Source organism: Sphaeramia orbicularis, chromosome 17, assembly GCF_902148855.1.
Source record: "Sphaeramia orbicularis chromosome 17, fSphaOr1.1, whole genome shotgun sequence".
In the NCBI taxonomy this organism is placed as follows: Eukaryota; Metazoa; Chordata; class Actinopteri; order Kurtiformes; family Apogonidae; genus Sphaeramia; species Sphaeramia orbicularis.
In genome coordinates, this window is record NC_043973.1 from 8,483,864 (window position 1) to 8,628,042 (window position 144,179).

General features: G+C 38.4%; 4 protein-coding genes and 1 long non-coding RNA gene across 11 annotated transcripts in view; 3 read left to right on the top strand and 2 right to left on the bottom strand.

The window, feature by feature from the left end:
* The first annotated feature begins 7,408 nt into the window (after positions 1 to 7,408).
* Positions 7,409 to 35,604, top strand: pitrm1 (pitrilysin metallopeptidase 1). Its single transcript, XM_030160837.1, has 27 exons — positions 7,409 to 7,455; positions 8,360 to 8,465; positions 8,548 to 8,654; positions 8,821 to 8,972; positions 9,137 to 9,251; positions 10,925 to 11,021; positions 15,036 to 15,196; positions 15,877 to 16,003; positions 16,133 to 16,221; positions 19,031 to 19,159; positions 20,838 to 20,951; positions 21,221 to 21,317; positions 21,637 to 21,771; positions 23,193 to 23,331; positions 23,987 to 24,103; positions 24,241 to 24,370; positions 25,344 to 25,464; positions 25,580 to 25,656; positions 25,748 to 25,913; positions 26,785 to 26,885; positions 27,007 to 27,127; positions 27,209 to 27,259; positions 27,993 to 28,105; positions 28,196 to 28,321; positions 30,673 to 30,818; positions 34,897 to 34,999; positions 35,298 to 35,604. Exons 1-27 carry the CDS (start codon positions 7,409 to 7,411, stop codon positions 35,389 to 35,391), a joined length of 3,081 nt encoding a protein of 1,026 aa, XP_030016697.1. The 3' UTR covers positions 35,392 to 35,604.
* A 3,700-nt stretch (positions 35,605 to 39,304) lies between these two features.
* Positions 39,305 to 89,290, bottom strand: LOC115436573 (ATP-dependent 6-phosphofructokinase, platelet type). Of its 7 annotated transcripts, none has more exons than XM_030159446.1 (23): positions 89,063 to 89,290; positions 83,976 to 84,049; positions 80,677 to 80,754; positions 79,174 to 79,363; positions 77,717 to 77,882; positions 77,326 to 77,370; positions 76,114 to 76,222; positions 75,105 to 75,200; positions 72,211 to 72,303; positions 71,931 to 72,056; positions 68,149 to 68,213; positions 67,926 to 67,995; positions 67,683 to 67,718; positions 64,685 to 64,831; positions 61,340 to 61,410; positions 57,788 to 57,875; positions 54,150 to 54,302; positions 49,394 to 49,558; positions 43,841 to 43,902; positions 43,189 to 43,300; positions 41,566 to 41,665; positions 41,366 to 41,471; positions 39,305 to 40,751 (listed from the first exon to the last, which is right to left on the bottom strand). In XM_030159446.1, exons 1-23 carry the CDS (start codon positions 89,169 to 89,171, stop codon positions 40,595 to 40,597), a joined length of 2,418 nt encoding a protein of 805 aa, XP_030015306.1. In that variant the 5' UTR covers positions 89,172 to 89,290; the 3' UTR covers positions 39,305 to 40,594. The 7 variants fall into 7 exon arrangements, with proteins under 7 accessions (XP_030015306.1, XP_030015307.1, XP_030015305.1 ...); XM_030159447.1 differs by lacking the exons at positions 54,150 to 54,302; positions 75,105 to 75,200 and adding exons at positions 51,130 to 51,282; positions 72,872 to 72,967 and having other exon boundaries at positions 89,063 to 89,289; XM_030159445.1 differs by lacking the exon at positions 54,150 to 54,302 and adding an exon at positions 51,130 to 51,282 and having other exon boundaries at positions 89,063 to 89,289.
* LOC115436575 (uncharacterized) lies at positions 59,102 to 61,333 on the bottom strand. The gene is made up of 2 exons (XR_003937849.1): positions 61,061 to 61,333; positions 59,102 to 59,219 (listed from the first exon to the last, which is right to left on the bottom strand). It is a non-coding gene; the product is annotated as an uncharacterized LOC115436575 (long non-coding RNA).
* A 15,896-nt stretch (positions 89,291 to 105,186) lies between the features above and the next one.
* Positions 105,187 to 116,248, top strand: LOC115437793 (calreticulin-like). The gene is made up of 9 exons (XM_030161138.1): positions 105,187 to 105,361; positions 105,814 to 105,915; positions 106,169 to 106,372; positions 106,469 to 106,563; positions 108,117 to 108,326; positions 108,555 to 108,668; positions 109,706 to 109,849; positions 109,933 to 110,025; positions 115,265 to 116,248. The coding sequence occupies exons 1-9, from the start codon at positions 105,274 to 105,276 to the stop codon at positions 115,472 to 115,474; spliced, it is 1,260 nt and encodes a 419-aa protein (XP_030016998.1). The 5' UTR covers positions 105,187 to 105,273; the 3' UTR covers positions 115,475 to 116,248.
* Positions 116,249 to 133,703: 17,455 nt separating this feature from the next.
* Positions 133,704 to 144,179, top strand: part of rabggtb (Rab geranylgeranyltransferase subunit beta) — a 10,896-nt gene continuing 420 nt past the window's right edge. Inside the window, exons 1-9 of the mRNA XM_030160813.1 lie at positions 133,704 to 133,776; positions 134,075 to 134,182; positions 135,622 to 135,819; positions 136,135 to 136,240; positions 136,745 to 136,797; positions 136,883 to 136,993; positions 137,862 to 137,987; positions 138,658 to 138,807; positions 142,993 to 144,179. The exon at positions 142,993 to 144,179 is cut by the window's right edge and continues 420 nt beyond it. Coding sequence (XP_030016673.1) covers positions 133,774 to 133,776; positions 134,075 to 134,182; positions 135,622 to 135,819; positions 136,135 to 136,240; positions 136,745 to 136,797; positions 136,883 to 136,993; positions 137,862 to 137,987; positions 138,658 to 138,807; positions 142,993 to 143,133 — 996 coding nt within the window. The 5' untranslated portion in view covers positions 133,704 to 133,773 and the 3' untranslated portion in view covers positions 143,134 to 144,179. The remainder of the gene's footprint in view (positions 133,777 to 134,074; positions 134,183 to 135,621; positions 135,820 to 136,134; positions 136,241 to 136,744; positions 136,798 to 136,882; positions 136,994 to 137,861; positions 137,988 to 138,657; positions 138,808 to 142,992) is intronic.

The window sequence follows — 144,179 nt, forward strand, 5'->3', positions numbered from 1 at the left end:
ATCGTCTTCTTCTCCGAAACTACAATTCCGATTAACTTCAAACTTGGTATACAGCTTCTTTATGATGATGTCAACAAAAGTTAGTGAAATTATTTGGATCCAGATCTGACTCTGGATTTGGTGTGACTTTGAAAAATTTCCCCGCTATAAGAGATAGGAAGTGGATCAATGCAATTACTCAATAAATATAAATGATATGAAGTTGAAATTTCTACAGTCCAGCCCTGGTGGGGAGATGACCATAACATAATGGCCACATGCTGATCAGGATCTTCTTCTGGATCCAGGAACTAACGGAAAATTTAACAATAGGCCCTTTCCCACCACAGGAACTTTTGCAGGAACTTTCTGTATTACCCTGAACTTTCAAAGTTCCTGGTGCGTTTCCACCGAAAATTACCCTGGTAACTTATCCTCCCCCAGCCCCGAATTTACCCTGAAGAAGTTCCTGGTAGGGAGGTACACTATATTGCCAAAAGTATTGGCTCACCCATCCAAATAATCAGAATCAGGTGTTCCAATCACTTCAATGGCCACGGGTGTATAAAATCAAGCACTGCTTTTACAAACATTTGTGAAAGAATGGGTCGCTCTCAGGAGCTCAGTGAATTCCAGCGTGGAACTGTGATAGGATGCCACCTGTGCAACAAATCCAGTTGTGAAATTTCCTCGCTCCTAAATATTCCACAGTCAACTGTCAGCTGTATTATAAGAAAGTGGAAGTGTTTAGGAATGACAGCAACTCAGCCACGAAGTGGTAGGCCACGTAAACTGACGGAGCGGGGTCAGCGGATGCTGAGGCGCATAGTGCGAAGAGGTCGCCAACTTTGGTGGACTAGACTCGCAGCATTTCCGCATTCTGTTCACTGCCAATATTTAACTCATTTAATTTCCACAAGCTTTGTATTTTGATAATTCGGAAAATGGACCAAAAGAGAAGCTACAACAAGTGGACGAACAACGAGGAAATTCAGACAGACTTTGAATCACAGACACAAAATGAGCAAGTAAAAGCTATCGGAGGCTTTAGGCTCTTTATTAGGCAAATAAAGAGCCTAAAGAAATACGAGAAAAGAAGAAATGTATGCAGGATTAAAAGAAACTAAAGGACCGCAACGGTCGCAGTGGATCTGACTGTCGAACAAACCAATGGTATGTATATCACAGAAATATTCACTGTTTAGTTGGTTCCCTGTTGTAACAGTAGTCAGCGGCATCAGCTGTTTAGTCAAAAGTGAAGTCCGGTTAACCTAATACTAACTGGTCAACAGCCTGACACGAACCCTAAATCTGAGAACTGGATGTATTTGTGTTGTCGCCGTGAGCTGAACACTGATTTATTCAGTATGTTTTGTGATTTTCACCTGAAATGGACCTGACGGACTCGCCTCTTTTTCTGAACCTGCGGCTTATTTGTGTGCAGGTCCATCATCTACTGCTGTTTACAACCACCCAGGTCGGACATGTCACATGTCACATCACACTGGTAGGAATCTGTCATCATGTGTTATGTTATTCATTTTAGCATTTTTATTACTTTTCCTGTAGGAAAGCAAAAAAAGGGAACAGAACCATGGAGTTCCAGACCGGCTGTCCTGGGCCAGCTGGACCACACACTGGTCCAAAAGCCTGAACCTTTCACATGAGTTTATTTCCCTTTTAATCTCAAGGCACCTTTGTTTTGTTTCAATTTTTAATTTAAAAAAAAAATCTAACTTAATACTGTCTGTTTATTTACAAGGTATCAAAATATGAGTGTAAGTACTTTTATCAGTAATATGCAGTTGAATTAAATGCAGGCATTTGAGTAAATCGGTCTGACTTTAGGTTGAACCTAGACTATATCTGTAAACAATAGAAATGAAACAGAACCATTCATCACACATAAAGTTAGATGTGATTTAGTTTAAGGAATGAGAAGTTGAAAATACATGTTCTATCATTTTTAAATACAAATTAAGGATATGTAATGATGGTTAACGTCATTTAAAATGTATTCCAGATGGATTAAGTGATTCAACAACCACTAAAATGTTAAACCCAACCCGTCCACTTAAAGTAGGGTGTAATTTTATTGAACTAGAGGTTAGTTTGTGAATGTACATGAACTGGACTACAGTTTCTATTACTGCTCCCTCATGCGTCATCAACCTGATTTGAATAAATTACCCTGAACTTTCAGGCACAGTGGAAACGCAATTACCAGGAACTCTTTTACCCCAAAAAGTTCCTGGTAAATAAGTTCCTGGTAATAAAGTTCCTGGGCCTTTTGGTGGGAAAGGGCCTATTGGCTCTTGGGGAAAAAATTTCAATCGTCTTTTTCTACCAAACTACAGTTCTGATTGACTTCAAACTTGGTATACAGCTTCTATATGATGATGTCAACACAAGGTATTGCAATTATTTCGATCCGGATCTGATTCTGGATTTGGTGCGACTTTGAACAATTTTCCCATTACAACACATAGGAAGTGGATTGATACAATAAATCAGTAAGTATCAATGATATCAAGTTGGAATTTGAAGTTTTTACAGATCTGATTTGAATATGACCAAAATGAGGCCGGCGGTAGGCATGGGCTGGGGTGGGCTCAGCCCACCCAAATGTCTGTCTTGCCCACCCAATCGAAAGTTAAGGGAAAACGTTTATCCAAAAAAACATAACTGACTACACTATTATTGGCTCTTATTTGCGATTGGATGGGCAGCCTACAGTCCGCCCTATTCCATCAGTGATTGGTTGTCATTATTATTTTGCATTTCCTGAGCACTTCATTCGCTTGTACAGCAGCTCACAGTCCATTTCTGGGCTGCGGGGACTTAAACGTGCCTCCTCGGTCTCTCCTGCACCTATCGAGGTCACTGCTGCACCTGTCGGGGTTTCTTACCGCGATTCTTTCTATCGGCGTTTCACTGTATCTGTGTCCTGTTGATGTGCTCTTGGGCTGAGCACCATCTCTGGGCTCCTGCAGAGCAGCCGGCCCGCTTCGGAGGCCACTCGCATCACGTTATGTACACACACACTGACTGAGATGAGCCACTCGAAGGGGCGTGGCTGTGAAAATGACGTCAATTGACCGCGTGAGCCGCACGGAGCTCGCTGACGCGGTAAGCATAAAACAGCCTTAGAGCAATGCCAATAAAACACACACATTGGACAACAAAATGCCAGTAAAACACACACAGGGTCTCTCAGCCGTCGCCCAAGGAAGGGACAAAAACTGAGTGAGGGGCAAATGATCTCTGTCACTAAATTATATCAATTATTCTAATAATGTTGTCCTCTTGGTTTATATGTAAATAGTTCTACTGACATTTGAGTCTTAAGTTCAGGGTTTTAGATGAAAAAGAAAGATTTGCTGTTTTCTGTCATTTGTCACTTTGCAGATTGAATTTGAATAAGATTTTTTTGGTTTGTGAAATATGAAAAAACATTATTTAGTTTTTTTTCTTTTTACTTATGGCCAAGTTTAAGTTGTTTGTGCTGTTGTTCTATTGGGCCACTTTACAGTCTGAGTTTGAACAAGAGTAGCCTCCCTTCATTTTGTATAAATTCTGGCCACAGTGAGAATAATTTATTTTATTAGTATTTAGTATTCATTCTTTTATTTTTCAAGCTCATCCAATGAAAAGAACTAACCCTAAGGACTTTTAAATTCATTTTTATTTTATATTAAAGAGTAAATGAACACAGATGAGCTGCCAGACAACTGAATTCCTCTTTGGGGATCAATAAAGGGATTCTTATACTTAAATAAACCCCCAAACCGCTTCTTTTCAATGATGTCAGGACTGCAATTCAAATTGTCAGGCTTCGGGACACTATTCGTCTGCCCCCAAACCTGGAAAGAGGCCAAAGTTATTCCATTACCAAAGAACACCAGAAATTCAGTCACAGGCTCTAACAGCTGACCAGTAAGCCTATCACCTGTGCTTAACAAACTTGGAAAAAATCGTTTTTGAAAAATACAAAAGTACTTCTCTGTTAACAATTTGATAAGTGATTACCAGCATGCTTATAGAGCAGGTCACTCAACAGCCACAGCAATAACACAAATGACAGATGACTGGTTGAAGGCAATTGATAAAAAGAACCTAGTGGGAGCAGTATTGTTAGATTATAGTGCTGCATTTGATGTGGTGGACCACAAAATACTACTAAATAAACTGAGGTATTATGGCTTTACGCAAACAACCCTATCATGGATAGAAAGTTACCTATCAAATAGAACTCAAAGAGTTTTTTTCAGTGGTAGCTCCTCTGAAGCTAGAGTGGTTGAAAGTGGAATTCCACAAGGAAGTTCACTTGGTCCATTGTTGTTCTCTATTTTCACCAATGATTTTCCATCTGCTCGTAAAAAAGCAAATATGGCTATGTATTCTGATGATACAACAATATACATTAATGCACCAACAGTTGACAAGATCACGAAAACCCTGAATAAAGAATTGCAAATAGTATTAGATTGGGTAACCAGCAACAAGTTAGTTTTAAATATATCAAAAACTAAAAGCATGCTATTGGGGACAAATTATGCACTGAGATCTAAACCACAGCTAAATTTGATTCTAAACAATACAGGTGTTCAACAGGTGGAAGAAACGAAGCTGTTGGGTGTTATTGTGGATTGTAATTTGTCGTGGACGAGACAAATAAATTTAGATGCTGTTGTTGGGAAGATGGGAAGGAACATATCTGGTATTAAAAGGTGTTCGGCTTTTCTGACACCACAACTGCCCAAGCAAGTTCTTCAAACTCTAGTGTTGTCAAATTTAGACTATTGCTCTGTGGCGTGGTCAGGTGCGAGTAAGAAGAAGATAGGAAAGCTGCAGATGGCTCAGAATAGAGCAGCTCGGCTAGCCCTACGATGCACACTACGGTCTAATGTAAATGAAATGCATGTCAAGCTTTCCTGGATGAAAGTCACGGAGAAGCTGACAGCATCACTGATTGTTTTTGCTAGAAATATTAATATGTTAAAAAGCCCCAACTGCTTATATAACCAACTGACACTTGGCTCTGACATACATACATACCACACAAGGCATGCCATCAAAGGCTGCTATACAATTCCCATAGCAAGAACACAATCAATGCAAAGAACAGTTCTATATTGAGCCATGGTGGAATGGAACTCTCTTCCAAAACAGATCACTAAAGAACAAACAAAAGCGAGATTTAAAAGACAACTGAAGCAACATCAAATAACCCAACGTCTGTAAACAATTCAGAAGACATGTAGACATAAACATATGATATTAGAAAATGCATGTACACACACACATGCGCACGTGCACACACACACACACACACACACACACACACACATACACACACACCATTAGAATTAGGTTTATTTATTTAATATAATTACTTAGTTTTTGTTTGTTTATTTGTTTGTGTTGGTTTTAATTTGATCTTGTAGTATTGTTATTATTGTTTATGTTGTTTTGTTTGACTACTGAGTTTTCTTAAGAAGAAAATATAAGGGTGAATCACATTGTTTTATGCTTGGAAATGGATACTGTATGTCTGTTTGGAATGGGAGGACCCCAGGAAGAGTAGTTGAACTGCATCAGCTAATGGGGATCCTAATAAATAAATAAATTCGGCTTTGCTATCGTCTGTACACACCAACCAAGTTGCCCACCTGTTATTTCAACCAGCCCACCCTAATGTGACAGACTAGAACCGGCCCTGGACCAAAACATGGGCTATTTCTGTAATATAATAAATACACATAACTGGGTGATAGTAAATGGCATCTGGATACATTTCCCAAAGCTTTTAATTTGGCCGGTAAGCTACAGGGCCATTGGTCCTATTTTTAAATAAGTGCCTACATTTGAAACATCATGATGCAATAGTTTTTTCAAATGCAGTTTTTACAATTTTTATGGAATGTCCTTTGTGGTGGACAGATTTCTTTTCTCTGAATGACTTGGAATGAATGAATGAAAATAGAATAAAATACTTGAAGATGACTGTTGACATTGAGTATCTGGTTCTGAGGTGCAACAGTAACCCTAAACCTAACTCAAGCTTTGAATCTGATTTTACATGTGCAACTACAAGCAAAATGTACTTTCCACTGTGTCACAGATTCAGTGTTTGGTTCCTTTAAAACATTCCCTGACATCATCATTTGAAGCTTTGGTACCCCTTCGACTTTCTGCACTATAGGACCAAAATGGTAATGGATGAATGGGTCCATGTCTAGTGTCTTCTGTTCATTTGTTTCTATATTGTGTGCCAATGCTTGCATTATCTTTTGTGTCTCTTATCAAACAGTGTGACTAGAATCAAAAGGTCCAGGCTGATCACACAAATGATTAGATGATGCATTTATTTGGCCTGCGAAATGTGGGGAAAAACTGACTCCATTAGGAAAAAAAGAAAACTTTTGTTTGTTTGTTTTTTGTGATATTCATATTATGCAAAAAGAACAAAGAGGAAAATAAGACTGTGCTGAGAATGATTTTCTGGAAAATAGATTTGTGGTTGTTACTTGGTGTAAGTTTGTCTTAAAATGTTGCTGATTAATAAATGGTAACAGTTGGCAGGATAGGAAGAACATAAGGTGTGTCCTTCCTCCAATAGAAGCTCCAAGCAACAACACGGAAGGTTTTCTATGAAAAAATCTGATCTTCATCATTTTAGCTGATTCAAAAAAGTTAAAAGTCATACACTACCCACACCAGAAGTAATGTTTTACATTAAGGTGTGAGTTTGAAAAATTGAAGCCTTCCACTTCAATAAGTACTTCAGTGTTTCCAAAGCCACAAACTGTAACGCCTGACGTGACGAAGCCTGACGTGATTGCGACATCTGCTGGGAAAGAAAAGAAATCACAATTTAAAGGGAAAAGAATGAAAATGAAAATGAGATCTGTAGGTGTTTAATGTCTGACGCAAAATAAGAACTCTAATGAAAATATACAAAATAAGCACTAATGAAAATCCAAAGTAGTTCCTTCACGATATCCACTGTTACTGCTCTTCAAAACGCTTCCTTTGGTGACGGTGTCATGACGTAGAATTCAGCCAATCACATATAGTTTTCTTCGTATCTTAACCAATCAAAAGCAATGGTGCTCCGAGGTAGAGTAACGTTACAATCACGGGTGAAAATAGTTTCTCCGATTGTTTTCGCAGAGTTTCAAGACATAAGGATGGTTATGATTGGCTGAAGATGTTTGTGAGATTGGCTGCGTGCGCACGTTTGAGTACAGTTTTACGTGCACAGTGGCGTCACTATGACACTGACCTACTGAACGGCATGAGTCGAACAGGTTCTCTGTGATGCTTATTAGAAATAATGTTAAGCTTTTGAGAAGAGGTTATTGATATTGTGTAACTTCATCACAGAACATACAGGGCATTGTCATCTTCTAGTAATTTAGCGAAAATGTTTCGGCAAATGAAGGCAGTGTTCCAGAAACTTCGACATCTGAGGTGAGTTAGCTAAAACTAAACACGATGATGCCGGACAGTTAGCGAACACTTGAGGGTTTCACTTTACTCAATAAACAAAGACGTGTTGTATTGAGCTGATTTAATTTGAACTCTCACTGTCTTCCTCTAGAAGTTGATTCGAGAGAATCTAGGTGAAGAAATTGTCAAAGTGCAACGTCTCAGGCGAGATAGCTGCTGATGCATCCACAGATGAGAAGGCATGACTTTGAACACTAAACTAATTAATAGAAAAGCTGGTTTAAACTCCTATGAAGACTATTAATGTATGTTAAGCTCAAACAAGAGTAACTGTAAGGGTTTAGCTTAGGTCTTCCTGTATTGTGCCAATGTTTTACAAACTAATACTAGTATTCAGCCAATATACAAACAATCTAATGATCCGATCTATAAACACATTAGCCATACATCTTTTTCACTGCTACATTCAAAACAAATGGCCAGTGGAAGAGGGAATATATTGCAGTATTCACAGAACAGTCTACCTAAGTAGAAATAAACACAGGAAATGAAATCTAAGCAGTTTTACAATCTGGTGTCTGGTCTATCCTCCATTGACCAGGTGTTTGCACAGTCTGATAGTAGTAAAAATGAAGGATCATGTGTAATTTTCAGTCTTGTATTTTACAAGTCCTAAGCCTAACCCTTACACAGGTGAGTCGTCCACTGCAGCTGCTTCTTTGGTTTGTTTGAAAATCTGTGACCTATCTGTTTTTTTTAACGACAGTCGTCAAACATTATTTGACAATGCATCAGCGGGACTGAAACCTTTGGGGAAAACCACTGATGTGGTACCACCTCTTTGTCATTTAGACTCAGGAGAAAAACTGTTGTTAGAGCAAAGCTGCAACAATTTTCCTGTAAAATGTTTTGGTTTTCCTTCCAGTTTCCGTGGACAGACCTACACATGGAGACTAAAGAGCACATCAGCAACAGAGAGAGCTCTTCACTACCAACCTGGACAGAAAATTCATGGATTCACAGTCCAAGAGGTACTGCTATTGTCATAATAATATGCTTTAACAGGAGAAAAAAAAACATGCTTCTGAACCATTTGTCATGTTTCATTTTCAGGTTGTAGCAGTTCCTGATCTCTTTCTTACTGCAGTGAAGCTCTCACATGACAAAACAGGAGCTCAGTACTTGCATGCAGCCAGAGAAGACTCTAATAACCTGTTTAGGTAGGATGGCAAGTACAAACATAAGAATTTATTAATATTAACTAAAATACTTCACATTGAATAATTTATCTATATTTGTATCATTTTGAAGTGGTGTGTTTTACTTTATCCAACACAACGTTGTATTAAAACGTGTGTGTGTGTGACCTGTGTTGGTGTGTTTCAGTGTTCAGTTCAGGACAACCCCCATGGACAGTACCGGCGTCCCCCACATCCTGGAGCATACAGTCTTGTGTGGGTCGGAGAAGTACCCCTGCAGAGACCCCTTCTTCAAAATGCTCAATAGGTCCCTGTCCACCTTCATGAACGCATTCACAGGTACAAGACAATGGACAAAGCATGGCTGTGCCCACGCTATAAATACAGATCATTTACAGTTAATTTTAACACACTGTATATGTATGTTCATTGAAATAAGGCATTTTTGTGATGCTGATAATCAAAGATATTTTTCACTTTATTGAGTCTTTTCATCTGAACAGCCAGTGACTACACCATGTATCCATTCTCAACGCAAAACACTAAGGATTTCCAGAATCTTCTGTCGGTTTATCTGGATGCTGTTTTCTTCCCTTGTTTACGAGAGCAGGATTTCTGGTGAGACAAGTCTTCTATTATACACTCTTTTGAATACTACGTGCCAGATTTACCAATGCAGCAAGAGCACAATCCAGAAAAAGCACCTAAGGGATTGGCCACTTTTTGCTAGTGATTTACTAATAACTCACAATTTTATGAACACAGATCCGGTCGATTTGTCTCAATAATGATCTCTGCTAGTTTGGGTAGTGAAGCACATATTAGCACAGATTACACATAAACATTCATCAGGTCCAGGGAGGATGAAGGTGCATTGATTCTACTAACAACACAATGAAGCTTTCACGAATTTGATCCAATCAAGCGGTTTATCAAAAGATAGAGAGAGATAAAAGATATGGAGAGATAAAATGTTTTGGTGAAAATTGTCAAATTACTGCACGGTAACACGTGGACTTGAAACAAACATCAATTTTTAAAGCTTTACGTAAACATTCAAAACATGCGGTTCTTGACAGAAATTGATATCAAGTAGAACAAAACCTTTTAGATATTATGTTCAGCTATGCTGAAAATAAATTTTGGTTTAGAATATTGAAAAGTCTCTGTTTTAGTGACATGAAGTTGTAGTACCATGTGGACAGGCTGCTATAGTAACACGTGGACGACTCTACCATTGTATGCATCACCAACAATGTTGACTTATTTTTGAAAACAACAAGCCAGATATAATCACAATGCTTTATTTAATGTATTTAATTCTAACATAGTGTTATGTACAACTTGCGGTGGTCCATACTGATATAGGTAAATTACAAATAAAGAGTAATTTCTTGGTAACAGTTCACAGATAGTCTTTTTAAATGTGACCAGTGTATGAATTCACAAACTTCATCATTCAGAATTTTAATTTCTCAAAGTAATAGACAGTCTTTTGCATGTCTTTTTGTTAATTTAATGCAGCCTAGCAGAAGATTCGGAACTTCTCCTGCAATGTGTAAGTGGTATTTTAAAAAGGATAACGGTTACATAAAATGGAGATCTTTAGCTAAAAAATGAGCCCACTTGATAAACGATGTATGCAAATTTACATTTTCATGTTGATGTTTACTTTCACTTGATTGGACCCTTTTGTGCTTCTGTCTTAGCAATCCCTCAAGAGAGACAGCAGAAGAAGGAGTTTTCCATAGTAAAACTGGAAGAGTTAGTGGTTGAATGTAACCTAGTCTACAATAGTGGCCAACATTATCAGTGTCACACAAACTCTGTGGTTGAACCTTTTCTTAAGGTTATCTGATTTTGAATGTTATTGAACTGAATATTTGATTGTATTTCAGTATTCCAAGTAGTTGAGCCTCCTATTTATTTGATAATGTTACTATATGTCAGTATGCTCCAGTAGTAAGTGCACATCCAGTAATGATCTCTGAAACAGCTCAGCTGAAAATTATTTAAATACCCTTCTCCCTAAACCCTATACATATGCAGTTAGGTGAGACACAGAAGTATCTGTGTTCACACCTTTCCACTGCTAATTTTGTACTGGACCCCTTGTAGTATATTTCACCTGTATATATATATTTTTTTTTGATTATCAATTATTAGCAATGATGTAAATCTGGTATATAAAGATTAAGGAGTTGATAACAATTAATTAGTTAAAATATATGTATAATACTTTTAATATGGTACAGTGCAGTAACCTGATTGTATGTTGTTTAATTCCTCAGGCAGGAGGGTTGGAGGTTAGAGAATGAAAACCCTACAGATCCCAGTTCCCGTCTGGTCTTTAAAGGAGTGGTGTTCAATGAAATGAAGGGGGCTTTTGTAAGTCAGCACCATCACAATAACTGTCATTAGCTTTCTTGCTTTTAACATGCATTCTTAAGGCCCATTTATGTTCACTTTACATATAAATGTTCAAACAAGAGTAAACGTCACAGTTTTTATACTTCCATTCATTTGTTATGTTGGAATGGGGGTTTGTCAATCAATCCACCAGAGCGTACTGCTCTGGATTAACATGCTGGCCAAATACACAAAGAAGAGTTGAATTTTGAGAGAAGAAAAAAGTCAGTAATAACAAACGTGACAATGACAGCAGAGGTTTTACTAATGTTGATATTAGGAATGTTAGTTTGATTGATTGATGTATTTATTTCGAACATGAATGTCAAACTGAAGAAAATAAACAAAACACTTAAACATAAGACATATAATACATATTCGCAAAGGAGTGAGAAGAAGTACAACTTAGAAACTCCCACCCCTTCTCCTTATATATTTAATAACAATAATAACCTTCCTTGTCTAATCATATCTATGCACTATGCCATAATATGACTGATACTTACTATTAAGTAATTAGGTTTCTGGCTTTATATTATTATGAACAAATATAATATGATTCACATAAACACATAACACAATAACACATGTATCTAAATGCATATTCATACACAGATCTATACACACACATATGCACCTACATATATACACACACACATACACACCTATACATACATACATATACACACACTTACCATATACTTGTACACCTTTATATCACCCAGTGATCCCCAACCCCTCCCTCATCCCTGTACCTCTGAAAAATAGGACCAATGGCCCTGCAGCTTACCGGACAAATTAAAAGCTTTGGGAAATGTATCCAGATGTCATTTATTATCAGCCAGTTATGTGTATTTATTATATTACAGAAATAGCCCATGTTTTGGTCATATTCTAATCAGATCTGTAAAAAATTCAAATTTCAACTTGATATCGTTGATACTTACTGATTTATTGTATCAATCAACTTCTTATCTGTTATAATGGGAAGATTTGTCAAAGTCGCACCAAATCCAGATTCAGATCCGGATCAAAATAATTTCAATACCTTGTGTTGACATTATCATACAGAAGCTGTATGCCAAGTTTGAAGTCAATCAGAACTGTAGTTTTGGAGAAGAAGACGATTGAAATTTTTTTCTCCATAAGAGCCCATGTTAAATTTTCCGTAAGTTCCCAGATCCAGAAGAAGACCCTTTCAAAGTCGCACCAAATCCAGAATCAGATCCAGATCCAAATAATTTCACAAACTTTTGTTGACAACGTCATAAAGAAGCTGTATACCAAGTTTGAAGTCAATGGGAATTGTAGTTTCGGAGAAGAAGACGATTGAAATTTTTGTAACGGACGACAGACAACGCCGACGGAGGCCGCATGACGACAATAGCGTACGGCCTGTCGGCCGGTAAGCTAAAAACCGTGTCTTTGTACCTCCTTTTAAATTCTTTCATGCTTGTGCATTACTTTAACTCTATATTAAATCTGTTCCACAGTCTCACCCCGCTGACAGAAACACAAAAACCCTTCCAATCGTGCGTATTAAGGGAATTTTAAAGTTAATTTTCCCCCTTAAATTATAACCCCCTCATGAATACTGAATAATTTCTGTATATTTGTTGGTAAAAGATTATTTTTAGCTTTGTACATTATTTGAGCTGTTTGATAGTCCACAATGTCTGTGAACTTGAGTAATTTTGATTGTAAGAATAACGAGTTTGTGTGTTCCTGGTAGCCAACGTTATGAATGATCCGTATTACTCTTTTTTTGAATAATAGTTAGTGGCTGTGATGAGGTCTTGTAGTTGTTGCCCCAGATCTCAGCACAGCACTGTAAATATGGTGAGACTAGGGAACAGTATAGAGTGTGAAGTGACTGATGATCCAAAACCTTCTTTGCTTTATTTATTATTGCAATGCTTCTGGAGACTTTGACTTGTACATGTTTGATGTGTGCTTTCCAACTGATTCTGTCATCAGTGGTTACCCCCAGAAATTTTATTCCATGAACTCTCTCTATTTCAATTCCATCTATTTTTATTGTTACCTGTGAATTATTTCTACAATTACCAAATATCATTATTTTTGTCTTGCTAAGATTTAATGACAACCTGTTTCTGTCGAACCACATTTTTACTTTTTTCATTTCTGTACTAACTTCCTCCTGTAATTTATTAATTTAAGTTATCCCCAGAGCAGAAAATATTTGTATCATCAGCAAATAACACAAAGTGCAATACCTTAGAAATTTTACATATTTCATTTATATACAGAAGAAAAAATTTAGGACCCAATACTGACCCCTGGGGGACTCCAGAAGCAATGTCCAAACATGATGAATCACAGTCACCCAATTTCACAAACTGCCATCTGCCACTTAAATAACTTTTTACCCAGTCCAGCACAATCCCCCTTATGCCATACCTTTCCAGTTTAGAGAGTAATATTTTATGGTTGATGGTGTCAAAGGCTTTTTTTTAAATCAATAAATATTCCAATGCATATTGTTTATTATCTATAGCACGTGTGATTTCTGCTGTTGCCTCAGTTGTTGCCAGTGCTGTTGATCTGTTCCATCAATTATTCTCTTCAAATTTCCACACTGCCCCCTATTGGTTCCAGGTGATACCGTTCCCTATTCTCTGAAAATACAGACATAATGAACACAGAGAACAGACAGAAATATAGACGTAACAAAGGTATGATGGACAGAAACACAGATATAACAAAGACACAAGATGGAGAGAATTACAGACATAATGAACTCAGAGGGCAAACAGAAATACAGACAATATGAACACAGAGGACAGACAGAAATACAGACAATATGAACACGGAGGACAGACAGAAATACAGACATAATGAAGACAGAGGACAGACAGAAATACAGATGTAATGAAGACAGAATGGACACAAATACAGATGTAGTGAACGCAAAGGACAGACAGAAATACAGACATAATGAGAACAGACAGAAATACAAACAATGAAGACAGAGGACAGACAGAAATGCAGATGTAATGAAGACAGGACGGACACAAATACAGATATAATGAAGACAGGACTGGCAGAAATACAGCCATAATGAAGACAGAGGACGGACAGAAATACAGACATAATGAGAACAGAGGACAGACAGAAATACAGACATAATGAAGACAGATGATAAACAGAAATACAGACATAATGAAGACAGAGGACAGACCAAAATACAGACATAATGAAGACTGGATGGGTACAAATACAGATGTTATGAAGGCAGAGGACAGACAGAAATACAAACATAATGAGAACAGAGAACAGACAGAAATACAAACATAATGAAGACAGAGGACGGACACAAATACAGATGTAATGAAGACAGGACTGGCAGAAATACAGACATAATGAAGACAGAGGACGGACAGAAATACAGAAATACAGACGTATTGAAGACAGAGGATGGGCAGAAATACAGACGTAATGAAGACAGAGGATGGACAGAAATACAGATGTAATGAAGACAGAGGATGGACAGAAATACAAACGTAATAAACACAGAGGATAGACACAAATGCAGATGTAATGAAGACAGGACAGACAGAAATACAGACGTAATGAACACAGAGGACAAACAGAATTACAGACATAATAAACACAGAGGATGGACACAAATACAGACGTAATGAAGACAGGATGGACAGAAATACAGATGTAATGAAGACAGGATGGACAGAAATACAGACATATTGAAGACAGAGGACAGACAGAAATACAGACGTAATGAAGATAGGACGGACAGAAATACAGACTTCATGAACTCAGAAGTCAGACAGAAATACAGACGTAACAAAACACAGGATGGACAGAACGCTCCGTCTGTATATGTCTGCGTATTTAATGTTGAGCATAAATGGGCCTTTACAGGTCTGACTGAATTGCTGAGATGCTATGAAGTATCAAACATGTTTTAGATTTTGTACTGATATTCTTGTGATTGCATGTTTGTTCTTGCAGTCAGACAATGAGCGTCTATACGCCCAGCATCTGCAGAATAAGCTGTATCCAGATCACACCTACTCTGTGGTGTCAGGAGGGGAGCCTCTGGACATCCCCGATCTGACCTGGGATCAGCTCAAAAACTTCCATGCCACACACTACCATCCCAGTAATGCCAGGTAAAGCACACAGATACTCACTGAAATCACAAAAAGCAATCCTTCATCTGCTAAAATAATGGGTTTCATTTTATTGGTGTCAAATGTTTAGTTAAAAACAGGCTTCTTTCCTAAATTGATTATAAAAGAAAAATCTTAGATGAAATAAATAATATTGATTTAGAAAGTAATTTTGAAGAATCTTAATGTAGCTTTAAAAATTAACCTTCAATAAAGGTCATAACATAATCTGAGAGCTCGGCTCCCACTGCCATGGAAAGAAAACGTGTCAAATGTTTGTCATTAATAAAACTTTCTGAAATGTATAGTATATACATTCTGAAAAGGTGGGTTTACATTGAAATAAATTTCATTATTTCGGTTGTGCAGTAATATTACATTCATTCTGTGATGGGTTGGCCTCTATCCAGATGCCAAAACCAACTGTAAATATACGTTTCTTCATGAGTTAAGCGTTCTCCCAGACTCCCCTCAGGGCACCTTTTCACCTTTGTCATCCCTGAAGAGTTTATATCCCTGAGGTTTGACTGAAATGAATTTGACAAAACCAGAAAAACGACATGGAAACTTATGGAAATGATAAGGTTGCATTGCCCTGAAAAAGTCAAGGATACATTTTTAAACTGTTAAATTTTAATTCTAAACTGTTTAAACCATAGACTGTTTTATGCCTTATTCAGGTTCTTCACATATGGAGACCTGCCTTTGGAAGAGCATCTGAGGCAGATTGAGGAGGAAGCTCTGTCCAGGTTTGACCGCATCAATCCAAACACAGAAGTTCCCCCTCAGCCACAATGGAGCAGTCCGGTGAGTCCACTTTACACACGACTTAACTCTCATACAGCCACTCATTATATTTCAGTGCAGCTACCAGTTGTACAGTCAGTGTAGTCTACAGTTTGTCTATTCTTTTTGAGTCTGTTTGGTTTTCCACAGAGAGAGGATCATGTGACCTGTAGCCCTGATGCTCTGGCTCCAGATCAGTCCAAACAGAACACATTGTGTATGAGCTACCTGCTGGGAGAGTACGTTTACACTTCCAACACACAGACACTTCCATGCAGCTGCAACTAACATTTATTAACATTGTTTATCAACTCATTTATTCGATAATAGATTTGTTCTGCTGGATTGTGAAATACTAGTAAATGGAAAAATGGGCCCCAGTGTTTCCTAAAGCCAAAGATGATGAATGGATGGGGTTCTTTTTGTTTTTTTTGTCCACAACCCAGAAACATTCAGTTTATCGTCATAGAACTCAACTGAATTGAGCTGAACTTTATTTATAAAGCACTTCAAGGACAACCACTGCTGAAAGTGCTGTACATCAGTCCTAAAAACATAACTGTAAAACAAACAATAAAAACAATAAAAACACTAAAACAACAGCAGAGTCTCAGGCTGGGTCAAAAGCCAAGGAGTAAAAGTACATTTTAAGATTAGTTTTATAAATGAACAGTGAAGGGGCCTGTCTCATGTGCAAAGGTGAGTCGTTCCATAATTTAGGAACAGCAAAAGTAAAGGTTCCGCCTCCTCTGAGCATCCATATAGACTTCAGCTGATCCTTGAGGAACTGAGTAGGAGCATGAGGGTGAAGAAGCTCAGAGGGGAAGAGGCAGGAGGGGCAAGATATTTCAAGGATTTAAAAACAAATAAAACGATCTTAAAATGAACCTTAAAGTGCCCAGGCAGCCAGTGGAGGGAGGGCATGGTACATTCAGTACATCGACTTGTCAGCGTAACAGTGGAAGGAGATACCATGGTTCCTAAGAATGGTGCTCAGAGGAAGTAAATACAGTGAGAACAGCAGGGGTCCTAAAACTGAGCGCTGTGGAAACCCTTATAACAGTAGCAGAGGAGGATACAAACCCAGTGAGACACACACATTGATCTGTTGGATAGGACCTAAACCACTTAACAGCAGTACCACATACACCCACTAGACGCTGTAAACGAGATAAGGTATCGTGGTCGACTATATCAAAGGTCACGGTTTAAGCAGGATAATCACATAATCACCAGAATCATTAGGCATGAGAATGTCATCGAGGACCCTTAATAATGGTGACTCTGTGCTCTGTAGGCATTTAAAACCAGACTGAAAAACCTCCAGGATACCATGGTCATCCAGAAAAGACTAGACGTGAGCAAAAACAACTCTAAGATTTTAGAGAGAAAATGCACCTTGGAAGATGGGAACAAAATTTACCAACAAATTGTGATTGAGGCTTGTTTTCTTGATCAGGGGTTTCACTACTGCAGGTTTAAAATTTGCAGCAACGACGCTGGAGGCCAGACTGTCTTTAATGGCTTTAACTGACTGCCCTCTGCTGGGGGAAAACCTCTGGGGAACCTGAAAGTTTAACATGGCTGACCACATCCTCTAAAAGTGTCAAAGTCTCAGGCTCAAACTTGTCAAAAGATAATGGACAGAGACAGAGGGTCAGAGTCTGGGGCCTAAATAAGACCCCTGTGGTGACATCCATAAAACCATGCAGGAAATTATTACACATTTGAGGAGAAGCTTCTGTACAGGCAGACACTGAGAACAGAATCGGTGGTTTTAAATGACATATGTGGGTTATGGAGATTAGAGGCAATAATGTTTGATAAATAAGCTCTTTTGACCTCTTTAATAGTGTTCTGGTAATGACACCAACAGTCCTTTTAAGGTCTGAAATGAAACTCGCAGCTTCTCCTTCTTCCACCTCCGTTAACTCCTGTTTAGCAGTGAGTTCAGTTCCTGAACCAGGGCTCAGGTTTACTTTCAGCTGGTTTGGTTTTAAATGGAGCCACAGAGTCCAGATGGTCTGACAGGAAATGGAAAAACCATGAACCAAGCCACTCTGCATCAGGAGAAGCTGAATCGGGGAGTACACAGAGTTGGCCAAAGACACCAGAGAACTGACTTGTAGTGAAAGAGTTAAAAGTCCGACAGTGCCAGCATTACTTGTAGAACTGGCCAAACACACCCCAAATAAAACAGGCATATCATCTGAGAACCCAGTCACAGAACTCTTCGTGTATTAAATGAGGCAAAAAAACTTCAATATCTACTTTTCATTTGGTGGTAATTTCCACAGATTTGTCTATTCATTTGCTTTCAAAATAAATTTGTTAAATTGTAAAGAGACTTTGTGGACACCTTGTGTGTTAAACAAGGACACAATCATAGTTGGGCATAATTCTAGCTAGAAAATTTGTGAAGTCATTCACAATGCCCTTATTTAGAAGACAAAAGAAACCAGAAAATGTTCACATTTTACTAGCTGTAATCAAAATATTGGGACCTTTTTAAAAAAAAAAATACTCAAACCAATGGTCAAATATTGAAATAACAGTAAATGGAATATATATTATAAAAGGGAAGTGGACTCTGTGTGTCTTCGACATCACACAAAATCTGAAGAGAGCTGACTGCTGCAGTTTGGCATACTTATGTATCTTTGGTCAAGGAAGAGACTAGTGAAAATGGCAAGTTGATTGGTCCAATCAACTTGGTCCAATCAACAACATTAGTAATGTTGGATAACAATAGCCTTACAATCACATTGTTATGCCCATGACAGTTGACAGGAAGCGCAGCACTTTCCCAAAAGTCAGCTCATGCCAGCATAAAAACTACCACATCTAGAACTCATGGTTCCCCACGGGTCAGCGCGCTAGTTAAGTCATTATTACTCATACGTAGTGTACATCCATTTTTCAGATGGTTAAGTTAAAGCTCATAAGTAAATGTTTTAATTGTAAGAAAGCCAATGGAAAAAGGCCAGGCCATTTAGATGGAATAGATGTATGTTCTTTTCTGTTCTGATAATTTTTGTTACTTTGCAGCATCACAGACACATTTGAAGGCTTCACTCTGAGCCTGTTGTCGTCTCTGATGATCTCTGGACCAAATGCTCCCTTCTACAAAGCTCTCATCGAACCCAAGATAGGATCAGACTTCTCCTCTGTTGTTGGGTGTGTTGTCTGACTTTGCCTTGAAACATAGAATTGCATTGCTGTAAATGACTGAGTTTGTAAATAAGTTTGATTGACATAGATTCATGTAAGCAATTCTGCTAAATTTGCATTCTCACATTGGATAAACCCAGAGCTATAGAGACAGAGAGGGAGAGTTGCGACTTTGATGTCGCTGCTAAGGTGATCACGTGGTTCATGTAAGCCTTAATAGTTCCAAAGCAAACCATGCACTGTCATGTTCCTCTATGGGACATTCAGCAACGAGTGCGTTATGGCATGGTAAATATCAAAATAAACCACACACAAGTACAGGGGTTGGACAAAATAATGGAAACACCTTAAAAAATCAACAAAATATAATTTGATATGGTGTAGGTCCGCCTTTTGTGGCAATTACAGCCTCAATTCTCCGAGGTATTGATTCATACAACTTGTGAATTGTTTCCAAAGGAATTTTAAGCCATTCTTCAGTTAGAATACCCTCCAACTCTTTTAGAGACGATGGCGGTGGAAATCGACGTCTTACTTGAATCTCTAAAACTGACCATAAATGCTCAATAATGTTGAGGTCTGGGGACTGTGCCGGCCATACGAGACGCTCAACTTCATTAGAATGTTCCTCATGCCATTCTTTAACAATTCTAGCTGTATGGATTGGGGCATTATCATCTTGAGGTGAAGGTGTTTCCATTATTTTGTCCAACCCCTGTATATTTCCAACCATTGTTGCACTACTGTATGTATGTTTGTGTTAGTTATGCTTTTGAGTTGTGGGGTTGACCACTGAAAGTACCTCATTACTTCCACCACTGAAACCCTTGACATGCTCCGATCATGAGCTCACTGCTTCTTGACATAGAGTTAGCCATCTAGTTTCGTAACTACAGCAAGTAGGTTTCTGGAAATGAGGGCAGGACAAATAAAACTACTTAGAGGCATCACATGCCATTATGAAAAGTTAATAAATTACAAAAAGAATAAAATAACTGGTAAAGTGGACCCAAAGTTGTAACCGCAGTAAATGACACTAATTAGCACATTACCTCAGCTGACAAACTTAACTGAACACCAACAGATTCAGCAAAACGACAAAATAAAACGCGCTGATAACCAAATTTGTACTAATGTTAACATAGAAACTCCATGATTTGTAGTTATGGTGGTTAAATCTTAACAGCTGATGAAGTTAAGTAAGCTAACTATCAGGCTATAGCTGAAAATTGAACGTGAACGTTTCTGTAAGGCATAAATTTATACAAATGCTAACACATACCAAAGAAAACAGAATTTACAACATTAATGTCTGTTAATACAGAAAATACACTTAATAATTTGAAAGATGACGATATGTTATTGACTTACTGCTGGAGTTGCTAGATCGGCAGCAATAGAAAAGAATGTGTTACGATGACGTGATTCTCAGCGTCTGGAACTATTGGTGCCTCTATAACCCGGAAGTAGGTCTATATTTCGTAAGCCTTTTTTTTTTGTGTTTTTTTTTTTTTTTTTTTTTTTTTTATACAATGGGAGTCTATAAAAGTGTCACCACTCTCTTTTCTCTACTGCTCTGGATCAAACTAGTTGGTCCTTTAGCTCACATGTTGGCTAATAACAAACTAGAAACCATTTCTGCTTGACACTTGATGAGAATATGTTAATGTGCACTGTGTTGCAGATATGACGGCAGCACCAAAGAGGCATCGTTCAGCATTGGACTCCAAGGAATGGCTGAGGAGGACATGGAGAGGGTGAAAAAAATCATCAACCAGACCATAAATGACATTATACAGTAAGCAATGGACTAAGAGTTAGGCCTGAGCAACATGCAAAAAAGCAACATATAATGTACGTAGGTGTAATATAGCAGCTAAAAATGCTTATTTGTTGTTGCAGATTGAATATGAGGAAGGGCTGTATGTTTACAAATGAAATGTGTTGTGTTTATACTGTGTCTACAAGTCGATGTTTGTTTTAATGCCAATGCTCCCTTCCTTAATTTGCACATTTAATGCAATCTTAATACTGTCTCAGGATTTGTCTATGTATGTTCCATCACAGGAATGGTTTTGAGGAAGAGAGAATCGAGGCAATCCTGCACAAGATTGAGATCCAGATGAAACACCAGTCGACCAATTTTGGCCTGTCTCTGGCCTCTGTCAGTGAATACATTTTTTTCTCTGAACTTTATGGTTGATTTTATAACCACAAGGACACCATGTGTTATGATCTTCATTCCATGTTTCTGTTGTGGAGGCAGAAATCAGGAGGATAAATTTGTCCATGTGTTCTGACAAATTATCTCATAATTGACTACTTATGAAGAATAAACATTTTATAATCTCATTTACATTCTGACAATGATGAGGAAGCAAATTAAAGTGATATTATTATCCTTTTCAGTTTTTTTTAAAACTCCTGTCTTTGGAAGTCTGTTTTCAGTGTGTGCTTGTGGGTGTTTTTTTTTTTTTTTTTAGTACATTGCATCACCGTGGAACCATGATGGTGACCCTGTGGAGCTGCTGCAGATCAGTGACTGTGTCTCTAAGTTCAGGAAGGCTCTAAGGGAAAATCCACATTTCCTCCAAGATAAAGTCCAAAACTACTTCAAGGTAAAGGATTGGTGCTGTGTGACCTTTGCTAAATGTATTAGTTTTCACATTAGAAAATGTTTATGGAAATTAATTTGTATACTTGAGGTGTTTTTTTTTTTTTAAATCTTTTTCAAAAAAAAAAAAAGTTATTGTGTTACTAACACATGGATTAATTGATTAATATTGCTTTTGGTCATTTTACATGTCACAAGTACAAAGCAACATAATGTAGACTGCATCTAAGCAGAAGTGCAAAGCAGTAGAACATTATGATATAATAACAGTAGAATCTTGTAGTAAGAGTGAATCGTAGTATGAGAAATTTGCTTTGCAAATTGCGGCTCCTGAGAGTTTGTGTTTCAAAATGCGAGTTTAAATCCACGGTATGAGTATGTGCCCCTCCGAACAGGTGCAGCCTCTGCAGGCTCGCTTCATTCACAAGGTAACATCACGGGCGTTTTGTTCAAGGGATTTTTCATTGTTACATGCATTTTTTGTGCTAATTAGATGTTAGCCATCAGTCAAAAGAAAGTTAGTGCCCAAATTAAGCGAAGAGAGAGAAAAAACACCATTAATTCTTCTGACGTTTTACGAATAACCCTCCTCACACACAGATTGTCTCATCTTAAAGGTAAATAAGTTCATGCCAGAAACTTTGTTTTTATAATTGTTATTTTCTTTCTAACTGCATTTTTTCTGTTTAAAATCCCTTAAGAATGATTTTTGGGTGCTTTTAGGGGGCTAGAACAGATTAATTATATTTCAGTTAATTTCAATGGGGAAAATTGATTTGTAAAATGATACAATCTTAAAATGAGTATGGTCATGGAATGAATTAAACTCGTACTGTGAGGTTCCACTGTACACAGAGGTAGAATCAACTTTGGGTCATTTGAAATTCATCCAATTGCGTTCACCTTCTGACCACACAACACAGCTCAGATTATTCACTAGATTATTTACAAACCAGTTTGTGGAAATGCATATATTGCATTGTGGTGATCAACATATCTGTCTGTCTGCTCATATCCTTTTCCAGCAAAACTGGAAAACCATTTAAATCTTTTTTATCAAACTTGGTGCCATTTATCAAGTATCTGTTGATGTTGTTTATTTGGATAGTTAACAACAGAAGTCTGCAAAATACAGTTTACGTAACAATATATACATTTTTGGGGGGCTGTAACCTTTTGGGAAGTGTGCAGTTAATAACCGGAATAGTTTTCATGAGTGATACCACAAGCAGCCACTAGAGGCTGATCAGAATCTTTTGCCTGCTGTGTTAAACATCTGTTGCATGTTATCTCAATCATGTCATGTTGTGGGTTATCATAATAGCACTCATCTTCCATTCAGTATTACAGTGTCACATAAACATTGTGCCTTTTTGTGCTGCCAGTTAAATTTTGGCATGTAATACCTGTTCTCTTCATCATCAGGAGAACACACACAGACTGACCCTGTCCATGAGTCCAGATGAAACCTATCTTGACAAACAAGCCAAAGCTGAGGAGGAGAAGTTGCAGAAGAAGATTCAGGCTCTGACTGACAGCGACAGGAAGGACATCTATGAGAAAGGTAATGTTGTCTGCTGATCATAAAGGCCCATTCATGCTTGCTTTATACACGTAAATAGGTAGGTCTGTTTCAAACGTTGTCAAGCGTCACTGCCCTCATACTCCCAATGCATGCTTTACGTTGGCATGGTAGTAAGCAATAAATCCACTAGAGGGCAGTGTAGAGTTCAGAGCACACTTCCGAGTACACTTCCAAGTTCAGAGGTCAACTTCAAACAACAACAAGGTGGCGATGGTAGAGGAGCCTGTAATCTTGCACATCATCAGAAAGAACCATAAAAGGAGGCAACACAGGCATTGGTCTGCCATCCTGCAGTCTCTCTCGTTTGTCATGGGTCGCGTGTGAACAGCACACCGCCACAATTTCTGGCTACTCAACACTGCTCCTTGTGGTTCCTGATGGTACTGCTGTACAGTACTGCTGGTACTGTACACGGAATGGACAGAATTACGTACATAATGAACACAGAAAAAACGGTCTATCCGTATATGAATGCGTCTTCAACATTGAGCATGAATGGGTCTTCAGGTCAGCTCAAACGGGAGCATCTAAATGCACTTGAAATCACAAAACGAAGGGTGAGTCATCCACTTGATTGTGTATTTAGGCCTTAACAGCATGTAACAGAGCTATTCTATTGGTGGGTCTTGCACAGGTCTGGAGCTGCTGTCTGCACAGAGTAAACCTCAGGATGCATCCTGTCTGCCTGCTCTCAAAGTGTCTGACATTGAGCCCACCATAGCCATCACCCCTGTTCACCTCAGCTCTGCAGGTACGCTACAGATGGACCACAGCTCTGCTTTAACCAGGGCCAGAGAGCTGCTGTGGGTTTTGTATGCTGTGTTCTCTGTTTGGTATGTGCAGCTTTGTCAGTATGCTGGCTAAAGCTGTTGTTCTCTTGGTGTGCAGGAGGTGTACCAGTGCAGTACTGTGAGCAGCCCACTAATGGTCTAGTGTACTTCAGAGCCATGTGCAGTTTGAACACCCTACCAGAGGAGCTGAAGCCCTATGTGCCTCTGTTCTGCAGCGTTATTACCAAGTTAGTTGGATTGTAACACTACAGTAAGAGGCGACTGGTACAAGACTGTCATTTTAATAAATCTAGCCAAGTAGTGTAGTGCAGCCATCACTTTTTAAAGCTATAATACAGGGTATCCATAAAGTCTCTTTACAATTTAACAAATTTATTATAAAAGCAAATGAATAGACGAATTTTTGGAAATTATTACAAAATGAGAAGTAGATATTGAAGTTTTTATTTTTTTTTTGCTTCATTTAGTACACCTCTATAAGGGCACCATTAGTTACACAAAGCACATCAAAACGGTACTGGATTTCTTGCCTTGTTCACTGTAACATAGTCTCATCAATGGTGGCAAAGGCATCAGTGATCTTTTGCTTTGGTCGTTGATGTCCTGTATCTTTGTTCAATACACAATATCTTTAACATAACCCCGTAGAAAGAAATCCAGGGGAGTGATATCTGATGAACGAGGTGGCCAGGGAATTGGGCAATCCCTTCTAATCCACCAGTCTGAAAATGTTTGATTTAGGAACCCACCAGCATGCAGTCATATTCAGTCAAAAGGTCAAGGTAAACATTTGTAGCAGTTGATCTCTCATTGAAGAAAAATGGACCAATGATTCGATTGCACATAATTCCAAGATGTGATTAAAAGCTTTAATAACCACTGAGCACATATAACAAATCTTATAAATAGATCTCAATTGCTTTTGTGATACATTTTTTAAATTGTAAAGAGGCTTTGTGGACATCCTGTATATGCAAGATGAAAACACAACCAACATGGAATCATTAAGCACTAATGCAAACTGTGTAGTGCAAAAAGAATTCTAGTCCACTCCATCTGGTTTGTTATTTAAAAAAATAATAATTGCAAATATCACAATATATTTTATATGTAAAATGATGGACAGATACTTTCAAGTGTGTTTAAGATATCTGTTCCAAACCTGAGAAAGCATTTGTAACAGTGGGTGTTCTGTGTCAGAATGGGCGCTGGTTCTCTGGACTATCGGCAGCAGGCTCAGCAGATGGAGCTGAGGACGGGGGGTGTGTCTGTCTCCACACAGGTCATCCCCGACTCCACCCACATGGACATGTATGAACAGGTATGTTCCACTTCTGCCACTGAAGCAACATATATGCTGTAAAAAAAAAGTACCTTAGTGTTACTTTTTATGCTGATTTTGAAGTGTGTCATGTTTGTTGGTCTGTGTTTTTCAGGGCATCCTCCTGTCCTCCTCCTGCCTGGATAGAAATCTGCCTCACATGTTTGAGTTATGGACTGACATATTCAGCAGGTGTTGTTCTCATCTGATGTTGCTCTGGTGTTCAGTGAACTGCTCACAGACAGAACATGGCTTTAAAATAATCCAACCCTTTGACTTCCAGCCCCCACTTTGATGATGAGGAGCGCCTCAGAGTGCTGGTGATGATGTCAGCACAGGAGTTGGCCAATGGCATTTCCTACTCGGGTCACATGTATGCTATGACCAGAACAGGCCGTCACCTGACCCCAGCAGGAGACCTTCAGGAGACCTTTACTGGAATGGACCAGGTATCCTAATACATATGACAAATGAGTTTTAAGTCATTATGGTACATTTACAAAGGCTTTTGGCTCTTGTACTGCATAACAGTGTGTATACACTTGAACTTTACACCACTATCATATTCGATTACGTTGTACAGGTTGTCCATAAACTCTCTTGACAATTTAACAAATTTATTACAAAAGCATATGAATAGATAAATCTGCAGAAATTATTACAAAATGAAAAGTAGATATTGAAGTTTTTTTGCTTCATTTAGTACACCTCTATATGGGCACCAGTAGTTGCATGGAGCACATCAAGATGGTACTGGATTTCTTGCCATGTTGGCTGTACCATAGCCTCATCAATGGTGTCAAGTGATCTTTGCTTCAGGTCGCTGATGTCCCATATCTTTGTCCATATCACAATAGTTTTAACATAACCCCATAGAAAGAAATCCAGGGGAGTGATATCTGGTGAACGAGGTGGCCAGGGAACTGGGCCATCCCTTCCTTTCCACCAGTCTGGAAATATTTGATTTAAGGATTTAAGGTGGTGCATCATCTTGCTGGAAAATGATGGTTGGTTGAAGGTCATCCAGTTGTGGTGTCACATATTCAGTCAAAAGGTCAAGGTAAACATTTGCAGTAATTGAGCCCCCGTTGAAGAAAAATGGATTCGATTGCACATGATCCCACAATGTGATTTAAAAACTTTGATAACTATGAGTACATAGAACAAATCTGGTGGACATATCTCATCAATTACTTTTGTAATAATTTATATCAAAGGAAGAACTTCTGTACAGCTGCTGCAATGAGCCATTACGCTTCTGTGCACATGAATAGGTCAGTTTTTGGTTTGCCTGTTACCTTTTTATGGGTTGAACTTCAGGTGAAGTTTATGAAGAGAATAGCTGAGATGACAGACCTCATCCATGTTATCCGGATCTTACCCAGGATCAAAAAACACCTTCTGAATCCCGACAACATGAGGTATGAAGAGGCATGTTTGGATCTCTCAGATTTGTGTGATATTTGTTTTCTGTGACCTTTGTTTCCTTGTCTTGCTTCCTTTCCTTCATTTAGATGTAACCCTCCTGTTCTTCTACTGCAGGTGTGCCATCAACACCACTCCTCAGAAAATGTGTGATGCAGAGGGACAGTTGGAGAGTTTTATTAAAGATGTATGTGGAAACAGAAAGGAGCGTAAACCTGTCAGACCAAATATCATTAAAGTGAGTTTCAATGTGCAGTTGTGGTTATATAGCAATGTTTAGTTTGTTTCTTCCTCTGATGTTCTTTACTTGTTTAAACAGAAGCCTCTCAACCCTCTGCATGAGTCTGGACCAAGCAGGAAACTCATCTATGTAAGAAACCAAATGCAATGAGCATTTTTCACGCTATATATTATGAATTTTGAGGGTTCTGTAGTTACTATAAATGGAAACAGAATGAGATTTTCCACATTTGCATGGAGTCAAAAATCAAGAACATTTCTTCACACTAAAAGTAGAAGAGAATAAAGAGCTCTGTAAAAGAATACTGTATTAAAGTCAGTGGTGAGAGTCAGGCAATTTTTTGGTCCCCTTTGAATTGTATCATCATTTACACTTATGATGTTCTTACAGATTTTACAAGTCAAGAAGCCTGCAGTTTGTTGTACAGTTTATCAGACTGTGAAAGAACATAATCAGAAATACTACACCGTCATGAATGTGGCATCATTGTAAATGTCCATGATCTGTTCAGTCCCTGAGGGCACCTTTGTAGCTTCATCATCACCAGATTGGAGGTATTTTCACCTCTTTTAATACTTTTTCACATTGCTCTTTGAGAGCAAGGTGAAGTATGCAAAGGAACAACTGTTATAGTGTTGATGTCATGTATTTCAAGCAACAAACCCACTGAACTGTTGAACACAAAATTACATGTTTCTTTTCTTTACTGCCATGAACTGCAACTTTCTTGACTTGACAGTTCAAATGGTATTAAAAAATACATTATCTTGCCCTTGATCGCCATTCCTATTTTTTCCAAACTCCCATGGGACACAGTGGAAGGGGCAGGACTTGGGCCCTCTAACTTGATTTTTCTTCCCAGGAGTCCAACTTCCTCCCATGTCAGATGAAAACTTTCTTCCCGATGCCGTTTCCTGTCAACTTCATTAGTGAGAGCATCCGCACAGTACCTTTCTCACATGAAGACTTTGCCAGGTCAGTCATATATTACCATTTAAATGTGTCTGGACTCCTTCATACACATACCTATAACATGTTTTTCACTCTGTGTTTTCTTTGTCTCAGTCTGTCTATCTTGGCAAGGATGATGACGGCAAAGTTTCTCCATGGAGAGATCAGAGAGAAGGGTGGAGCCTATGGGGGCGGAGCCAGGATGGGAGGAGGTGGTCTCTTCTCCTTTTACTCATACAGGTGAGCAAAGCCGTGAACAGGACTGGAATATATGTCTGAATTGGGGATCTGTGAAATGAGGGAACTGCCTAAATTTGGATGTAAAGACATTCGAGTTATGTGGATCCATAAGACGCCATCACCAGAACACCCGCCTTCATCCAGTGTATAGTTCTGCATTGACATGTTGAGCATCAACACAGTCCAGCCAAGATGTTAAGAATGCTCCTGCTGAGATGTTTACTTCAACATGGGATAACCCAACCCAGTCCCCGGGAGGTGAGGAAATGGAGAGATTAACTCAGAGCTTCCTCTACGGTGTCCAAACACTAGGGCTGTGTCTGAGTCTGTTATGCACGCACCAATCATTTTTTAATTCCACAATGTATTTTAATGATTTGCCCTGGATTTACTAAAAAAACTGTGTATTTACCCTGATTTGATGTATGTTTGCAACCAAACAGCACATCTCCAGTGTGCCTTTTCTTTTCTCTCCATTGTGTTTATTTAATTAATTGTCAAAGTGAGTATAGCTTTCCTTAAGAAGTAGATGAACCTGGAAAAGATAACATTAAGCAGCAAGTGATAATGAGCAGATTTAATGGAAATAAGCTTTCATGGCATAATTTGTCATTTTTAGAGCATGTGCTTTTATTTTGAAGGACAGATGTTTTCGACAGGATGAACTGGCAGCAAGTAAAATATAACTCATTAGACAGAACCTTTAAACTGTACATATTTTACAGACAGAAGTGAAAAATGAGATAAAATTCACCTGGTGAAAAGGACAAAGGTAATTTGTGACTGCATGATGGTTGACCTTTTATATTATGATAGTTTACAGATCCTAAGCTCCGCCCCTTCCATGGTGCCCTATGGGACCTAAGTTCAGAAAACAATCAACTGTGGTCAGTGGAGAGAGACAAAACATTTTTTGATCCTGTTTGAACTGTGCCAACATTTTCACATACAGGGGTTGGACAAAATAATGGAAACACCTTCACCTCAAGATGATAATGCCCCAATCCATACAGCTAGAATTGTTAAAGAATGGCATGAGGAACATTCTAATGAAGTTGAGCATCTCGTATGGCTGGCACAGTCCCCAGACCTCAACATTATTGAGCATTTATGGTCAGTTTTAGAGAATCAAGTAAGACGTCGATTTCCACCGCCATCGTCTCTAAAAGAGTTGGAGGGTATTCTAACTGAAGAATGGCTTAAAATTCCTTTGGAAACAATTCACAAGTTGTATGAATCAATACCTCGAAGAATTGAGGCTGTAATTGCCGCAAAAGGCGGACCTACACCATATTAAATTATATTTTGTTGATTTTTTTAAGGTGTTTCCATTATTTTGTCCAACCCCTGTATGATGTTTGTCAGTTTTAAAGATATTTTTTTAACCTTTAGGTCCTTTTTAGGCATTTTTGCACATTTTTCTCTTTTCTTTTTTTATTTGGTTATCTTTTTAGCTGCATGGCAGCTTTTGCTGTGAAATTTGGCAAGAACTTTTCTTTCTAGTCATATTTTTGAAATCAAGTGTCTTTTACACTTAAACATATTTTATGATTTGTTTGTTTTTTCATACAACTTCAGTACTGCTCAAAACTACCAAACAACAATTTTCAGGATTTTAACCCTTTAAATGCCAGTTTAATTATTTTAATTCTGAATGATTTATTACAAAAAACTGAAAAAAATTTAAATTTTCCATATAATAATTAGTAGAGGGATGGAACACTGGTGGTGATTAGAGTCTTGGATATGTCAAAGATCAGCAACAAAATTGATTTGATGCATTAGTATTTTTTCTGTAATGTCAGATACACCCTCTGGTTACCCTTGAGGACAAAAATGCCCCATTGACTTCCATTATAATCATGATTTTAATGTCACTGTCATTACACTACCATACAACCATACAATCTCTAATGTTAACATTTCATTTGGAAGAAATACAAAATATTGATGTATGATGATTTTATAGCAGTTTTTTTTGTGTGTCTATTTTTGCCACAAAGGTAACCAGTGGGGGTAAATTTGAGGAGGGCATAAGGGTTAAAGTCAGTTTGTGTTAAAGATAGTGAAGAAACATTTAGTTTTATGCCAGACAGCTGAGTGGACTTTAGATCTAAATTAGTACTTTGTTCAAGGGCAACTGGTCGATGGATTTACCTAGAATCTATGTTTCTGAGAAAATGGGAAGAAACCCACACAGTTCATGACACTGATTTCAAATTCTAAAGCAATAATGATCATGAGTCCTGCATTTCTGCTTTAAAATGTCTATAAATGAAACTCTGGGGTGAATGCATTCTGCAGACAAAAGGCTGAAAACAGACTAATGGGAGTTTGTCATGTCTTGTCAGAGATCCAAACTTGGTTCAGACGCTGTCAGCGTTCCGTGGAGGAGTGGACTGGGCCAAGTTGGGTCAGTTTACCCAACAGGACATAGATGAAGCCAAACTGTCGGTGTTTTCGGCCGTCGACTCCCCCATTGCCCCGTCAGACAAAGGTCAGACCTGACTCCTTTGAACCCACGTCTGGGCCCCCCAGACGGATGTCCGCCTTTTTACATGAGTACAGCCCTACTCAGCTCTATGAAACCAACATAAATGTAACATCTGATAACTATTATAACCCCCCAAACACACACACACACACAGGAATTCGTTCTGTCCATCTGGGATTATTGTCCAGCCAATTTCTCAGAGACTATTCACTCAATTAGACAGATGAAGTCCAATCAGACTGAAAGCTGAGACTTGGACAGATTAATGTTGTCGTGGTTTAACTGAACTACACAAAACGGACAGTAATTCAGTTTAATCTAGTTTACTAGTATCTTTAATTTAAAGTCAACATGAATCCCTGACTGGCTGGGGTTCTAGTGAGCAGGAGGGATAGGGTTTTCTTCTTTTTGACTTTTGACTGGTGCTCATCATTTCAATTCCTCCTCTCAGTTCACATCACTTCACCTCTGTTCATATAAAGGGTGTCCGTAAAGTCTCTTTACAATTTAACAAATTTATTTCAAAAGCAAATGAATAGACAAATCTGTGGAAATTATTACAAAATGAAAAGTAGATATTGAAGCTGTTTTTTTTTTTTTTTTTCCTTATTTAATACACTTCTATATGGGCACTACTAGTTGCACAAAGCACATCATGATGGTACTGGATTTCTTGTCATTTTGGCTGTAGCATAGCCTCATCCATGGTGGCTATGTCATCACTGATCTTTTGCTTCAGATCGTTGATGTCCCGTATCTTTGTTAGGTACACGATATCTTTAACAGAACCCTAGGGCTGGGTAAGATGGAAAAAAATCATATCATGATATTTTTTTTCATATCAGACGATATCGATATGTATCACGATATAAATCACATCACTATTTTTGTCAAGCTTAAATTTTTCTTATGTTTGTCAAAATAAGGACGAATGAATCCTATTTAAATTTTTTCAAGCATGTTTCGTATTTCTATCGAGGAAAAGTTATTTCGTGATGTATATCATTGTTTTATCGCCCAGCCCTACAGAACCCCACAGAAAGAAATCCAGTGGAGTGACATTTGAATGAATGGTCATCCAATCCTCCCTTTATCCAACTCTCCCTGTCTCCTTAAATTTCTTGTGCCATGCAGAAATTGATGGACATAACAGTGGATGTCTTCCATACTTAATTCTGTAGTTTTACTGAGTCTGCATATCCAATTTTGTTCCAATGAACCACGATACACATTGTGCCTTTTCTTGAGGGGTAGCCATTTTTTAGGGATTTATTTAACAGAACCTATTTCATCAACAGGGTACCTGAAATACACAAATGCAATTATCTAATTAAAAATTTATTGCCACTGAGTAGATAGAACAAATCTTATTAACATATCTCATCAGTTGCTTTTGTAATACACTTTTTAAATTGTAAGGAGACTTTTTGGACACTGTATTTCACTAATGGGTCAAATCAGCCCTTTGTTCCACTTTGATACGTGACATGAGACAAACAGAAGCTGAATTTTTATAGTCATTTACTTACATAAATGTTTTCAGTGTATAATATTTCACTTTGTGAAATTCTTATGGAAATTAAAAAAAACTTCCAGAATTTTGTAAACATGTTTTTTTGAGGTGGTTTTCATTCCGAGTAAATATGTATGGAAGAAATGAAAATGGTTTTCCTGATATAGGAAACATTTAAGTCATGTGACCAATCAGCTTTTTTCTGTGTCTTCTAGATTCTCTCATCTCTCAAAGTGCGAAAATATGTCTTTTAGTAACAACAGGTTGTGATGAGGAGGCTTAAGTTAGTGCTCTTTCTGATCCATCTCATCCATTTTAGATGAATGCCCTGCGGAGCCTACATTGCCACCTGCTGACAATATAACAGCCTAGATCAGGGCTGTCGAACTCATTTTAGTTCAGGTTCCACATGCAGTCCAATGTGATCTCAAGTGGGCTGGACCAGTAAAATAATAGAATAATAACCTATAAATAATGTCAACCACAGACTTTTCTCTGTGTTTTAGAGTGAAAAAAGAAAAATTACATTCTGAAAATGTTTACATCTATAAACTGTCCTTTAAAAAACTTTGAAAACCATGAACAGCCACAAAAACCCTGAAATTTCTTAAGAAAAATAAGTGCAATTTTAACATGCCTAGGTCCATCATTTACATGTATTGACCCTTTGCACGTTACATCACACTCGGTTCATGCCGCAAACGAGCGCCATGACGGATGGCGGAAGTGCCAGACTGCACACTGGACGGCAAACCGGCTAATATTGAATTTTATCTGAACATTCTCATTTTTGTTCGTCTTTAATCCTGCTTTATACATAGAGTGGTCACACACAACAGTTCCATCCATCTTCAAAGACACCCATGGTTTCAGCTGGGTTGCAAGACAGAGCCTGGCTATGATGGACCTGATATTACAGATAGAGCAGGCTCTGTTTGTGTTGATAGCACATTTGCTCCACCAAACGCTAGCTAGATGGCTAGACTGGATTAACTACTATGAGCCACTGCGTTCCAGTGGCTGTCATAAGTAGCCTTCAACTTTAGCTCTGTTGTAGTGGCTGCCTTTTTTTATCAGCTACACCATGTTATATGAAATACTGTTATTGTCATTATGCTGTGCCATATGTAATAGTGGTGAAACTGTACATATTACTGTGTGTAGATAGTAGAAAGGCAGCCACTTCAACAACAGAGCTAATATTGTAGGCTACTTATGACAGCCAATAACATTATTACACAATGTTAGTTAATTAGAGCTGCTTTTGGTTACAGTCTATTTGAGTTTTGATGGCATGCTGGGGGGAACATGTTAAAACATACACAGCTAGCTAGCTAACATTAGCTGTATCTTTCCTTTACCATTATGAGATACATTCCTTTGCCGTGAGCGCAGTACAGCGACTCGGTAATCTAGCCTGAGACTAAGAACTGGAAAGCATCCAGACTTTTGTGTGCTTTTAGATCAGCACCTGTGCATGGGGACACTCCATTTAAAACATAATGGTACAGATTGTGTGCTTTAAACTCCGGCAGACTGGAGGATTTTGCTAGATCCATAAACGCATCAGGAGGGAGAAGGTATGGGTCGGTAGCTAGCCCTGCTATCACTAGCTTCTCCAAATATCATTCTTTCTGCCGTCCAGTAAGGTTAGTCACTTTGCAGGACAACTCCAAAACTTTTTTTCAGTGCTGATAGCCATAATCCGTCATTCATTCGTTTGTTTGTTGTGTTGCTTTTGCCGTCCACCATGGCACTGCACCCCTAGTCACATGATAACTGTGATGTCGGTGCACAGGGTCAATACATTACAACTTACAGATCACAGTGGATCTACAAATACACAAAACATTTAGTTATTTTGAGAAATTTGAGAAACATGAATACAACAGAAAAAAACTTAACAAATTTGATCAAATTAAGCAATAACACAAACAAGACATGCACAAAAATGAACAAACACTTGAGAAACATTAACAAATGCTGTTTAAATTGTGCATACTTTCCATAAGACATTTTATGTTCATATTTGTTCAGGTTATACTTTGTGAATGTAAACATTGTCATTTCACTTCCCTTTTTTACAGTAAAACAAAGAAAAACAATTGTAGTTGTCATTATTTATAGGTTATTATTACAGTATTTTACTGATCTGGCCCACTTGAGATCATATTTGTCTGCGTGTCCTAAACTAAAATGATTTTAACATCCGTGATTGTTAATATCTTCAGTGTAATTTTTGAATTTCACAAATTCATCCCACGGGCCGAATTGGACCTTTTGGCGAGCCGGTTTTCTGCCTATTTTATACCCCAGGCCTAGATTATTCACCTCCCATTGGCTTAACACTTAACAGAGACACCGCCAGAGGAAGAGAAATCATGAATTAGTACTACCAGTAAATCATCACCTAAAATGGCATGATCATAACAGCTCTGGTTCAAAGTCAGTCTTAAACCCATTGTCAGAAGAGTCCAGTATTTATGGATTCATTTACCCCAGATTGACTCATTGTGCTGGGTTGTAATTTTTAAATGTGTCTTTCCTGTGTGTGGTGTGTGTTTGCAGGGCTGGGTCAGTTCCTCAGTGGAATCACAGATGAGATGAAGCAGGGTCACAGACAAAGGCTGTTTTCTGTCACTCACAGAAACCTGGTGGATGTGGCTGAAAGGTAACACAGATGTTGTCATCAGACGGAGACAACAGATGAGTGTGTTTCATGTGTTGTGTTGTGTCTGTGTGTGACTACAGTTGTTGTGTTGAACTGAGTGTGTTTCTTGTGTTGTTGTGTCTATGTGCGACTACAACTATTGTGTGGGAACTGAGTGTGTTTCTTGTGTCGTTGTGTCTGTATGCGATTACAGCTGTTGTGTTGAACTGAGTGCGTTTCATATGTTGTTGTGTCTGTGTGCGATTACAACTGCTATGTTGAACTGAGTGTGAGTCATGTGTTGTGTTGTTGTGTGCAGGTACCTCAGTGTGGGACAGAGTACACGTGGAGTCGCCGTTCTGGGCCCGGAGACTGACACCATTAAAAAAGATCCTTCATGGATTGTCAAATAGTACTAATAATAATCATGTAAAGGCTTTTCATTTTCTTGTCAAGACTTTTTATAGTATTTGCAACAAGGCTGAAGCGCACAATATGACAAGGAGAGAAAGTTTTCGTCATGGACTGGAGGTTTTTCTTCTGACAGATTCCACCGTGTACATATGTATGAAAATGTGAATATTACATGATGAAACTGAAACATAAAGTCAGCTCTTCATTTCTAAGCTTCATCAGCCAGTCTATCAATAACCATTATATAAACCATTATATAAACATCAAGTCATTCCTTCTTTACAGGTTAAACCAGGGGTATCAGGGGCCACATTCAGCCCAATGGGACCAGTAAAATAAGCATAATAACCTATAAATAATAATCAAAATTTTTTTCTCTGTTTTAGTGTGAAAGTTAAATTACTTTATGAAAATGTGAATAACCTGAACAACCATGTACATCCTGAAACGTCTATTAAAAATAAGTGCAGTTTCACTTATGTCGTAGCTCATTATTAACACAATTTCTCCAAATGCAGAAAACATTTATTTGTAGGCATTATATTGTTAAAATTGCACATATTTTTCTAAAGAAATTTCAGGTTTCTCAGGTTATTCACATTTTATCGTGACAGGATTTGTAAATGTAAATATTTTCATGATGCAATTTTACTTTTTTCACATTAGACCAAGGAGAAAACGTGGAGTTGTCATTATTTATTGGTAACTATGTTATCATTTTACTTGATGTCACGTTGATTTGCATGTGGCCCCTGAACACCCTCAACTGTCAATATTTTCAGTGTAATTTTTGCACTTCTGAAATTCACCCCATGGGCCAGATTAGACAATGGCAGGCCGGTTTTGGCCTGCGGGCCTTATGTTTGACACCCCTGGGTTAACAGCTGATTTTTGGTCTTGAGTAGAACTACAATCAGAAAGTTATGGGTGGTTTTAAATTTTTCTTAAGAGACATGATGAGACACAAAAACCCCAGAAATGACATAAAAGATGCAATAAGGCTTTTCTAAGTGAATACTGATATGCATGTAGAACCCTCAGGAGGACTGATGGTGTTCTGTGTGTCCAATTAAGCTTGCATTTATTTATAATAGAGGGCTCTAAATATTGGTGGTGACAAAAAGTAGAAATATGGCTTTATTGAAGACCTGCAGGAAGAGTGTCCGCTATAGATATAAAAGCAGAAATAAGAAAATATGGTGTCAGAGACGTTGAGAACAGATGGACAGAGTGTGTTTGTGTGGTTCAGTGTTACTGAGACATAGACTCACATTTACATGAGTGAGAATGTCCAACATAATCACACAGTTCTATTCATCCATAATACAAATACAGTTTGTCTCTTCAGATCTAGGTCTCATGACTCTGTATTTTTATCAAATAAAGATAGGGCCAGTGGCCCTGTATCTCACCAGCATCAAGCATCGACAATCACTAATAAGTTGAATTTGCGAGGTCGTCAGGTTCTGCCACCATGGGTCCTGTGGTCTTGATGCAGGAGATCAATCTCCCACTATTGCAGGGGTGGTCAACCCTGGTCCTGGAGAGCCACTATGCTGCATGTTTTAGACGTATTCCTTTTCCAACATGCCTGATTCAAATGATGAGCCTATCATCAAGCTCTGCAGAAGCCAGATAATGACCGTCAGGTGTGCTGGAAGAGGGAAACCTCTAAAACAGGGGTCTCAAACTCAGATCCTCGAGGGCCGGTATCCTGCATGTTTTAGTTGTTTCCCTCTTCCAGCACACCTGACGGTCGTTATCAGGCTTCTGCAGAGCTTAATGGTAGGCTTATCATTTGAATCAGGTGTGTTGGAAGAGGGATACATCTAAAACATGCAGGATAGTGGCCCTCGAGGACCGGAGTTTGAGACCCGTGCTCTAAAACATGCAGGATAGTGGCTCTCCAGGACCAGGGTTGGCCACCCCTGCAATAGTGGGTGGTACTTTCACTGGAGGATAACGCAACAAATTAAATGAAAGCCCATATATGACTTCCTATCAGTGCTCAATAGTAACTATGAGCCATCAAAATATGGCCCATTATAAATAAAAGCACATTTTTAATAATTAAACAGTAAGTAAAAAAAATAAAAATTAAAAATCAAAATTTTGACCAAACTTTTTAGACATTGTCCCAAGGAAGCTAAATATAAAATTTGAAATTAATCTGACCAGTAGTTTCATTGGAAAAGATTGTTGAAGTGTAGTCAGTGTCTACATTTGAGTTTGACCCTTCAAGGTCATGGACTCAAATGAAAGTCCATATCCGACTTCCTGTTTGTGCTCAACAGTAACTATGTTGATATCCCTAACCATTTCAATGTTATAAATCATTAAAATATGGCCCACTATAAGAAAAGGCAATTTTTTTTAATATTTCAAAAAAATTGTCAAAAATCTAAATATCTCAAAACTGTGAACAGACTTTGTAGACATTGTCACAAGGAAGCTACATAGAAATGAATGTAGGTACAACTCATAAGGTGTCCTGTTCATGCTGATTTGAAATATAAACATCAACAACATCAATATAAACAAAATGTGCTAGATATTCAGGTATTGGTCCCCAGCCTGACTCCAGTTCCAGTGGGAACAAAGAAAGATGGATGAATTAAAAAAAAAAAAAGGTAACACTGGTCAGTCAGCAGAACCACATCTACTTTAATCATCTTTGAAGAGGATACTAGTGGGTTCAATGGATATGTGCTGAAAAAAAACAAACATGAGTGGAATATTAGTTTTTATTATTCTCATAAACCAGCCTATTAGCAAGGCAGTCTTTTTCAGTTTTGAAAAGGATAAAATCTGTAATAGTCTACATGTGAACACAATCAGTGTCTCGTGTTTTGTACTCACTCTAAAATTCACTCTTTGGGTAAAATCTGCATCCCATTTGGATGTAACCCTAACTTTAATGTGCCGGATTTTTAATATCTGAGACGTTGTGTCTATATGTGGAATAATATTGGGAAGAGAGGTATGATGGGTCCACCCTGGTCAGTGACCGTGCAGTGAAACGGTGGTCACCATAACCTTGGGGGCTTAATTATAATGGCCTTATTGTGCAGCAGGTAAAAAACATGTACAGTAATCTGATTTATCAGAGGCCAGTGAATGAAGTCCCAGTTTAAATGGACTCGGGTGTAGTGTATGTTAAAGTCATCCTATGAATGCAGACCCTTCTGCTGTGGAGCATGTCTCACCACTGTATAGCTGTTTGGAAACAACTTACTATGGGTTACTACACACATTTTAACCTCACCAGCTGACAGGCCATGACTTATTGTGAAGGCAGTTTTCAGCGTCTTTGTTAGCAATTTCTTTAAACATCTCCAATGAAACTACTGGTTGGATTCATTTCAAATTTTATGCGTAGCTTCCTTGGGACAATGTCTCCAAAGTTTGGTCGCAGTTTTGGGAAATTTTGATTTTTGAAATTTTTACTAATTTTTGAAATACTAAAAATTTGCCTTTACCTTATAATTGGCCGTATTTTGATGGCTTTTAACATGGAAACTAGTGTGTTGACCTTGACCTGTGGGGATTCACAGGTTCTAGATGTGGTAGTTTTTATGCTGTTGAGCATTCATGCATGCTGTACCACATTTGTCCAGCTGTTGCCACCAAAGCATTCTGACCATAGCAGCATGATTGTAAGGGTAGATGTAGATGATCCCAGTGCATGTCAGAGTGAATGTTTCTTCAGAAGGAAACCACTGAGTGCTGGACAGTGATTCTCCAGAGACATGCAGAATTTTTGGCAGTATGAGTGCCAGACCCAAATGCACATGTGTTGTACTACTGTTGAGAAGCAGGTCATAGAAACACATGAATATGAATGAGCATCAGACATGTTCATATCTGGCTTTACAAAAACTAAAATACAAATAATCAAATGACAATGTCATTCTGTTCCCTCCAGTAAATGCTTTATTTATTCCTCAGTGACAGTGTCCCACTGCCAGCACATAAAGTACATACAGTAATGTTAGTTTCCAACTTTCTTAACATCTGAACACAGCAACAGCAGGTGCTGACTCACGAAGAACCACTAGAGGACGCCATGTACAAAGCCCAGGATGACAAGTGACAAAGGCAACGACACATATATGCACACACACTTCAGAAAAGCCTAATGAAGCCACTTTTACCTGCTAGTTACAAGAAGCATTTTACAATCAAGTTTCAAGAGGAAAGATGAACAGGCTTCAGATGAACAGATTCCCTCTGCTGAAGCAGCTTTCAGTTTACATGAATCATGGGTTCGAAGTGCTGAGGAATAATGAAAACAACAAAAGCTACAAATTCAACATTTCAGCGTTTGTTTTCCTTGACATATTCTGGTCAGTGTTGCCAACTGCAATGTCTAAAGCTCTAAAAGTCCATGGACAGTGTCACATAAATATGAATAACAACAGGCTGAAGGCTAACTTTGACGTTAGTATCATAATGGTTCAATGGTTCCCTCAACATAAAGACCATGGGATTTTTCCATCGGCTTGTGTTACTGCAGTAATGAAACTCAGTACACAAACTTGTTTATGATAAACAACTGATTTGAACACGTGACAAAAATAGTATCTGTGCAGTGTGTACAACGTGGACTAATGATCCCCAATTATAATATAATATATAAATACAACCTACTTTATTTGCTTCATTACAATTTATGGAAAAAGCACATCATTTACATATTCCTTTTTTGTAACTTTAAGTCTATTCAACAATTTATGGTAAAATTGATTCTGATGAGATTTTTGTAGGTGTTTCTGTGAATAAAAGCCACTAAAATTTAGCAAATTTTGTAAAAAAAAAAAAAAAAAAATTGCAAAATTGGCAACACTGATTCTGTTTGCTGGCTACATTTTCAATACTTACACCATACATTATTAACAGTGCATAAATACATAGAGAATATACTTAAGTCTAATAATTTAGATTGGGATCTAAAAATACAGTGTTAGAGTTGTTTGCTTGTTAAAACTAGTTGAAGAGCGCTGTTCACACAACTCTGCCGGTTTCAGTCATGATCTAAAACATGAGTGATGCCTCTTGATGAGTGGTTGGACGTGCACATTTTCCTCCTGTCTAACCTGAATGATCTGCGCTTTGTCGCCGGTCGATCAGTGATTGTGCAAGAAGCGGCCACTGTTGGTGTGAAGCTGAAGTGATGCGCTCTGCCGGGGATGGGGCCTCGGCTCAGATGGCGGCCGATGTGTCGCTGTCTTTGGGTCGGAACCGGCTCACGTGCTCCAGTTGACCCGAGTCGGACACGTCGTAGCTCGTCTTGTACTTGGCCAGGATTTTCATTAGGGGGCGGAGCTTCAGCCACCACTGCTCCTTAGGGATCCTGTGACTGGACGCACAACACACAATGCACAACACATGATGCCCAACACACAATAGGCTTTTTGACGGCAACTCCACAATGGAATATATTAATTTTTTTATAAATAAATAAATAATCACGCTTTTGTGTTTTGTTTTGTTTTTCTTTAATGTAGTCAGAGGTCCCAAATGCTTGGATTTTACCTCAACAAGTACACATCATTCCCAAAATTTTAAAGAATGGCAAAAAAATTATTCCTTGCTAAATGTGATTTATTTGTCAATAAAAGCCTCTGGAATATACATTATGCTTCTAGTTGTTCTTCAGTGTACCTCAGAGAGACATGATAGTGATATAATCAAAATGTTATTATTATACAAATGTTTATATCAGTTGATAGCGTTTAAAAATGGGGATGATTTTGGAGTCCAGAATCCGGATGGAATAATGCATCCTTGAATAAACCCCTTTGGGAACGTGTGTGGATGTTGCTGGAGAAACTTGACTTTAAGGGGTTGGTTGTATTGAGTGCGTATAGTGTGGTGATCCCTGCAGTCTGTTTTAACTTCTTGCAAATCTAGCTTTAGTTGGTGTTTCTATATTTAAAGCTGCACAACTGTAGATATAAGAGCAGTTCTTACACAAAATCGGTTTCATCGCGGAGCTCTGACACCGGCTGAAAGACCATTGCCCTGCGACGCATCCCCAACAGACAGCAGGTATCCTCCGAATTAGCAAACACCCGGCCTGTGTCCGAAACACACACAGCAGCTTTTACATATAAACACACACACAACACAACACATCCACAAAGGTCCCATGAGCTCCTTTAGTTTTCTACCTCCTTTGAAGGACTCCTTGAGTGTACGTGTGATCCACTGCATGGCTTTAGCAGCAATTTTGGTGCTGAAGTTCCTATCAAATGGAGATGGAGCTCCTCCCTGTAAAAGGCAACAATAGTGTCTTTGTCAAAGAGAGCCTTTAAAAATGAACAACGTCCAAGTAAACATGCACTCATATGTGTGTGGGTTCAAGTGTTTATTCACATACAGGACTGGTGGGGCCTTGGTAGAGGTAAGAGCTTTAACCCATAAAGACCCAGTGGTACTTTTGTGGCAGTTTCCAAATGAATTTTACCTTTCTTAACTGATTTATCACCAATTTTTTAAATAAAATTATCCTCTGTATTCTGCATTTTTTGGTGTAAATCATGTATTTTCCTATATTTAATTCACAGATCATGTAGACGTTCATGAAACCTCAGAGTAAATTCAAAGTTAATTATATCAGAATAGAGAAAAATTAAGAAAAAGTTAATTTTTCAGCGAAGATACTTCTAACTGAATGTAAAAACAAGTGTCTACATCCACGCTCATTGATCCAACTCATGGGGTTTTTCTACAAGGTTAGTGTACAGGGTTAGACTGGGATCAGTGGTCTACAGTGTTAGTGTACAGGGCTAGTTTACAGGGTTAGTCTACAGGATTAGACTACAGGGATGGACTACAGGGCTAGTTTACAGGGTTAGACTAGAATCACTAAATGTAGATGATAAAACCGTAACAAAAACTCAAAGGAACCCTTTAAAAGCTTCATATAGATGTTCATAAATGTCTTGTGATTGATTGTCTGTCATCTGGATGTCCCTCAACTACTCCTGTCTTACATCCATACCTGCACATTGAGACAGTGACCACCACCACCTCAACCTCTCAAAGAGTGTACAGGGTGGGGAAGCAAAATTTACAGTGAACATTTAGTTGTTTTTTCTCAGCAGGCACTACGTCAGTTGTTTTGAAACCAAACATATATTGATGTCATAATCATACCTAACACTATTATCCATACCTTTTCAGAAACTTTTGCCCATATGAGTAATCAGGAAAGCAAACGTCAAAGAGTGTGTGATTTGCTGAATGCACTCGTCACACCAAAGGAGATTTCAAAAATAGTTGGAGTGTCCATAAAGACTGTTTATAATGGAAAGAAGAGAATGACTACGAGCAAAACTATTATGAGAAAGTCTGGAAGATACTATTAAAGAAGAATGGGAGAAGTTGTCACCCGAATATTTGAGGAACACTTGCGCAAGTTTCAGGAAGTGTGTGAAGGCAGTTATTGAGAAAGAAGGAGGACACATAGAATAAAAACATTTTCTATTATGTAAATTTTCTTGTGGCAAATAAATTCTCATGACTTTCAATAAACTAATTGGTCATACACTGTCTTTCAATCCCTACCTCAAAATATTGTAAATTTTGCTTCCCCACCCTGTATATGTATATGTGTGTGTATGTGTACGTGTGTGTGTGTGTGTGTGTGTAGTATTTGTATATATGTGTATGTGTGTGCATGTAGTATGTGTGCATGAGTGCAAGTGTAGTATTTGTATGTGTGTGTGTATGTGCATATGTGTGCAAGTGCTTGCATGCAAATGTGTGTTGTATTTGTATGTGTGTGTGACCTGCTGCATGTGTCCCAAGATGTTCTTCCTACAGTCGAACACTCCTCGTCCCTCCTCCGTGTACAGCTGGTAGATGAAGTCAGTGGTGAAGTTCTCATTGCAGTTCTCATTCCTGATAAACAAACACAGTGACTGGATGTTCTCCATTCATGCCATGTGTAACGGCACCAAAGTGCCCTTGAGCCAGGGCATTACTCTGCTCGGCCACTGCAGCAGCTAAACATACAACAAAGAAGAGCCACCTGATGTGACCAAATGTGGCATCTGAAGTGAAATGAAGTAGGTGCAGAGCTCAGCAGAGACACACAAAGTCACCTCCACACTGTCCAACACACACAAAATACACAACCTGTCCTATTTTAATGGACCACGTCCTGCTGGGAGCCCTTCAGACACCGACACAGGACTGAAATAGCAACTATACCAACTCTGATCTACTGTTTGTGTCAAAAGAACATACACTTAAAATTTGCAATAAAACACACTTACATATTTAATGTTTACCCTCTTTACTGAATTTTCACACGCTTCACTTGCACTTCCAAAAAGACTCACACAGGCAAGGTGATGCCTAGGAAACAGCTCTGACATGTTACACAAGGTAAAAAAGGAGCAGAAAGACAGACTCTGAGGAGGACTAAGGAAGACTTACCTGAGCACTAAACCTCTCTGGATGCTCGTCTTCATCTTCTGGGTCAGATGCTCCACGTTAGCCTGTAAACAAAGCACTGAAGGTTCACATTAAAGCACAGCAAAGAGGCCTGACACCCAACGAGCAGCCGATCAGCAGCGAATCACACACACCATCTCATCACAATCCAGCAAAGAGATACACAGGCACCAACACACCAGCAGAGGGAGCCACACACACCTCTGCTGGAAGTCACTGTACATGCACCAACAGTACAGTGTGGAACTAGACTTCCATACATTTCCTGAAGGAAAAGTAACCCGTGTGCTTGCCTCTTGCCAGATCGGTGGACTTGTGCGATGTAAAAGCAAGAAGTATCTCCCATTCACTTCATCTGTGAATGTGTGTGTCAGTGTTTGTGGACTGACGTCACCACAGACTTTCTGTAGACCTGTATTCAGATGAGAAGCCCTCCCACAGTCTATGTCAGTCCTGTTAAAGCAGTGTTTAAATAGGCTCCTTTAATTGAATAGTTCCATGTGTCTGTATGTGATCCCAGGTGAGCTCATTCATTTCATACAAAGAATTTATGGGAAGTTTTTCAGCTTAATTATATTTATATGTTTTTATATTTATTCTTATTGCATTCATTATTTATTATTTAGATTTAATTTTAATTTTAGTATATCTGTATTGGTGTGGGTTTTTTTTTTGTGGAGCCTTAATTATCTTAATTGTAGGGATGCACCGATACGAGTATCGGCATCTGCTCTGATACTCAGTGTGTGTACTCGTACTCGTACTCATAAAAGACATCCGATACAAATGCACCGATACCACTTACGGCCGTGTGACATTCACAGATCAGTGCAGCAGGTACGAGGAGGAGGAATAATGGGTGGGGAGTTTGAAGAGTGTGGAGATTTTTCAAAATAAATGACGGTGATAAAAGTAACACTGACTGCAAGTAACATTAAAGACACAGACGGATACGGACGCAGCGTTCTATCCGTCCTGTGCGTACATTCCATATGTTTACCAGGTGCTCGTGGATGCGTAAACAGAATGAGAATACCAGCGGGTGTATGGAGCGGTGCGAACCGCCACCAACAGAAGTGAAAACGAAACTTATCGCCCATTCATCTTTTCTCTACCTGCTGAAGCTAAACTTTTAAACCTTACCAGTGAAAACACTGCAATATTAGCATCACATTAGTGTTACCTCTGTCATCTCCATGTTTGTTATTACTGACTTTCTTCTTCTTCTTCTCAAAAACTTTACTCTTCTTCATGGTATTTGTCCAGTATGGTTAATTCAGAGCGGCGCCCCCGGTGGATTAATTGAGAAACGCTCATTCCAACACATTAACTGTCAGTAGCAGCACTTTTTTCCAGTTTGACTAATGACAGCGACAATAAAGCACATTTACAAAAGGAACTAAGAACTGGAATGGGATTATTAAGTACTCTATCGGTACTCGGTATCGGCAAGTACTCAAATGTAAGTACTCATACTCATACTCGGTCAGGAAAAAAGTGGTATCGGTGTATCCCTACTTAATTGTCTGCAGCTGTGCCACACAGACCACATGTGCTGATACCATGACAATGAGCAGTGCAAGCAGTGAAGACACAGACACAAGCACTGTGAAACAGTGTGAAACAGCTCCCGAACAGCTGCTAATTATGGGAAAACTGTAAATGATAGGTGAAAACTAACATGATCATGAGCAGCAGACAGACCTGGGGAACACACATATCTTTTTTTGTCCATACTGTGAGTTATGGCAGTGTAAAACATTCAATTCACCAGGAGCAGAACGATCCCTTTAGCACTGATTTGTATTGATTTGAATAGGAGCTGAGGAAGGATTTGCTGAGGAGGGATTTGCCCCCAGACTACTGCCTGCTTACTACTTTAGAAAGAGCTAGGTCTTCAAACATGGATTCATATGAAGCCCAGGAACCATGGCTACATTTTTGGAAAAGATCATTCGCCTCCTATGTATCGTTTGGCTGGGAGGGCGAGTTGTTCAGAAAATTTTCAGGTGAATTTTTGCTGCTCCTCCACTCTAGGTGATGACATCACCCACTCTAGCAGATGAAATTTTCACTCAAGCCAGGGGTTTTTGAAGACTCACCTATTGAAAACCATAAACCCCATCCTCATACCACAGACATTTTTGGAGAGATGACAAAAATGCCTGCATTTTAAAGTTTAAATGAAGTCTGTAGGTAAAAGTATGGCAAAGCAGTAGTGGTCAGAAAACAAACAACTTTTTTGTCGCTCCCATTGAAAATAAATGTTTTTTTTTGTTTTGTTTTTTTTGCATTTTTGTGCAAAAACCATAAGTGATATCATTACCACGTGACCACACAGATAATCTTTGGACCAAGCCAAACATTTGTGCGCTGACAGAATAATTTTAGCACGAATCGTTTGGGAATGGTAGCCATTTGAAAATGGCCCAATTCATTGCGGATGGAGAAATTTGACCATTTTTTTGCAATTTTAACGAAATCCCTGCATCGGAATGTCAAGCCATATACATAGCACATGTTATAAGACCAGGTTGCACATTTTTGTAATAACATGTTTTAGTCTATTTCCAACGGTCTGGGCCACACTTTTTTTTCAAAGTTTTTTGTGTAAGTCAGAAAACGTAATAAAAAAAAAAAAAGAAGAAATATGACGAACAATAGTCCCCTGTGCTTTGCTTTGCAAGCACACAGGGAATTAGTGCAACAAAAATTGGGTTTGTGTCTGAAGCCTTTGTATTATTAGTTCTCATCAATGTCTGGACACAATTATGGCCTTTATATTTTACTCTTTTCAGATAGGATAAAACACTCCCTGCCTGTTGTGTGGTGATAATTCAAACAATCTGCAGCAACTGTCAGCAATTTATCCACAAACAGCCAAGATTAAGTCACAAGTCTTTTCTCGCTGCTTAGTGTTATTAGAAAATTAACCAAATTTTTGGGAAGCATTTTCTATAAAAGCACCTTGGATTCACTAAAGCAAAATGGAATTAGACACATTTCTCATAAGTATAATAAAGGACATAAGTCAGTCTGAGAGTAGTTAGTCCTACTGTTGTTGAGTTTTCTATAAACATAGTGATATTCAACTGACTGAAGTTTCTCATTTTCCTGGTGTAATAATATCTGATATGGATTTGGAGTCACTCTGTTACATAATACAAAATTAATCAAAAAAAACCTAACTGATCTTTTCACTCAACATTTATCTACAAATAAAGTAACTGCACGTTGGAAATGAAGTTTTAGTCTTTTATATAAAACTATTACACTTTCTCAGAGGATTCCATGTTCCATGACTGATAACTAGGCTTACAAGACACTGATCCCAGAATGACAACATTTTATCTTTAATTCACTGAATCAAAATCTCAAATTCACAATATGAAGTGTTTTTTTTGTTTTGTGAATGCAATGCACATCTGTGTTTTTCAATGGGAATATAAAAAAAAGACCAGATTAAAAATAAATGGGTCAGATTGAGCCCAAAAGTAATTCTGAACCTTCTGAGAAAATAAATTTGGTGAGGATCAGTTTGATTATTTTCACTTACTTACTTAAAGTGGAGTTTATTTCTGCTACACTGAGAATGAATCACAGTGAGAGCAACACCAGTGGGATGCCACATTCATAATAATCCTCCTGACCTGATCTGTGCTGATGAGATGTGTCTGTCATGGAATGACTGATGCAGCTCAGAGGTTATTAATAAGTTGCTTTGTCGTAATCTGGGTCACGTGTCCTCTGCTGAATCACACAGCGACCATCTGAGGGACTCTGCTGCATTAAAAACCACAGGCTGTACTGGGCTGCTTCAATGGCCACAGATAACATTCACAAATATACAGGGTGTCCACAAAATCTTTTTACAATTGAAAAAATGTATTACAAAAGCAAATGATGAGATATGCTAATCAAATTTGTTCTGTGTATTCAGAGGATATCAAAGTTTTTAATCTCATTGCATTTGTGTATTTGAGGTACCCTGTTAATGAAACAGGTTCTGTTAAATAAACCCCTAAAAATGGCTACTCCTCAAGAAAAGGCACAATGTATAGTGTGGTTTATTAAAACATGTGACCAGAAAACTTCCACAAGATAGTTCAAAGGTGAATGTGTGGCATGGGATCATGTATAATCGAATCATTGGTCCATTTTTCTTCAACAAGAGATCAATTACTGCAAATGTTTACCTTGACCTTTTCACTGAATATATGGCACCACAACTGGATGACCTTCAACTGACCATCATTTTCCAACAAGATGGTGCACCACCACATTGGGGACTGCATGTTGGTGGGTTCCTAAATCAAACATTTCCAGACGAGTGGATTGGAAGGAATGGCCCAATTCCCTGGCCACCTCATTCAACAGATATCACTCCCCTGGATTTCTTTCCATGGGGCTATGTTAAAGATATCGTGTATCAAGCAAAATTAAAATCCGAAATCTCAAAAGCCTTAGTTCATCTCTCAAAAGTAAATATCCGTGTCAATGAACATGTCAGTGCATTCAGAATGACAAGTCCTTGTGTCACTGTGTATGGATAAGACACTAAAACTGCTTAGTCATGTTGTTAATATAACAGTGTACTCTGGAGGCATGTTCTGATGTAAACTATGGCTAAAGTTTTGATGACAATTATTGTGAATTGTAAGTTACACCTTAGTGTATGTGGGAGATTGATTGCAAGAGACCGGACAAGATTCACATTTATGCTCTTACTGTTTGCACTGTAATTTATTGACAGACCATGTCATTGCAATTAAGAAAGAAAAAGACAGCACTGCATCGCACCAAGAAAAAAACAAAAAAAGAAATGTGAACATAGGACAATCTCCTTAGCGAAAACTGTACATGCAGTGCTGTAAGAATTACAGTGCAGTCTTTCTAAACCTCCTGACGTTCCTGTCTGTTGGGCCACAAGTTCTCATCCACATCCCAATGAATATCTTCTGTTCGTTAGAGAAATTCAAGATTCACCTGGGATCAGTTTACCAATCCAGGACAGATTTAGAAAAAAAGTCTAATGGAAATGTATAGAAATATGTTTGATATGTTATGACAACTTGTTCAACCATTTTGCATGTAAAGATTTATGCAATGAATTAATGCTTAAATGTTGTGGGGGGTGAGACTATTCAACAGAGACCCATTATAATACATTTTGATCAACCTGACATAAGTAAAAGAGCAGAACATAATCATTTGCGTGGATGTACCAAAGCATTTGCAACTTGTTCAAAGAAATGAGAAACTGCTTTTTTAATGTGCACAAGTGATACAATGATGTGAAGATTCAACAAGTAGTCTTGAGAATTTCAATTCTGATCTGAGAAATGTAACAAAGTCAATTTGTACTAATTTCCACAGATTTGTCTATCCGTTTGCTTTTGTAATACATTTGTTAAATAGTAAAGAGGCTTTATGGACACCCTATACGACTGGTCAACAGTGTGAAAACTGACCATCTGTGTCACACATCAATAACAAACAATAACAGAGAAGTGAGCAGTACTTTGTAGAACTAACCTGCAGATCCCGGATGTCAAAGGGCTCCTCATAGATGTAGACTGTGTCAGCGCCAGCAGCCAGACCGCCCACGGTGGCCAGGTATCCGCAGTAACCGCCCATGGTCTCAATGATGAAGACCCTCCGCTTCGTACCGCTGGCTGACTGCTTAATGCGGTCACATGTCTGAACCACACACCCAAAATAAAAATTAGAAAACAAGCAAAATAGCAGAGCTCAGCCTCAGGTGCAACAACTGGAGTAAGGCTGAAACTGACTGAAATCATCTGATAGACATTTAAAAGGAAATTGACTTCATGAACAGAGGATTCATTAATCACAGTTAGTTTTAGGTTGTTGTTTTGTTTTGTTTTTTTTTCCTAAATCAAACTCGTCTCATGTTTAAGTGAACTGGGTTTTTGTTCATGATGAGATAAGGAAAAAAAACTTAAGTTCACCAGCATTTTGTCTACTGACATTAGATCACTTATTAAATCACGATCAGTTGCAGCTTTACTTTTAATCCTACAGAGGAGCAGGGTAAACATGCAGCTGTACTTGCCCTTTATATTGGAGCCAGACAGGATGCACCTGCAGAACCGTCAGACTCCTTACTGAACATAACATTAACACATTGCCTCCTCAGTCAGAGAACCTGACTGTCATGCATGTGGAAAAACAGATATCCTAACCAACAGGGCATGCACTTGTACTGTATTTTTAAAGCAAAAATACATCTATGTTCAAAAATCATTAGCTGTCTAAATGTCAGCTACATCAGCTCAGGCATGCATTCTGTGAATTAGGACAGTCAAATGTGGGCATCAAAAATCAATAAATCACAATTTAAGACAATTACATATGTTACACACATGCAATGTTATTCCAGTCAGCACTGACCTATACTGGCATGTTTCAGAATGAAAATGACAAACCTGAGTTTTCTGTTCATTTAAAATGCACAATTGTACTGTTTGTAAAAACACAAGGTTTTTCTGGTCCATTTTCTTGGATATCAGAAATCTTTAAAGTAGTAGTCAATGTTCATTTCATTTTTGTTTTGAGAAGCTACTTTTTTTTTTTACAAAAAAATAGACAAAAAACATAGTGAAAAGAAATCAGACAAAAATGTTTGGAAGGGATGTTTTGGGAGGAGATCCAATCAGAGTTCAGCTCTGTAGATAGAGCAGATGTGCAAAACTGAACCTATCGAGTGTGACAATGTAAATCATTGTTTTAACATGGTATGTTAAAATGTACAGTGTTAACACCTAGGACACACAGAATGTACATTAGATTAGATTTGACATTTGACAAGTTAAATAAACCCTCTGTAAAGTGTGTGTCCTTGAAGTTAAAACAACACTGGACAGGCTGACAACTCACACACACTGACCAAATATAAATATAAATATAATAATATATAATAATATATAAATATAAATAGCTTTTGTTGATTACACTAATGTAGATTTAATCAAATACAATTTTAGTCAATTAGTGATTAGATTTTATATATACAGACTAAAACTAAAACAGTTCAAATTACTATAGAACATCCTGTGAAAATTAACATTGATAGTAGTGTACATTACTTTACAGACTGTTTTATGCTATTTTATAACATTATGACACATTAAAACTTGTCCAAAGCCAAAATACCACTAGTGCCATCTTCATTATTCTAGAGCAGTGACACTGCAGTGACCTAAACCTCTTGTTATGACGGTGTTTTTCACTGCTGGACTGGCCCTTACCTCCACTATAGCGTTGAGGGACGTGTCAGCGCCGATACTGAGGTCGGTGCCAGGAACATTGTTACTAATGGTGGCAGGCAGCATGCACATCGGGATGCAAAACTCCTCATAGTTGGCTCGGGCCTCATACAGCTGCAGCAAACACTCAAGGGCCTGATGGTAGTGGCCATGATATGAGGTTAGACCAGCAGGGGGCACACTACATATGTAAAACTGTGGACACTGTACATGAAGCAGCATGGAAACGCACTGCACATAGTGTTCTGAAACACACAGTACACGCTGCCGTGTTAAATCACCCTGTTTTTGGTTCCTGCTGTTACATTTAACTCAATATAAACTGGGCTTTTTAAGCTCCATTAAAAACTTAATAGTGAAATATTTCCAACACTAATAGTGTTTCAGTAGCTACTGATGCTCACTGATGACTACAGCGTATTAAGAATGTAATGGTACATATTACTTGTCATGGACACTTTTCAACAACACAAGAAAAGAGAGCAGTTGCAAATAAAGTGAGTGTTAGAATGGAGCTCAGCATCTTATTGGCTGCACTGCAGTGTGTGTGTGTGTGTGTGTGTGTGTGTGTGTGTGAGTGAGAGAGAGAGAGAGTATGTGCTCTCTGGAGGCTCCCCATTGGCTAACAAGAGATAGGATGGGAGGGGTTTGAGAGGGCTCACCCAGTTTGACATATTGAGGTGCTGACACGACATGATAAGGACTGAGACGCAGACTGTTGAAGCACTGGCCGATGTTTCCTTTTATGTCCAAGAAGCAAAGAACTTATTCAGCCCCTTCAATGCACTGGAATCTGCTGTGCAGTCATGTCAAAGCACAACCATTCAGCACAGACTGAGTGATGCTCACTGTAAACTTGCCAATGACAGCATGCAAATCTCTCACAACACACTGACTCGGTGCCATTTGGAGAAACAGGAGGCAGCACTGTCCCACTGTGTCCAACTCACCATCCATCCAGCCTCTTGTTGTTTCTCAAACAAACACAGGTAAAGCTGCAGGACCGAGCCAAGGCCACGTGACAGAAACATGCTACAAGTCACAGCATGCCTCAACACTGACCTGGGACCACCGCTGAACAACCAAGCCCAAAACAAGCGCAGCAACAAAGCTGTTGTACTCTATGTGTCTCTGAGTGTCCATTATCCTGCTCTTTAGCTTGTGTGACTGATTCTTCCACTGTGACTCAGAAACCATATTATAAACTGCAATAAGGGGTATGCATGTGATGTCACAGTCTGCCAAAGTCACTGTGTTTACACCATTGAGTGGTACTGATGCAACTTATAAGTGGCAGCATCATAATAATGTAATTATATTATAATATATGTCATTATATTTTTAATACATAATATTATAAAAACACAAAAATATTTCTAACATGAGAAAGCTACTGGCGATTGTATGGAAACACGTGTGTTTAGTGAGTCACATAGTTTATTTACTGAAACACCTTTAATGTACAAATACGCAACAGCGCATAGCTTAACCGTGAGTCCAGAGCACTTGTTAACATTCTACTCAGTTTTAACTAATGAAAGTGATCATTTAATGTTTCCAGTTGCTGAAGTGGCGTACAAGTGAAGTGTAACGTGTTACCATTCAGATGACGTTTATAGTGGATTTGTCTGTTTCAGCTGAGTCTGCATGGCTGCATGAACCTTCATTACCTTTCTAAAAATACATTATTTGAGAAAAGAGTCACTGTCCCTGATCTTTTAAAGTTATTACATATTATTATAAGCTATTACATACACATATACATTTTTTTTTGTAACCCTGGTTTAGGAGTTCTTGTAGCTCGTTCTTGATATATCATCTGAACAGAACTTTTTTCTAGTGTTGTGTTGTATGGTAAAACATGAGTGATTGGTAAGAAGTTGGAGAAGTTAATGTGTAAAAGCAGAGGTCCTCCCAGGAGTTCTGCATGAAATGTCCTTACTAGAACTAATTTTGTTCTTGTTTTTGCCACTTTGAGAAAACAAACACTGTGTTCTTGTGGAGTATGTCCAGGCCTTTAGCCACATCACTGGCAGCTGTACATCATCACCAGAGGCTAAAACGTACAAAAAACACAAAGTATAGAAATGCCATGATAATAACAGGATCATAACGTGATCATAACAGGATCATAACGTGGTCATAACACAATCATAACGTGATCATAACAGGATCATAACGTGGTCATAACAGGATCATAATGTGGTCATAACACAATCATAACGCGATCAGAACAGGATCAAAACAGACCAAAAACATGATCATAACAGGATCATAATGTGACCATAACAAAATCATAATGTAATCATAACAGGATCATAACATGATCATGACGTGGTTATAATATGATCATAACGTGATCATAACAGGATCATAAAATAATCATAACATGATCATAACAGGATCAATAAGGTGATCATAATGTGATCAAAATGTGATCATGGCATTTCTCTGCTGTTGAAATCAAATCTGCAGTAGCCGTGTTGCTAAATGACTCAATCCACTCAGGTGGTGTGCTTGGGTGTGAATGTGACATCAATGCATAAACCATCCAATAACCCCTAAAAATGTTGGGACCAGCACAACACACTGTAAATGTATGTAGTCGTTGTGACTCAAAAAGTCAAGTTTGCCTGAATGTTTTCAAACTTGTATTTCATGTACACTATTTACTGCATGATCTAATCAGTCTTCAGATTGCCTTTAAACTCAGACTCCCTGAGTTTACACTGAAAACACTGCAGCCCTCTGAGGGTGACAGCACTCAAACATACATTAAATATGGGTTTCATCTACACAGTGGAATCACACATATCCATCCTATGGTTCATCAGTATAACTTCAGAAAACAGTAATAATCTGAGGTCTTTTTAAACATGACAAACCTGTTTGATATCTGCTTGTTGTGGTTGTAGGTGTTCAGTCAGTGAAGGCCCAGACAGAGTGGTTGGTGTGTGTCTCTGATGTCAAACACACACGCTGTCTAACTCAGCCTCACTTACGTCAGTAATGGCGTTCAGAGCCGTGTCTGAGCCAATGCTCAGGTCTGAACCAGGTATATTATTTGAGACGGTGGCGGGTACCATAACCATGGGCACACAGAACTCGTTATATTTGTCCCGTGCTGCAGAAAGTTCCAGTAATCCAACGTAGGCCTAGACATACACGTAGGCAGCAGTGAGAGCCGGCATTTCATTGGTTGTTGTTATGAATATAAAAACAAAGGAAAGGTACGGAAGAGGTGAAGGACAAACTAAAGGTGGAAGAAGCTTAGACTCAAATATTAGAGGAAAGTGCAGCTGTGACCAAATGCCACACTATACACCAGGGATGTCAAAACCAGTCCAGTACAATAATAACATAATAATAACATAATAACCTATACATAACATCAAATCCAAATTTTTCTCTATGTTTTAGAGTGAAAAAAGTAAAATTACATTGTGAAAATGTTTACATCTACAAACTAACCTTCAAAGAATGTGAATAACATTGACAACCTGACATTTTTTAAGAAAACTAAGTGCAATTTTAACAATATTATGCCTCAGTTTATCACTTACAGATCACAGTGGATCTACAAAGGCACAAAACATTTAGGCAGAATATTGTTAAAATTGCACTTTTTCTCTTAAGACATTTCAGATTGCTCACATTTGTTCAGGATTCTCACTTTTTGTGAAAAGATAGTTTGTAAATGTAAACATTTTCATGCAATTTTCCTTTATTACACTAAAACAAACAGAAAAATTTGGAGTTGTTATTATTTTTAGGTGATTATAGTACTGTTTTACTGGTCAGAGATCAAATTAGGCTTTCTGTAGCCCCTGAACTACAATGATTTTGACACCTTTGAATGCTAATATCTATATGAAGTCTAAATTGTTATATTTCATCCCACAGGCCAGATTGGACCCTTTGATGGGTCAGTTTTGGCCCGCGGGCCATATGTTTGGCAACCCTACTATACACTAACTATTTACAGGAATAATGTTATATTAATGCTGTGGTATTTAGTCGATAGGGTAGTGGAGTGGTGCGTTACTGCACTGACTTCAATTTGTAAACTATCATGAAATAATCATGTATTATAATTAGTATCGTACTGAAGAATTGACCTGAATTAAACTGATGACAGATTATACATGTATGGTCAGTCTGTTCATGAAAATGAAAAAGGTATAAGGACCCCTGGAGCTAGGCAAAACACTATCTATATCATAATACTGGAAGGTCTCAGAGTGTCTGTGTGTGTGTGTGTGTGTGTGTGTGTGTGTGTGTGTGTGTGTGTGTGTGTGTGTGTGTATCTGCACAGTTCTGAGAAATTGAGATGTTTTTAACTGGCCAATTTGGTACCTACAGTTGAGGAATAGTCCCATCTCCACATTAAATACCTCTGCAAGTTGATAGGACCAATATTTTGGGAGATAGTGATTTTAGAATACAAAAGCCTTACAATCACGTTGTGTTCCCCATGACCGTTGACTGGAAGCGCAGTACCACACTGCATGACGGGAAATGAAGTTAAAAACAGGAGCGATGCATTTACTAAATTCAGTCCTTAGATATCGCTATTAATATGACCCCACAAGGAGGGGGGGGGGTGTACTTCTACTCATAATGCAACGGACCTGTATGTGGAGGATGTAATGAGTTCCATAGCTCTGTAGATAAAGATGTGAGAACTGAACTCCCCTCACCTTATCATTGAGTACCTGCTGCACCCCCCCCTCACGGACCTCAATCCATCCTCAATCCAGACCCCAATACATAATTCTGCAAGTAACGCGGCGGACCTGTATGTGGAGGACGTGTCAATAAAGCTGTGAGAAAGTGAAAGTCAGGTCCCCTCACCTTATCATTGACTATCTGCTGCCCCCCCCAGGTGAGAACCACTGGTCCGCGCCAAAGTTTTTGCACATACGGACGGACCAACAGATGAACAGATGAACAATGAACTGATGATGACAATACCCTGCTGCGAGGGCTCAGGGTAAAAAGCACTTATTAAAGCACTGGCTAAAGAAAAAGTAAATTAAAACTGCATGCACCGATAATACCAAGAAGTCCTTTTACCATTTCCAAGTGATGTGTGTGGTTTCATCTTGTATTTGCTTTTTGCACCTTAAATTCTTGATCAAGGCTTTTCACCTCCTACATGTTTTGCTTTCCATGTCAGCAAACCACTAACTTGGATAAGGGCTAGACAGGTTTATCGAAGTTTGTTTACTGCAAAAAGAAGCCCTGCTAAGAGTAAATGAACTGTAAAAGAGAAATACTGCACTATGGCATGTGAGTGTTATTTAAGAGAATGTATAAACATTTGGTACAGGTCTTGCTTCCCTGATTCCAAGAGTAATCATTTAAACAACATGAATTCAGCATGTTTCAGTTAACTGATAAATAATTTAGATTGCATAGTCTGCAGTAGGTGACGCTACAGGCTGTTATACATAGCTATGCTAAAATGAGTCAATGTTGGAGAGCATTTTGTTTTCCACGTAAAGTAACTGAGATTTTTTTTTCATGTATGAGACCAAGAAACAGTTGTTCTCATTAACCTACACGACCTGTTCTATAGCCAGACATGTTTTCACTTTATAGGAATATACAGGAAGACAAAAACACCTGAAAATTTATTCCAATAAAGCCTTTCTATCTTCCATTAGCCATATTACACTTTTGTGAAAATGACAAAGCCCACATCAACTGAGTTTTTTGTATTTTGTCATTTCCATTCAACTTTTCTAATATGATACTTACAAAATGGGCCTAAAAAAAAGAAACACAGCTAGTGTCTGAATGAACCACAAATGTTTAGAGGAGCAAATACCTTTATGGTTCTTGTGGAATGTGGTAATGCACATATATGTAGTATGATACTACATGTAGTATGTACATGTAGTATGTTAATGTTAATTTATGTAGTATGTAGATGTAAATCGGTGTCAAGACACTGAGTCAGGCCTTTTTTTTCAAGTCAAGCAATAGGAGAAAAAAAAGCAATGATGCATGGTGACAAGATAATATATGGGAGGGGTTTATTGGGAGATGGAGGAACCAATGGGGGAGAGCCAGGCCAAGAATGACAAAAGAGAGACAGTGGAAAGAGTTGGTGGCCACAATGTAGAAACAATGCATAGACAAACAATGAGAGAGTCAATAGCCTGACAAATAGTTCGAAGTGTGGTGTAAGTGTAGACATGAGGCGATTAATGAACATATGACATGTAGTATACTACAGTATGTAGTATATGCAGTATGTGGTATACTGCATGTAGTATCATACTAGTATGGTACTACATCTACATGTACATACTACAAGTAGTACCATACGAGTATAGTGCTACATTTAGTATGTACACATAGTATGGTAATGTGCGATACAGTATGTAGTATGTAGTATGATTCTACATGTAATGTGATAAGTCTGTGATTAATGATATAATGAAATTTTAAAAAACAGCATGACATGGCAGTCAGAACAAAACCATTTTAACATATACAGATACACTGGTGACATACTTTTGACAGCAGTGAAATGAGGCAGAGATGATCAAAATGTGCCATAAAGATAATATATTGTAAAACTGACTACAAAAATCAAATTTTTGTCCAAAAAATATGAAGTCATACATACCTCAAATCCACCAATGACAAGCAAAGCGTTGATATTATGAATCCTCATCTGCTCAGCAATTTCATCCAGATGTTTACCTGGAAGGGTCCTAAAATATGATTGCCAATTTTAAGATCAGGTGTACCAGTTAAGAGTCAGTTAGGTAACATTTTCAAATATCTTGTAGGATATTTTCAAATGTGTTATTAGGATGATCTGCATGTCTACCTTCTTTGTTCTGATTTTTGCAGCACAGGAGTACAGACACTTTAGACACCTTTTTATGAGTCCTGTCTAGGCTGTGTGCAGACACTACATATTTTTCATGTTAATACCATCTTCAGCAAATTTCCCACTAATGTTGAAACAGAGCATATTCCTCTTGTTTAAAATTGGGTAGCAAACGTATCTGAAGTTAGAACAACCACTAGTCAACACATTTTTGCTGAAAAATGCTGAAATACAACATTAATTTCAATGTTTGTGTTTTAAACACTTAAATTACGTATGTATCCCTTGAAAACATTCATTATACTCACAGCATACAACTGAAAACAATCTTCAGAATTCCACAGCAAATTCATTGATGTATAAGGACAAAGTGAATTTACCAAAGTTAATCTCAAAGTGACAATAATAATGCACCTGCTTCTCTTGTCTACAGAAACTACATTCATTTTACAAAATGGGCTGTCATAAATTTAAGTCTGTTTATATTAAATTCTAATTTTCATTAAGTACTTCACGTTATATAAGTTTCTAAGTAAATCAGAACATGCTTAATGAGAATTGTCCAAGTGTGCTATTATATTTTTGTTTCCTTTTTCTTTAATACTTTGTTGTGACCTCTCTTGCTGTTTCCTGTCATGGTCTAATGCTGCCTGTCGCCTATCAGGATTATCATCAGGCCCTGTACCACCTCATCCATTCTTCTTTGCTTCGTGGCATTTTGAACTTTATTCTTATCTGTGAAAGAGATGACTACTGCGTAATGGTGACTGTAGTGTCCATAGACAACAAGCCAGGACATTCCACACACACTACTGTATACGTCAATGACTAAGCTCCATTCCTTATTCAATATTTTCTTTTACATATTCCAGCTGAAAGACAATGATTTATTACATATCATCACACTAATGCTGGTTTCTGAGCTTTCAGGGTAGACCTCCGAATTAGATTTTTTAAAATTGCAATTAACATATAATTATATTTGTGAAATTCTGAACATAGTTGGTCACATGATCCACATGTACAAGTATTGTGTTCCTTTCGGTGGTCCCTCATAACACAAAAAAGAGCTAGTTTTAGGTAACTAAAAATGCTTTTTACTTGTTTATGATATCGTCATTCTGTTTTCAGTGATTTGTGTGCTTTACTGCTTTGCAATAAATTCGTTAATTTTAAAAACTCTTCCTAAAACATATTATCAATTAAATTAAGCACAAAAGTTCTATAGCAGGGTTGTCAAACTCATTTTAGTTCAGGGGCCACATTCAGCTAAATTTGATCTGCAGTGGGTCGAACCAGTGAAATAATAACATAATAATATATAAATAATGTCAACTCCAAACTTTTCTCCATGTTTAAGAGCAAAAAAAGTTAATTTACATTATGAAAAAGTTTACATCTACAAACTATTGTTTAAAACAAAGTGAGTAACATTAACAAACTGAAAAAATAAGTGTAATTTTAACAATATTCTGCCTCAGCTTATCATTTACACATTTACATTATAATATAAAAAAATACACAAAACATTTAGTAACAGGCAGAATCTTGTTAAAATTGTACTTACATACTTACATTTCAGGTTTATATTTGTTCAGGTTATTTACATTTTTTGTGAAATTACACTTTGTTTTAGTGTAAATACATGAAAATATTTACATTTACAAAGAGAAAAATTTGGAATTGTCATTATTTATATGTTATTATGATCATATTTTACTGGTCTTGCCCACTTGAGATTGAATTGTTCTGAATGTGGAACCTGAACTAAGAAGATTGTTAACATCTTAGTGTAATTTTTGCATTTCACAAATTCATCCCAAGGGCCAGACTGGAACCTTTGGCAGGGGGCCAGATTTGACCCCCGGGTCGCATGTTTGACACCTGTGATCTAGGGCATATCTAATACTTGAAGCAGCTCAAGGTTTTAACCACAGGGTCATAAAAGGATATGAGAAGTATACAAAGAATGCAATCAGATAACAACACCACAATGACATTTCTTTATAACCCTATTTGTCTTTGTCTTTTTCGATGTTGTGCATACCTCAGTGCGAACAAACTTTACAACAATATTTCCTCTCGACCCATTCAACTGTTCCACCTAGTACGGTCAGTGGGAGACAAAGACTGAGAAGAAAACTATTCATAAATTTTGCCCCAGATCTCTAATGAGTGTCATTCTTACAAAGGAAATCTGGAAACCTTAAAAAAGATTCTTGGAAGGACAGCGTAGATTTAAAAAGTGATGAATATTAAGACAAAAATTGCATTTTACTTGTAATAACTGCCCTCGTCAGAATTTGACTGTCCATACAATGTCATTTTGTTAATAATGACAACAGAGTGTCATTTATTCATATTCTGAGGCAGTAAATGACAACTTGACCATCTTTATAAGTTCTTAAACAGGGATGTCAAACTCATTTTAGTTCAGTTCCACATTCAGCCCAATTTGATCTCCAGTGGGCCGGACCAGTAAAATAATAACAGTGAAAAAATTAAAATTATATTATGATCAGGTTTACATCTACAAAGTTTCCTTAAAAATCTGAATAACATGAACAACTTGAATTGTCTTAAGAAAAACAAGTGCAATTTTAACAATATTCTGCCTCGGTTTATCAGTTTATCATTTACACGTGCATTACAATCGCACAAAACATTTAGTAACAGGCAGAATATTGGTAAAATTGCATTTATTTTTCTTAAGATATTTCCCTTGGTTCCTATTTGTTCAGGTTATTCTTGTTTTTTGTAAAAGTATAGTTTGGTAACGTAAACATTTTCATATAATTTTACTTTTGTACACCAAAAAAACAGAGAGAAAATTTGGGGTTGTCATTATTTATAGGTTATTATGATAATATTTTACTGGTTCTGACCCACTTGAAATCTAATTGGACTGTATGTGTCTGTATGTGGAACCTAAATTAAAATGATTTTGACACCATTGATTGTTGATATCTTCAGTGTAATTTTTGCATTTCACAAATTCATCCCATGGGCCGGATTGGACCCTTTGGCGGGCCGGATTTGACCCCCTGGCCACATGTTTGACACCTGTGTTCTATAGGAACTTTGGTACACTTGATTTTGAAATCGGCAGATAGAACCAATGACCAATGTTACACATGGCTCTACGTAACTGATTGGAAGTGTTTACCACTGAGTTGGAATCAAATTCATATTTTAGTCCCTTTGTTAAAAACGTGTCCCTTACACTGATTCATAACTTCATGTACTGATTTTTGAGCTTAACAAAAAAAAAAGAAATGTGTACTCCATACACCAGAACATGAATAAACATTTTTGATAATGTGAAGGTACATACAAGCTTACCTTTTAGTCCCTAGTAATGACCCACCCTGGCCAGTCCAACCACCTACATCCCCCCATTTTATCTCCTTGACCTGGAAAAAAAAAACAGAATCATTTTTTTCTGACTGTCCTCATGTTCAGTTAAACAGTAATTAGGACTATTTCACTTCAGTCAGATGTTCGTACAATAATAAAAATCACAGATTCAAAGACCAAACTACTAAAAATACACTACTAAAAAAATTATAAAACTGTCTTAAGTTTACATTTTAGTACATGACACTTTGTATTTTAGAGCCATATGTGACCCTATTCAGAGAGTCGAGCTGGAAAAACTCTCCATGAAAACCCCTGACTAAATGAAAATATTTACTGAAATGTTTGATTTACATTTTCAGCGACTTGCTGGATGTTAATGTTTAGCTTACATTGGTGTTGAATATCACTTTTTCCATAATGTATGTGCAACATTAATTAGCAGGGAGCAGATAGGAGAAACTAGCTTTTGCCAAACATATTGTCAAGTTCACTGACTGAAAACATGACTGACAACATAAATTGACCCCACAGCTGAATAATTCATTCAAGTTTTATGTTTAACATGACCAAGTAATTTCAGCAACATACTAGTATTAAATGAAAAAGATATTAACCCATAAAGACCCAAATATCCACCACCCATCCACCGTCCATCCACTGATGTAAAATGTTTAATACCTGTTGATCCATTACCCTATCAATTAGGGATGCACCGATACCACTTTTTTCCAGACCGAGTACGAGTATGAGTACTTACATTTGAGTACTTACCGATACCGAGTACCAATACGAGTACTTAATAATCCCATTCCAGTTCTTAGTTCCTTTTGTAAGTGTGCTTTATTGTCGTTATCATTAGTCTAACTGGAAAAAAGTGCTGCTACTGACATTTAATGTGTTGGAATGAGCGTTTCTCAATTTATCCACCAGGGGGCGCCGCTCTGAATTAACCATACTGGACAAATACCATGAAGAAGAGTAAAGTTTTTGAGAAGACGAAGAAAGTCAGTAATAACAAACATGGAGACGACAGAGGTAACACTAATGTGATACTAATATTGCAGCGTTTTCACTGGTAAGGTTTAAAAGTTTAGCTTCAGCAGGTAGAGAAAAGAGAAATGGGCGATAAGTTTCATTTTCACTTCTGTTGGCAGCGGTTCGCACCGCTCCATACACCCGCTGGTATTCTCATTCTCTGGTATTGTCATTCTGCGCCTGGTAAACGGATAGAATGTACGCAGAGGACGGATAGAACGCTGCATCCGTATCCGTCTGTGTCTTTAACGTTACTTGCAGTCAGCGTTACTTTTATCACCGTCATTTATTTTGAAAAATCTCCACACTCTTCACACTCCCCACCCATTATTCCTCCTCCTCGTACCTGCTGCACTGAGGTGTGAATGTCACACGGCCGTAAGCGGTATCAGTGCATTTGTATCGGATGTCTTTTACGAGTACGAGTACGAGTACACACACTGAGTATCGGAGCCGATGCCGATACTCGTATCGGTATCGGTGCATCCCTAGTTATATTTGCTTATTATTTTTAAAAAAACATAGCATGATACCTGGGTCCTGCAAAGCGAGAAAACGTTATGTCATAAAAGACCAACTATTTTTAGTTACTTGCTAATATTTAATATGTTGCATTTGTGTTGAATACGCAGATGTCAACTTTGAGGTGTTTATCAGGGTTTAGACATGCTAACTTATGGAAACTATTCAACTGAAAACTCTAACAGATCCAGTGATGATAGCATGTTTAAAGGCTTATTTATTATTTTTAATTTAAGTATATATTAAGTGGAGTTTTTGGAGTAATACAAAATAATTTATTTTCGCTCTATTTAAGAGTGCTGTAAAAGTATGATCTGAAAAGCTGGATGTATAGAACCACATGCTAGTCCAGGTGAAATTTACCAGCAGCTCTTCCTCTGTGTAATCAGTGTCCTGCTTAGTGGAGGTTTTATCCAGGGATCACAGCTCCACTCTTCAGTCAGCTCTAATCCCTGTGCAACAACATGCCTCCAGACCTCATCACAATTAAACTGGTCAGTGCTTGTTAATGAACTACTCAAATGGGTGTTTGCATCTCTGGAAAGCATGCATGTACCCAGCAGTGTATGACCGCTGAATTGAGCCTGTGTGTTTAGGTGTTTGGTGTGACTGCTGTGGGAGTGGAGTAATTGGCTTACAGTAAGCAGGACTGTTTATCTGGACACACTAGTTCTTATCACAGGGGCCAGTGAAAGCAACGCCACTGGACTACAAAGTCACTGTGACCTCCAAGGAAATGCTGCTTGCCACATGGTTTACTTACACACTTAACCATGAACTACTGGTCATCTTTGAAGTCAAAATAAACTTTATGGTTCCATTCATTTGTTCATTTGTTGGAACATAAAGATGCAAAATGAAGACAGAGAGAAGTCAGAATTTTTAGACTCGTCATGTTTTGACATGCAGACTTAGAAGAGGCATCAAGTTCAGGTGAATAATTTTTGTTCGTCCTAAATGTGATAATGAATTATAGTTCGGTGACTACAGCAGATCAGTGGAATCAACAGTTTGATCTGTGTAATACAATGCACCAAATGTTTTCCTAATTAACCTACACTACCTGTTCTATACCCACACATGTTCACTTTATAGGAATATACAAGAGGACAAAAACACCTGAGAATTTATTCCAAAAAAGTGTTTCTATCTTCCATAATGCACAGGATTAGGATTTGGTGTAAAAGACAAAGCCCATGTCAAGTGAGTTTCTTGTCATTTCTCTTCAACTTTTCTAATGTGATACTTACAAAATAGGCCTAAAAATAATAGAAACACAGCTAGGTTCAGAAATTTGGATTCTATGATGATGTGTGTAACTAATTTTTATCTTTTCTGATATGAATGAACCTCAAATGTTTAGAGGAGCAAATATATTTATGGTAAGTGTGGAATATAATGTAATGTGCATATATGTAGTATGTAGTATGGTACTACATGTTCATGATTTCATTCATTTGTTGCCGAATTAATGAGGAACATAAAGATGCAAATTGAAGACAGCAAAAAGGTTTGCGATATGCTGACTTAAGAGAGGCATCAAGTTCAGGTGAATATTTTTTGTTTGTCATAAATGTGATAATGAACTGGGTTCTCGGTGACTACAGCAGATCAGTGGAATCAACAGTTTGATCTGTGTAACACAATGCACCAGTGCTCCACAGCCAACATTTATTTTTAACTGTGAGAGCAGGTGCTATAGATAATACACACAGCCAATGCCAACATTCCATTCTGAACAAATGAACAGCTCCAAATGGAGTTGGGTACCTGTCCTTTGTAGAATCCCTCAAAGCCATCACTGACAGCGAACATTTTGTGGCCTTCGGTGATGCCAACTCTGACGGCGGAACGCACAGCAGCGTTCATACCTGCTGCTGGAGCTCCCACATTCAATACTGCCACGTTAAAGGAGCTCTGTGGGCAACAGTGAAAGAGTGACACATATGCAAAATCACACATACACACAGACCAGAAAGCAAAGCCTAGCAATGGTTTAAAGCTGTATGTCACTTCACCTCCAAAGCCATGGCACTTTACTCTTCAATTTCAGTCACAGCATGTATGATGCTGGTTTGACAGAGATGGTATTTTAGAGGCAAAGAAGAGAGGCACCTTTTACTACAGCATAGAGGAACCAGGTGGGCAATACTCTAAAACAGGTTTTTTCTTCATTTACTCCCACTTATCCTACTTTGTCAAACTCACTGTTGTCCAGTCTGTCATTCCAACTGAACTGACCATCAACATTGCCTCTCAATACCATCCACGTGCCATTAGCTGCAGAGGAACCAGGCAATGCTTGGCCTCAGAGCAGAACAGCAGCAGACAAATACGGCCTTGCATGCAAGAAGCCACATGCTGCTTAAGAAGTAGGGAAGCAGTGACTGCTTTCATCACAACTACTCAAAATATCAATGGTCAAATGTCAACTGAGTGTTTTAATTTCAACTAGAATCTGTCAGTTACCTGTTTCAGTACCTCCTAAGTATTAATTGTAATGAGTGCATCAGCTTTGCAGAACATATACTGACTGCAACCTATGTCGTTGTCTGTCCATTGTACACGTAAATGCAAGGTACAATCACTCATCACCAACATCAAGGCTACACTGGTATTTGACCACAACATGCAAGTGCTGTGACCATAACCATTTTCATCTACAAATGGACAAATAAGTCCAAACGGAACTAAATAATGAGATAAGATCAAAACAGGCAGGCATCAAACTGAACTGCTGTTAGATGCTCAGGTACAAATGGACTTTCTCAGTCTTTCACATTGTATTTGTGACAGGGAGCACATTTGAAAATTTGTTCAGTGATGTTACTTGGCCATAACTGCAAATACAATGTGAACTATTTGAACTATTATTAGAACTGTTATTACTATAGAACTTGGGATTGAGTGATAATCAGATTTTTAGGTTTGTTGACTTTGCTGTATTTAATATGTGTTTGTTTTGGAGTATGTGATGTTGGCATGCGTTAACATCAGCCAACTCTAAGTCTAAACTCACTGTAGACAAGCAGAAGAAATCACTGAAAAATGTAGGGGGAAATATAAGGATTTTAAAGGAAACACTAAACCAAATCCTCTCCATAGTAATTGATGTTCAGGTTGTTATCATGGATAGAAACAACTGAAATAGAACTGGTCTAGGAAACAGAGTTAGCTAAAACCAACAAATAACTGCCACAACACAGACTCCAAAATAAACTTCACATAAATACAAGGCCATCTTAGATACTGACCTGGACATTGAATTGTAATGCTGAAGTCCGTGGCTTTTAATTACATCTACAGAAAATCACATACATTTTTTTAGATTATCCAAACATGGTCACTGAGCATTTTCAGCAGCGCCAGTGTTGACACCCATCGAGTATGAGCTCTGAGGGAGCAAACACACAGCCGCCATAAGCTCCATACACCTGACATTAAAGTGGACCAAGTACTGCTGATGCAGAGGTTGTCACTGACAGTAGTGTCATTGTGATGCCTTCGCTGCAGCTTTAATGCACCTCTATGCCTCTACTGTGAAGCACAGCCAGGAAGAAATAAGCAAAGACGGACGCAGCGACAAATTATATATTCATATTATATGCTCATATTATAATGAGCACTGTCTGCCATTTTGTGGCAGCCATGGAAACATGCTTATTAAAAATGATATTCTAAAAATATTGCATTCCGTATAATTACAAATAGGCTCATTGTTTTGATTGCCAAGCTGCTGTTAATAAAACCAACAGACCTTGTACATCTTGCTCATAATGAAAAGCTCACAGGTATTTACTTTTTATGTTGCTTTGTACATCTACTGTCAAAAGTAAACCACTGCATTTGGAAGTGGCAAAGTTAGATGTAATATTAATTATCAGATGTACAAAGCTAATTACTGCTGAAGAAATGTACCTTTCTGTCAAACAGTGATTTCTGACAAAACTGAAGCCCTTTTTTCTTTCTCTTCAGAGCCACCAGACTCCATTAGATAAAAACAGTCTCGTTCACAGAACACAGGAGTTGCCAGTTAGTTTGAATCAGAACTACCCAGGAACTAATGAATTAAAGATATCAATGTACTGTGTTAAGTGGTGAAGTCACAAATAAACTAACACATGGAAGCAGCAGCATTAGACCAGCAACACCCATGTTCTAAGGTAAAAGTATTGTCAAATTGGTCTGTGGGATTTGAGGACAGCTATGGAATGACTCATGTTCTCTATTGGAACAGGTCTGCCTGATGTAAAGTAAAGTACTGAATATATTCTACATACGGCATAGCTGTTGTTTTTTTTAGGTGGGTCCTGAGAATGTTTTATCTACTGCAGTGGGTAACATGCCACTTACTTTCTATGTCTCCAAAGTGGGTTCATATTGTTAGCTTCTCAAGCATTTTTTTTTCATTAATGCACGTTTAAAAAAAAAAAAATGGAAATAATGTGTATAACTGAGCCACGATGGAGAGGGACGGGTTGTACTGTCTGTGCTGTTGTATAGTCTATCAGTCTAATTCCACAGTTGAGGCCGAAAAACAGCGCATATTTTCAGCAACCATTTTCTAAAATGTACAAATTGTTTCAAAACATGAATGTGCATTATACAGATTTTAAAGTGTTAACTAAAACACACCAATGAAAAGCCACCGATTGTCCCCTGTGACGAGTTAGGGGAAAGCTTTTGTGCATTAACTACAGGCCTACAGAAGCATCTGAAGCTGACCTAGAGCTTACTTTGCTCTGCTCACTTATAAATCATCACATACATCAAACTGCTCTTCATCCCCAGCCTCCTCCTCCCCCTCAGGACAGAAACAGTCACAGGAAAACAGACTTAATGTCACAAAAAGACTTCAGCGCCCACAATACATCTCAGCACAAGTACCTTCTGATAATGTACAAATGTCAGAGTCACTGGGGGGAAGACATACAAAAATTAAAACCATGACCAAATTATAGATGTGATCATATTTGTTTTTTAGTTTTATTTAGTTTAAAGAGTTACTTACATTTGGAAGTTCAGAGTCTGCCTTCCTGTAGGATAGCAGACTGTAGGTGGTCAGATTGTTCTCAAAGCTCCTGTAAAGGACATGAGAAAAATTCACTTATGTAGAAAATCCAGACTGACAATGTTCTGTCCAGTTTTGAGGCACACAAAGAGGAAACAATACTTCTTTTAGAATATTGAAATTAAATTAAAATAAGTCCCAGAAATCCCAACAACTAAAATACCTGCCACGCAGCCTCACTGCCTCATCAAACTTCTTTTCATCCATGGCCTTCTGTACTTCTTGAGTCTGATGAGAATATACATATATGTCAAACCTTACATTATGTTCATCCTCTTAACCTTCATTTAACCAAAGTCCCATTGAGATTGAGAGCTCTTTTCCAAGGGCGACCTGGCCAAGAGGCCCGCAGCACACGCTATGAAAAATACAAGTTCAAAAGATGGGTAAGAACAATACATTAAAATAGACAAAGGTTTAGGAAATACAAACAGTTTGACAAATTATTAAAGTGCAATAAAGGACTCTCACTGTCTAGTCAGTAAGATGGAACAAAACGAGAATGAGGAAGGAATGAGATGAGTTGTTATATTTTCAGCTCCTATTGCAAAGTACAGGCTGTCTACAAAGTCTCTTTACAATTAAAAAAAATTATTACTAAAATACAAAATTACTCAACTCTTAATCAGCTCATATTCAAGCCATAAAACACTTGCAGAAAGCTTTTGATGCTGTCCAGCACTCACTTCTTCAGTTAAAACTTATCCTCAATAGTGACAAGACTAAGATGATGCTATTCTCAAACTCTAAGAAGTGGCCTGAAACTATCCCAGTAGTGTCTACTTTTGAGGGAAATGCCATAGAGGTGGTTCATGTATATAAGTATCTTGGTGTCTTGATTGATGACTCCCGCACTTTCAGGCCCCACATTGAAAATCTGGTAAAGCAGTTAAAGCTTAAACTGGGCTTTTACTTTCGAAATAAGTCGTGCTTTTCTTTCGATGTAAAAAAGCACCTTGTCACTGCCACTTTTTTATCGGTGTTAGATTATGGAGATGTACTTTATATGAATGCATCGTCCAAATGTCTTCAAATGGTTAACACAGTTTATCATGCTTCTCTGAGGTTTATTACTAATTCTAAAGCCATGACATATCATTGTGAGTTGTATTCCAGAGTGGGTTGGCCTGCCCTGTCCACTAGGAGGCTGGGACACTGGTACACCTTTATTTACAAGACCATACTTGGGCTACTGCCTTCCTATGTCTGTAGTTTAATAACAAGAAGAAGTGTTGATTCTTATTGTCTGCTATCGAATGAGCATTTGTTCCTCTTTGTGCCATTCACCTGTACAGAGCTGGGTAAAAGGGCATTTGTGTACTCTGCTCCTTGCACATGGAATATGTTGCTAAAAGACTGGAAACTGACTGAACTGATCTCCCTGAATGCTTTTAAATCCAAACTCAAAGTGCTGGAGAACAACTCAATGACTTGCATGTTTTTCATAGGTTGACTTGTCCTGTAAATTATTGTATGTTGTAACTGTATGATGTAACTGTATGTTGTAACTATGTGTTATGTTTCATGCTGTCTCTTGGCCAGGGCTCCCTTAGAAAAGAGGTTCTTAATCTCAACGGGATCTTTTTCCTGGTTAAATAAAGGTTAAATTAAAAGAAAAAAAATTACAAAAGCCATGTTAATCTGACTTGTTATATGTACTCAGTGGTTATCAAAGTTTTTAATTACATTGTGGGATCATGTGTAATCAAATCATTGGTCTATTTTTCTTCCATGAGAGATCAATTACTGCAAATGTTTACCTTGATGTTTTGACTTAATATGTGGCACCACAAATGGATGATCTTCAACCAACTATCATTTTCCAGCAAGAAGGTGCACAACCACATTAGGGACTGCATGTTGGTGGGTCCCTAAATCAAATATTTCAAGACTGGTGGATAGGAAAGAATGGCCTAATTCCCTGGCCACCTCATTCACCAGATATCACTCCCCTGGATTTCTTTCTATGGGGTTCTGTTAAAGATATCGTGTATCAAACAAAGATAAGGGACACCAACAACCTGAAGCAAAAGATCACTGATACCACTGCCACCAATGATGAGGCTATGCTACAGCCAACATGGCAAGAAATCCATTACTGTCTTGATGTGCTTCATGCAACTAATGGTGCCCATATAAATGTGTACTAAATTAAGCAAAAAAACTTACATATCTACTTTTCAGCTAGTACTAATTTCCACAGATTTGTCTATTCATTTGCTTTTGTAATAAATTTGTTAAATTGTAAGAGACTTTATGGAAACCCTGTATTCCAGGCAAAACTGAAGGCTCGCTTCCCCATTTCAGTCTTCGAACTCTGGGAACAGTTAAATGATAAATGTCACAACAGATGTTGGTTCTTTGTAGAAGATAGCATTGGTAAGATCTTGTTGTATTCTTGAGGCCACTGTGGGGTCTCACCAGTAAATGGTGAACAAAACCAAAGATAACCAAAGTTAAAAGTTTCCAGTGTCAGCCATTTCACTCTTAATGAAAAAATATATCAACTCTAGACCTGCTGCTGTGGTCCTGCCTCTCTCCTGCCTTCATCGTCATCACTCACTTATCCATTTAGTTGTGATAGTGTTTATTATGTAGTTCCATAGATGGTAGAGGTTTCTATTACTTGTATTAACTGTTGTGGTAGTAGTATATCCACTGTTAATACTTGTACTTGTAGTAGTAGTATTAACAGTTATGGACATTTGTTCTGGTTATTGGAAATTATACTAGCACCAGCTGATCTTTTTGACAGCTCAAGTTCAGTTTGCTGTGCATCAATTGCATTCATGTGTCTCCTCCTACTTCCCCCCCCCTCTCCCCCAGTCTCTCTCTCTCACTCTTTTTCTCTTCCTTTACCCTCTCTCTTTAACCCCAACTGGTCAAGGTAGACGACCATCCTCCAGGAGTCGGTGTCTGCTCGAGGTTTCTGTGTGTTAAAAGGAAGTTTTTCCTCACTACTATCACCAGTCACAAGTGTTGGCTGCTGGAGGATTCTGTTGGGTTTCTGTAAATTGGCTTGAAAGTCTGGTTTCAACCGGCTTTATATGTAAAGTGTCATGAGATAACTTTTGTTATGATTTGGTGCTATGGAAATAAAATTTGACTGATTGATTGATTGACTGATTGATTGATTGATTGAGATTGGAGTATTTTGTCTTCACAATACCTTTGGCAAAGTTTCTAAAGAAAATTAATTATTTAATATATCCTATATTACCTGTATAGTCATTGCATTGTTTTGTATATTGTCAATATTTTTCTGTATTATTTGTGGGGCATTTTTATACAGTCTATAGAGTGTTATTTTTATACTATTTTTTTTGCATTTTACTGTAAGTATTTGCTGTTAAAAAGAAATAGAGTCGCTAAAATGATTTTTATAGATCCTGTAACAGTGACATTAAAGTTCTATTCTATTCTATTCTATTCTATTCAAGCAAATCTTGCACCTTCTAAGCATCACATCAGTACTTGCATTTAAAAAGAATTTAGTTGTGACAGTATCTGTTGGTGTGTTATCAAATCCACTGTGTTCTGTGCCACAACAGACAGGTATTTGACTTTTAGTAACACAGATGTGATTCAAAGGTTCAAGTCCCATCAGAGTTGACCTTTTAACTGTTAAGGCTACAAGTCTGAATGTACTGGTAATGTACAACTCAAAAAAACAGATACAGACTACTTCCAACATGCAAAGGGTTTTACCTGAAACATTTTCTACTTCCTGCATCAGACTTTTCATTTTCAAGCAGAAGTAGAAATGTAACAAATTTCTCATTACTTTTGCTAAACTATAGAGCAAAGGTTGGTGTGAGTTAAGTCTGGGTGCATCCTAGCCTACAATTATGATTATGTACTTGAAATATAAAGTCTATATGTCTCATTTTCTGCTCTCAGCACTTAACAATGTCCTTGTGAGACTTCAGTCTCCCTGCCTCTCACCATCTGAACACATTCCATCAGTGGCAGTCGAACAGCCTGGTTGCCAACCAGAGACACGACGCAGGCTGGAGTGTTAGCTGACGCTTCCAATAATGCCAGCACTGCCTCCACACCCATACGACTAGCCTGCAGGGGTCAAAGAGTCAAAGGACATTTGAAAATCATATTGAAATCTACATTAGGAAGTCTGCATTGACAGTAAATATCTAGGTGTAAAGCTGTGACCAACTCATAATTCCACAGCTATAACTGACAGTTTATTCTTTGAGTCATGACTTACGAGGATCCTGTCAAAGGCTGAGGGGGTCCCACCTCTCTGCACGTGGCCCAGGATGGTGACTCTGGTGTCAAAACCTAAGCGCTGCACTACCAGCTGCACATGAGCAACACAGAGAAATGAATGAAATTATATAGTCAGATTATGTAACTACTACAGAATGAAAACTCAGAATGTTCTTAAAATCTATTGAACACTGTTACTATTATGAATATACTAGATACTGCTTCATCCTGCTATACTACATAACTAATTAACATTCATATAAATGTGAACAAATTTCATGCATAAAAACAAATGACAGAGGGAGGAAACATGCAAAACATCTCCGGTCATGTTAGCAAGTGCAACATAATGTACATGCAGCAGTCAGTGTGCAGAGTTTAAATAAAGGTGCAAGAGAAAATTGGATGCAATCAAGTCTAAAATAAAAGGATGAATGGGGAAAAAGTGGAAAAGGAAGTGCAGACTGCATAAAAAGCATGCATTCAATATTTAATTCAATTCAATATACATATGTACAAATGTGACATGAACCTTCGTGCTCCGTGTGTCATCCTGATGGAAACCAACATCAAACCATAGAGGAACACAAATCCATGCTTCTGAAGGGGAGTTTGTGGAGCCGTGATGTGACTGGGTTTATTCACCATGCCATACTTACATCCTTGATATAATCAGGAGTGATAGCCTTGCTGTGGCTATCTATGGCACCCTCTGCTACAATAATAATGTTCAGCCTTTTCTTATCGGCACGGTTCTAGAGGAATATATAGAGGCACAAGCATTTGAAAAACATGACAGAAAACATTTTGCCTTCCCAAAAGCTGGACCTGCTAATGGATGACAATGCCAAACAAAATACAAACCATGTCATTCAACAGTTTTAGCTTTTGCCAAAATTGTCTTTATTTAGCAGGAACCAGCCACATTGTGAAAAAGATTCATATTTAAGTTGCTATCTTGGCTTCTTTAGGGTTAGGGTGAGGGTTGGGGTTAGGGTTAGGGTTAGGGTAATGGTTAGAGTGAGTGGCAGCTTCATTGACCGCTGAGTAAAACTTCTGGAGCTTCTGATGATTTAGTATTTATGAAGTTATTGCCAGTTATTTGGAAGTTGTTATCCTTATCTAAAGTATGTCAACTAGCCTGCAAATTAAAGCAGATAACATTCATTAGTGAACGATATGAGAAGTTGTTCTTCCTTTATAGAACGGGAGCTAGAGCCTTCAGCTATCAAACTCCTTTATTGTGGAACCACCTCCCTGCCTCAATCCATGAGGCAGACTCCCTCTCTACATTTAAGAGAAGGCTTAAAACCTTCCTCTTTGATAAAGCTTATAGTTAGGGCGGCTCAGGCTGCTCTTAGTTATGCTGCTATAGGCTTGCTATAGGCTGCTGGGAGACATCATGATACACTGAGCTCTTCTCTGCTCCTCCTCCTGTCTGACCTCCCCTCTCCTCCTCTATTCATGCTGCAGAATTTACATGTTACTGACTTGACTTCTTCCACAGAGTCTCCATACTTTATGTCCTTCCAGGTTTTCTCTGGATCATTTCTGGACCTGCTTCTTTCCTGCCTCCATCATTATTATTCATTTATACATATAGTGGTGATAGTATTTATTATATAGTTACATGGACATAGTAGTAGTTATAACAGTTACCTGTTAACAGTTATGGGTATTTGTACTAGTTATTGGCAGTTATACTACTAACAGCGGTTCTAGTTTTTAGCAGTTATATTTCAGTTTGCTGTGCATCCGTGTGTCTCCCCCTATCGTCAACATCACTGTGACATCATGCCCATCTATTCTCATAAACGTGATATGACTCGTTGATGAATGGATCAGATTTTGAAGGCCAACTGTCAAAGACATTGTGACCTCTGAACACATCCTCAGCTAAAACTGATAGATCTCAGAGAACTGCATGGACACATTACAGTGCAAGGTTAGCAAACACATCTGACTGAACAAAATGGAATGTGCTTAAGTGTTTCTCCCCTTTCAGTACATGGCAACTGCTGGTTTAAAAAACCAAGACCAAATGCCAAACTTAGAGTATGTTCTATACATTACTTGCATTTGTCCACACAGCTGTTCAGAGTCGGCACCTCCTCTTAACTCAGCTAACAAGGAGAGCGGTGGGAGAGTGAGCAATATAGAATTATATATATATATAATATATATATACGTGTGTGTGTGTGTGTGTGTGTGTGTGTATATATAAAACTAAGGGAACTGGGGTTGCTTTATGCTTATGTTGCATATGCGGTGCAATACTGCGACTGGAGATACAAATACAGTGGCAGAGTGGCAGAGCTCCATGCCCCTATGGATGTAACATATCAAAACAGAAGAAAACTACACCATGTGGGCATAGGCCAAGGTCTCTGCTGCCACATAACAACACACTGACAAAAAGTCAGAGGTCAGGGCAAGGATTATTATTGTATAAATCTGTTTAGTGTTTTTAAAGTAAATACAAGATTTTAAGGTTTGAAAATGGCAGTCTACAATCTAATGGTTGATGTCCTAGTGGCACACCCCCCTACTTTTATATTTCTTGCCTTATGATTTTTACTATCGGCCAGTCAACAAAGTTGCTGATAAGAATATGGACCCATATTTGTACTTGTTAAAATATGACTTATATATATATATATGAGTACAATAAAATCCACTCCCAAAACATATGGAATGAAGTTGCTAATCTCAGTCATGTACTAAAAGGATGAAAAATAATCATGCTTTTTCTCAGAATGTGGCAAGTGTCCTATCAATGACAGAACGTCAATTCAATGACGTCTACAGGTTGTTTCTTTTATCGCTGGTATCTGTCAGCTCCTCCAGCTTCTGGTTTCCCCTCTGCGTCACTCTGAGCTCATCTCTACTCACATCCTTCACAAAGTCAGAGGTAATAGGTTGTCCTTGTCTGTCAATGGCTCCTTCAGCAACTATGATAATATTCAATCTGGAACCTCGTGATCGGCTCTGGATAGTAACAAAACACACTCTCCAGGGTAAGCAGTTGAAACAGATGATGAACAGCATGTTGATGTAGAACTGTTTCACCATGTGATGATGTTTATGTTTTCACTTGAACTTAAAAGTTACAAAGCGAATACAAGTAGAAATGTTGTAAAAGCACCCCCATGTGAAGTGAATAACAGTTGTAAAATAATTGCCCCTGTGGTGCAATGGACAGCGCGTCGGATTTCTAGTTGCATGGACGAGGTGTCATTCAAAGGTTGTGGGTTTGAGTCCCACCAAAGTCAACATTTTCTGAAGAAACATGCAAAATAGTATTATACAGCACACATTAACTTCAACTGTTTGATCAATGGTGTTTCACAGGCTCATGTTTTTAAGTTAGTTCATCTTAAGCAACATTTTGTTTCAACCACTAATAATGCGGTGACGTCAACTTTGCAGGAAAATATGACAGCCCAAATTGATATGGCTGTATGAAAACATGAGATTACAGTCTGTGTGACATTAAACTTACATATGTGGTGCAATGGACAGCATGTTGGACTTCTAGTTGAACACATAAAATGTTATTCAAAGGTTGTGGGTTCAAGTCCTACCAGAGTCACTTTCAGAAGTTTGGCATAGCTTGCCCCTCTGTTATTTCAAATATCTACGTTAAAAACATCATGAACAACTTATAACAAATTGGGGGTATGTGAAACACAACATAACCTAGTACTTATAACATTTCTTAGCAAATTTGTTCAGAAATTATTTCTATTACACAATTATTTGCATTGTTTTAAACATCTGAACTGTTTTTCAAATAATACACTGTAAATGATACAATGTGGATGTACATGTGAGACAGTCCATTTGTTAAATACATACATGATGCTCATTATGAAGCAGTGTGGGTGTTTGGGTAAGTTACCTCAGACAGTTTCTGACACATGTTATCTTCCCAGCCATCTTCAGGTGGCATTTCAGGAATAAACACCCAGTCTGCTCCACATGCCAGAGCACTGACCAGAGCCAGATACCTGCACACAGGTTGAAACCAGCCTTTACTTCAACACAACAGCTATTTGTTATGAAACACAAAGTGAGTTGACAATTTCCCAGTGCATATACTCCTAAAAATTTCCTTATCAATATTATCCATTTCCAAACTTGAAAAATGTTAAAAAGAGGTAACATGAGACTTGCTTAATTCAGATGTTTTGAAAACTACATTGTAGAGTTTTGTAAAACAGATATGGTGAACTTGTGACCCCCAAAAATCCAACCCACATTAGGGTATCAGTTTGCCTATTCAGGTGTACCTTGTAAACATACATAACCCTCTATAGTCAAGGTGTGGGCGTTGAAAGGGACTTTATGGTGCATTCAAGTGCATCCCATATTCTTACAAATCTATACTCAAAAGAAGGAATGGGTACCAAACCCTGGCACTAAACAGGCCCTGAGCCAAATATCAGATACAAGAGAGAGTCAAACTTTGATGGAATTTTGATGAAATTTTCAGGAAATGTTGATACTGGCACAAAGAACAAATGAATTTTGGTGGTGATCGGGGGGGTGAGGTGGGGTGGGGGGACTGATCTGCCTTGGTGGAGGTCTGCACTCCCCGAGTGCTTTTCTAGTTATCAATTAGAATAATATCCCATTTATGCAATATTCCTGTACAACAAGTGTGACCAACCACAGGGACCATGGGGGCTGATTTTGTTATTTACCCGTCCTGTTGGTCAATAAGTCAAAAGTTTTTCATGCTTTTAAATGCATCCAAAGCAATTACAACAAAAATCCACCTACAGCCCTCAAAAGCAGTAGAAGTGGAAGAAATATTTGATTTATCTGTCATAATTATTTCAAAGAAAACAAGGCCTTTTATTTTCATTCTAGAGATTTTGCAAAGGCGTATATCTTCTGAGTCCGACTAACATGCAGTTAACATAGTGAACCCCAGTCCATGATCTTTGACCGGATCAAGTAGCTCTGGCATCTAAACTTAACTAAATACATCTGCAGCTGAAAAATAAAACTAATAAATTCCACGTTACATGGATTTGACTGGCTTTCACAAGCTTGGTTCTTTTGATTGTTCCTCTTTACTTTTATAATGTGACAGTTAGTTGCCTACCCACAGTGTCTGCCCATGACCTCCAGTACAAATGTCCTCTGGTGGCTGAAAAAGAGAAAAAACAGAAGGAACATCGCATACATGAAAAAGCACTTTTTAGTCAAACACAGTAGTCAGTCACATTAACACATATCTTCATATAACTTTATCTAAAACAAACATGTCTTTGAGGAAAACTTTTTTCTAATGAAACATTTCTAGTGTATCTTTACAGTGTCTTTGTCCATAGATACATTCATTCAGTTGATTGTGCCCTAAAGGTTTGTCAGAATGCCTTTCTCTGACTTGTTTTGTAATATCTTGCATCATGCTGTCATAGTGTGTTTTGCTGGGTGTCAAGTTGGTTAGGGTTAGAGTTAACCCTAGTCTAACCAGTTAACCCTGGTGTCACCTCTGAGCCGTGGTCATGATGGCGTCCACCACCTCAATGATCCTGTGCAGGGCTGAGTCGGTACCGATGGTCATGTCGGTCCCACAGAAGTCGTTGTCAATGGAGCCAACCATGCCGACAATGTGTAGCGCCGAGTTTTTCCTGGTTGCCTCCTCATCAATCAGACCTGAACAAACACAAAGTAAACAAGCACAGCTGTGATACCTTTGAGCCAGAGGGATGTTTTGCCATCATTGGTTGTTGTATAGAAGCTGTTACAGCTAATGGCTTTTGGCTAATGGTTAACTTCAGGAGAATTGTTGCTTTTTGCCTCACTGACCATATCTGAGTAAAACATACAAGCACAAAACTAATAGCATGAAGCATGAATCAAGAACAATTCAATAATATCAGCATAAAAACATATTTAACTTCTACCATACCATATTTCAGATATAAAACATTGTACTCATTACTCCACGACATTTATCTGAAAGCTTCAGATGCTGATCTGATTTAAATTAATATTTTACATGAAAAATATAAGTTTCTCAAAAATTGTGTAATGCTTTATAATAGATTAAATGATACACAGAAGTTGAATTTGATGACCATTTTAACTGATTTTTCATGCGTAAAAAATTAGAAATGAAAATAATTTCACAGTCAAGCTTCTTACATGTGCAAAATTTTTGCAAATTTTTCTAATTTTATGGGTTTGATTTATTGTTGGACAAAGCAGAATCACACTTGGAGCACAAACCTTGTAAAGAGATATACAATCTCAATTCAGAGGTCTGTGAAACTTAGTATATTTAGTCAACCTGTCAGCAGCAGAATGGACAAAACATTAAACAGGTGACATCAGTAAATGGACATTTATCAGTCCTGGTGCATCTATAGCCTGTCTGTCCATGGGAGTGGATCTTTCCTTCATTGTGGTTCTCCTAGAGGTTTCTGTTTTTCCACTGGGTTTTTGGAGTTTTTCCTTGCTGAGAAGGAGGGTCTAAGGACGGGGGATGCCCGGTACATTAATCCATTTCCTTCATCTGCTGTATATTTGACTGTTGTTTGTTTTCATACCCAACTAATTCTGTAAAGCCCTGTGAGGCAACCTCGTTGTGATATAGGGCTCTACAAATAAAATTGGATTGAACTGAACTGAACTGAACTGAATTGAATTGAATTGAACTGAATTGAATTAGCTAACTTAGCACACTGTCCTGTCCACATATACATAATGTATGGCCATTAAATAAGAATTATGAGTTGGACTAACAAGCATCAGACTTATTACAAACTGAAGAAGGTTGAGAAAGAATAACAAAGAACCCACAAGATCCTTTGCCCTTTGATCAAATCCGCTCCTCTATTGGTGTAGTCTTCAGACTGGCTGTCCTTAAGTTCTAAGTTCAGGTCTTTGATGGGCTGACCCTAACCCTTTGGTAGGTAAGTCAACCGGGTGTAGTGAGCATCACCTTGCTGGAGGAGCTCCTCCAACAGGCCACTCCACTCCTCTCTGAAGAGGTTCGCTCCAGTCAGACTGCCGTCTCCACCGATCACACACAGGTTGGTGATGCCCTTCTGCACCAGGTTGTGGGCAGCTTTCAGGCGACCCTCATGGGTCCGGAACTCTTTACAGCGGGCGCTGCCAATGACTGTGCCACCCTGAAGGAAACATGAACCCAAATTACATTATTTTGTGTTATGTGTGTGTCATCTCCTATTGTTTCTGTTACGCTGCTGTATGAACATCCAGTTAAAAATACCATCCAATGTTTTTGACAACTCATTACAGATACTTTACGGGTCATTTCTTGGAACAATGTAGCTCGTAAAAGTGTACCTGTACTGGTCATGCTTATAGCATTTGTTGTGCTTTGTGCATTACTTATAAGAAAGAGTGGCACAAATTCACTAAAAAAACGTCACAAATGCACCACACTGGACCTGTTAATTACGTGAATTACATGCAGGGGCAAAACCAATGGGAAGCAGCCATTGCCGGCCAGAAGTGATGTACCCTCATTGACTCTGGGTGATGAAGTGTGAGTAAACAAGCAGCAGTCAGTGAGCGAGACAGAGTAGAAGGCACAAGTTTGCGCTTGTTGTTTGTGCAGCTGTAAGGTTTGCACTCAGCCATTGTCCTAGGGACACAATCCAGCTCTGGCCGATAACATGTCATCTTAGACAGGTGTCTGCTGCACGGGGTTAGTGACCAGTCCACTGTAGCCCAGGTAACTGGGCAATACAATGTTACTGTGTCACTACCAATAATGGAACAGCCTGTGAAGGAGGCAACATGTCACTGACCATGCCTGACTGACGGAGCAGCAACAGTGCTCGCACATACTTGACAAGGGGCTATAACGTAAGTTACCTGATGAAACTGTTAGTATTATACCTGATCTTTTGAAATAGCTAGCAATGAAAATTCACTACAGGTACCCTTTAAATGCCACAATCTACAATGCTGGTCTATTCCTGTGTTGCATTTATGACTTTGTAGATCAATGAAAGCAGAGACAAAGGAAGTCTGACTATAAAGGACATTGCAAAGTTCTAATTCAATCAAAGCGTCACTTGGATCACAGCTAAAAGGTTTGTTGCTGAGTCACTTCCACTGATCATCATCTCTTATCACAGAGAGGCTCACCAACACAACAGACAAAAGGCAATGAGTGTATAACTACTGACCTCATTCATATATTATACAATACATACATAACAGGAGGGTCAATATAAACAAAAACATTGGCCTGTGTATTAAGTGGTGCCTGAAAAGGTTCAGGCAGAAGCTAAATTCTTATGTTTACCTGCATTCTCACCAATTTAAGCTCCCTTCCAAAAAAAAAGCCAGAAAAATAGTGATGATGATGTCTAGTCACAAAGCATTTGCATTTACAATACAGAGCAGTTTGTGATGTTAAAAACTGACTGTTTTATTTAGACCTGAAACAGAAGCAAAGAGTCACACTCACCACTTGTAACATGCTGGAGACACTTTCCCATCTGGCCTCTTTAATATTGTCACCTCCATCCACCATCCCCTGGTAACCCTGACAGGAAAAAACAAAAGTCGACCAGACCATTTAAAGTAATTTACATTCACATCACTTGAGTTAAACTGAAATGTTTGATCCATAAATAATTCATTAAACACGGAGTAATTAACTGTCAACTATTAGGATAACAGGTTAATAGTTTTCCTGTAGATAATTTTCAAATGGATTTTCCTCCGGTCTGCCAGATGTGAGTATTTTGTTAAGTTTTGTTAGACCAAGACAGCATGAACTTTTGTTTCTGTTTTAACCTTTTCAGAATATGTCTGGCTTATGTAAGTTCGTTAGATAAAAAAGTAGGAACAATGGCCCTTTATCTCACCAGCATGTTCTGTCAAGAATCAATACCAAGTTGAATTTACAAGGTTGTCAGGTTCTGCTGCTATATTCTGTCCTGTGGTCTTTATGCAGGAGATCAATTTCCCAATAGAAGTGGGTGGTACTTTCACTTAAGGATAACTCAACAAATTAAATGAAAGTCCATATATGACTCCATATCAGTGCTCAATAGTAACTATATTGATACATCTAACCATTTCCATGTTGTAAGCCATCAAAATATGGCCCATTATAAGTAAAGGCAAAATTTCAAATGTTCGCCAAAAATAAAAAAAAATCAAAATTTCTCAAATCTTTGATCAAACTTTGTAGACATTATAACAAGGAAGCTATATAAAAAATTTATAAATGAATCCGACCAGTAGTTTTGTCGGAGATGATGTTTGAAGAAATTGCTAATGAAGACAATAAATAAAACGACGAAGACAATGAAGAAGACGACGCCGGACACAGTGCCTTCACAATAACTCATGACCCATTGGCCAGTGAGCTAATAAAACGGGAAAATAAGTAAGAATCAGAAGAGGTGCGTCTCTATTTCCTGGTACTAGAATTAAAGGATTCAACTTGGACAAAATGTCAGCAGCCCTGAAACAAACTCAGACTCATATCCACAGACAAAATACAGGCCACAGAATCAATACTGGTATTCTTTGAGGCTATAATACTGTGGTGTGTTGCATCTTTGTCTTCAATTCCATTTATGTTTAAACTGTAACAAAAATTACCAGCACAAATCAAAACCATAAAAATCCTGGTGATACTGAGCTATGATTAGTCTCAGCCCAGACGTGGTTATTTTAGTCTGATGGAGGCAGTGGTGAAGGATGAAACCTGCCTCTGCTAATCCAATTACATGGACACTGAGACCAGATAGTCTCTGTGTGACCCTATTGCTGGCAGCATGCCTGTTCAATTATACATGTTCTTGAGTGCAACAAAAACGAAGAAAATTCTATGTTATTTTGCACATAAGAGCAGTGTGATTGTGGCTTAAACTTTACAAGAAATGATACTTTAACTTTGATATTACTACCAATTTGTCAGAGCCAACTCTACTGTCTACTTCTTAGGTCGACAAAGAAGCAACATGACATCATGGCATCTCCACTAGCCTCAGTATTTTGGCTTCACTTTTCCATGACAGTATGGCATGAAATCATTATCTATCTTTATTTTATCTTATTTTTTTCAAAAGAGTGCAGGGATCTGCAAAATAAAGGAGCGTATTTTCAAGTTGTGATTACCTTTCCTTTGATTCCTGCTTCATGCATCTTTGAAAGTGCTTTAGAGACTTAAGTTTGCAAGAAAAACTCAACTGAACAATGGAATCAAAAGGTGAAATTTGTATTTACAGTTGAGTTGAGGAATGAACAATGAAATGTTTTTAACTTTGCTGTAAAATGTTATGGATGCAGTAAGTGTTTGTCAGACAGAAGGTGGGCGTTTTTGTGCAATGAACTAGTCGTACACTTGCTCACTAAAATCCTGTTATAAATAACATTTTATGTTGTTACACCTGCTTGTGTCAAGTCCTACAGTACAATAACGACATATTTCTTCATGCACCCACTCTGGTACAATCCACTCAAACTCTAAATCATATCTTTGACTTGATTTAGAAGGAAAATGCAATATCTGTTGGACCTTAGAAAGATATTGTTTAAAATGCATCTCCAATCAAATGTTAGGGTTAGGCTAACCTAAATATAACCAAAGACCACATTTCACATTTTTTCTTTTTACATAAGAAAGTGTACCGGTACTCATCACCAGCTGAGTTCATCATGTTCACAGTGGAAACACTGTAAAGACACCATAGATATGTAGCTCTGTGGTGCAATGGACAGTGCAGTGGCCTTCTAGTTATACACTTGGTTGCACACTAAAGGGACTGAGTTGCACCAGAGATGTTGTTGTCCAAGGAAATATATAAAAACTTTATAACTTTATAAGTATATATGTAACTGTGATTTTGTTTAATCATATTTTAGAGGATCATGTTTACAAGGTGTCTGAACTTATGAAGCGGAAGTTTGTGTTTCAACAACAACTACATTTTTGTCATGTGCTGTCATGTGTGTTCAGCTTTCTGATAAAATGTTGTGAAAGCACAAAATGAAACAATTTTCTGAAAAACAAAAGGTCACTACCTGTGTTTTTCTATCCCTATACATCAGGCTCAGTGGTACAATGAATAGACTTTAGTTATACACTTCAAATGTCATTCAAGGGTTCGTGGTCTGAGTTTTTAATGCACCACTGATTGGTGTGACTCTTCTTATATTCATGCCTAAGCTAAAACAAACAAGCTTCTGGCACAAATATCTATCTACAACTCTAAAGTCACTAATGATGTGGGCTGTGGATATTCAAAAGCACCTCATCACCAAGCACTAGGTTTCAGACCCACCAGAGTTTAATCTGTGTGAATGCTCCTTTTAACCTGATTGGCGTGTATGACTACCTCCTGTTTCAACCCAACGTTGAATCCCCTGAGGCGCACTCCCCAGTTTCTAACCCCACTGTTTGTTTTAGAATTTTGACAAAATTGATCATCCCCAGTAAGCCAGTGTAGAGGAGTTGGTGGCTGCTGTGCTCCCTGGGCTGGGGGCTGCTCTGGGCTGATCTTTATCACGGTCCTCCAGGGGGAAGTGACTGGGCCTAGCCGACTGAGTTAGACAACACTGTCAGAACATTCATCATAACCATGCTCCCCACCTCATCTACTGAAACATCACCATGCCATAATACTGCTTAGGGTGGGCTCAAGTCTGCAGGCCAGCGCAAATAAAGTCCAATTGACCCCTGAACCCTAACCCTACCCAGACCACCCTGAGGAGCCCTAACCCTTGCCCGTGTTATGAGTCATGTCTCACCTCATGGATGAAGTAGACCTTGGCGCCCACATAGATGCCCATTCGGACAACAGCCCGGACCGCTGCATTCATACCTGGGAGAGGAGAACAGGATGAGTTTGCCTCTTGTGTGCCTTGTGGATCATTAGCAACATCAACTTATGTGAAAAAGTAGAGGGTTCATTTTATGACCTATAGACCTAGATGAATATCTAATACTGGTGTCCATCTAACTGGCAAATGATATTCAGCTTTTTAGGGCATATCTACAGCCTAGATCTATTTATGCATAAAACTGAAATCAAGCCACTGAAAAAAATTTTTAAACATGAAAGCGCAGGATATATAATATAAGGAGCAATATAAAATGAAAAACAGGAAGTGAGTCAGCAGGATAGGCTGGGTGCCCAAACACAGAGTCACCTTGAGGATTCTGCACTAAAATATCACTTCGATCAATTAGGAAAAGGACACGGCATAGATTTCAGACCAAGGTTGGTAGGTATGTACTCATCCAAGATATGTACTCAGAATACAGAGATAGCAAAGAGTGTATTAAAAAGAGATCACTATGACAAAGTAAATGTACTTACAAGCCTTTTTTTGTTTTTGAAAAATAGATTTGGTTAATTTGATTTTGTAAAAGTGGGTCATGACTTAATGACCACGAGAAACTGTGAGTCCCACGCTGATGCCAGTTCTGATACCAACCCAAAAAGCTGATCTCAGTGACAGAGGCTCCCATCCACTGGTCAATCTATTCAACAGCAGGTTTTACCAAGCTGCTGGTACATTAATGCTTTAAAAATACATAATTCAGTAATTGATCAGTCAGATCCAGATAGTGAGAGGGTATCAGATGATGCAGAATAGTATCACTTGGGAGTTGGACCTGGAACTGAAAAACACTGGGTTGGTGCATCTGTTTATTAAACTGACTAACATTATCGATACATAATCATATTTAATACAATACAATACATGATCAAGTAATTAAAATAATTACCTTATTAGTTTTCACAGAGTAAATATAATTCTGTGACTGATTACATTTCAGATATTCAGATATGACAGATATTCCACCTTTTATCAGACAGGAAGCATATTAGCTCTTTCATGTATATTATAGTGAATGAATAGCACAGGAATATTTTCATTCATTCATTCATTATCTGAACCCGCTTTATCCTCACTAGAGTCACGGGGGGTCGCTTGGAGCCTATCCAAGCTACTTACAGGCGAAGGCGGGGTACAACCTGGACATTTCGCCAGTTCATCGCAGGGCTGACATATAGAGACAAACAATCACTCTCACATTCACACCTATGGGCAATTTAGATTAACCAATTAACTTATCAGTGCATGTTTTTGGATTGTGGGAGGAAGCCGGAGTACCCGGAGAGAACCCACGCAGACATGGGGAGAACATGCAAACTCCACACAGAAAGGTCCCACCCCCCGCCGACTGGTGTTGGAATCGAACCCAGGACCTTCTTGCTGTGAGGGACGAGTGCTAACCACTGCACCACCGTGTCGCCCTACATGAATATTTCATAGGGTTAAAATGATCACCGAAGGACCGTAACTCTGACGTATCAGTAATGAGCAGTCAGAGGAGACAACAGTTAAATGTACACATGGATGTTTGTGTGTATCATCGTCACAATGTTGCATCATGTTGCAGCTTCACTTCTATCTGAGACGCTTTGTGAAACACAACATGTTGTTCTATGTTCTATTGCTTGTTCTACAGCTGATGTTCTGTGATATTCTAATTGACATCCAAATAAAGTTAGTTTCTTCTTTTAAATATGCAGGTTTCCCAACTGATGACCACTTGTCTTTTAAGGAGCACATTCTATATGTTGTCAAAAAGCTGAAGCTGCTTATTGGGATTTTATTATAGAAACAAGATGTGTTTCTCTTTTAACCCATAAAGAACCAGTGCTACTTCAGTGGCAGTTCCCAAAATTTTTTTCTCTGAAAATGTTGATTTATCGCAGCAAAAAAAGCAAACAAAAAAACAATCATTTGTAAATGGCTTCAACTGGATCCACCGGTGCTGGAGGACGGGTTGAAAATTGTTGATGAAATTCAGAAATGGAGAGATTAACAATTAGGCTGAGGCTGCAAGGTGAACTTTACATAATAAGATGGGGCAAATGGATTAGTTTCTTTAAATACAATTAATGTGTGGTTTTTCTCATAGTCCTGTGAAATGCTATATAAACTGCTGCTCTAAAAATGTAATTAATTAGGTAACTTGATTGCTATTTCATAACTGTAACCTAAATTACCATTACTATTAGATTATAACTGTTATCTGCTGCCGATTGTTATGTTCTGTATGACAAAATGATAAATAACTCATAAAAACTGTCAAAAAAAAATATTATAAAAATATCCTCTCTATTTTGTGTTTTTCCAGTGTAAATCACGCATTTTCCTATATTAAATTTACTGATCATGTAGATGTTCATAAAAGATCACAGTAAAGTTGGTTATTATATCAGAAATAGAGAAAATTGTGTGTGTGTGTGTGGGGGGTTACTTTTTCAGCAAAGATATAAATAACTGAATGTAAAACCGAGTGTCTCCATCCACTGTCATTCATCAAACTCCATGGGTTTTGCTGGTGAATAAATGATGACATTCTTTCCACATTCACAAAGGAGCCTCTGAACATCGAAATGGGTCATATCTGATAACCATGAAAAGATGACAAACTGCATTTTACACCAATTATTTACATATATCGTTATGATTAGTGGTTGAGAAATGCCAAACATTTTAGATCAATAGATGGTTTTGGTTTCCAGTAGCTGTTTGGGTCTTTGTGGGTTAATGTAAAACGGAAACTCATGGATTGGAGACATCCTTTATATGAATGCACCTGTCCATTCTCTTCCCCTTTTGGACAGTGTTTACCACTAGGTTCTGAGCTTCATTACAAACTGTGCGTCTTTCACTCATTAGTGTTCTCTACAGAAAAGTCAACTGGTCATCATTATCTGCTGGTCGGCTCAGTCACTGGTATATTTTAATTTACATAGTAATTTTGGGGAGACTTCCTTCTTATTTATGTTCACGTAGCCTGGAATCGTGCAAGTTACAGTCTCCGCTCAAAGAGCACTATGAAACTGTTCCAAAAATAAGAATTGAATTTGGAAAAGAAATCTTTTAGGATTTCAGCTCCTGACGCCTGGAAAAAGCTTCAGTCTGAGCTCCATCTACAATCACTGATTCCTGTGACTAAATATTTGGAATCAAGGATGTTGGTCTGTAAATTACGGAAGCGTATTGCACTCACACACAAAAAAATAATTCGGCTGTTTTTCCGATTTAACGAGATGATTATCTCGTAATTACGAGGAAAAAATAAGTAAAAAAAAAAAAAAAAAAAAAAAAAAAAAAAACTGGCTCTGTTTTTCCAAATTAACGAGATACTGTTTACTGGAAAAAAAAAAAAAAAAAAAAAAAAAAAAAAAAAATCGGCTCTGTTTTTCCGAATTAAAGAGATAATTATCTCATAACTATGAGAAAAAATAAGTTTAAAAAAATCGGCTCTGTTTCTGATTTAATTTTTTTTTTTTTTTTTTTTTTTTTTTCAGAAAACAGGATCTCGTTAATTCGGAAAAACAGAGCCTAATTTTTTTCTCGTAATTACGAAATAATTATCTAGTTAATTTGAAAAAACAGAGCCGAATTTTATTTTTGTGTGTGAATGCAATACGCTTCCACAGTAAATGGTCCGCCTAATTATACATGTTTTTTTGTGTGTGTTTGAAAATCCTTTTACTATTGTAAACTGTAATTATGTGACTGTATCGTTGCCGTCTTGGTCAGGTCTCACTTGAAAAAGAGAGCCACCATCTCAATGGGACCGGCCTGGTTGCAGCGACAGGCAGATGCAAGCTAAACATGCTCTAGGGACAGTGTTATGTAACAGCACATAGAGGAAACCTGCAGTAGAGTCTGCTGCACAATGCACAGCCTTATGTCACATTCCAATATGTGACAGACTGTAACTGAATACATGGATTAAGCAGGACTGGGATCAACCATCAGATGCACACGCACATGTTTATTCAGCATCTATTTTAAACACGATTTAACAGTCACGAATTTTTCCACTTGCGTTCTTTCCTTTCACTTTCATTCACTACTTTATGGAAGACGGTATCCTACCCGAGGATTCTCACGTACACCTCAGCTGACAGCGTCCACTCCGCGTGCACACACAGGAAGTCACGTAAACCGGACTAAAAATAGAACCTCGTCCATTCGAAATGGACCACAAGACATTTATTCTGAAAGGGTCAACCGGGAGCGGGTTTTCCACTGACCGTGGTCCTGTCACGGATCATCTGCGAGGGAGGGCACGCGTTAATACTAACTAGTGATGTTTTACGACATATTGACCATTATTATAATCAAAGTCAGTACTTTCATTAAATGATCGCTGTTATGTTCCCTGGTCGGAATGCTCACTCTAGTACTAGTACAGAAATACATTTCAATGAAGAGAAACCTGTTGTCACATAGACTAGTAGCCTACATTTTACTGCAGAAGGCATGACAAAAGATAAAGGGAGGCATCTTCTCAATTACTGATCAACTGAATAATAACCAGCTGAATAAGAAATAAAAAATAAAATCCCAATCACATGCAGATTTTTTTTTTTTTTTTTTTTAATAAAAAGAAACATTTTGAACTTCGACTAATTACACATATGGATGTTGTGGATCCTCTGAGGCATCCTGTAGCTCGTGACAGAGTGATGTGAATGTAAATGTGAATGTGAGCATCAGCTGTTGCATAACAGTAATGATCACACTCATTTAACAGACGACTGTAAGCCAGCAAAACGACTACAAAAATACTGTATACACATAAAACACAGTTCATTTCCACGTTTGCTCTAAAGATGAAATTGAACCTGTTCCTTCTTCATTTTTCAGACTTTTTCTGATAGTGATTGGACAAACCTCTACATTCAAACACAATCTCAAATACCGTCGGACAACAACGCTTACATTCATCCGGCCCTCCCGCCCCGGTAAAGCCGGCCACTACCCATTTGGTAATGCGGTTCCGGTGCCGTTACCTTGGGCATCTCCTCCGCTGGTCAACACGGCGATGGATTTCCCGGCGCCGGACAGATTCTCGAAAAATTTGCGAGTGTCTTGCCGCTTCGGTGCTGCCATGTTCGCCATCTGCGCCCGTTGGGTCCCTGTCACTGTCTGAAGTACTGTATGCTGCAGAACGAACCGAGCCGAGACCAGCCGATTCGAGCCGAGACTTGCCGCACAGGCACACTGATAACTTTGACACTGGAGACAAGGTAGAGTGGAGTGGAACTGCAACCGGACACGCCCACTCCTTACTCACAGATACGCCCACTCATAAAAGATCCTTCAATAGTGATGTGTCACTACGGCCTTCAAAAGAAACACCTCGTCGATCATGTAAGACACAGGTGTCAAACATGCGGCCCGGGGGCCAAATCCGGCTCGCCAAAGGGTCCAGTCCGGCCCTTGGGATGAATTTGAGAAATGCAAAAACACTAAGATATTAACAATCCTTTTAGTTCAGGTTCCACATTCAGACCAATTCAATCTCAAGTGGGTAGGGTTCACTAAAATACTATCATAATAACATAAATAATAACTCTAAATGTTTCTCTTTGAAAATGTAAATGTTTTCATGTATTTACACTAAAACAAAGTATAATTTTGCAAAAAATGTGAATAACCTGAAATGTCTTAAGATAAGTAAGTACAATTTTAACAATATTCTGCCTGTTACTAAATGCTTTGTGTATTTGTAGATCCGCTGTGACCTGTACGTTGTAATGTACATGTGTAAATGATAAACTGAGGCAGAATATTGTTAAAATGACACTTTTTTTCCAGTTTGTTCATGTTATTCACATCTTTTGAAAGTTTGTGGATGTAATGACAACTCCAAATTGTTCTCTTTGTAAATGTAAATATTTTCATGTATTTACACTAAAACAAAGTATAATTTCACAAAAAATACATATAACCTGAACAAATATGAACCTGAAATGTAAGTATGTAAGTACAATTTTAACAAGATTCTGCCTGTTACTAAATGTTTTGTATATTTTTTTATATTATAATGTAAATGTGTAAATGATAAACTGAGGCAGAATATTGTTAAAATTACACTTATTTTTTCAGTTTGTTAATGTTACTCACTTTGTTTTAAAGGAAAGTTTGTAGATGTAAACCTTTTCATAATGTAAATTAACTTTTTGCACTCTTAAACATAGAGAAAAGTTTGGAGTTGACATTATTTATATATTATTATGTTATTGTTTTACTGGTTCAGCCCACTGCAGATCAAATTTAGCTGAATGTGGCCCCTGAACTAAAATGAGTTTGACACCCCTGATGTAAGATCATAATAAACTTATTCATGTATTAATGTGTTCATCTGTATTCAGTGCTCTAATCCAAGGGTGTCAAACTCATTTTAGTTCAGGGGCCACATTCAGCCCAATGTGATCTCCAGTGGGTCAGACCAGTAAAATAATAGTATAATGACAATAACATCAACTTCAAGTATTTCTCTGCATTTTAGAGTAAAAAAAAGAAAAAAAGTAACATTACCTTATGAAAATGCTTATATTTACAAAGTATCCTTAAAAAATGTGAATAGCATGAACAACCCCAAGTTTATTAAGAAAAATAAGTTCTATTTTAATAATATTATGCCTCAGTTTATCACTTGCACATGTGCATTACAACTTACAGATCACAGTGGATCTACAAATACATAAAACATGTTCTAATCTCTTTGGAATTTGAGAAACACAAACACAATTAACAGGGAAAAAAACAAAAAACAACTAAAATCAGCAAAATAAAGAATAACAACGACAAAACTTGTAAAAATGAAAATAAAAATTGAGAAACAGGAACAAAATTAACAGAAATAAACAAAAAAAGCCAAGAAATATGATGAAATTAAACAAGAACAAAACATGCAAAAAAATGAACAAAAGCTGGAGAAACATGAAAAAAAATTATGTTAAAATAGCTCTCATGTCTCTTAAGATATTTCAGGTTGTTCATATTTGTTCAGCTTATTCATATTTTTGGTGAAAGGATAGTTTGTAAATGTAAACATTGTCATGCAATTTTCTTTCTTTTTTTTACACTGAAACAGAGAAAAAGTTGTAGTTGTCATTATTTAGGTTATTTAGGTTATTATGATAGTATGTTACTGGTCTGATCCAGGTTTTGCATTTCACAAATTACACCCGTGGGCTGGATTTGGACCCTTTGGCAGACTGGTTTTGGCCCCGTATGTTTGACACCCTTGCTCTAAGCCTTTACACTATTAGGTATCTCAGCCTGATCTATAGTAATAAGTCACCATTATTACATTGGATATCCTTTCAGTAAAGTTGCTTGTAACATATGTAGTGAGTAAAAATATTCATATAAATATTAATATATAATATATTAATATTCATTTGGAATAGATTTTTAAAGATGAGGAGATAAATGTTTAGTGATGTACAAACATCTAGTGGTGAAGTTTCAGAGGGTAACTGACTGAATTCTTCCATATTATTTACTTTTAATTATGATTTACAGAAGTTCCCCCACAATTAAAAGTCCACAGAGGTTTTATAATCTTTAATGTTCAATTCAATTCAGTTCAATTCAATTTTATTTGTAGAGCCCTATATCACAAGGTTGCCTCACTTTAAAGAATTACTTGGATATGAAAACAAACAACAGTCAAATAAACAGGAGATGAAGGAAATGGATTAATGTCATGAGCATCCCCCATCCTTAGACCCTCCTTCTCAGAAAGGAAAAAGTCCAAAAACCCAGTGAGAAAAGAAAAACCTCAGGGAGAACCACTGTGAAGGAGAGATCCACCCCATGGACGGACAGGCTACAGATGTTGTGAAGAAGAGTGATCTTTAATCATAATAGTATATTGTTCATGTGGACATGCAACACATACTGAAATGGAAGCTCTACATTGAGCCCATCACTGGCTGAACATGTAGGAACATCACACACTGCAGACTAGGGCAGGGGGCTACCATGTCAGGTGCCCAGGGAACAAAGGGGATTAAGTGCTTTGCTGAAGGGCACATTAGCCAACAGTTTCTTTGCCAGTCTGGGGAATGAAGACAGTGACTGTATGTTTCAGATGTATCCCTCTTCCAACACCCTGATTCAAATGATAAGCCTATCATCAAGTTCTGCAGAAGCCTGATAATGACTGTCACGTGTGCTGGAAGAGGGAACCATCTAAAACTTGCTGGATAGTATCTCTCGAGGATCAGGGTTGGTGACCTCTGGTCTAGGCCATGGCTGCCCCCAACCCAAGAGGAGTAAGGCTGAAATGCATCTTCTACAACAGCCTGTACTTTCGTTGTTTAACATGTGGCTGAAACACAACCTGCAACAAATCCCACTCCCACTGCCACAGCACCATGAGCTGTTACTGGTCCTTTTTTCTATTTTTCTAAGTAGCAAAATTTAAATTGGATGTGTTTGGGGTGGTTACAGAGGACCTCCAAAATTTCTGAAATGTTCTGTTTTTGTCTTTCTCATTTTAGCTCTTGTTCACCCTTTTATCCCAACACTTACATAAGCCCCCTTTCCCACTACAGGAATTACAGTATTTCAACAAGATTCACGTCATTTGTGTTTTGATCATATAAAAAATGGAACCAAAGAGGAGAAGCTACAAGACACGGATGGACTATGAGGTCTATTTGCCAAACACGCTCTTTTGAGTGTTTAAAGTTGCTCTTTTGAGTAAATATGTTCCATCCAAATATGCTCTGGCGAACTGGATAATAAGCCTGGACCTTTTCGAATGAATTTACTGAATATGACCTTTTTTCACTACATTTTCCAAATGAATCCACTCCTTTGAGCTTATTCGTCTCACTCTTCCGAGTGCAATCATCTCTTTCTCTCTCTCTCTTTCTTTCTCTCTCACTCACTCTCTCTCTCTCACTCACTCTCTCTCTCTCTCTCTCTCTCTCTCTCTCTCTCTTTCTTCCTTTAACCCTCACTCTTTAACCCCAACTGGTCAAGGCAGATGACGGTCTTCTGGAGTCGGCATCTGCTCCAGGTTTCCTCCTGTTAAAGGAAGTTTTTCCTCACCACTGTCACCAAGGGTTTGGTCCTAGAGGGTTTGCTCTTGTTAAGTGTCTGTGAACTGGCTTATGAAGAGTCTGGTTTAGACCAGCTCTAAATGTAAAGTGTCATGAAACTGTTGTTATACTGTGGCACTGTATAAATAAAATTTGATTGACTGATTGATTGATTGATTGATTGATTGATTGATTGATTGATTGATTTGATTTGTCTGTCCATCCAAATATCTTAAAGCAACTCAAAAACAGGCTGATTTGGGACCCATCTGAATGCATTTCAGAAACTATGAGGTGTGGTGGAAACACAAACCATGCAGATTACCAAAAATTATTTTACCAGGAAAATAAGTTCCTGGCAATAAAAGTTCCTTGGAATCTGGTGGAAAAGAGGCTGTAGTTCCTACCCTCACCTATGGTCATGAGCTTTGGGTCATGACCGAAAGGACAAGATCCCGGATACAAGCGGTCGAAATGAGCTTCCTCCGTAAGGTGCCTGGGCGCACCCTTAGAGATAGGGTGAGGAGCTCAGTCACCAGGGAGGAGCTTGGAGTAGAGCCGCTGCTCCTCCGCATCGAGAGGGGCCAGCTGAGGTGGCTCGGGCATCTGTTTCGGACGCCTCCTGGACGCCTCCCTGGGGAGGTGTTCCGGGCATGTCCCACTGGGAGGAGACCTTGGGGAAGACCCAGGACACGCTGGAGAGGCTATGTCTCTCGGCTGGCCTGGGAACGCCTCGGGGTCCCCCCAGAAGAGCTGGAGGAGGAGTCTGGGGAGAGGGAAGTCTGGGCATCCCTGATTAGACTGTTACCCCCGTGACCCGGCCCCGGATAAAGCAGAGGATAATGAATGAATGAATGGATGAAGAGGCTGTAGTTATTTTTGTACCTAAACCCAATCTTGATAGGTTTCATACTACTAAAAGAACAGCTACCTTGTGAAATATATAAATAAATTTCCCATGCCCTGTGGTTCATCTTAGCACTGATTGAAATTGTTGAAAAGGACGGTTATCTTATTTGAATATTAAAGATTTGCCCTGGGTCACAGTTTTTGGTGCCCATAAACAGTCACAGTTGCTTTCATTTTCTTGTCCTTATGTTATTGGATCATTTTTGTTTGTTTCCAAGTCACCTCGAGTGAGATGCAGACCTTTTCTGGACTCCAGAATGAACGTAAACCAAATCGTTAGCCTCAACATAACTGCCTAAGTCATCATTTTCTCAGGTCATAGCCAATGATGAAAAATAAAGCAGCAGTGTTCGGAGAATAAAATTACTCAGATATCACAATTTAGCAAAAAAAAAAATATGACCTAGGCAATTATGCTATAAGGCTAGTGAGATGTTTAATGTGCTCCAAATGTCACAGGGAGTGAACTTCAGCCAGTTAAATCAATGTTTAATCTATGTAGGTAAAATTGAACCATAAGGTGAATTGGTGGTGGGTTCATCTTGTATATCTGAGTTTGAGTTCTACAGAGACGTTTACACTGGATGCCACCTGCCATAAAACACACAGAAAGAAGAACAAGAACAAGTAGCAGAGAAACATGGTGGCACAACATGGTATCTAAAATTCATTGTAGGGTAAGGAAAATGGTTCTTATTTTTGTGAGATTACACATTACTGATAACATATGCATGAATATTAAATCCCTTATTCTAATCAGATTTCACTAGATTCTCCTAAATTTTACAGACTTGCTGTGAAAAGTGATCACGCAATAATAATTCTGTCATTTCCTCTACTGACTCAATTTGCTAAAGCAAATGGGTAAAAATAAAAGTGATTGTCATCATTTAGTTCATTTTAATAAAATTAATTTATACTCATAAGTTTTTGTGTTAAATGAAGTAGATTTAATTTTTGAAAGACAGATTTCACAAAAACACATCCCACTAGGAACTGCACAGTGGCTTTAGTGGAAAAAACACTAATACATAGACAGATACTGCCAACACAAATCAAAGACATCAAATAACTTGTCTTGAAATGTTTCATTATATTCCTGTTTGATAGTTTTGTTGTAATTCCATAAACCAAACAGCTGTCTAGAAAATTTTTCCACCAATTCAGAAATGGATGCAGAGTGGGATGTCTGTGTTTTTTCTCTGTCTTTGCGATGAGCCAGACCCAGGGGTGGGCATGTGACAACTGGATCCTCCAATGAGCATCCTCAACACTTAGTTTAGGGGAAAATACACTATGTACTTCTTCCACATTCAACAATGATTCTACTCCAGTTCACAATTCACACTTTGTTAAAGAAACCAGTAACATGAGTGTTGTAACCACACACAATATTGATACAAGGCAACACAGATTGGTTTGTTAAGTTTAACCTTCTTATTGCAGCAATGGTCTATGGAATGTGAGATAAAAGACACGTCACATATTCTCTACTAATAAAAAAGCCCTTTAGGAAGGAATGTGACATCATACTGTTTTTAACATGGTAAATGCAGAGGACAGCAAAGATGGGTGTTTGCTGGTTGATCCACAAACCTGAATTAATGACCTTGTCTGAAGTGCTTGACCTTTGACGAAGCTTTAATAAAATTCTGTGCAGCAGTTCATGTTCTGTCATATGTGGATTTCACCACACCATACCAAGACAAAAAGAGTTGTGTAAGGACTTTTCAACAGTTTCCATATCTGTGTAGTGCAATTGCTGTGTTTAGACTGAAAGTGCCACACAGAGGGCATCGAGTCCTTCACTTCTCAGCTTTCACGTGTTTCATTGTTCATGCTTTATTCTGCAGATTAGACAGCGATATGTGGTACATATTCCAGACTGACTTGCTCACCTCTTTCACTTCCAGTTTTTATTGGGAATAAGGAACTTGTTCAGCCTGACATGTCTGTTTTGGTTGGGTTTTTGTTGTTTTTTTTGTTTTGTTTTCCAGAGGTTGCTTGCAGCACTGTTGTAAGTGATCAGCAGGATATCAACCTATTTTTAGCATCATCATTAGTTATTATACATACTAAAAGTTTCATTGGTACCCCCCTCCCCTTTTCTTATTATTATTAACTCATGAGCTATTGAGAAGGTGCTGTGTCCCTTGTCGTCATCGTCATCATTGTCGTCAGCGTTGTTGTCAGCGTTGTCAACATTGTTGTCTTCATCAGTAATTTCTTCAAACATCTTCTCTGATGAAACTACTTGTCGGATTCATTTCAAATTTTTTATGTATTTTCCTTGGGACAATGCCTACAAAATTTGGTCACAGTTTTAGATTTTTTTTTTTTTTAGTTTTTTTTTTACACATTTTTTTGGAATATTTAAAATTTATCTTTACTTAGGAAGGTTCATATTTTGATGACTTATAACAGGGAAATCCTTAGAGAGATCAATATAGTTACTATTGAGCATTGATAGTAAGTCATACATGGACTTTCATTTAATTTGTTGAGTTATTCTCCAGTGAAAGTACCACCCACTGCTGTTGGGAGATTGATCCCCAGCATCAAGACCACAGGACTCTAACATAGCAGCAGAACCTGACAACCTCACAAATTCAACTTATTGATTCTTGTTGGAACATTCTGGTGAGATACATGGACATTAGTCCTATTTTTAGTATTGTAATGGAAAATCCCTATTCCTTGTTATTATATTTTATAACTATCTCTCATTCCCATATTTTATGTATTCCCCGAGCCACAATGTTCCTTGTGCACATATGACTGTTTAAACTTTTGCCTTGCAAGACCAGGTTAGTTTTACCTGGCTCTTCATTCTTAGGAAAAGATGCAGCTGCAGACTCCTGTCCAGTAACCATCAATGCTGTACTCCCACATGTCCTTGAGGCTACTTTGGAACCTTCCTTCATTCTGTATTACACATACACACTGTTCTACTAAGATACAAAGATTTTATAAATACACCCAAAAATATCTCTTCAGGGAAGCATTCCGATCAGACTGTCACTGCACTCTATCAGACTGTTTCCTTCTGCACATAATAAAATTCACACAAGGACAATTTATTTGTCTCAGCACCTTAATTTCTTCTCTCCGCCGGTGCCACAAGAAATTTCTACAACAATGTCAAGTTAGTTATACGTACTAAAAGCTTCATGGCAAGGTACTTTCCCTCCCCTTTTTAAAATTGCCTTCTTTCAACATATTGCAATTCAAGTGATTTGAGAGGAAACTATATTTCTATTCCCTTTTCTGGGCTCAGTTTTGGAAAAACATATAAAAATCTACCTCTAAAAGGCTTCATTTGCCATTCCATTCCAATGTCCAGAATCATGATCCTGCAGAGGACAGAGCCCTTCCTATGGGGAGTTTTCAAGGCTGCATCTATAGATCTTTGCCACAGTTTAAGCTCCCACAGTCCTCTGCTTGAGCTCTTTCAACAACACCACTGAAGGACAAAGAGATGACCACAACCACCAATAAAACCTCAATGAAGAAGAGGGTTGCTTTGTCAGTGTAAATTGTATTTATCCTCCTAAGACTCAGCTATGAGCAGTGTTGTATAAAGTACTGGAAAGTCATAGATGAGTAGAAGTACAGGTACCCTACCAAAAAATTACTTTGGTGGAAGTTTAAGTCACCAACTGAAATGCTACTCAAGTATCTAGTATTTGCTGTACATAAGTATATCAAGTAATCTACAATTAAGTGTACTCAAATGATGAAAGCAAAAGTACAAGTAAATGTTAATAACAACCAAAGGCAGTCAGAATTTTGAATAATATGCTGCTGCTCACCAAAGGATTGCTGACAGGTTTAGTGTGGACAATCATTTGCACTTGTGCATTAAACGATTAGGCCCAATGACAAATCAACTTCCTGACTTTGTTGCAGTCACCGGTAATCTCAGCAGTGAAAACACCAAATTTCCTTTCATTTGTTTTTTGTAACAAGTAACAATACTGTGCATTAAAAACGTATTGGAATAGAAGTGTGCAATTGAGTTTGGAAATGTGGTGAAGTAAAAGTGAAAGTAAACAGGGGAAAAAATACTCAGTAACGTACAAATTCTGCCAAAACATACTTGAGTACAGTAGTGAAGTATTATCACTTTGTTACTATACAACACTGGTTATGAGTTTTCTGTCCATGTTCATTTAAAAAAAAAAAAAAAGGTCTACTGCAAAGGACATTTGGTTACAAAAAAAAAAAATGTCTCTGGGAAAAAAAACTGCATCATGCTATTTCTCTCATGACGATTGTTTCGTGCAAAAAAGCAGAAAATTGTACCATCCTGGGTCTATGAACATTGAAGTAGGTTTAGTTACATTATATAGAGCATTTGATACAAAAAGACATATCACTGGTCCTATAGATAAATAAATGGAATGGCCAGAAGAAAATAAAGTAAACAGTACAAAATCCATAAAGGCAATCTAAATAACAATATTAGAGAATTTCCAAAGAACAATTAAAAATTATTAAATAGGATAAAGTGCAGTGAATTCAATCCCAGGAAAACACCTCATGCCCCATGTTGGTTGTTGAATACTCACATGAAGAAGAAGGTGATAGGAACCAGATAAAATAATTTTACAAAAACTTTTTTTTTTTTCTTTTTCTAACTTGTCTTGTCCAGCATCACAACAGCAGAATGGTAGTCTGGCTGCCTTTTGGTGCTGAACAAATTTGCTTTGCCAAGGGAAACTTCAACAAGTATATGAAGCTCCCCTTGATATTCTACTGTTTTTATTATGAGTTTTGTTGAACCACATTTCGATGCTGGACCTGACATGGCGGGGGGGCAAGAAAGAAGAAGGTGGCGAAGACCCTCACAAGAAAGTATCAACACTACAAACACAATAACTACAACCAGAACTGAGTGAACTGGGCAGAAGAGAGAGAAAAAGAACAAAACAAACAAACAAAATTACAATAAAATAAATTACATAAGACCTATTAAATGATGAATATAAGAAAAAAAGCATGAACAGAATATCATGCACACCGTCCACCCAAATAATACCAGTAACAATCCACACAACAGTTGTTCACATTAATCTGCTGTGACAAAGTGACTGGATCAGAGTAAAGCAAAGAGAACAAGGCAAAGAGACTGAGATGAAGAACACAGACATGCAACTGCAACCGCACCCCCTCCAAGGACCAGGGGCCAACAAAGAGGGCCCCAAGGCCCAGCCAACCAGCAGACACCACAGAGAGGGGGGATCCAGCCCACTCCGCCAAGAGGTGACAGTGCGCCCGCCTCGAAGATGATCAAGGGAGGCCCCAGCCAGAGGCCCCACAGCAGCTGAGCACAAGCCCCAGGGGGCCAGTGGCACACCCCCGCCGAGGGCCAGCCACCCAGGGGCAAGCAAGGCGCCGGTCCTCAAGCCCCACGAGCCCAGGAGCCACCCATTCCCCCAGGCAGGGGTCCCACCCAGCACACCGAGCAGCCAGGCCGGCCCAGACAGCTACCCACTGTGAGCCAGTGCGCACCCCGATGCCGTGGCCAAGCGCCCCAGGGGCTCGGAGGCCCTCCCCCCATCCATGCCCCCCATCCCACCAAGCCCAAACCCCAAACCCCAAACCCCACATGCCCTCCAGTCCCCCACTCACCCACACAAGCATATGCACGCACACCCACTTACACCCAGAGACACACATTGCCCATCCCACATGTTCAGCCATTCACACACACCCACACGCACAAACACGTCCACCCATGCCCATACACCCACCTACCTACATGCATGCCCACACACACCTACATGTACACACACACCCACACATGTACCCACTCCCATCCACAGCCCCCCACACCCACCTACACACACATCTGCATGCACCAGACATGCGTATCCAGAGTGCTGCCACCCCCCCAGGCAGCAAGCAGCAGCGCCATGGGTCCCCCCAAGGCACAGCAGCTGAGTGCAGCCCCACTGCTAACCGGAGACCGGAGCACCAACACCAGCCACCAGAAAATCCACCACAGCCCACAATACCACCAGCAACCGCCACAACCCCCCCAATGCCCGCACTCACACATCTTTCCCGGACCCAACATGTCTTGCGCCGGGTAAGAGGGCAGCCAGCCCAGCCCATTGTGTCTTTGATCTTATGTATGACCAGAAAGGTTTAGGGCTATTTTTTCACATCCTTTGCCAGTAGTTTCTCCATAGATCTTTTGGCCTTCTTCACTGCCCACTTTGCTTGGTTTCTGACTTGAGTGTGTTCAGTGTACTGTTGGCCTGATTTTGGTTCAAGCGATCTGTGCCATGCCTGATGTTTCTTTTTCACGTCCATCAGAACTACGTCATCCATCCATGTAGGTCTGTTACTTTGGTATGACCTGTACTTCTTGGGGATGTATTTGTCCCGCACCTCTAATAGTTTTCCCTTTAGATGATTCCAGCATTCCTCTGTGGTCTTATGGTCAAAATGCTGTCCTAGTCATAGTCCATAGCCTGTTTTATACTAGCATAATCTCCCTTGTAATAGTTAAACTTTGGGTTCAGGCATGTCAAAACATTTTGTGCAGTAGTAGTTCTCACAGTGATCACAGCTAACCAGTCTGTCATCAACACTGGGAGCTACATGACACACATCGCAGGTCCATGCCTCATTTCCAGATTCAGTCTTTTTCCTAGATGATGAGGCTTTTACAGCCTTCATACTGCTTTTACTAGTATTGCTAATGCTATTCTTCACCATCAAATGAAACATCAATTTAAAGTGAGATTATCTGTACTTTATACTCCTTACATTTTAAAAATAGCCTTGTTACTCCTATTTCATTTTGGCTTGTTTTCATTCCGGCTTGTCATCATTCAAATTAAAAAAAAATAATAAATAAAAAAAAAAAAAAAATATATATATATATATATATATATATATATATATATATATATGTGTGTGTGTGTGTGTGTGTGTGTGTGTATATATGTATATATATATATATATATATACACATACATATATCCAGATAAATCATGCCATCTTGATAGAGTGAATTTGATTTTGGTTGGATGAGAAATATAAACATATATCATTCCGACACCCTTTTGGTTTGTACGCGATCCATCGCACCTCACTTTTTGCACTATTCCAATACTTATAGGCAACTAGTAATCATATCTTCTGCTCCATGAAACACATGTTAATGCTCAATAGTGCACATATATGGTTTGTTAATACATTTGCATTGTACTAAAATGCGTTCATTTTCAATGGGCATATGCGGCTGAAACAGGTAGCCAGTGCATCCCAGATTTTTCAACATTAACATTTTAATATAACATTATAGTCATTATGGCCTTTAGAAAATTATTTTTTGGGGAAATGGGGTAGTGCATGATAGGCCCCTGTGGCACAGCCTAAGCTTTTGTCCTAATGGCATTTACATGGCCTTACATTTACTTTTATACTTTAAGTAGTTTTGAAGCCAGTACTTTTACACTTTTACTTGAGTAAAAAGTGCGAGTTGATACTTCAACTTTTACAGAAGTCTTTTTAAACCCTAGTATCTATACTTCTACCTGAGTGTTGAATGTGAATACTTTTGACACCTCTGCTGTTGATGCATATTAGAGCCCTATTAAGTCAAGTTGCCTTCATTGGTGTTTATAAGTACGGTTTAGTCCTTAATACGATAAAGACAAACCTGACCCATGCCTGTCCCACGTGACGTAACCAATAACAACCAGTGGACGGCAGCACCACAGCTAATGTGAGAGGAAGATTTCACTATGCACTGGTGCAATGACTCACCCACAACAATAATGAATTCTGAATAACCAACCCAAACGAATCATGAGTGTTAAAACAGAAGAGCTACAGTTTGTCCCATTTTGTTCAAACAGTGTCCATGTGTGCTCAAGTGCAGATCTTCGCAGGTACAAAAGCTAAGGTGGCTAAAGCTAAGACCTGGAGTGTCTGCTGTGTACGCATTACTCTATTAACCCTTAATAGGTAACCATGGTGCCCCCCACAGCTACGGTACTTTATTGCTTATAGTATGAAAGGATAGCAATGAAACGAAAAAAATATAACAAAATTGTGCTTTATTTTCCAAATAAATTCTCCTTTACTGCGTGAAGTACAATTCTCCTTTACTGCGTGAAAACATAAAAAATTAAAAATGTGGCGTCTGCTGGGACCCCAGGTTACCTATTAAGGGTTAAAATGTTAAACTAATCATACTGGAGGGGATTCTGTCCAATACTATGGGTCTGCGTTGTTGCCGGCTCTACTGGTCTGCAAGTGAAATGGTTCCAGAATAAAAGTAATGAAATTTTATGAAGTGTGAGCCACTGATAAAGAAGAATCAAGTCAAAAGTGCTGGGTGACTAAAGTTTCCAAGATACAGCTGTAGGTCAAAATGTGGAACTCAAGAATTAACGAGAGAATGGGTTTTACTCAAAAGGAATATTTGTTTCAGAGCGACCAGACCTACTTCAAAACACTGACTGCACATTACAATGCATTCACTTTACAGGTTCTATCTAGTGGAAGATTTATAAATCTGTTGTATCAATGTACACAAACCAGTAAGTAATAACACTTTATCATATACCTTGAAAACATTAGCAAACCAGCGCTTTTGTCATTTGTTTTCCAATTAATCTTATTAAAATATGTAACATGTAACACATTTAATCTCTGAAGCAGATCATTTTGAAAAAACTAATAATAATAATTGTAGACCAGTGCTCTTTACATACGTAATACTGCTCCTCGGTTCTGATATGGTTATTTGTGTCTCCTGAATGTTTCCATCTGTCTCTAAATGAGTCAGTTTGTGTTTCCAACCACATCAGTGATGTGGTATCACATCATGTATCTTGTCTCAGGGCTGGAAAACACTTCCTATTTTGTAGGAATAACCATAAATGTTAGTGTGAAGTTATTGTGTCTGTTTTTACTTCACACAGAAAATTGAGAAATGTGCCCTCAACTTGACCAACTATACTAATCTGTGATTAGAGCTTTGCTCCATGTTTTCTTTGAATATGGAAAAAAGATGAGAAGACCAATGGATGTGTTTTATGTCTGACAGAAGATAAAGCTACAACTATGGTTTTTGTTTCATTGCCCATCAGTTCTCTCTCAGTACTTATTTAATATAGCAAATACAAACTATTCAAAAGTACGAAATACTCTGTAAATCCTGTATGCATACTATCCAAATAAAGTTCTTCCTTGAAATAGTAATTCCCTTCTAAAGTGACTTTTTTTGTAGGAGTCAACTTATTTTTTAAAGAAAGAAAAGAATGTTGTATTAGAAATGCAGTGAAAGGATGTAGTGAAAAATAACATGAAAAGCAGCTAAACTAACAACATTCCGCAATAAGACACAAATGCAATGTAAAATGCAGACTCTGAATTTCACTATGGGGATAATATTGTGGAATAAACTTGCCATTTAACATAAGAACAAAAAAGAAAATCACGTAATAACAAATACATACTGAAGGCAGGAAATAAAATACAGTACTTGCATGAGTTACAACTGAGAAAACTTAGTTGGTAGTAATATAATATTATTTGAAATGTTCTACTTTTTCATGTCCATGCGGGGTGTACCCTGCCTTCACTCATAAGTCGCTGGGGTAGGCTCCAGTGACCCCCGTGACCCTAGTGAGGATAAAGTGAGTTCAGAAAATGAATGAATAAATGTTCTACTTTTCCCCCAAACGTACTTCCTGTTTAAAGATAATGCTTCATTTTTATACTTATCAGGTCCACCTGATCCCTCATGTAAATTTGCCTGTTTTCAGCCAAGACACAGAGGTGTCCTTAGGATTTTTTGTACACTGGATTTTTTTTCAGGATTTCATATGTAGAAATCTGTACCAGTCACCCTTGGGAAATTTAGATGATGAAGTGACTATTTTGTTTGAGTCCTAAGGGTATGTGGGGTTCTTTTATGAAATCACAGTCCTGAAAAAAATCCTAAATAACAACAATAATAATAATAATAATAATAATAATAATAATAATAATAATAATAATAATAATAATAAGATGAAATTTTACAGCGTTATATAACTTTTATTTTGTAGGAATAACCGATATTGTTAGTGTGAAGTTATTATGTCTGTCTTTACGCCACAAATTGAGTGGAGTGCGCACTCTGGCGGAAAAGTGGACGAATTACACTAATATTTGATTAGAATTTTGCTCCAAGTTTTCTCTGAATATGGGACAAAAAGATGAGAAGACAAACAGATGTAGTTTTTGTATGGCATAAAATAAAGCTGCTACTATAGTTTGTGTTCCAGAGTCCATCTGTTCCCTCTCAGTAATTATTAACATATATATATTGTTTGAATGGAGCTGTCAAATTCATCAGTCTACCTAATAACATGTTCTATTCATATTCATCACAGTTGTGTTTGACAGCTGTGTTTAACAGTTTGAGCACATTTAACTCAAGTAAACTCAAGTCAGCTCTCTAGGTAATTTAACAAATACAACCCAAAGGGGAGTTTTCTTGCATTTTGAGTACAAAGAAGAGGTTTTTGTCACTTTGTCACAAGGATGTCTGTTTTTCATGAGGAACTACACTGATTGAAGGGAGTTTGGCAGTAGGCCTATATGTCAAAAACCACGTCGGTTTCTGCTTTCTTCTTCATATATATATATGTGTGTGTATATATATCTATATCTATATATCTATATCTATATATCTATATATATATATATATATATAGATAGATAGATATATATGTGTGTGTGTGTGTGTGTGTGTGTATATATATATATATATATATATATATACATATATATATGTTTGTGTGTGTGTGTGTGTGTGTGTGTGTGTGCGCGTGCGTGCGTGTGTGTGTGTTAGTAGAGCTGTTTTATTAATAACATAATACCATAGCCTATTCTATGCACATTCACCATAGTATCGTTTTTTGAGCACACTGAGCCTATTTGACACACCATAGTAATCTCACAATACAAGATGTTTGGCTCCCTCTAGTGAGATATTGTTATAACGACATATAAGGATCTAAACGCCAACCGCTGGTCTGGGATCAGGCTACAGAGTTTACATGTGTTTCGTGGTCTACTTGGATTGGTCTAGACACACCATGCTGTTGTCCAATGGCAATGAGACATCTGTTCGCTGGAGCGACTCTAAAATATTCCGTCCTCTTCCTTGTGTAGGTATTCATAACCCAGTAAGAGGAAAGTCGGTGTGGAAAGCAGGTTTGGAGTTCTAAAAAATGAAACTCCTGGGCGTATTAGCAGTTGTATTAGCATTACACAGTGCACATGCAAAAGTGTACTTTCGGGAGGAATTTCTGGATGGTGGTAAGCTTCAAAGTTCTTGATTTTTATAGTCTTCATACATTGTATTTTATGGTCTTCATACATTGTACATTAGCTTGAATGTTAGCAAACGGTTATAGAATAGTTGTGTGAAGTCGTCTTAAAATATTTAACCAGAAGAAATGCATATTATCTTCAGTAATTTAGTGAAATGTGTATGCTACCTGTCTCTTGTCAACTTTAGCTAAGCTGTTTGCTTGCTAACTTTAGCGAGGCCTGCAAAGCTAACAAATTTAATGCTTCCAAGAAGTTGATTGTGGCCTAATTTTGACCTTAATGCAACTTGTATAACTCCATAAACTCCATATCGTCACGTCCCATCATTTAAAGTAATAATCTTGACTTGACAGTTGACTTGAGTGTTTTTCATGAAGTACCTTTAGTTTGCGGTTTCCTGAAAAGGTACTTGATGTTTCAATTTCGCCTTTTTTCAGATGAGTGGAGAAGTCGTTGGGTGGACTCCAAACACAAGTCTGACTATGGAGAGTGGAAATTAACTTCTGGTGGTTTTTACGGAGATGCAGAGAAAGACAAAGGTAACTGAAATCTTTAGTTGTCAATCCAACACGTATCCTGTCATTTGATGTTATCAGTCATTCACAGATATTTGTTGAAATGTATAATACTCTGAAAGCACTCAACTGCATTGCATTGGAAATGAAGCAAAACTTTACGTAATTGCTACGTAAAATGCCTTTTGCTGCATAGTTCAACTACTTTTTTTGCTTTCAATTCTCACTTAATTTGTCACAAGCTAAAGTTTTTTGTGGGGGGCCCTTTGTTTTACAGGTCTGCAGACGAGTCAGGATGCTCGTTTCTATGCCACCTCTGCACGTTTCGAGCCTTTTAGCAATGAGGGCAAGAGCTTAGTGATTCAGTTTACAGTCAAGCATGAGCAGAAGATTGATTGTGGTGGTGGCTATGTGAAAGTGTTTCCTGCTGACTTGGATCAGACTGACATGCATGGCGAGTCGGCATACTACATCATGTTTGGTAAGTCGTGATGATCATGTTGACGGGTAATAATTGAATGGTTTAATTAAGATGAGTTGAATAACTTGTACTTAAATTTGTCTGCTTTTGTTTCAGGCCCAGATATCTGTGGGTACAGCACCAAAAAAGTCCATGTTATCTTCAATTACAAGGGCAAGAATCACCTAATTAAGAAAGAGATTAAATGCAAGGTAACATTTGCAATTTAATATTTAAAAGTGAGTTTGTGATATATATCTATATATCTATATCTATACATATATATATATATATATATATATATATATATATATATATATATATATATATATATATATATGGTGTGTGTGTGTATATGTGTGTATTAATATATATACATATATACAGGGTGGGGAAGCAAAATTTACAATATTTTGAGGCAGGGATTGAAAGACAGTGTATGACCAATTAGTTTATTAAAAGTCATTAGAATTTATTTGCCACAAGAAAATTGACATAATAGAAAATGTTTTTATTCTATGTGTCCTCCTCCTTTCTCAATAACTGCCTTCACACACTTCCTGAAACTTGTGCAAGTGTTCCTCAAATATTCGGGTGACAACTTCTCCCATTCTTCTTTAATAGTATCTTCCAGACTTTGTCGTAATAGTTTTGCTCATAGTCATTCTCTTCTTTACATTATAAACAGTCTTTATGGACACTCCAACTATTTTTGAAATCTCCTTTGGTGTGACGAGTGCATTCAGCAAATCACACACTCTTTGACGTTTGCTTTCCTGATTACTCATATGGGCAAAAGTTTCTGAAAAGGTATGGATAATAGTGTTAGGTATGATTATGACATCAATATATGTTTGGTTTCAAAACAACTGACGTAGTGCCTGCTGAGAAAAAACAACAAAATGTTCATTGTAAATTTTGCTTCCCCACCCTGTATATGTGTATATATGTATGTATGTGTGTGTGTATATATATATATATATATGTATGTGTGTGTATATATGTGTGTATATACAAAATATGTATGTATATATATGTGTGTGTGTGTGTATATATATATATACACACACTTTAAATCATTGTAAAGTAGGTGTTTATTACTATTCATTTAATTTTCAAAATATAATCGAATTTACAAACATCATTTTATTGTTTTGTCACTGCCTGTTCTCAAACTGATGTCGGTTGTGGTCCAGACATTGCTGACAACGCGAAGCAATGGAATCGCACACATCATGAGACAATTCCCTTGGTGTTTGTGTGCATTTATGTTCATAAGAAAAAGTCTAGTTGTGAGGTCTGGTGAACGCAGAGGGTATTCAATGAAACCCCTCCGTCCAATCCACCTGTTTGACAACTTCACCAGACCTCACACTGCTAGACTTTTTTTTTTTATGTGGATACCTAAAAGACAAAGTCTACGCTATGAGACCTGCAACAGTCGCTGAATTGAGAGCAGCCATTGAACATGAATGCACGCAGATACCAAGGGAATTGTTTTGTGGTGTGTGCGATGCCATTGCTTCATGTTGTCAGCGGTGTCTGGACCAGAACGGACATCAGTTTGAGAACAGGCGGTTACAAAAAAATACAATGATGTTTGTAAATTCTATTACATCTTGAAAATTAAATGAATAGTAATAAACATCTACTTCACAATTATTTAAAGTGTGTATACATTTTTGTGGGATACCCTGTATATAAAAGACACTCACACTTGGCACTAAAGTCCTAACATCTAATGTTTTCTCTTTGTTTTGTGTAGGATGACGAACTGACTCACCTCTACACTCTGGTCTTGAACCCTGATCAGACCTATGAGGTGAAGATTGACAACGAGAAGGTAGAATCAGGCAGTCTGGAAGATGACTGGGACTTCCTGCCTCCTAAGAAAATAAAGGACCCAGAAGCCAAAAAGCCTGAAGACTGGGATGATCGTGCAAAGATTGATGATGCTGAGGACACCAAGCCTGTGGTAAATAAGTTCACTATTAAGTCAATAAGTTGAGCAGTTTTTGCCCATGCTGGTTGGACAGATGTAGTTAAGGTATACACATTAATACATATTCACACTAATTTGTGTGAAATGTGTGGTATTCATCATTCATGGGATTATATGAGAGTGTTTTATTATAGAAGAGCAACAGGTGGTAAAGAGCTTAATTTAGCAATCCTTAACTTTTGTTCAACTTTTGTTCTGTAGGACTGGGACAAACCTGAAAACATTCCGGACCCTGATGCAAAGAAGCCTGATGACTGGGATGAGGATATGGATGGAGAGTGGGAACCACCCATGATCCCCAACCCTGAGTACAAGGTTCATTAGGCTAACATGCATTTTTTTTTTTTTTTTTTTGCCACAGTGGATGTAATATTAACATATTTTTAGTCCTTATTAATCTTCCAGAATAAGACATATGTAGAATTCTTAAATTGGCAAATTAAAGCAGGCTGCTCTTCACTGTGAGGTTGAAGACAGACAAAACGGGAACAAAATGAAAATATTACAAATATTTAATATAAATATAACAATTTGTTTTATATTTATCACTTTTTAAGAAATATTTATCTCGAAAGTGAAAGACACATTCTCATCTCAAAATAATGACAAAACTCATTAATTTGAACAGAAATCATTATTTTCAGACCCTGCGGATTCTTTTTTAATCAAAGAATATCATATTGGTCATCATTTCTTTCTTTTTTTTTTTTCTTGTCTGTCTTTACAACATACAGTATGTATTTCCTAGCTCTTTCACATCAGAATCTATGAATACTCTTTTCAAAACAGTATTCATAAGTACATTTTTACATCAGCTTGGTCAAAAAACTTGAATGTGTCGGCAAATAATTGTCTAGCAAGAACATAGGATTGGTGTTGCTCTTGTAATCTCCAACGTAGTAGTCAATATATCACATATGAGGATGTGGTAAAAATTTGTATGTGTATAGTGATTTCTAACTCAAGATGCCATAATACTGAAACAGATTTAGACCTTTGTGTCATTTACAAAATAATATATGATCATCGTGCCTTGAATGTATGTTCATAAACTGTAATTAACATAATTCACCATATTTTTAGCATGAGTAATTATTTGCCAATTGCCAAATATTTCTTTTACATATATTCAGTATTTTGTTCATGTCAAATAAATTCTTTAAGACTTTAAGTTCCTTTTCTACTCTATTCAGAGTTCATTCCAAAGTTTTCTTGTAGCAGTATAATATTGTCCTCAGCAAGTAAAACAGATTTGACTAACCTAGGCAATTTACAGATATCGCTTATATTAAGTTTGAATTGTTAAACAGGATAAGTTTGTGCAGCCTAAAGAATAAGGTTCTGTGTTTCAGGGAGAATGGAAACCGAAACAGATCGACAACCCCAACTACAAGGGACAATGGGTGCATCCTGAGATTGACAACCCAGAGTATAGTCCAGATTCAGACATCTATACTTTTGACAAAATTGCTGTTCTAGGTCTCGATCTTTGGCAGGTAAGAAAAAGAGCTCTATATTTTATCTTGAAGTCATAGCTTAAATGAAGCTCAAGCTAACTTGTTGTTTTGTCTCCCTGTAGGTGAAATCTGGTACCATCTTTGACAACTTCCTAATCACAGATGATGTGAAGGAGGCAGAAGACATAGGAAATGAGACATGGGGTGTTACAAAGGTACACACACTCGGAATCTTGAAAGCCCAGGTCCATTTGTTTCCAGTAGGATTCATTTCGTTGTAACACAAAACAATGGATTAGCTGATCGCCAAACTTTCTTTCATATAAAACCACATTATCAAGGGTTTTTCTTAACCGGGGAACAGGGGCGCTGCACCCTCATACTTTCGGCTAGCGCCCCCTTACCTAAATTTACAACATTATTACACTTCTAACAGAAGAATAAGTTACTCTTCGATTGGTTGTAGGGGTGAAACGATTCCTCGAGTAATTCGAGTACCTCGATTACAAAAAATGATCGAGGAATCGCTTATTTAATTGTAAAGCTCAAAGCACGGCATTTCGCATGGACTATTTAATGTGTCACAATGCGCTTACGTTACTCATGCAAAGGAAGATGACAGAGGATGAGGAAGTGTTGGGATGAAGCAGCGGGGAGATAGAAGAAGCAAGCATAGACAGGCGAGTCAATACAGCAATGATGACAAAAGACAAAGAAACACTATAAAAAAGACAGAAAATGTCATTAGTGTGGAAGCATTTCAGACTGAACAGCAAGGTAAACACCATGTCATATATCCGCTGTAACACTGCCCTTCCATGAAACATCACATCTCCGATGTAGCATCTTCTCATAAAACACCCAGAATGGAGCGGAGGACCCGAGATAAAACAGAATTAATGTTGTGCACATCAATGAGATTAACGTTGATATACCTTACTAACATATCGTTGGCCCTGCAGAGGGCTAGGTTTCTGTTAATTATGGCTACTGTCAAATGTGTGGCTAGTTTATTACGATTTTCACAAGCATAGATTTAGGCAGCGAGCCGTGATTTGCGTGGTTAATTTCCCAAAAGCACAGCCAAAATGGTGCACGGCTTGCCGAAAGCTTTCTCTTACCTTGTCATGGCCAAATTGTCAAAATCCAACTACTTTTTGCTAAAATGGAGTGAATCATCCGGGGTTATTGGTTATGAGACAGATGGATAAGGTGGGGTGGCCATTGCCTTGATTCTCTTGAATATAGCAGAAATGTGTAAAACTGTTCATGCATGGACTCGTTCCAAGTTCCTGATCAAATGTTCTTGCCTGTTATATGCCACAACACGTTCCTGTTAAGTCTAAAATGAAAATTCTGAAACTTACAGCTGCCAAAGTTAAGTTGCACATCTAAAAGGTAATGTTTATGCTTTTTTTTAATTTATTAATGCCCTTTATGTTTGATACTTACAAGAAATACTAAGTTGAAAGTAATTGAATTTTGTTTATTTTTATTTGTATTTGCAGTTGCCTCTCTGAAAATGTTTCTAGTCAAGAAAATACATTTTGTTGCATATGTACAATATGAATACAAATACAACTGTTAATTATCAAAAAATAAATAAAAAGGAAACCAATTGGTCCTTCAGTATTAAGTGAAATACCTTATTTCCTCTTGTGTATTTATAATTGCTCTTTAACCAAGCAAAAATAAGTTTTATCTGATTACTCGATTAATCGAAGGAATTTTCAGTAGAATACTCAAATACTGAAATATTTGATAGCTGCATCCCTAATTGGTTGCTTTAAAAAATTGCAGGAGGGGCACTAGAGTTACAATATTCCTCTCAGATAGCCTCAGAATGTTCCATTTTTACTTCAGTTTTTCAAAAGGGAAACCCCCCCCTTCTGCACCATCCCCCCCCCCCCCCGCTTGGTTGCTTCGCTCCCTCGCTTACCTGTGCTCCCTCTTACTAATTTTTTCTAGAAAAACCCCTGCATTATGATCAGAAAACGGCAAATGTGAGAGAAAATTCATAATCATCATGTCATAATGCAAGCTTTATTCTTGCTCTTCTTAGGCTTGTTCAGTGAGTTTTAGTGGTAGAGAAATAATACTTGTTGGATCTGCATAGTGGTACAACGTTTGTCACACTGGTCTTGTTTTATTAAATTTTTAATGACGTGCTTTTCTCGGACCGCTAGTTTGTTGTAGATATTTGCCCATTTAAGTACCTGTTTGTAGGGCTGCACGATTAATCGATTTTAAATCGAAATCGGATTTTTTAATTAGGACAATTTTTAAAAAAGGGAAATCGTAAAATCGATTTCATCTCTCTCATGCCTCCGGGCCGCGCGCCTCCGCATGCCCGCGGGCTACCGTAGGCTCTTCCTGTGACAGCAGTCTTTCACAGAAGTCCGTGTAATGACCGGACTTTAAATCTGTTCATGAACCCGCAGTACTTATACCAATATAAGCCGTGGCTTCACGCACGGATCCCGCAATTGAAATATAACTGCAAGCGGATCACTCATCTTCCGTTGTCCCGGATCCGTACCGTACTGTCTTCTTCCGAACCGGGTCCGGGTCTCGGGGTCATCAGCCTCAGCAGAGGAGCCCACACAGCCCTGTGCCCACACACATCCACCAGCTCCAGGGATAGAATCCCTCCAGTGTGTCCTGGGTCGGTCTGTTCCACGCACGGATTCCCCAGTTTAAATAGAACCGCATGGGGAACACTCATATTAACCTGGTCCACGCACACACGCACGACTGATGCTTGTCACTGACTGACACTGGTATCACTTCTGTGGGCCAGATACCCAGAAAAGAAAGAAAAAAAAAAAACTTTTTTTTTTTTTAAATAATTAGTCCTCTTACTTGCTAAATTTTTCATTCACAAATGTAAGTTCTGTAACACAAAACCAAATATTATTTATGTTTTGTAAGATGTTGAAATTTATTTAAAGCTGTTAGATAAATGTGGAAACAAAAAGGTTGTAACAACTATCAGTATTTGCTCTGATTTGGACATTTTCTTATAGTGTATTCCCCCTGACAAACTTATGTTATTTTCTTGTTGTATACATTGTTTGTATACTCTACTTCATTTCAAAGATTTAATGAAGAGAAAAAGCAAAACAAAACTGTAGGTTCATCACGTGATCCCATTACAGCTTTGAGGTCAGAGCAGTGGCTTGCATTGTGGGCTGCTCACGAAAACGACATCTTGACTGCTGTTGCCTTTTCTAGTTATACCCAGAAATCGAAAATCGAGTTTTTAGAGGAAAAAATCGGGATTTTTTTTTTTTGCCAAAATCGTGCAGCCCTACCTGTTTGTATTATGTTCTGTTGTCAGGCAGTTGGTTTTGTTGAGCTTTTAACTGACATTCTTCTGTTACATAGATGTATATAGCTTATGTATTACTACAGGCATGGCATAGCATTACCATGGCAACCCAAATGCAACCAGTACTGGGGGCAACCTGGCTTAAGAGCCCACATCACGGACAAAATGATCCCCCTGGAAATTATTTTCTTATTAATGTGAATTAGTTTGTATCCTTTAAATCAGGGATGTCAAACTCATTTTCTTTCAGGTTCCACATTCAGCCCAATTTGATCTCAAGCAGGCCAGACCAATTAAATAATGGCACAATAGCCAATTAATAATGACTCCAAATTCTGTTTTTTGGTTTAATGTGGGGAAAAAGTACATTATACCTATAAATAATGACAATTCCAATTTTTTCCCCTTGGTTTAGTGCAAAAAAATAATATTAAATTAATTAGGAGCCCTTGCCCCAACTGGAGGAGTTCAAGTATCTTGGGGTCTTGTTCACGAGTGAGGGAAGGATGGAGCGTGAGATTGACAGACAGATCGGTGCAATGTCTGCAGTGATGTGGTTGTTGTATCGGTCTGTTGTGGTGAAGAAGGAGCTGAGCCAAAAGGCAAAGCTCTCGATTTACTGGTCAATCTACGTTCCTACTCTCACCTATGGTCATGAGCTTTGGGTCATGACCGAAAGGACAAGATCCTGGATACAAGCGGTCGAAATGAGTTTCGTCCGTAGGGTGGCTGGGTGCACCCTTAGGGATAGGGTGAGGAGCTCAGTCACCAGGGAGGAGCTCAGTGTAGAGCTGCTGCTCTTCCATATCGAGAGGGGCCAGCTGAGGTGGTTCGGGCATCTGTTTCGGATGCCTCCTGGACGCCTCCCTGGGAAGGTGTTTCGGGCATGTCCCACCAGGAGGAGACCTCGGGGAAGACCTAGGACACGCTGGAGAGACTATGTCTCTCAGCTGGCCTGGGAAGGCCTCAGGGTCCCCCCAGAAGAGCTGGAGGAGGTGTCTGGGGAGAGGGAAGTCTGGGCATCCCTGCTTAGACTGTTACTCCCACGACCTGGCCCCTGATAAAGCGGAAGACAATGGATGGATGGATGGATGGATGAAAATATTACCATTTGTGAACTATCCAGGCAAAAAAATGTGAATAACCTGAAAAAAATTACATTTCTTAAGAAAAATAAGTGTTATTTTAACAATATTATGCCTCAACTTGTCATTACCTCCGCCAAGGAGGTTATGTTTTTGCCAGGGTTTGTTTGTTTTGTTTGTTTGTTTGTTTGTTTGTCTGTTTGTTTGTTTGTCTGTCCGTTAGTGTGCAACATAACTCAAAAAGTTATGGACAGATTTTGATGAAATTTTCAGGGTTTGTTGGAAATGGGATAAGGAAGAAATGATTAAATTTTGGTGGTGATCGGGGGTGGGGGGGCCCATTTCCAACAAACCCTGAAAATTTCATCAAAATCTGTCCATAACTTTTTGAGTTACGTTGCACACTAACGGACAGACAGACAAACAAACAAACAAACCCTGGCAAAAACATAACCTCCTTGGCGTGGGGGGGGCCCACAGGGGGGGCCACTAATCAGCCTTGGCGGAGGTCTGCGCTCTCCGAGTGCTTCTAGTTTATACTTGTGCATTTCGGATTGGATCTACAAAGGCACTAAACATTTAGTAGCAGGTATTATTTGTTAAAACTGCACTTAATTTTCTTAAGATATTTCAGGTTGTTCATTCATTTGTTCAAGTTATTCGAATTTATTGTTAAAGGATAGTTGAATGTATATATTTCATAATTGAATGTTATTTTTTTTGCACTAAAACAAAGAGAAATCTGGAGTTGTCATTATTTATAGGCATAATCTAATGTTATTTTCTTGAACATTAAACCAAGCAGAAAATTTAGAGTCATTATTTATAGGTTATTATGCTATTATTTTACTTGAGATTACACTGATCTGTAGTTGGAACCTGAACTGAAACAAGTTCAACACCCTTGACTGTTAATATCAGTGTAATTTTTGCAAATTCATCCCATGGGCTGGATTGGAGCTTTTTGTGGGCTGGTTTTGGCCCACGGGCCTCATGTTTGACACCTCTGCTATAAAGAAAATGTCCTATTTTCAACAGGAACCAGAGAGGAAAATGAAACAAGAGCAAGACGACATGAAACGAAAAGAGGAGGAGGAAAGAAACAAGGAACAAGATACTGAAGACACTGAGGATGATGAGGAGGAGGATGAGGAGGATGATGAGGATGTGGAAGACACAAAAGATGACACAGAGGAAGGACTTTCTGAAATGGACAAGAAGGAAGTGAAGTCCAAAGATGAGCTTTGAGTGGGGAGGGGTGATCAGAGAAGTTGTGTTTCTTCTAGTGAAACTCTGTCCTGTGTTCCTGGGGGTTTTGTGGCTGCTGTGCATCCTGCACCCTAGGATTTGGACAACTTTGTGGGGGACAAATATGGTGAAGGGGGGCCAAGTGGGTGTTATTGAACTTAGTTGGGCTTTCATTTCAGTTCTGATGTTACCCTGTTGCCTCAGAAAAGTTGTTTAAATGAGGTTTTTTACCTACAGTTCACAGTTCATTCCCTTATTGGTTTACCAGCATTTTGTCTCTAAAGTGAGAATGGAGCCACTAACATCTGTAGTTGTTTTGAAGTTTTTTACCTTTATTTGCAGTTTTCTTGCACACCAGCTCATCAGTTCAACTAATTTGTCCATTATGATGATTAAAAAATGGAATTTTGCATACTTTCCCCACTGCTACATGGAACGGTTAAATGCTCATGAAAGACATGCTACAAAACAGACTGCAAAATGATATAACTTACCTTGGTTATGTTGGCAGCACTGACTTAATTTTTTTTTCTACACAATGAAGTGTAAATTAATGCAAGTTTTGAGCCAAATTTACCTTTACTGAGTGCACAAAGAGATTGTACATATTCATCAAAGGGACGTGAATGTTAATGTGTTCATGATGCATTCTATTTCTGAAAAATCTGGAGAAACGATTGGGGAGCCTTGATGTGCATATCTTCAGGTCACATTTATTTTTATTGGACAGAATGTTATTGATACCAAAGTTTTTATTAAAAGATTATAATCTTATTAGCCTTGTGTTTCGGATTGTGAACCAACATCCTTTCTTGGGTACATTTTGTTGGAAAACAAGCTTGAACCAAATGAAATTAAAGCTGTTCTGTAGATAAAAGTAATGATGTTTGGATAAGGCTACTCTACCTTTGGGAATCATGGTATGACACATGATATAAAATTAGTTTGGTTTGCTTTTAAATCAACTGACACTGTGAAGGATTTCATACATAACATTATCAAGACGCTCTTAGATTTTTGTCACTTTTTGTAAACTACAGTAATTTGATAAAGTAGTCGCAAAATTGTTAGAAATCTTTAATAAAACCTTATTCTCATTAAGATAGCTACTTAAGGCAGCATGTGACTTTCATCACAAATTCTTTTTCAAATTTGTAAAATGTGAGTGATATCCTATTTATCACTAATCCATTAGCGTTTCCGTGTCTATGCACCTGAATCACTTCCCTCAGTGTACAACTTCGAAGATGACTATCGAAAACACAGTATGCGCGTTTTACATAACAAACCAAAGCATCATTCGGGCCTTTTCAGAAATGTTGCTAAGTGCATTGTGGGAATGGCTACCAAGTGAAAGCGGTTTCTCAGATTCTGCAAGAATATGAGCCAGATCGCTTTCAATGTAAAATTATACAATCCACCAGGGTTGTTTTGAGGAATGAGTATAGTCAGTGGCTGGGAGTGAAGGCAACATTTGGGTTCAGAGACAGCAAAACTGCTGCTGTGTGGAATTCCCATTCCCACAATGCACTTCATGACAAATTTTCTAAACCACTGCCTTTGAACCAAACCTAGACTATGTGCTGCAGTCTCTATCTCAGTATCACCCTTTACATTAGTGCAAATTATTTGTTTTGGTCATCTGAGATTAATAAATTGTAAAATTTCAGTTAATTAAATTTGTTTTTTGTTGGTTAAAATCATTTATAAATGTATTTGGACACTTAGAATTGCGTCTCTTTATGTTATGTTCCTGTTCATATGTTTTGAACTTAAAAGTTGACAGATAACATTAATTACCAATAATATATCATGTTTAAAAATGAACCTGAGAAATACTGTATTTCAGCTTCCTGGATTTTTTTTTTTTCAGACAGATTTTACTTTATCTCATATAGCCTTCAGATATGAAAGGCAGAGTGATTTTGGTAAGACCTGACTCAATTTGTCATCCATGTAACAAAATGAAAAGTATGCTGTTTGCAAAAAAAAAAAATCCATGAAATAGTAAAGTTGCATTTCATTTAAATGGTTCAAAGAATGTCAGGTGGAACGGAATGTCAGGCACAACGGTTGGCCCTCATGCATGTTCACATCATCAAATCTGGCTCTCTTAGAAAAAAGTTCTGCATGAACATATGTACGTATTATTCAGAGAGAGAGAGAGCGTCATGAATGGAAAACTGAATTGTGAATATTGTAAAGACTGAAGATTCAGATCCACTCTCCAAACCACTTATTTTAACTAATGCACCAGTTCACAGATAAATACCAATAAACCTCCAAAAAGAAGAAGACCTGGATGTTTAACTGAACATGTTTAAAAACCCTCACTTTCTCCACTACTGATGATTGCTACTTTAATAACATGGTGGCAAAGTGACATATAATGTTACGTTTTTAAAGAAAGTTAAAGTCAAATGACTTTAATATAACGGTCAGACCAGACTTTGTAAATTTTCAGCAAAAATATATTTAGATTCACTAAATATTTAACAAAAATGAATTTAGATTTTAGATCTACTAAAAGCTCTGCATGACATTTCTCAGATTCACTTCAATAATTCTTTTTTCAAGAAGTTAAACCCACTTTAAAATGATAGGTGTAATTTTTTTAAAGTTTATTTGTTTTATCAGTAAAAACTGTGTTCATTTTGGGCAAATTTTAATGATAATGCAAAAATGCACCAAATTGACATATTATGTAGTTATATTTTTTTCCACTGAAACTATTTAAAACATGTCCAATAATTTATTAAAATATGTTTAATTCAACCTAATATCTATTAAAACTACCCTCAGTTTATATTTCAAGTAAACGTTGGATACATTTATTGACCAAACATCCATTAACTCCAGTCCCACCCCAGTACTGTATGACACTGTGGTGCATGGTTGAAAACTGTAACAAAAACATTTTGGCAAAATCTCACCTCCAGACAGAAGATTGATCAAGTCAACTCTGATTTACATTAAGAGCTATTTTATATGGGAAATTGTCAATACTCAGGAATTTTTCATGCATGCATTTTGCATCCTCACATAACACAGCAAACAACATCTAAATGCCCACCAGTAGCTGTATTTCCAGAGGAAGTTTAAAGGCTGAACACCAACATCCTCACCTCCTTCTACAGGTGTGTGGTGGAGACCACACTAACATCATGTGTCACTGTGTGGCATAGTAGTTGTACAGTGGCAGAGAAGCAGGGGCTGCAGTGGGTGATCAGCTCTGCTCAGAGGATCATCAGCTGCAGTTTTCCATCCCTGTCAGAGATCTACACGAGTACATGCAGAGATGAAGTGGCCTGCATCATGAAAGACTCTACCTACCCTGCACATCTCCACTGCTAGGTTACACTCATGTGTTACAGCATAAAAGTCAGCAGTCCTAGAGTTCAGTGGTGAAATTAGCTTTGTTCTGGTATCAGCTTTGTCTGTCTCTCTGTGTATCTGTCTGTTGGTCTCTCTCTGTTTCACCCATACAAGACAAGTAACCATTTTGAATGCCCTGGATAGTTGGTCTAAGCTTTAGACTCTAAGAGATGTCTAATAAGGGATGTTAGTCAGATGTTAATTGCTGCCCAAGTTTTATCTGTTTTTTGGCTGACTGCATTTTATTTTGACCAGAGGAAGTGGAGCTACATTTTGACAGGGATGCCTCACTGTCCTCATCCTCTGAGGCCTGTGCTTCAACTTTATAAGCATCTGGGTACAAAAAAATAGAGTATAGATAAGAGTATAGATTATTAGGCCATTGCAGTAGCAGTACATTGTTTTGTAGAATGCAATATGTGTAATACTGAATAAACAGTGATGGCAAGTTATTGTGGACCAATATTTATGAAAACGCTGCAGATCAGGATTGTTGGACTCGGGAGAGGGGTGCCCTTTTTCGTTGGCTGAGGACCTGCCCCTCTAAATGTCTGTGCACGCCACAGCTGATGCTGATGGACTGAAACAGCAGCCACGACTGCTTGATCTTCCTTTTCTTCATCTTGCAGCTGTGGAAGTTTCAGTCTTATGGGCATTATTGCCATCTTGAACGTGATGATCACAATGGAACTGGGCAAATTTTCAGGTGTTTAAAAAGGTTGCTCGTGTTGCTGCAGTGCTGTATATTTTTACTACACAGACTACATTTTGCCGTAGTTTTTATCAACGGGTGAAAAGTATTCTTCTCTGTGTTGATCACACTTCTTAAAATCAATGTTGGCTTTTGCATCATTCATTAAACTTCAGAAATTAACATCTGGTTTGGGCTGAAAAAAGCTTCTAAAAGTGAACAAATATTTCACTTGTAATAATAAATGCAGAATGGTCCCAATTTGGGCGGTTATTTTCCTTAGACATTGGACACTTTGGATAACATGCTAAATTGAATGCTAATTAGCTCCTTCCCAGAAAATGGTGCAAATCACCATTTGATTTCTGTTTGTGTGGAGAGATAAGTTGTTTCTAGTTTGATTCAGACTTTTTTTTTTCAGAAAGGAAAACATGTTATTGCACACTAAGCAACTTTAAAAATGCACATTTAAAAATTTGCTAGAATTGTCATGAGATGTGATCAGACACTCCAAACAGCTTCTGAGACACACAATATACTGTTGTTCTGCCTGACTGATTCTGCTTCTTTTCAACCACAGACCAATTTATGAAAGATGTACTCACAAGTTTACAAACTGGGTTGGGGAGTGAAACACTGGGCTAAATTGTAAACCAAAAATGTGTAGGCATTGTACACATGTGACTCTTCCTATAAAAACCCTGAAGTAAAAAAAAATGTGGAAAATGTCTGTTGCAAAAATGCCATGCTTGAGTGCAGCCTTGTAAGAATGAATGATACTGTCAAATTTGTACAGCCTGATTGAATAAGCCATTTCTTTGATTCAAAATCTTGTGTGTATGTCTCCCAGAATGTGTGCCATAAGAACAATAACTATAATTGGAAATATAATCCATGAATTAAAAGTAAAACATTCGCGAGTGTCATTGTGCATTTTTGGTGCGGTTAAGTTACTTTGTGTAGTTTTTAAATGTGTCATCAAGAGTTGTGATGTGCTTTTTGTTCTTTCATATTGTGTATTACAGCAACAAGAAGGGTGACCGCTGCCCGTCGCAGAAAGTAGACTGGTTGGGTCAGAAACCAAACTGCCATCATCTTGGACACACACCTCATGACTCATTCATTCAACTGTGGTGAAAGTCAGCGTAGCTGAGAAGATGCCAGTAAAGTTGAGCTTTATTTGCCCTACAACAACTAAACCACATCCAGACACATGCCATCAGGTGTCTTTAGCTGGGATTTTAGCTCGAAGAACAGAATCTACTGAACTTACTCGCCATCACATTTCCTCACCCTCCATTGTTTGGTTCTCAAGATTTTTGTAAACATGGTGTGACTCTTCAAGCTCCATCTGTAGATCTATTGTCATTCACAAATCAATAAAGTTCAGTATTTTTAGACATGCAATTTTAAAGTCATTTCCTCAACACTGTTTCCTAATTGCAGTGTTAAAAGGTAAAACAGTGATGTGGTCTTTACTGGTGGTGTTAGCAGGAAAGGGATGGTTGGTATCTACATAACAGTTGCTAAACCACAAAGTTTATTAGATTAAAGTCTTGTCTGCTTTTTCTTCTTGGTGCATGCTCAAACGGAATCCTCTTCACTGAATGAAATACCACTTGAATTTGTGGAGCTGTATCAGTGGCGGCTGCTCGTCTTTCAGACAGGGGAAGCTCATTGCCGGCTTACATTAAAAAAAAAAAAAAAAAAAAGAATTAAGAAAATGCTCAGTGACCTTTTCGTACCAAGTAGGCATCTTTTCCAGGGACTGGACCAGTGTCCTCTGAATGTCCAGCAGAGCTGGGCTGCTTAGATTGCCTTGGCCCATTATGTTGTGGGTGGAAGACTTCAGCCTTTTTAAACAAGAGATGCTCCCTTCACTCCGACTTAGCCGACAGTTTGATTGATTTAACTATCTACAAAACGATATTAAACTCGAACAAGAAATGATTAAATTATGTAACTGAAACAAGAAAATGTTGAAATTATGTTAAATTGAAACAAGGAAGTACAATGAGTGGGTTTTATTAACAGTGCAAGAAATGAACGAGTAATTTCGTAGCAGTTTCTCTCTTGATTTCACAGCAGAATGCGCAACGTTATTAAACTGAACCATGTCAGTGAAGGAGTAGATCTGAAACTAGCTGTCAATCAAACGGGATTCAGCCTTTGGACCGATTCTCCAATCAGCACGTGGGATTCTGGCGTCCAGCCCAGGCGAGCTCCGCCCACAGCTCCATTCACCCCCAGAGACGCCCTGCATCCAGGGGCGGGACAACATCGTGGCATTTATCCAATTACCATCCAGTTTTGACGCAATGAAAAAAACTGTTCCACTCAGTCCCATTGAAGCCCAGAGACGCCTGCAGTCTACGGACAAATGCACTGAGCAGAGATCGAATGAGAAAACAGCGCAACGGGAATGGATGAGAAGTGAACAACACCTCGTCCGTTGGTTTGTGATAAAGCTGATTCTGAACGAACTCATCTTCGAGATGAACGTGTTCTAACACATTTGTAGTCAATAAAATGCCAACACAACCGAACATATTTAACCATTTAATTTTCGTAATTTTAGGGGAAGCCGGGCTTCCCTTGCAGTCTGTGAGAAATCGCCACTGAGCTGTATATATAGGCTTTGAAAACCCTAAAAAACTGGAACTTGTTCTTCATAGCAAACAATATTTAGATAAATTATTGAATGTTTTGTTTGGGTAAATTCATTTTAATTGGTCATTTACATCCACTACAAACACTCAAGTCTCTAATGTCCAAGAAGAAAAGAAGAAAAAACGGAGACAGGCTATTTAGGAGATAAAATAGGTCAAATAAAAAGTAAAGGTTGGTAAAAAACAAACAAAAAAGCATAATCCAGGAAAGGTCGAGTGGATGAGCTGTGGATCGATAGTTTGTCTTCAGATGTGCAACAAAAATCTGTGAAAACTTTAAAAACAATACTCCTCAGAAGGATAAGATTTGGATATTGATAAAGATCATTTATTGTGTCATAAGTGTTAGAATCTCAGGTTACATTGGTAAACCTTTGTCAAGACCTTTGTCCACTCATAAACATTTAAAATATACAGAGCCTGGCCTAAAACAAAGTCCCACCCTCACCTTAAGCTTCCACCTTTAGTTGTTTCAGTAAGGTTGTGCAATGTCACAACATCCAAAATTTTTTAGGGGCAGCTGAACCTAGACCTGAATGAGTGAAGCAAATCCAGATCACAACACTGCCCCTACAGGCTGGAACAATGGATGAACTGATGGTTGTTTAAGGAATGACAATCTACTCACTCAAACGACACAGTTAGGTTTAAGATCTTGGTGCAACTGAACCATATTAATCACTGCAGTGGTTATTCAATGGAAGGACATGTACTATTTGTTTAGTTAAGTCCAGATGAGACATAATATTGTTTAAATTCAACTTAGTTTTCTTAAAATATGTAAGGTTGTTAATGGATGTTCATGTTATCACATTTTTTTGTGAAAGGATGGTTTGAAAATGTTACTATTTTCATAAAGTAATTTAACTTTTTGTGCACTAAAATAAGAAACGACATTTGGAGTTGTCATTATTTATAGGTTATTACGCTATTATTTTACTAGTCATGTGGCCCTTGAACTAAAATGAGTTTGACATCAATAAATTACAGCAACTGAATTAATGCAGCTGCATTGGCTAATGTTAACATTAATATGTATTGAATTACCTGGTCTGTCTGCTATCCAGCTAATTAGCTCAAGTAGCCGTATTTAGTGTGTTTAAACCAAAGGTCAAGGCCCTCAACTCTAAGAATATGTCTCTTCTTTGTTTCTCTCCATTCCGTCTTGTTTAGTTTCCTCCATGAAATGAGCCTCCCCCTCCTATATTTAACCTGGGTCATAATAGTACTCCATATATGCCTTTATATGCCCAAAAAAGCCACAATCTCCTCCCTCAATGACTACCGCCCAGTAGCACTCACCCCCATCATGATGAAGGGCTTCGAGAGGCTGGTAAAGGACCACTTCATCTCCAGACTCCCCCCTACACTTGACCCACACCAGTTCACCTATTGTTCCAACCACTCCACAGAGGACACCTCTGAATTCCACCTGAGCTTGGAACATCTGAAAGGGAAGAATGTACACATGCAGATTCTGTTCTTGGACTCCACATTCAACACCATCATCCCACAGCACCTAACAAATAAACTGGTCCCCCTTGGCTTCAGCACCCCCTTGTGTAACTGGCTGCTTGACTTTGTCACTAACAGACCTCAGTCTGTGTGGGTGGGTAAAAGTGTCTCAGATGTCTTCTCCCTGAGCACTGGCACTCCCCAGGGCTGTGTCTTGAGTCCACTGCTGTTTTCTCAACTGACACATGACTGCTGCACCAGGTCCACTACTAACCAGCTGTTGTGGCGGCTGTGGCTCAGTTGGTAGAGTGGGTCGTCCAATGACTGACGGGTTGGCGATTTGATTCCTGCCTCCGACTGTCCACATGTTGAAGTGTCCTTTGACCAGACACTGAACCCTAAATTGTTCCCAGTAGGGCCTGGATGCGCCTTGCAACCGCCTACTGGTGTATGAATGTGTGCATGAATGGATGAATGTGAGGCTTTGTAAAGCACTATAAAAGTGTGGAAACCGACCATTTACCATTTAAGCACATGTGAAACAATGGTAGTGGGCCTCATTCAAAATGATGAGGACCTGGTGTACAGTAGAGAAAAATCTAGTGAACTGGTGTGAAACCAACAACTTGGCCCTGAATGTCACTAAAATGAAGGAGATCATCGTTGACTTCAGGAAGTACCAACCCAGCCACACACCCCATTCCATCAACAACACAGCCATAGAGATAGTCAAGCAGCACCAGGTTCATGGGGGTGCAGATAACAGACACACTGGCCTGGTCCCAACACACCGGGGCCCTTGTAAAGAGCACTTAGCCGCGCATTCACTTTCTGCGCCAGATGAGGAGAGGACACCTCCCCCCTCCAATTCTTACCACCTTTTACAGGGGCACTATAGAGAGCATACTGACTGTAGCTGCCGTCCAAGGCATCACTCATATATTCAGTTCATAATTTTCAAGAATATTTTGAAACATAACACATTCACAGTAATAATTCATTTAAATAGTCAATAAATAAATAATTCACAAAATGCAGTAAATTCATAGAAAATACATTTTATTTGTTTGATTTAAAAACATAGAGGTAAGAGGGGAACCAAAATGTTTGTTCCGCGTGTTCACGTTGCCCCCAGGGGATAAAATTAGTTGTACACTCCATGAGCCACATGAGGCTATCATGCACAACTTGTTCCAACTATAAGATTTGCAAAAGGACAATTCATAAGAGCTGAACAAAGAAATTTAAAACATCTTTTAAGAAGACGCTGTGAAAACTCTCTGTTTTATTCCTTTGGAGTCTATGCGGCCAATGAGGTAAAGTTGTCAGTTTTCTTTGTTAATAAGTCATGTGAATGTTACGTGAAGCCAATTAAGCCTGTTATTTTATATGTGTGCTTTATTTCGTTTAATGGGCATTCATTTCGTCATCTTGTGTCAAATCTTTATATTTTTGTAAGTTAATCTAAGTCTTAATATTTTATTTTCTTTAGTTCTGACGGCATTGTTTGGGCATCATCGCTGTTGGGCAAGCGCAAGATTTGATTGTCCAAATAAATGGCTGTTAAAACCCAAGAACTATGTTGAGCCTTGATTAAACTCTGAGGGAGTAACAGTCAGAACTCAGCCTGCTTCATGCTGGAGGAGAAGAGAGAGGAGAGCAGGGCCTGTGGTCTTCATGGAGCTGACAACGAGCAGCTCGTTAAGGGGTGACGTCGCTCTCGAACATCAGAGGAGAGACCGACTGCATGCACGGACTATCCAAACTAAAGGCAACCAGAGTCCAGGAGTGGAGCGTGGTTAAACTACTGCCAAGTAACACATTTAAAACAAGTTAAATGTGAAGAAGTGGATTAACTTTGCTAACTTTAAAGGGACTCTATAAGTGCTTAAAGGTTCTGTTGTAGTCTTACGTATAAATTTAAGTTTAAGAAATTGTTTGTTTGATGCAAAGTGATTGTTAGTAAGCTAAGGTTAAGTCAATTACAAGTGTTTTGATGATTTAAAGTATACAATAAGTACAAGTCTTACAATTAACACACATTTAAGTTCATCTTGGACAAAAGAAAATTAAGTTTCTAAGTACATTTAAAAGGTGGTATTTAAGTTGAGTTAAAGCCCTATTTTGTTATTTGGGAAACATTTAAGTTAACATTAAGTAATTTTGCCTTAAGTATTACATACACAAGACAAATACTGACATGTCTGACCAAGAAGATCGTGATAGTGACGCTATGGACTCTCAGCAAGGAAGAAGTCTTGATAAAAATGCTTCAGACAAAAGCTTACATGAGGCTAGCACAAGTCAAGCAGCTAAAGAAAAGGGCTTGAGTAAAAGTGCAAGACCAAGAAAACTCACTGAAAAGGGTCAAGCGCTGTATGAAGAAAGAATGAATAAGCTTCAAGCTAGGTTCAACGTCTGTTATGATAAATGGAAAACTGCTGATAAACAAGCTAAAAAAGCACTTGATACACCTGTTTGCGCAGGTTTGCACGATCACATTGTCCAAATCCAACAGATGTCTGGAGAAGTGAAACATGCTTATGAGGAGCTACGCAGGTAACTCCTGATGGAGACACTCACTGTAGAGTGGGCACATGTGATGCAGTTTCTCAGAAGATCATACAATAAGCCCAAGAAAATCTTGCTGCAGAAAAGGAAGAAGATATAGAAAAGAAATCAGTGTGCTGGAGTGAAGCTAGCTCAGTGTTCATTTCAGAGGCCTCTCAAAGATCCAAGCAGTCAGGTTCTGAACGTTCAAGCCGATCAAGTAAGCTGTCTGTCTGACACCACAAGAGGGCAGCCAACAAGCAATGCCACACAAGAAGATGGAACAACAGCACTAGCTAAAGCCTTGGCAGAGTCAATCAACATAAGCCGTTTACCAGTTCCAGAGCCTGCTGTTTTCAATGGCGATCCAATCAAGTTCAAGGATTGGAAAATGTCGTTTCAGCTATTGATCGAAAGAAAGAACATCCCAGTCAGTGAAAAGATCTACTACCTCCGTAAGTATGTTGGCGGTCCTGCAAGAAAGGCTGTTGAGAGATATTTTCTGTTGGGAACAGACACAGCATACTACGCAGCTTGGAACACTCTGGAGGAAAGATTTGGAAGTCCATTTGTCATCGCCAAAGCCTTCAGAGATAAGCTTTCATCATGGCCGAAGATCGGAACAAAAGACAGTGTTGAACTGAGAGAATTTTCAGACTTTCTCAGAGGCTGTGAGGCAGCAATGATCCAGATAAAGAGTCTTGAAGTCCTGAATGACTGCAGCGAAAACCAGAGAATGCTAAGCAAGCTTCCTGATTGGCTTACAGCAGGATGGAATAGGAAAGTAATCGAGACTGAAGAGGAATGTGATTCATTTCCAACATTCAGCAACTTCATTGACTTTGTAGCAAGAGAAGCCAGGATAGCGTGTAACCCAGTGACATCGCTACATGCGTTCAAAGCAAATGATTCAGAGAATCCAAAGATTCGAAGTGTTGGAGCAAAGACGTTTGCAAGTAGTGCAGAAGAGAAGACAGATATCAAGAAATGTGTATTCTGTGAGAGATCAAACCACAACATTCAGACATGTCGAAAGTTCATGGAAAAGGCCATAACTGAAAGAGTGATGTTTGTACAGTCAAAGGGACTGTGCTTTGGTTGTGTCAATGTTGGACACCAATCCAAGAAATGTGAAAGGAGAAGTATCTGTAACACATGCGAGGGTAAACATCCGACATGTTTACATGAAGAACAAGATAAAGAATCCAGAAAGAATAAGGACAGTAAAGGGGTAAAAGAGTCAAAGGAAACCAAACAAACTAACGAACAAAGTAAAGAGACACCAAGCGAGGCAATCTCAGACCGTGTGATCCAAAGTGATAATAGTGATCTTGTGTGGGAACCTGAGTAATTAATGTCAATGTTAACGAACACTGGTCACCCCCCATTATTATTTTGTTTAATTGTTTTATTTATTTACAGTAGCAGCTATCATATTTTAGGCATATTTTTGGGCACACTAATATAGTTTGATACAGGCATCGTAGGGGCGGTGGTGCGGAGGGGGTCCTCAGGTGGGACAGGAAGAGAATCATGTGTAGTTAGCAGAAAAAAATGTCTGAAGTGTATGTGTAATGTGCTGCACGGAAGTAAGTAAAACTTTTTGGAAAAAACTCATGCACGCCTGGAACTCAGTTTGTGTCCGAATGTGCAACACTTGCGTCCACAATCGTTCCAGTTTGGTTATCCACAACAAGCAACCCAGAACAGGAAATACTTGTATACGCCCTACTGGATAGTCAAAGCGACACAACATTTGTTCTACAAGAAAAGGCAGATGTTCTGGACACAGAGAAGACAGCTGTGCAGTTAAAGCTCTCCACATTGTCATCCAAAGATACAGTCATCCCAAGTCAAAAGCTTTCAGTGCTACAAGTCAGAGGCTTCTATTCATGAAAGAAAATACCTCTACCTATGACATATACAAGAGCGTTCATCCCCGCCAATGCAAGCCATATTCCCACACCCAAGAAAGCAAGAGCATGGCCTCACTTGGAATACCTCGCAGAAGAGATTGCTCCCCTGATTGAGTGCGAAGTTGGTCTGCTCATCGGTTACAACTGTTCACAAGCACTGGTACCCAGAGAAGTCGTGTCAGGAAGGGACAATGAGCCCTTCGCTCAAAGAACAGATCTTGGCTGGACAATAGTTGGAGGTGTTGATCCTTATTTTGATTATGGAGACGCTATCGGATGCAGCCACAGGATCATTGTCCAAGAAGTGACACCTAGTCCACCATTTGATCAGTCGTTTAAAGAAGTGCACTACATCTGTCGCACCCAAGTCAAAGAAGTGGTCACACCATCCGAAGTAATCAAAGTGCTCGTGTCAGATTTTAACGAAAGGAAAGTGGAAGACTCTCATTTCTCGCAAGACGATTTGTGCTTCATTTCAATAATGGAGAAAGGAGTGAAAATGCAAGATGATGGACACTGTGAGCTACCTTTACCGTTTAAAGAGGACAGACCAAGTTTGCCGAACAATAAGAGCTGTGCAGAACACCGACTCATGTGCCTGGAAAGAAGATTCAGAAGAGACAAACAATATCATGAAGACTACACCAAATTCATGAAGGAAACAATAGAATGTGGAGATGCAGAAAAGGTGCCTCCTGAAGAACTGGACAAAAGCCCTGCCTGGTATATACCACACCATGGGGTGTACCATCCCCACAAGCCGGGAAAAATAAGAGTGGTTTTTGATTGTTCGGCAAAGTATGAAGGAGTCCCATTGAATGACCATCTGTTGACAGGGCCAGAGTTGACCAACATGCTAGTAGGAGTCCTGTGCAGGTTTCGGAAAGGTCCAGTAGCAGTGGTATGCGACATAGAGCGTATGTTTCATCAGTTCAGAGTCAGAATTGATGATCAAGACTACTTTCGCTTCCTATTATGGGACAATGGAGATTTCTACTCTACTCCCTCTGTCTATTGCATGCGTGTCCACCTGTTTGGAGCCACTTCATCACTGGCCTGTGCAAACTTCGGTCTTAAGTACATCGTGACACAAGGTCAAGGACAATTCAGTGAAGCGACCATAAGGTTCATTGAGTGAAACTTTTACGTGGATGATGGCCTGATCAGTTTCCACTCAGAAGAAGAGGCAATCTGTCTAGTAAAAGAAGCAAAGCAACTCTGCAACGTTGGACAGTTGTGACTCCATAAGTTCATTTCCAATAGCCAACGAGTACTTGACTCTCTTCCCAAAGAAGATTGTGCAGAGTGTGTAAGACACCAAGACCTTACACTCAGTGAGCAACAGATCGAAAGAGCTCTAGGCGTTAAGTGGTGTGTTGTCTCTGACCATTTTCAGTTCCGAGTAGTTGTGAGCGAGCGTCCACTCTCCAGAAGAGGAGTGTTGTCGGCTGTAGCCTCCATCTACAACCCACTTGGCTTTGCGGCGCCTTTCGTTCTACTTGGCAAGCAAGTACTGCAGCAAATGTGTCATGACAAGGCAGACTGGGACGAACCACTCTCAAGTGAACTCAAGCCACAGTGGGAGTACTGGCTGTTGGGTCTCAAGAATCTAGCAGATGTCAAGATCAAACATTGTTACCTGCCAAAGGATTTCCAAGCAGTTCAAAAATATGAACTCTACCACTTCTCAGATGCAAGTGTTGTAGGATATGGAGTTTGTACCTACTTAAGAGCCATCAATGAATCAGGACGAATTCATTGCTCACTTGTGTTTGCTATGTCCAGAGTAGCACCTATCGAAGTAACAACAGTACCAAGGTTGGAGCTGTCTGCAGTAGTCGTCGCTGTACGTGTAAGTGACATGCTAAGGGCAGAATTGTAGCTAGAAAATGCCAAAGAGTTCTTTTGGACGGATTCGCAGGTTGTCTTAGGATATCTCAACAATGAAGCGAAACGCTTTCATGTGTTTGTAGCGAATCGCATCCAACGTATCAAAAATAGTGCTAAACCTACACAGTGGAAGTATGTTACATCAGAGGACAATCCCGCTGACCATGCGTCTCGAGGACTGAAAGCCAAAGACCTCATTGCTTCCAATTGGTTTGGTGGACCAAGTTTTCTCTGGCAAAAGGAGCTTCCCAGCAGAGAGATTAAGGTGGGAGAACTTGATGTAGAGGACCCAGAAGTATGCAAAGCTCTTGTACACCACACATTAACAAAGGTGGATTCTCTGACAGAACGTTTTCTTAAGTTCTCCAACTGGTCAAGATTAGTCAAAGCAATTGCAAGGCTCATTAGATTCGTAAAAGAGTTTAAAAAGATGCGAAAGAGAACTAACGAAGCTACAAGTTTAGAAGAAAGACAAGAAGCCGGACTTACAATCATAGCCATTGTACAAAGATCGGTCTTCTTCAAAGAAATCAAGGAGCTTCAGTTCTGAAAAGAGCTAACTAAAGATAAAACAAGTAGACGCTACTGACTCAATCCCTTCCTGGATGACAGGGGCATCCTCAGAGTGGGAGGTAGATTGGAGCAATCTACTTTACATCCGTATGTCAAGCACCCAGCTATTTTGCCGAAGGCCAGCCATATCACAAGGTTACTGATTGATCACTATCATCAGCAAGTGCAACATCAGGGGCATGGCATGACGATAAATGAACTGAGAGCAAACGGCATTTGGGTACTTGGATGTAGTCAAGCAGCATCATCTTTTATTTACAACTGTGTCAAATGCAGGAAATTTAGACGTAGAACAGAAGAGCAGAAAATGGCAAACCTGCCTAGTGAGAGAATGGAGACAACTCCTCTCTTCACGTATTGTGGGATGGATTGTTTCGGCCCAATTTATGTTAAAGAAGGAAGGAAAGAGATGAAACGTTATGGATTGCTGTTCACGTGCTTATGCTCATGCGCAGTGCATATAGAGTTACTTGATGATCTGTCAACTGACGCTTTTCTTAACTCCCTCCGTGCTTTTATTGCCCTACGCGGAAATGTGCGTCAACTTCAGTCAGACCAGGGCACCAACTTTGTTGGAGCGAGACGAGAGTTCCTGGAAGCAGTAAAAGAAATGGATCAGGAAAGCCTGAAGCAACTAGGCTGCGAGTTCTTCATGAACCCTCCCTCTGCCAGTCATATGGGTGTAATGATGAACTATGTTGAGCCTTGATTAAACTCTGAGGGAGTGACACTGACCAACTGCATCTCTGTCTGGCCAAGGGCTTGTAATGCGTCTGACTGGAAGTCCTTGCAGAGGGTGGTGAGGACAGTGGAAAAAATCGGGCCTTCGCTTCCTCCCATTCAGAACACTGCGGTGAAATGCTGACTAGGGCTCAGCCCATCATCAGAGACCCCACCCCCATCATGGGCTGTTCTCGCTGCTTGCCTTGGGAAGGAGGTTTCATAGCCTTTGCAGCAGAACAGCCAGGTTCAAAAACAGTTTCATTCTACATGCCATAACATTGCTGAACTCAACACAATATCCTCCCTCACCCCTCACCCACCCACCCTCATGAACACTGGACTGCCCTAACATGCAATATAACTGTACAATATTTCCATGGTTTTTAAACTCACATATAGTTCTTTTTTATATGCATATTTGTTCTATTTTCTATATTCAATAATTTTTATATGCATATTTACTCAATCTTGTATTTAGTATCCTGTATGTATAGAGCCTGTTTGTATTATTGCTGCTGCCTGCTGAGCCAACTGCATCAAATTCATTTGTGATGTAAAATCTGGAATGACACATAAAGTCTGCCTAAGTCTAAGTCCTCTTATGATGGTCCATCTTGGACAGTGTGATTTTAATGTATGTTAGTTATTATTTACTTCAGGTTACATTTATCCAGTTCTTCAGAAAACTCCTGCTCCTTTGGTCTATGTTTGGTTGTTCCAGAGGGAAAAAAGAACATGCCTAGAAACTTACATTTGTATTTGTCGTATTACAGTCGGGTAGTTCAGGGATTAAAGTTCTCCGTCACCACGACGGATTTCCGTCAAATGGAAAAATTGAGGGGGGAAAAAAGTCATATTGAAGTAACTTCCCCACGTGTTTCGCGGAGTCCAGTCGGCACCGCGATCCTGCCCTGGGTCAGCTGTCCTGAATCTGCAGGTGTTTAACACAGTCACGCCACGCACAGGGGGCTGATAGGTTTAACAGTGATGATAATAAGATGACTTCTTTATTTTTGTGTCAGGAGGAGAGGTTGATGACTATTTATCTTTGGAAGGAAACGCTGCTCATTATGTGCCTCAGAAACACATGGACAAGTTCAGCTTTACCGAAGTTCAGCCTCCAGCCTAACTTTAGTTTAGTGCTAACAAGTAGCTTTCATTATGAAAGAACCACAGCGAAAAGGTAAGAAGACAGAACTAATCTACATGTATCTTCATGTTTGGGTTCATAGCTTATCTCCTCTTGCCAGTAATTGACTAGTGTGTGTGTTTGTGTATATGTGCCCTTCCCGTGTGTGCGGCTGTGCGCGCCGCGGCCTTACGCGGTTACGCGCCCGACTGCATAAGTGCTTTATTTTGACCCGTTTAGCATCTTATTTCTATCTGTGTGGTACAGTACGAAGATAAAATTGAATGAATGAGTAACACCCTTGGCATTTGCAAAGCCACTGCTCCAAGCCTCCTCTGCTCCAAGCTCCACTGTCCCTGCAACAACCTCCACCTCTACTGCTAAAGTGAACAGTTCTACTAATGTGCCATGTGTCTCTGGAAAAAAACAGAAGCGTACATCCGGAATGACCAAGCTTGAAACTTTTGGTTTCAGTGCCAAAAAGCAGAAAAAATAAAAGATTAGTTGGTTAGGGTTACATTTACACAGACATTTTCCCCAAAATTCATGTGCTGTTGGAGTTGAGTTATGTTTTAGGAGTTCCTAAATTGTTAAATAAAAAGTTTTTCACCCATTTTTTGCTGTAAGATTTTCTTCTAGTTATTATTTTCACTTGCTTCAAAGGTTTTCATACCCTTTAAAATTAACCAGAGAGCACCCAAATTGACCTGAAGCTTTAAAAATTTTCTGGGGGAGGACCCCCAGACCCCCCACCAATACCACTCATGACATTTTTTCTATCCATTTTACTAATCTTCTACACCTGTACACTCTCTCATTCAGTGTGTTTTACAGTATTGCCAAATTTGACTATATAAACTTGTACGCTATAGTAGTATTGTATTGCATAATTTTTAATAGCAGCCAATGATTTTGACCAGAAGAAAATTTTCAGTCAGATGAAAAATTTTTGCTTTAATCCCTGGGGTAGTTGAACCTAGACTTGAACAAGTTGTACCTGTTGTCATAGAATCACTGTGTCCTTTTCAAGTCTAGGTTTTATCTGGATCTGTACTACTTTTGTTCTGCCTCTATCTTTGGTTAGTCCAGATCTTAAGGTGAACCTGAAACAAAAAATAATATTATTACTCTGTCTCTTTATTTTATTTGTACCGTTGGTATTACCTGGCATCAGATTAATGGGTAGTTTCATTTTACATGCACTCTCCACTTGCAAGCACGAGGTGGCAGCAACATAAAGTCAATGACCATTAAATTCCACGAAGAAGAAAACGAGGCGGAAGGAGAAGGCGAAGAAGAAACAGCCTGATCATGCAAATATTTTCATAATGGTAAATACCAATTTTGCAAACATAACGATGGTTTTCTGTCACGGGTTTGGATAATGTCATAGCTTAGGTGAAAGTGATTATCAATTTACCTCTTTCTTTCTAAGTGTAGCCTTACTTTGCCGCTAATCTACGAAACGAGCTGGAGCTGGAGTTAGCACGAGGGCTAGTTTGATAATCTGTCAGTAGCTCGCAGAAAAAAACACGAGTTAATGAAGGCTGTGTGTTTATTGCACATGCACAGGTTTGTCAGGGTTTGTGGCCTGTTTTAACAGCTTTTATGTCTGATGTTTAATATCAGGGGACCCAAGTAAAAGATGTTATCATAAAACCTGACGCTCCCTCTAGCCTGCTTCTGGACAAACATGCAGATTACATCGCTGCTTATGGCTCCAAAAAAGACGACTATGTAAGTAAAACAACTCTCTGGGACTGTCTTCTACATGTTGTGAATTTTTGGTGTTGCTGTCCAGTCACTGTCGTTTAGTTTCATATAGGTCCCGTCGTTGGGGGACAGTTTCTCTGGGATCCATTGGTTAGCACAGTTCATTTTATTATATCTTTATTTTATTCGATATTTTAAACATCTTTTTTGTTGTCAAATACAATGATGCAGTATAAAATGGAAACAATGCAGTACCCATCTCATCATGTCACAAACGTTGCAGTATGCCTTGTATCTCTGTATGGTTTAGTCCAAATCCTAATTCATGACATAGTATACAGCAAAAGGAATATAAATAGTATTTTAACCACTAGCCCTACCCTGTAACTCTAGCAAATATGACATATATTTTGCCTATCTTGCAATATATAAATTATATCTTAATCGTAGGAAAACTAGTCATTCCATCTCATTTAGAGCCAGTCATCCACTGTCATTAGCCTATAAACATGAACATTGTTTTTTTTTTTTGTTTGTTTTTTTTTGCTGCTACAGGGAAACACAAATTCTCTGTATTTGTTACCACATACTTCAGCTTTGTATAAATAAATATACAACTCCTGTTTTTGACTGTCTTCTGTTCAAAATTTTTCATATACTTCCAAAAAAAGAGATGCCAGGGTGAATGCTCTTGCTATAATTGACACTCCTTTTTATAACTTAACCATAACCATAAGTTCATTCACATATATCTCCTATCCTTGTGTCATATGACCTTTTTTTCCAATTATCAGCAGTGTTTGACAAAAAAAATCTTTTCAGTTCATCCTTATTGTTAAAGGAACATTAATGCCATATTTTGTGGCATTCTGTCACCCTGTCACTCTGTCTGGAGACAGGCTGATGGACATAGATGTTCTCACTGGGATTTTGTGTGTGTGTGTGTGTGTGTGTGTGTGTGTGTGTGTGTGTGTGTGTGTGTGTGCGCGCACGCGCGCGCAACAATTTTAATTTTACTTTGCCAAAATGTGCATTTGTTGCTGTTTTCCTTTTATGCAACCTGTTTTGTTTGTATTTGTAGAACTGTTAAATGGTGTAAATAGCACTGATGTAAAAATTTTCTGTGCTCCAAATATAAATATAGCTGTGCATTGACACTATATTAAACATCTGGAACATCATAGCAAGTTTAAAATACTTAGTTCAGAACTAGAGTTTTGTTCTGTTGTTCTTTACAACCTCACAATTAACATATAATCTTCATCAATTCAACACTTTTGCCACCGAATTGCCCTTTTGGACTGTACCACCCAGGGATGACCTTTTAAGGCCTCCATTACAACACACAAAGTAACAATCAACGTCACAATTTTTTTTTTTTTGGTCCTGTTCTCCCCCACTCAGCCAGCTGGTTGAGTATCCTCAGCTCCTGTCCTCCAGATCATTCATGTCTGTTTGTGTAGGAGTACACGCTGTCAGAGTACCTGAGGATGAGCGGCATCTATTGGGGACTAACAGTGATGGACCTGATGTCCCAGCTGCCCCGGATGAACCGGGCTGAAATCATAGACTTCATCAAAGCCTGTCAGCACGAGTGTGGCGGCATCAGCGCTAGTATCGGACATGACCCCCATCTGCTCTACACCCTCAGTGCTGTGCAGGTATGAGTAAGATTACGTTTTTTTGACCAATTGGTGCTGGAACCCACAAGGATTTCAATACCTACTTGTGATTTGATGCTCTTATTATTTCAAATCATTTAGCGGGCAGAATGTATAAGTAAAAAGTATGCCAGATTGCACATAAAACTGTCATATTCACTCATCCCTCACTGGAATCCAATTTCAGGTGTTGTGTATTTTTCAAGCAACCGAGTAACCTTAATTTGTCTTACAGGCTTTTAAAGTCACTCACAGATGCTTACATGTTTTATTAGTATTTACACATTAAAGAATTCTGTTTTTTTAAACTGTCAGATTCTGTCCTTGTACGACAACATGGATGCAATTAACATTGACAAAGTGGTGGAATATGTCAAAGGACTGCAGCAAGAAGATGGCTCTTTTGCAGGAGACAAATGGGGTGAGCATTTTCTCCTTTAATATTTAAAGGACAACATGAAATGAATGCACTAACACTAATATTAGCTGTCAGACATCAGCTTAACTGACTGATGTAAGAGGGAAGAAAAAACTTGAAGCTATTCTTCAGAGGCTCGTTGTAGCAGTATCTCTTTGGCAAGATTTAAAACATTAAAAAAAGACTGCACTTTCCTAGATTTTGTCCTGTTGTCCTTCATGAGATTATTATTATTGTTGTTACATTACATAACACTATATGACATTTTCTCACTTCTGCTACTTATAGAAATGATATCAGATTGTCAAAAAGAAAACATGACAAAAATGTAACCATGAGGTATTTTCTTTCTGGAAAAGATCCAAATAGTAGCAAATGGTATAAATCTGCTGAATATGTCTTTAAAGTCATCACAAAAGTTGAAATTGAAATTTTACTCTTTATAGTATAACGATTATTATTATTTTATTATTTATTTTTGATTACGGCTTTACTTTTTCTTCACAGGGGAAATAGACACGAGGTTTTCCTTCTGTGCTGTTGCTACACTTGCGTTACTGGTACGACTTAACTTGCTCACACATTTTCACTCATCACTTCAACTTGTGTTTCTGGATGATAGCTGGCTTTTTTCTTGGTTCAAAGGGTAAGATGGACACCATTAATGTAGACAAGGCTGTAGAGTTCGTCTTGTCATGCATGAACTTTGACGGAGGTTTCGGGTGCAGACCTGGATCAGAGTCTCATGCTGGACAGGTGAGTTCACTTATGTGTTTATACAGAGGAAATGATGGTCTTTCATCTCTTGTTTAGAACAGCACTAATAAAAAACTATAGAGTTAAAGTCTTTGTAATCTTGTCAAGTCCAATTCTCATGTAAAATAAGTAAGACTACGTAAAAGACTTAGATTATTAGTTTACACAACCGGGAGTGACACTGTTAAAGCCCCATTCATGCTCTACGTTAAAGAAGCATATGTATACGGACAGCGTTCTGTCCATCCCCTGCGTTTTGTCTGTTTCCTTGGAGTTTGCGGATGTGTACCCCAACAGAGAATATGGAGCAGTACCGTCAGGAATCGTGGATCCAGTGTTGATATTTGAAGTGAACAGAAACTTTTCAAAGAGTGACTGTGAGTTAGTGAAAAACTACAGACATATTTATGAAAAAGCCCATCTCAATATCAACATTAGTATCCACATTAGTAATACCTCCTCTGTCATTGCCATGTTTTTTATTATTGACATTCTTCTACTTCTCAAAAAACTTTACTCTTCTTCGTGGTATTTGGCCAGTATGTTAATTAAGAGCAGTGCCCTCTGGTGGATTGATTGACAAATGTTCATTCCAACGCAATGGACACATCTGAGTATAAAGGCAGTGATGCTTGACATCATTTGAAATGGATGTACATATTTACGTATGTGAAGTGAGTATGAATGGGGCTTAAATCCCATTGGAAAGAGGTTCACTATGTTAGTCCCAGATGCCAACAGGATCAAGTGTTCTTTATGTGTAGGCTAGATGAGGTCTTAGTTTGTATTTTTACCACTCCACATAGGTGCACGTATTAAAATCCTTTGGAAATAATGTGGCTTCACGAAGTTATTTTCTGTCTGTCAGATTTACTGCTGTACGGGTTTCCTGTCGCTCACTGGCCAGTTGCACCAGGTGAATGCCGACCTGCTAGGCTGGTGGCTCTGTGAGAGACAGCTACCATCTGGAGGCCTCAATGGACGACCCGAGAAGGTCTGTACATTCCAGATGTTGCACAGAGAAATCAAAGCAAATTTGCTGAAACTCATTTTTTAGCAATGTCAAGGAGAATAGTTTACTTCTGCTGCTTTTTTTTTTTCACCTTCTTATTCGAAACTCTTATTTTCACTGGAAGAATTTCAGTATCACTAAATCTAGCTTCAGGGAACAGTTTTATTCAGTGGGAGATCTGTAAATGTCTGCATCAGTCACGCATCTGTCATGTAAAATCATCACTGTAGACGATGGGATTTATGTTGGAACACCGTGGTTATTTTGGCTTTCAAGTATAGTTTTTCAAGATACAGTTTTGGAATAATAATTGGGGTGGTAAGTAGACAGTGTATTAACAGTTATGAAAACACATCAAAGTGCTGACACCATGTTTTTTGCATTCATTTGCTGTTTATTAAGTTTCTGAGGTCTTTCAGATCCTTTAGGTTTAATAAGACAGAGGAGACATCTGGTTGTTTTGTAACATTAGGCTTGAAAATCCTAAAAATCATTGAATTGCTTTCCTTTTTACAGGCTGATACTACTCTAGTTGCCTCTTACTGACAAAGAGGTATTAAACGTCACTGCTGCAGAAGTGATGTAAAACTGTTACTCTGAGTTGCAGTGGTAAAACCATTGATCCAGAACTGGTTTTCTCTGTCTTCCTCAGCTCCCAGATGTTTGCTACTCATGGTGGGTTTTGGCATCACTCAAAATTATTGGCAGGATCCATTGGATCGACAAGGCCAAGCTACGCTCCTTCATCCTGGCCTGTCAGGACGAGGAGACTGGAGGCTTTGCAGACAGACCAGGAGACATGGTGAGCTGTCAAAGACAAGCCTCTTTCTGCATGCAGCTGTGAAGGAAAAAATGTGTTCTGTCTGTTGCCAAAACCCTATGTTCTGTAAGTCTGTGAAAACTCCATATATTTATGTTTTGTCCTTGGTGTTTCCATTTTTTTCCCCACTCACTCATTCATTTTTTATGCTGTTTATGGACAGTGAACTTTTGGTGTATGTGCAAAACAGCACATACAGGCTATTATACTCAACTGGCAAAAACTGCTGTTGCGCAAATTTTAAAAAGCATTTAAGTCTTAGATATTTACTGATACCTTTCTCTTAGCTATGAGAACCGAAATATGATTTAGATCTGATTAGATTAGACTTCATTGATGCCACAACAGGGAAAGTCAATGGTCAAAGCAGCAACAGAATTAAGTGCAAGAAAAAGTGTGCATGCATAAAGAAATGAGATAAAGGATAAAAAACAAGATAAAATAAAAAATGAGGACGGTAATAAAAAACTATACAGACTATATACATTATTGATGGCAATAAGCCTAATATATATATATTAGGGATGCACCGACACCACTTTTTTCCAGACTGAGTACGAGTACTTACATTTGAGTACTTGCCAATACCGATACGAGTACTTAATAATCTCATTCCAGTTCTTAGTTCCTTTTGTAAATGTGCTTTATTTTCATTGTCATTAGTCTGACTGGAAAAAAGTGCTGCTACTGACATTTAATGTGTTGGAATGAGCGTTTCTCAATTAATCCACCAGGGGGCACCACTCTTAATTAACCATACTGGACAAATACCACGAAGAAGAGTAAAGTTTTTTGAGAAGAAGAAGAAAGTCAGTAATAACAAACATGGAGACGACAGAGGTAACACTAATGTGATACTAATATTGCAGCGTTTTCGCTGGTAAGGTTTAACAGCTAAGCTTCAGCAGATAGAGAAAAGAGAAATGAGTGATAAGTTTTGTTTTCACTTCCGCTGGCGGGGGTCCGCACCACTCCATACTCCCGCTGGTATTCTCATTCTGGGTATGCATCCACCAGCACCTGGAAAACGGATGGAATGTACGCAGAGGACAGACAGAACACTGCATCTGTATCTGTTTGTGTCTTTAACGTTACTTGCAGTCAGCGTTACTTTTATCACCGTCATTTATTTTGAAAAATGTCCACAGTCCCCACACATTATTCCACTGCCGCGTACCTGCTGCACTGAACGGTGAATGTCAAACGACCGTAAGTGGTATCGGTGCATTTGTATCGGATATCTTTAACGAGTATGAGTACGAGTACACACACCGAGTATCAGAGCCAATGCCGATATCAGTATCGGTGCGTGTGTGTGTATGTATATATAAATATATATATATATATATATATATATATATATATATATATATATATATATATATATACACACTCACACACACATGGTCGTCATTTATGTACAGCCTTTCTCCATGGCATACATAACATCACTGAACTTGGACTTAACCGACTGAAGCAAACACAGATCGCAACACTGTCCCCACAGGCTTGTACTGTTGGCACTAGGCATGATGAGTAATCACCACATGATCTTCTCAGTGTGATGTGTCCATCACTCTGGAACAGGGTTGATGTAGTCCAGAGGTTCCCAAACTTTTAAACTCGCAACCCCCAAAATAACGGTGCCAGAGACTGGCGACCTCCACTACCCCCGAAATGACTGAAACGTAAAAAAAAAAACCTGCACACAAGACTCACGCAATGATACTGTGACAGATTTGTTGCATTGCATTGTGGGTACTGGACATTTTACTCATTGTGTTCTGTCTTATGTGCAGGGGTTCAAGGGGGGGTTTACGTTAATGTTAATGTAGGTTAATGTGTCTGTTTTACAATGTTTATTGGCCTTTTTATGTTTATTTTTTCATTTATGTGACACCTGTAGGCCAAACAATGCCTTACCTGTTTGTCCGCTGTCAAGTTTTGGTTCATGTGCTATTGACCCTTTGCGCGTTACGTCACACTCTGTTCGCGCTGCGAACGAGTGCTATGACGGATGGCGAAAGTGCCGGACTGCACAGTGGACGGCAAACCGGCTAATATCGAATTTGAACTGAACATTCTCATTTTTGTTTGTTTTTTAACCCTGCTTTACACGTACAGGTGTCGCACACAACAGTTCCATCCTTCTTCAAAGACACTCATGGTTTCAGCTGGGTTGCAGACAGAGCCTGGCTATGGTGGACCTGATATTACAGATAGAGCAGGCTCTGTTTTTGTCAATAGCATATTAGCACCATCAAATGCTAGCTAGGTGGCTAGACTGGGTTAACTACTATGAGCCACTATGTTCCAGTGGCTGTCATAAGTAGCCTTCCATATTAGCTCTGTTGTTGTAGTGGCTGCCTTTCTACCAGCTACACTACGTTATATGTCATACTGTTATTGTCGTTATGCTGTGCCATATGTTATAGTGGTGGAACTTTACATATTACTGTGTAGATAGTAGGAAGGCAGCCACTTCTATTGTATTGTATGTACTTCTATTCTATTGTAGGCTACTTATGACAGCCACTAACATTTTAACACAATGTTAGTTAATTAGAGCTGATTTTGTTTACAGTCTATTTGAGTTTTGATGGCATGCTGGGGGAAACATGTTAAAAACATACACAACTAGCTAGCTAATGTTAGTTGTATCTTTCCTTTTCCATTATGAGATACTTTCCTCTGCCATGAGCACAGTACAGCGACTCAGTAATCTAACCTGAGACTAAGAACTGATAAGCATCCAGACTTTTGTATGCTTTTAGATCAGCACCTGTGTATGGGGACACTCCATTTATAACATAATTGTACACATTGTGTGCATTAAACTCCGATAGACTGGAGGATTTTGCTTTGCTTCTCCAAATAGCGTTCTTTGTGCTGTCCAGTAAGGTGAATCACTCCAAAACAAAACAACTCCAAAACATTATTTTCAGTGCTGATAGCCATAATCCGTCGCTCATTCGTTTGTTTGCTGTGTCGCTTTTGCTGTCCACCATGGCACTGCACCCCTAGTCACGTGATAACTATGACGCTGGTGCAAAGGGTCAACAGATGTAATCATTGTACTTTCAAAGTAAAAGCACTTCATGCATTTCTAGAAACTCACAGAGCAACTCTCCTACCTTTAAACTACAAGTGCAACCATACTGCCCTTAATCTGTTGTTATCACCTGAGGGATCACATCAAGAAGTTTCTGAAAATCATCTCGTGACCCCCCCGAACCCCACTTTGGGAACCCCTGATCTAGGCCATCAGACCACATGACCTTTTTCCATTGAAATACAGTCCAATTTTTTGCTCTCTTTGAAAATGATGGTTGTTTAAAAGAGGCAGTGACTGTCCCAAATCCAACAACTTGTGGAAATAATCCTGAAATATTTTTATTAGCTCACTGGCCGATAGGCCACGAGCTATTGTGAAAATGCTGTGTCCATTATCGTCTTGAGTTGCAATTTTTTCTCTCAACATCTTCTCTGATGATGCTACTGGTTGGATTAATTTAATTTTTTTTATGTAACTTCCTTGAGACAAAGTCTACAGAGTCTGTTCGCAGTTTTGAGATATTTAGATTTTTGAGTTTTTGACCAATTTTTGAAATATTACAAATTTGCCATTACATATAATGCACTATATTTTGATGGCTAACATGGAAATGGTTAGAGATATTAATATAGTTACTATTGAGCACTGATAGGAAGTCAAATATGGACTTTCATTTCATTTGCTGAGTTATCCTCCAGTAAAAGTACCACCCACTTCTATTGGGAGATTGATCTCCTGCATCAAGAACACAGAATCTGACAGCCTCACAAATTTCACTTGGTATTGATTCTTAATAGAGCATGCCGTTGAGATACAGGGCCAGTGATCGTGTTTTTGTTCATTTTTGTCATTTACTTTCTTGTAGAATTGTTCAAAAAGTTACAAAAAATATTCTCATCTTATATTTGCGCCGCTTCATGTAAAAAAAAAGATAAAGACAGAACACTTTATATATATTTCTCAGTTTTAGATCCAGCTGATTAGATATGGGCTTATGTTTTTGCAGTGTCTTTCCACCATGAAATGATGTTGGTTTTCCATAACTTCATCCTCCATTTTCTCTTGTAAACTCTATTCTCTGTGCTTCTTCTGTACTCTACGGTTCTGTGTAGGTGGACCCCTTCCACACTCTGTTCGGGATCGCAGGTCTCTCCCTCCTTGGTGATGAGCAGATCAAGCCAGTGAACCCTGTGCTGTGCATGCCTGAGGACGTCCTGCAGAGGGTCAGCCTGCAGCCGGACCTCCTGAGTTAGCCCCCTCACACACAACACAACACAAATCCCCAGAACACATTGTCATAGCCACACAGACCCACTTACCAACTACCACAGCTAAACACCGTGAGCAGAGACAAGGACCACCACTCATGTTTGTCTTTGCTGGAGTCTCTAGAAACATTTCAGATGCAGCTTCCAGTCTCACTCACAAAGACATGGCAGACAAATGGAGTTGCGCAGTTCAGACAGGATTCCTCTGAGCCTTTATGTTTTAATCCTCCCTCTGCGCATTGAATCACCAAGTCTGTTTTCTGGGTTTGGCATCTAGAGGGCTGATTTTTAGATATTAATCAGGAAGTGGAAGGAGATATTTTGAAGTGTAACCACCATAGCTGAAGTCTTGAAACCACTAAATGACATTCCCTCACTGTATTTGAGTTACTCACTGAAAATGAATATTAAATTAGATTTTTCTTTCTTATCTCTTATCACCTCCTCTGCTTATTTCAGCATGACTTAAATTTTTTCATGGCCAGAAACTGAGGAAAAAAGCGCTGTTATTTCCATTTTTTCCAAATTGATAGAGGAATGCCCTGCTTATTTACACATTTGGTAGTGAAATGGAAAGATTGTGTGAGGAAAAAACTGCATGACTGTTTTGTTGTGTTACTGAAAAGCACCGCATTTCTGTCTTCTCTCTCTTTTTTGAAGATTCTGCCTTTTGATGCACTCGCTGTTTCAGATAAAATATGTTTCTGTTGGTTTGAAAAGTGAGAGCGTACGAAGGGCAAGCAATCCCTGTATTGTTTACAGTAGAGCAATCGTGCTGTTACTGGTAGAAACTGTGCAAACAGGACTCACAACTGGAAATGCAACACATCACCTACTGCAAACACAGCAGTTATTTTGCCATACAGTAACCTCAGTTTACAGCACAGGCAGATAATTATTCTGGCCGGAAGTCAAGGAAGAGGAAAAATGGGTGTGATGACCAGAGGCAAGTAATGTCTTAGCCACTGTTCCATCCATACTATTTATTTATTATATGCTTGTTACTTGTTATGAAGCTCTGGGTTTGTTTT

Excerpts from the sequence above, each read along its gene's own strand:
- pitrm1 (XM_030160837.1), top strand. The coding sequence starts at position 7,409 with ATGTTTCGGCAAATGAAGGCAGTGTTCCAGAAACTTCGACATCTGAG. Across the intron at positions 21,772-23,192 it reads AAGTCCAAAACTACTTCAAG|GAGAACACACACAGACTGAC; the intron begins GTAAAGGATTGG and ends CTTCATCATCAG. Across the intron at positions 35,000-35,297 it reads CTGGTGGATGTGGCTGAAAG|GTACCTCAGTGTGGGACAGA; the intron begins GTAACACAGATG and ends TGTTGTGTGCAG.
- LOC115436573 (XM_030159446.1), bottom strand. The coding sequence starts at position 89,171 with ATGGCGAACATGGCAGCACCGAAGCGGCAAGACACTCGCAAATTTTTC. Across the intron at positions 41,666-43,188 it reads TCTTGGGACACATGCAGCAG|GGAGGAGCTCCATCTCCATT; the intron begins GTCACACACACA and ends TGCCTTTTACAG. Across the intron at positions 41,472-41,565 it reads CAAGGAGTCCTTCAAAGGAG|GCCGGGTGTTTGCTAATTCG; the intron begins GTAGAAAACTAA and ends TTTCGGACACAG.
- LOC115437793 (XM_030161138.1), top strand. The coding sequence starts at position 105,274 with ATGAAACTCCTGGGCGTATTAGCAGTTGTATTAGCATTACACAGTGCA. Across the intron at positions 106,564-108,116 it reads AGAAAGAGATTAAATGCAAG|GATGACGAACTGACTCACCT; the intron begins GTAACATTTGCA and ends TGTTTTGTGTAG. Across the intron at positions 110,026-115,264 it reads AGACATGGGGTGTTACAAAG|GAACCAGAGAGGAAAATGAA; the intron begins GTACACACACTC and ends TATTTTCAACAG.